This window comes from Oncorhynchus clarkii, chromosome 5 (genome assembly GCF_045791955.1).
Source record: "Oncorhynchus clarkii lewisi isolate Uvic-CL-2024 chromosome 5, UVic_Ocla_1.0, whole genome shotgun sequence".
Classification (NCBI taxonomy): domain Eukaryota; kingdom Metazoa; phylum Chordata; class Actinopteri; order Salmoniformes; family Salmonidae; genus Oncorhynchus; species Oncorhynchus clarkii.
The window spans coordinates 76,770,189-76,914,367 of record NC_092151.1 but is presented as its reverse complement, the minus strand read 5'-3'; the positions used below and the strand labels follow the sequence as shown (position 1 = coordinate 76,914,367).

At 42.9% G+C, this 144,179-nt stretch overlaps 2 protein-coding genes and 1 pseudogene across 5 annotated transcripts; 1 reads left to right on the top strand and 2 right to left on the bottom strand.

Annotated features, from left to right (window-relative positions):
* The window catches only part of LOC139409761 (KICSTOR complex protein SZT2-like), a 114,382-nt pseudogene extending 106,619 nt beyond the window's left edge, over positions 1–7,763 (bottom strand).
* A 354-nt stretch (positions 7,764–8,117) lies between these two features.
* On the top strand, positions 8,118–21,045 carry LOC139409404 (mediator of RNA polymerase II transcription subunit 8-like). Its single transcript, XM_071154519.1, has 7 exons — positions 8,118–8,423; positions 8,616–8,737; positions 9,363–9,507; positions 12,659–12,799; positions 13,292–13,379; positions 13,551–13,787; positions 14,016–21,045. The coding sequence occupies exons 1-7, from the start codon at positions 8,418–8,420 to the stop codon at positions 14,081–14,083; spliced, it is 807 nt and encodes a 268-aa protein (XP_071010620.1). The 5' UTR covers positions 8,118–8,417; the 3' UTR covers positions 14,084–21,045.
* Positions 21,046–31,084: 10,039 nt separating this feature from the next.
* Positions 31,085–139,005, bottom strand: LOC139409403 (pre-B-cell leukemia transcription factor 1-like). 4 transcript variants are annotated; one of them, XM_071154514.1, is made up of 10 exons: positions 138,405–139,005; positions 136,844–136,917; positions 47,523–47,770; positions 46,488–46,550; positions 43,194–43,384; positions 37,983–38,118; positions 36,815–36,974; positions 35,362–35,474; positions 34,805–34,894; positions 31,085–32,023 (listed from the first exon to the last, which is right to left on the bottom strand). In XM_071154514.1, the coding sequence occupies exons 1-10, from the start codon at positions 138,587–138,589 to the stop codon at positions 31,931–31,933; spliced, it is 1,353 nt and encodes a 450-aa protein (XP_071010615.1). In that variant the 5' UTR covers positions 138,590–139,005; the 3' UTR covers positions 31,085–31,930. The 4 variants fall into 4 exon arrangements, with proteins under 4 accessions (XP_071010615.1, XP_071010616.1, XP_071010617.1 ...); XM_071154515.1 differs by lacking the exon at positions 46,488–46,550; XM_071154516.1 differs by lacking the exon at positions 35,362–35,474 and having other exon boundaries at positions 31,784–32,023.
* Between the last annotated feature and the right edge of the window lie 5,174 nt (positions 139,006–144,179).

Here is a 144,179-nt window from a genome sequence, read left to right as displayed (position 1 = left end):
ATCTTGCGTGGAGCCCCAGATCGAGGGAGATTATCAGTGGTCTTGTATGTCTTCCATTTCCTAATAATTGCTCCCACAGTTGATTCCTTCAAACCAAGCTGCTTACCTATTGCAGATTCAGTCTTCCCAGCCTGGTGCAGGTCTACAATTTTGTTTCTGGTGTCCTTTGACAGCTCTTTGGTCTTGGCCATAGTGGAGTTTGGAGTGTGACTGTTTGAGGTTGTGGACAGGTGTCTTTTATACTGATAACAAGTTCAAACAGGTGCCATTAATACAGGTAACGAGTGGAGGACAGAGAAGCCTCTTAAAGAAGAAGTTACAGGTCTGTGAGAGCCAGAAATCTTGCTTGTTTGTAGGTGACCAAATACTTATTTTCCACCATAATTTGCAAATAAATTCATTAAAAATCCTACAATGTGATTTTCTGGATTTTCTTTCTCATTTTGTCTGTCATAGTTGAAGTGTACCTATGATGAAAATTACAGGCCTCTCTCATATTTTTAAGTGGGAGAACTTGCACAATTGGTGGCTGACTAAATAATTTTTTGCCCCACTGTACATGTCCGTCTGACGTTTGCCAATGAACATCTGAATGATTCAGATGACAACTGGGTGAAAGTGTTGTGGTCAAATGAGACCAAAATGGAGCTCTTTGGCATCAACTCAACTTGCTGTGTTTAGAGGAGGAGGAATGCTGCCTATGACCCCAAGAACACCATCCCCGCCATCAAACATGGAGGTGGAAACATTATGCTTTGGGGGTGTTTTTCTGCTAAGGGGACAGGACAACTTTGCCACATCAAAGGGACGATGGACGGGGCCATGTACCGTCAAATCTTGGGTGAGAACCTCTTTCCCTAAGCGAGAGCATTGAAAATGGGTCGTGGATGGGTATTCCAGCATGACAATGACCCAAAGCACACAGCCAAGGCAACAAAGGAGTGGCTCAAGAAGAAGCACATTAAGGTCCTGGAGTGGCCTAGCCAGTCTCCAGACCTTAATCCCATAGAAAAGCTGTGGAGGGAGCTGAAGGTTCGAGTTGCCAAATGTCAGCCTCGAAACCTTAATGACTTGGAGAAGATCTGCAAAGAGGAGTGGGACAAAATCCCACCTGAGATGTGGGCAAACCTGGTGGCCAACTACAAGAAACGTCTGACCTCTGTGATTGCCAACAAGTACATGTCATGTTTTGCAGAGGGGTCAAATACTTATTTCCCTCATTAAAATGCAAATCAATTTATAACATTTTTGTCATGTTCTTTTCTGGCTTTTTTTTGTTGTTTTTCTGTCTCTCACTGTTCAAATTAACCTACCATTACAATTATAGACTGATATTTTCTTTGTCAGTGGGCAAACGTACAAAATCAGCAGGGGATCACATACTTTTTTCCCTCACCTCTACAGTTGCAAACATTTCCTAAAAAGAAAACTGTTTTCACTTTGTCATTATGGGGTATTGTGTGTAGACTGATTAGGGGAAAAAACTAATTAATCCATTTTAGGAAAAGGCTGTAACTTAACAAAATGTGGAAAAAGTCAAGGTGCCTGAATACTTCCCGAATGCACTGTACCTACACGTACGCTACGATAACAAGACGCAAGCTTCCTTATTGTTCCTAGAATTTCTAAGCAAACAGCTGGAGGAAGGACTTTCTCCTATAGAGCTACATTTTTATGGAGATCTTTGTGGGCTATACTCCACCTTGTCTCAAGGTAGTAAGTTGGTGGTCTGTTGATATCCCTCAGGTGGTGTGGGGGCTATGCTTTGGAAAAATGGATGGGGCTATATCCTGCCTGGTTGGCCCTGTCTGGGGGTATTGTCGGACAGGGCCACAGTGTCCCCCAATCACCCCTGTCTCAGCCTCATCTATGTGCCGGGAGTCTGGGGTCAATCTGTCCCATCTTGTCTGGTGTCTGTGTGATCTCAAGTATGCTCCCTCGAATTCTCCCATCTCTCTCTTGCTCTCTCCCCTCATGGAGGACCAAAGCTCTAGGGCCATGCCTCAGGACTACATGGCCTGACGACTCCTGGCTGTCACCGTCCCTGATCCAGTTTCTGCTGTTCTGCCTGTGGCTATGGAACCCTGACCTGTTCACAGGACATGCTAACTTGTCCCGGACCTGCTGTTTCGACACTCTCTCTCTCCCTCCACCACATCTGCCGTCTCAACCTCCGAATCCTTGGCTATGAAAAGCGAATTGACATTTACTACTGAGGTGCTGACCTGTTGCACGCTCTACAACCATTTTGACCATTATTTGACACTGCTGGTCATCTATGAACATCTTTTAAAAAACTATCTGGCATTAATGGCCACGTACTATTATGTCAACCCGGCACAGCCAGAAGAGGACTGGCCACTCCTCAGAGCCTGGTTCCCCTCAAGGTTTCTTCCTAAGTTCCTACCTTTCTAGGGAGTTTTTCCTAGCCACCGTGCTTCTACATCTGCATCGCTTGCTCTTTGGGGTTTTAGGCTGGTTTTCTGTATTAGCATCTGCTGATGTAAAAAGGGCTTTTAAATACATTTGATTGATTGATTGTTCCATAATTATGCATTATACTTTTTTTGGATGCGCATTTGGGTGTTGAGTTGTTTAATTATGCCATATTTTCCCACATCATCATCTGATCCAGGAAGGAATTTCTGAATGACAATCAAGTGAAGAACAGCTGTTGCAACAACAGCCCAAGTGCTGTAAAAAAGTGTTGGTGAGGAACGTCTAGAATATTTTGGTGTCTCATTTTTTATGACGGTGAAGACAGCTGGTCCTGGATCCACGTTCAATCTAATATCCCTAGCGAATTGATGTTCATCGGTTGTTTGCTTGATTTACAGCAGGGTCTCGCAAGATTTAACAGAGAAAGCATCAAGGTAATGAGTTCACGTTTTCATATGTTTTTTAGCCTCAGATTGGATAGAGTTTACTGTACACAATTGTGTAGGATAGACTATTGTGCAACACCCAACACTATTCCTATTAATTATTCTGGATATAATGACAACAAATTACATAGCCTAATGGATTTATTCACAATATGATCTGGTAATGAAATAGCATGACAAATACATTTATGTTATGTAACACCCAGGGGTGAAAGTAGATTGAATTTCTTCCCGGTACAATACCTTTTATGGGCCTAATCATAGAATGACATAAATAATCCCTATTCAATAGGACCTAGTCGTAAAGATTTGTCACTTCATTTTTTTAAACGTATTACCTTTTATTGTGGCATAAACACTACCAGTCATGATGTTTTCATCTGATTGTCAAACAATCACTTGAAATGCCTCCTTTACTAGACTACCCGTGCAAATTCATCCACCTGCAACATATTTCCTACATCCAAACAGTGGTGAATAGAAAGCCACATCTTTCACAGAATTTATGCCTCCACTGCTGTCCGCGCGCGTCTCATTGTCGACCACTCATCTCTGCCTTGACAAAATGTCAGTGTTCTCGTCGAACCACCACATTTTGGTGTGTAGGTTATACCACCTGTTTTCAAGTCCATTCACAAATTCATTATTCCTCTGGCATGCGGTAATGATAAATAGTGGTGTAATAGCCTATAGATTTGACATTTTGTTTTCATTATTGTGATAGGCTCATGTTTTACTGGTACGGCGTACCCCCACTATTTATTTTGCAGGGACGCTGTAATGGACCGTACCACCTTACTTTCACCCCTGGTTATACCTGCAATTTCGAACAATTACAAGGGGCTTGAAGTAGGCTTCTTGAAATTGAATACTGAGCTCAGAAATTCAAGTACTGGAATAGGCTTACAATGAAGATCAGACATTTACTCAATTTGGTGCTTGAGAAGTCGTTGTAATTATTGTAGACAATTTATAAGTTCTCCTGCTCACTTTTAGTTATCTGTGATTTCATTATTTATCCGTTTTGTGTGAGATGTGGCCACTTTTGTTTGTTTCCCACCACTACTCTGTTGCGGTAAAACCACGTGGTTATGAGAACGACAATATATCTAATGCAGGCTTCACCTTCGCTTTCCATACAAATCCTTCCATTACAAAAGGAACCTTTTATTGGTTGCTTTCTGATTATAAAATGGTGATTGAAATGGTGAGAATAATGCCACGGCTATTCATGGCTTTATTATGTGCCTGCGATGGCCACTTGGGCTACAGAAGAATCAACATCAAATCAAATGTATTTATATAGCCCTTCATATATCAGCTGATATCTCAAAGTGCTGTACAGAAACCCAGCCTAAAACACCAAACAGCAAGCAATGCAGATGGCTAGGAAAAACTCCCTAGAAAGGCCAAAACCTAGGAAAAAACCTAGAGAGGAACCCGGCTATGAGGGGTGGCCAGTCCTCTTCTGGCTGTGCCGGGTGGAGATTATAACAGAACATGGCCAAGATGTTCAAATGTTCATAAATGACCAGCATGGTCAAATAATAATAATAATCACAGTAGTTGTCGAGGGTGCAGCAAGTCAGCACCTCAGGAGTAAATGTCAGTTGGCTTTTCATAGCCGATCATTAAGAGTATCTCTACCGCTCCTGCTGTCTCTAGAAGTTGAAAACAGCAGGTCTGGGACAGGTAGCACGTCCGGTGAACAGGTCAGGGTTCCATAGCTGCCGGCAGAACGGTTGAAACTGGAGCAGCAACCCGGCCAGGTGGACTGGGGACAGCAAGGAGTCATCATGCCAGGTAGTCCTGAGGCATGGTCCTAGGGCTCAGGTCCTCCGAGAGAGAGAAAGAAAGAGAGAAAGAGAATTAGAGAGAGCATACTTAAATTCATACAGGACACCGGATAAGACAGGAGAAGTACTCCAGATATAACAAACTGACCCTAGCCCTCCGACACAAACTACTGCAGCATAAATACTGGAGGCTGAGACAGGAGGGGTCAGGAGACACTGTGGCCCCATCCGATGATACCCCCGGACAGGGCCAAACAGGAAGAATATAACCCTACCCACTTTGCCAAAGCACTAGGCTACCCTGGGGCAGCAGGGTAGCCTAGTGGTTAGAGCGTTGGACTAGTAACCGGACTAGTAACCGGAAGGTTGCAAGTTTAATCCCCCGAGCTGACAAGGTACAAATCTGTCGTTCTGCCCCTGAACAAAGCAGTTAACGCACTGTTCCTAGGCCTTCATTGAAAATAAGAATTTGTTCTTAACTGACTTGCTGGTTAAAAAAAGATAAAAAAGGGATATCTTCAAACACCAACTTACCATCCTGAGACAGGGCAGATCTCCAGCGCCAACCCAGACAGGAAGATCACATCAGTGACTCAACCCACTCAAGTCCATCATTTTTAGACAGAAAGTTTCTGATATTTGCAATGTTACGTAGATGGAAAAAAGCTGTCCATAAAACAGTCTGCATGCATCCAACGTATTTAGTCAGGCAAGTCCACATTATTCTCAAATACAGTATTTTAGAATGTTTTTTTAAAACACCTTTTGCATTCTATTTGTGTGTGTGTGTGTGTGTGTGTGTAGGGGGGTCTATATTAGGCCCTATATGTACAATTATATAAATGATGAAATTGTATAACACTGAGTCCAATTAAGTGATTGAAAAAGGCCCTGAAAGGCCTTGAATTTGACATGCCCTTGTCTTAATGAATCCTGCTTAAAGGGTGTATAGTGCTAGGCCTGTTGTTGTTGTATAGGTGGAGTTATGAGCCAATATTTATATATACAGTACCAGTCAAAAGTTTGGACACACGTACTCATTCCAAGGTTCTTCATTTTTTTAAACTATTTTCAATATTGTAGAATAATAGTGACGACATCAAAACTATGAAATAACACATATGGAATCATGTAGTAAGCAAAAAATATGTTAAACAAATAAAAATATATTTTATATTCTTCACAGTAGCCACCCTTTGCCTTGATGACAGCTTTGCACACTGTTGGCACTCTCTCAACGAGCTTCATGAGGTAGTCACCTGGAATGCATTTCAATTAACAGGTCTGCCTTGTTAAAAGTTAATTTGTGGAATTTCTTTCCTTCGTAATGCATTTGTGTCAATCCGTTGTGTTGTGATAAGATATACAGAAGATAGGGCTACCACCCCTATTTGGTAAAAGACCAAATACATATTATGGCAATAACAGCTCAAATAAATCATTACTTTAAGACATGGAGGTTAGTCAATCAGGAACACTTCAAGAACTTTAAAAGTTTCTTCAAGTGCAGTCACAAATAAATGCTTCAGAGTTCAAGTAACAGACATCTCAACATCAACTGTTCAGAGGAGACTGTGTGAATCAGGCATTCATGGTCGAATTGCTGCAAAGAAACCACTACTAAAGGACACCAATAAGAAAAATTGACTTTCTTGGGCCAAGAAATATGAGCAATGGACATTAGACCAGTCCAAATTTTAGATTTTTGGTTGCAACCGCTGTGTCTTTGTGAGACACAGAGTAGATGAACGGATGATCTCCGCATGTCCGGTTCCCACCGTGAAGCATGGAGGAGGAGGTCCGATGGTGATGTGCTAGTGACACTGTATGTGATTTATTTAGAATTCAAGGCACACATATCCTGCATGGCTACCACAGTATTCTGAAGCGATCCGCCATCCCATCTGGTGTGCGCTGAGTGGGACTATCATTTATTTTTCAACAGGAAAATGACAAAACACACCTCCAGGCTGTGTAAGGGCTATTTTACCAAGAATGAGTGATGGAGTGCTGCATCAGATGACCTGGCCTCCACAATCACCCGACCTCAACCCAATTGAGATGGTTTGGGGCGAGTTGGACCGCAGAGTGAAGAAAAAGCAGCCAAGTGCTCAGCATATGTGGGAACAATTCAAGATTGTTGGAAAATCATTCCAGGTGAAGCTGGCTGAGAAGAATGCCAAGAGTGTGCAAAGCTGTCATCAAGGCATTGTGGCTACTTTGAAGAATCTCATAAAATATATTCTGATTTGTTTAACACTTTGTGGTTACTACATGATTTCCGGGCTGGTCGCAGATCTGTTTACGCTGTTTTGCCAACACTTATAGTCGTTATCATTGGAGCGACAGCACAAAAGTCTAGCTACATCTCCTCCAGTAGAGCTAGTTAACCCACCAGTTCAGACTTTGGGACCGGCCAGATGACCCGATTGAGCTTCCCCAGGAACCAGGCCAGACGTACGTTGCGTGAGATACAGTATTCCTCCTTCATTAGCAGGTACACCTGGTCTGGCTCCTCCACCTGAAGAAGATAAAGAGTAAGAATTAGAACATTTGGTGTTATCTCGTGAAAAAAAAATGACAGAGCCCTTTGAGAAGAGTCAGGATGTTGTCCTGGACCCTGCTTCTGCCAACATATTGATGAACTTTGACATCCTCATGAACTAAAATATTCAATTATCTGGTCTGCAAGGGAAGGACTCTGTGCCCTTTTTTCAGTAATGTGGTTTAATAGCCTACATATTAGCCAGATACTGGACTTCTGTCACAACACAGCTTAATCACATTAAACTACATTAAATCAGTTTGCATATTCTGTGTGAAGTCTTCCTGACAGTATCATATGCCATAAAATAAAGCTAAATGAGCAGCAATCTGATCCCAATTCGACTCATGTGACGCACGGCATGACACTGGCAAAACAACCGGTCTATAGCTTTATACGGCCTGTCAAGCTAATGCATAAGATACGTTTGATATGGCCAGCTAGTTGTTGTAATTGCCCCTTGTATTTGACAGCAAATACAGGGGACATCTTTGGTATGCTCACTTCTAGCGGACTAAACTCCACTTCCTTCACCATGGAGTGGAGTTTAGTCTGCTAGGTCAGTTCAGGCGCGAGCGTTTTGCAACACCCCTAGCTCAAGTTACTCTGCTGACTGTTTGAAATTAATTGGAGAAGTTAGTTAGTTTAACAAGCTAGTGGCAACTCAGAGTTCCAAACACATGAACCTCAGTAAATTATCTCATTGTCCTGTTTGTCTGCGTGGCCTTGTATGGCATAACTAACGTTAGTGGATTCTATGAAAGACCGTTGATATCGGCAGGCCCCGGCTGACATATACTGACTTGTTCACTTTGTTTTCATACACGACTGCAGGCTAGTCGTTGTATTTTGTTTATTTAGTTATAAACCACACGTGACCTGGATGCTTCCGTCTTCGTTTCTCCACGGGAGTTCAACAGCTAGGCCTTCAACGGTTTTGTAGTTCTACTTTTGATTCCAATATGCCAGCTTTCTGAAAAAGAGTGCAGATAAGTGGTATAAAATATTTTATTGAGAATTTCACGGCATAACGACTCAAAGTAACACACGGTTGTCTGGCTAATTACAAAGGTTTGGAACTTAAAACGTAAAGCAAAATGATTCTGAGCGGAGCATGCCCACTGTTGCACGCATTATTTACTTCCGGTAGATATTTATTTCGCTAGCCAGCAGGTTCGCTACCCTAATAAAATGCAGGTAAGGTGGCTTTTCGACAAAATGTTAAATTCTGAACCAGTCAATTGTCTTAAATGAAGTACAGTTCCTCATAGCGCATGACATGCTTATTTGTATTCAGCTAACGTTTCCCCAAGTTCCTGCTAGCGACTCATTAAGAGCTAAATGTTAACGCGTTATTAATCAAATCTGTCTTTTTTTGTTTCTGTCAAGCAACGGGAAGAAAAATTGCTGGACGCATCCGTGGAATCGCTTATTTCCCGCGTAGCTCATCTAAAAAATGCTCTTCACAGTTTCATCTACAAGTTGGAAAACGAGTATGAACGACTGACATGGTAAGTGACTAATTTAGCTGCTATAACTATTAAAAATATCGTCTAGTCAGACGCTGCTTTGTTCCCAGATGGCTGACAGCATCACATTAGCCGGTTACAATCTGATACCTAGCAAGTGACGAGCTAAATACTAACGTTAGTTAGCTAACTTTAGTTCGTATGCTTGCCTGGTTTCTTCCTAGGTTCCTTCCATTCTAGGGATTTTTTTTAACCACCGTGCTTCTACATCTGCATTGCTGGCTGTTTGGGGATTTAGACTAGGTTTCTGTATAAGCATCTGCTGATGTAAAAAGGGCTTTTTAAATACATTTGATTGATTCTTCCATAATTATGCATTATACTTTTTTTGGATGCGCATTTGGGTGTCGAGCTGTTAAATTATGCCATATTTTCACACACTGATCGGCTGATGTAAAAATGGCTTTGTATATAAATTGCATATGATACGTTTGGCGTAAGCTAACTAGGAAGCTAACTAGGACCCAGTGTTGCTTTTGGATGGCATTGCTGAAAGCAATTGCGAGACTTGGTTACCTATTTGGATAAATTAATATAATTGTATGAAAATAAATGTACTCTAATAGTTAATTCATGAAGTTGTTGTCTCTCTATACTTGGACAATAGGCCCTCTGTGTTGGACAACTTTGCCCTCTTGTCCGGTCAGTTGAACACCATCAATAAACTGTTGCGGAATGAGAAGACGCCATCTTTCCGCCAGCAGATCATCATCCCCCTGCTGTTGTCTCCAGACAGGGATGAAGAACTAGCTGTGAGTATATTTTCTGTGGATGAGGATTAGCCTGGTTAAACCAGACTGAATGCTGTACTCAGGCAGTGAAACAATGGTGAGAACAGCATTGAGTCTGGTTTAACCAGGCTAGAGGAGAATAGTTTTTCAGACACACATTTATTTATTTTATTTCACCTTTATTTTACCAGTTAAGCTAGTTGAGAACAAGTTCTAATTTACAACTGCGACCTGGCCAAGATAAAGCAAAGCAATGTGACAGAAACAACAACAGAGTTACATGGAATAAACAAGCGTAGAGTCAACACGATAGAAAAAAAGGTCTACATGTGTGCAAATGGCATGAGTATGCAATAAATAGGCCATAGTAGCAAAGTAATTACAATTTAGCAGATTAACACTGGAGTGATAGATGAGCAGATGATGATGAGCAGATGATGGTGTGTAAGTAGTTATACTGGTGTGCAAAAGAGCAGCAAAGTAAATATAAACAATATGGGGAAGAGGTAAGTAGATTGGGTGGGCTATTTACAGATGGACTATGGACAGCTGCAGCGATTGGTTAGCTGCTCAGATAGCTGATGTTAAAGTTAGTGAGGGAAATGTAAGTCTCCAGCTTCAGCGATTTTTGCAATTCGTTCCAGTCACTGGCAGCAGAGAACTGGAAGGAAAGGCAGCCAAATGAGGTGTTGGCTTTGGGGATGACCCGTGAGATATGCCTGCTGGAGCGCATGCTACGGGTGGGTGTTGTTATCGTGACCAGTGAGCTGAGATAAGGCGGAGCTTTACCTAGCATAGACTTGTAGATGACTTGGTGCCAGTGGGTCTGGCGACGAATATGTAGCGAGGGCCAGCTGACTAGAGCATACAGGTCGCAGTGGTGGGTGGTATAAGGCGCTTTGGTATAAAAAACAGATGGCGCTGCGATAGACTGCCTCCAATTTGCTGAGTACAGTATTGGAAGCTGTTTTGAAGATCACATCGCCGAAGTCGAAGATCGGTAGGATAGTCAGTTTTACTAGGGTAAGTTTGGCGGCGTAAGTGAATGAGGCTTTGTTGTGAAATAGAAAGCCGATTCTTGATTTGATTTTGGATTGGAGATGTTTGATATGAGTCTGGAAGGAGAGTTTACAGTCTAGCCAGACGCCTAGGTATTTGTAGTTGTCCACGTATTCTAGGTAAGAACCGTCCAGAGTAGTGACCGTTCAGAGTTGTGATGCTAGTCGGGCGGGTGTGGCAGCGAACGGTTGAAAAGCATGCATTTATTTTTGCTAGCGTTTAAGAGCAGTTGGAGGCCACGGAAGGAGAGTTGTATTGCATTGAAGCTCGCCTGGAGGTTGGTTAACACAGTGTCCAAAGAGGGGCCAGAAGTATACAGAATGGCGTCGTCTGCGTAGAGGTGGATCAGGGAATCACCCGCAGCAAGAGTGACATCGTTGATATATACAGAGAAAAGAGTCGGCCCAAGAATTGAACCCTGTGGTACCCCCATAGAGACTGCCAGAGGTTCGGACAACAGGCCCTCCGATTTTACACACTGAACTCTATCTGCAAAGTAGTTGGTGAACCAGGCAAGGCAGTTATTTGACAAACCAAGGCTATTGAGTGTGCCAATAAGAAGTGATTGACAGAGTCGAAAGCCTTGGCAAGGTCGATGAAGACGGCTGCACAGTACTGTCTTTTATTGATGTCGTTTAGTACCTTGAGCGTGGCTGAGGTGCACCCGTGACCAGCTTGGAAACCGGATTGCACAGCGGAGAAGATAGTGTGATTCAAAATGGTCAGTGACTTGTTTATTAACTTGGCTTTGAAATACTTTAGAAAGGCAGGAAGGATGGATATAGGTCTGTAACAGTTTGGGTCTAGAGTGTCTCCCCCTTTGAAGAGGGGGATGACCGTGGCAGCTTTCCAATCTTTAGGGATCTCGGACGAAATAAGAGGTTGAACAGACTGGTAATAGGGGTTGCAACAATGGCGGCAGAGCATTTTAGAAAGAGAGGGTCCAAATTGTCTAGCCCAGCTGATTTGTACGGGTCCAGGTTTTGCAGCTCTTTCAGAACATCTGTGATCTGGATATGGGTGAAGGAGAAGCTGGGGAGGCTCGGGCAAGTACAGTGGGGAGAACAAGTATTTGATACACTGCCGATTTTGCAGGTTTTCCTACTTACAAAGCATGTAGAGGTCTGTACTTTCTTATCATAGGTACAGTTCAACTGTGAGAGATGGAATCTAAAACGAAAATCACATTGTATGATTTTAAAGTAATTAATTAGCATTTTATTGCATGACATAAGTATTTGATCACCTACCAACCAGTAAGAATTCCGGCTCTCACAGACCTGTTAGTTTTTCTTTAAGAAGCCCTCCTGTTCTCCACTCATTACCTGTATAAAAGACACCTGTCCACACACTCAATCAAACAGATTCCAACCTCTCCACAATGGCCAAGACCAGAGAGGGTGTAAGGACATCAGGGATAAATTGTAGACCTGCACAAGGCTGGGATGGGCTACAGGACAATAGGCAAGCAGCTTGGTGAGAAGGCAACAACTGTTGGCACAATTATTAGAAAATGGAAGAAGTTCAAGATGACGGTCAATCACCCTCGGTCTGGGGCTCCATGCAAGATCTCACCTCGTGGGGCATCAATGATCATGAGGAAGGTGAGGGATCAGCCCAGAACTACACGACAGGACCTGGTCAATGACCTGAAGAGAGCTGGGTCCACAGTCTCAAAAACGTATGATCTCTGTAATTGCAAACAGAGGTTTCTGTACCAAATATTAAGTTCTGCTTTTCTGATGTATCAAATACTTATGTCATGCAATAAAATGCAAATTAATTACTTAAAAATCATACAATGTGATTTTCTGGATTTTTGTTTTAGATTCCATCTCTCACAGTTGAACTGTACGTATGATAAAAATTACAGACCTCTACATGCTTTGTAAGTTGGAAACACTGCCGATTTTGCAGGTTATCAAATACTTGTTCTCCCACTGTAGCTGCGAGGGGTGCGGCGCTGTTTGTTGGCCGGGGTTGGGGTAGCCAGGAGGAAAGCATGGCCAGCTGTAGAGAAATGCTTATTGAAATTTTCGATTATCATGGATTTATTGGTGATGACATACCCTAGGCTTTGCTTACTGCCGTACACACTGCCCCCTCTCTCCAGAAACTGACAGAGCAACGCGTGCCTGTGTTCAGCCATGAGATTGTGCCGGATCACCTGCGCACCAAGCCTGATCCTGAGGTGGAGGAGCAGGAGAAACAGCTGAGTGCGGAAGCTGCCCGGATAGGACCTGAGGTGGCACAGGTAAACCGACTTGGTCTTCATCTAATCATACCGCAGTTTGAGAGGAAAGCAGCTCCCTGGTTCACATAAGGATACCTGTATCATTTTCATACTACTGAGGGAAATTATACATCCAACAGTTGCTGAAAAGGATAATAAAATATTGAAGCCACTTCAAGCCAGCGTGACGGACGTCACTGTGCTTGCTTAGCAGGTGAGCTTCCTCCCTTTCTCGGCACACTGGCCGTACAACGGCTCATACCAGGGTCATCTGCCTCTCAAACACATGTAACTGTTTGCGAACGTTTGTGCGTACATTTCAAGCTGTGGAATGAGGTTACGGTACTATAACAGTTAGTTACATATGCCCAAATGAACACAAACTCATGTTGTGTGGTGGGAAGACACAGTAAAATGGTGCTTGTCATGTAATGCACCCATGTACATTGTAGTCTATCTATCCAACAACTCAAGTTGGAGTAACAAAATAATGCCTTGTTTTTCTCCCAACAGAAACAAATCCAGACACTGAACAAACTCTGTTCAAATCTACTGGAGAAACTGAACAATCCTCGCGATGACAGGGATGCAGACAGTGCAGGTACACTGATTGAACCAAGATTCCCTTTTTACCTGAGAACATTTACAGATACGCTAATGTAAGAACTGTTATGGAGTTTTATTGATGCTTATGTACTCAAGATGTACAGGCGGTCTAACCTAAAATCCATGTTATGGAGTTTATACTTATGCACTCTCCTCTCTGTCTTAGCTATACGGCAAAACAAACCGTCTTTCAACCCTGCTGACACCAATGCACTGGTGGCAGCGGTGGGATTTGGGAAGGGGCTTTCGAAGTGTAGGCCTCCAGGTCCTGTGGCCCCTGGACACACAGGACAAGGGCCCATGATGAGCGGAGGTCCCACTTTACAGCAGGTCACCATCGGTGGGGGTTCAGGCCAGCAGCAAGGCATGGGGCCTGGTGCTCCTCAGCAGCAAGGACAGCCAGGTATGAAGATCCTGAATGTCATATAGACCTGAGTCTTGCTTTGCTACACTTAAGTGTTTTATTCACTTTAAGGCCATAACTAAAGGTTCTATAGACCTGAATAATAAGGGCAGTTGGTCTTTCAGACACAGATTATTCCTTGTCAAAAAATGACTTTAAATGTACCAGACCATTCAGGTATTGAGAAAAAGACTGCTCTGTAACTGATTTGTTTATTTTATTTTTCAGGGAAAATGCCATGTAACATCAAGACAAACATCAAGGCTGCCTCCTCAATGCATCCTTACAACCGATAAGATCCGCTCTCTATCCCATACTGATAGGAAGCCTACAGAGTGAGCAATGTAAAGTAATGCAAGTATTCATATGATATATGCGATGTTATCTTTTGATTAAATACATAATTTTTCGAAGAAAGTATCATACTGTGAAAGTGCAGAAATTTGTCAGATGTGCTTCCATTTGTGAACACTAGATAGCACTGTCTTTCCATTTATATTCAAGGGACAAGACAGTTTGAGAACTTGGTCATTGTTGCAGAAAAGGTCACTGGTTCGAATCCTCGAGCCGGCTAGGTGAAAATCTCATTGTGCACTTGAGCAAGGCACTTAGCCCTAATACCTCATGTAAGTCGCTCTGGATAAGAGTGTCTGCTAAATAACAAAAATGTAAACAAGTCTGCATTATGTTATGTCTTTCAGAAATGTATAATACAATTGTGGGGTTTTAGTGTCAGTCAGAAAAGGAACATATTTAAAACCTACTTCAACTGCTTCACCATGTCTCTCCAGTTGTGTACCCTAGTACTGCCTCCTATCCCTTCACCATGTTGTCTCTCCAGTCATCTGAACCCTAGCACTGCCTCCTATCCCTTCACCATGTTGTCTCTCCAGTCATCTGAACCCTAGTACTGCCTCCTATCCCTTCACCATGTTGTCTCTCCAGTCATCTGAACCCTAGTACTGCCTCCTATCCCTTCACCATGTTGTCTCTCCAGTCATCTGAACCCTAGCACTGCCTCCTATCCCTTCACCATGTTGTCTCTCCAGTCATCTGAACCCTAGTACTGCCTCCTGTTGTCTCTCCAGTCATCTGAACCCTAGTACTGCCTCCTATCCCTTCACCATGTTGTCTCTCCAGTCATTTGAACCCTAGTACTGCCTCCTATCCCTTCACCATGTTGTCTCTCCAGTCATTTGAACCCTAGTACTGCCTCCTATCCCTTCACCATGTTGTCTCTCCAGTCATTTGAACCCTAGCACTGCCTCTTACAGTATCCCTTCACCATGTCTCTCCCGTTGTGTACCCTAGTACTGCCTCCTATCCCTTCACCATGTTGTCTCTCCAGTCATCTGAACCCTAGTACTGCCTCCTATCCCTTCACCATGTTGTCTCTCCAGTCATCTGAACCCTAGTACTGCCTCCTATCCCTTCACCATGTTGTCTCTCCAGTCATCTGAACCCTAGTACTGCCTCCTATCCCTTCACCATGTTGTCTCTCCAGTCATCTGAACCCTAGTACTGCCTCCTATCCCTTCACCATGTTGTCTCTCCAGTCATCTGAACCCTAGTACTGCCTCCTATCCCTTCACCATGTTGTCTCTCCAGTCATTTGAACCCTAGTACTGCCTCCTATCCCTTCACCATGTTGTCTCTCCAGTTGTGTACCCTAGTACTGCCTCCTGTTTTCTCTCCAGTCATCTGAACCCTAGTACTGCCTCCTGTTGTCTCTCCAGTCATCTGAACCCTAGTACTGCCTCCTATCCCTTCACCATGTTGTCTCTCCAGTCATCTGAACCCTAGTACTGCCTCCTATCCCTTCACCATGTTGTCTCTCCAGTTGTGTACCCTACTACTGCCTCCTATCCCTTCACCATGTTCTCTCTCCAGTCATCTGAACCCTAGTACTGCCTCCTATCCCTTCACCATGTTCTCTCTCCAGTCATCTGAACCCTAGTACTGCCTCCTATCCCTTCACCATGTTCTCTCTCCAGTCATTTGAACCCTAGCACTGCCTCTTACAGTATCCCTTCACCATGTCTCTCCAGTTGTGTACCCTAGTACTGCCTCCTGTTGTCTCTCCAGTCATCTGAACCCTAGTACTGCCTCCTATCCCTTCACCATGTTGTCTCTCCAGTCATCTGAACCCTAGTACTGCCTCCTATCCCTTCACCATGTTGTCTCTCCAGTCATCTGAACCCTAGCACTGCCTCTTACAGTATCCCTTCACCATTCCGGCCATTCTGAATAATGTAAGCCCGGTGAGAGTAATGCGGCTGGACATTGCACTGCCTGGCCTGATAATGTCAAAGTCGTTAAGGGAGGAAATGAGAAAGTTCATGCTGACGTGTTGGGGGCCTCTGTGCTCAGCCCCACCGTGGTCTGTCCACTCTAATCCCTATCCCACCTCCCGCTGGGCGGCCGGCACTACAGCACAGGGACAATGACCGCTGTGGCTGTCACACGATACGACACAGGTCGCTGGGTGACCTACATACACAATGTCCTCTGCCGGCGTGACGTCTCGCTGTGTCAGCCTCAATGCCCTGGTAAGAAAGGAGAGTCTGCTGAGACAGCTAGAAGATGCACAGGGTCAGACTTTCTATAGATGTCTTATAAACAGTGGACTATAGGCAGATGGACATTGTGTCCATTTGGCCTAACTGAGAGAGACTCCTGAACAGGCTGTTACTGCCTTGTTTTGACCCTACTGCAGCTCCCTCTATGTGAAAGAAATTTAGGGCTACAACTCTTTATACAATAAAAATCAATGTTTCCCGGAGATGTGAGTCCCTTGTTAAATTACATATTTTGTACTTTCCCTTTTTTTGTTTGTCCCAGTAGAGCATGAGAAGCGTTGCGATAATGAAGTGGGTTTGAGGGTTGGGCTGACCTCTACCCACATTCAATTAGCACGTACTGGAGGATAATATGTGTAAAGATGAATTCTCCTGTTAAATATTTCAGTAATAATGTGTACGGAACATTTGTCACAAGATTAATTGCGTGGTGCACCAGAAGTGCCTTCGTGTGGAAAATAAGCCATGAAATGGTCGTGGTGAATTTAGATAGAGGGTGCATTGTTCTTGTCATTCTCCTATTGATTGTTTTTTAGATTCATAATTTGCTCTTGTTTCCTCAATCACATGCTCAATCTGATTCGGATTCATCCTCCAATAATTGATTCTTATCTTTTAATGATAGGGTGAAATCTGCAATTTCCATTTAAGAGTAAGTGTTTAATCTTTTCTAGGATGCAATGAGCTTCGGGATGTCATTGAATGCCACCTAACATAAAGCCATTATCTCTAGGTAGTGGCATGTAGCATAACGGTTAATAGTGTTGGAGCATCACCGATCCGTTGTGCTCTTGAGCAAGACAGTTCATCCTAATTGCTCCTGTAAAACGCTCTGGATAAGAGCGTCTACTAAATTACTAACATGTAAATGTTTGTGGCGTTGCTGGTGTGCCATCTTCCTTCGGATTAGTCTTCATAGACATGGTGTTGAACTTTGAACTGACCATGAGGGGTCAGCAGTGTTTCACAGCTGAGTCTTTTGTGACAATATTCCACAATCTACAGTAAATCCTTCGGTCTTTAGGATGCAAGTTCATGGTCCAAACATACACTGTGATATTTTAGAGATTTGTTGCCTTTTCTCTGACAATTATCATGATACTTACATATGTTACATGATAATTACACATTTCTTCTCCCTGAGATTTTTGGATGAATACTTAACGTGACAGCTTCCTCCATATCCATGATCCTCTCTGAAAATCCCATATTCCCCCTGAAAACACCTCTGTAGATACATTCATAAAAATGGCCTTTGTATGTAGCTAGCCCAGCAAGATATTCTCGCAATGTTCACTTGGTTCTGGCTTTGTCTGCGAGGTGATTGCAATGCCAGTATATCTATGTCCTTGATCATCTAGAGAGGAGAATGTTTAGCATTTCTCAGTTCGGTTTGGATTTATGTTCCAGAGAAGATTGATGGTTTTTCTTATGGGTTGGATTTGAATGTTGGCTTTGTAATAATTGATTTTGGCACAGTTTGAGGGAAATAGACTCTACATTCTTTGAAGAAGAGGATAAGGTCCATATCTGGCTCATTAAGAAAGCTTTGGGCTAGCATCATAAAGCAACGTTATAGCCTACAGTACAACATCAAACTCCCACACCAAACAAAAGGGCCAGAAGTATAAGGTTTAAGTCACATGAAAGACCATGATGACACACTGATCTGTGAAATCTGATTAAAACGCTTACAAACATGTCTCCTTTATGAAACTTTGAGTACCAGAGGAATCAGAATAATTTATTACAGATATGTGGGAGGCAAAGGAAAGGAAAGACAAGACGCAGGCATTCCTTCGAACAACAATTAGTGCCTTTGCCAAACTGAACAGTTTCCAAAAATGAAAACTGTAGACCTAAACCAATTTGAATATACAAAAACTTAGACCAGAGTTTAATCAATTTCAATCCAGTTGGAGTTGGAAGTTTACATACACTTAGGTTGGAGTCACAAAAGTAGTTTTTCTATCATTCCACAAATTTCTTGTTAAGAAACTATAGTTTTGGCAAGTCGGTTAGGACATCTGACACAAGTAATTTTTCCAACAATTGTTTAAAGACAGATTATTTCACTTATTCACTGTATCACAATTCCAGTAGGTCAGAAGTTTAAATACACTGAATTGACTGTGCCTTTAAACAGCTTGGAAAATTCCAGAAAATGATGTCATGGCTTTAGAAGCTTCTGATAGGCTAGTTGACATACTTTGAGTCAATTGGAGGTGTACCTGTGGATGTATTTCAAGGCCTACCTTCAAACTCTTTGCTTGACATCATGGGAAAATCCAAAGAAATCAGTCAAGACCTCAGAAAAACAATTGTAGACCTCCACAAGTCTGGTTCTTCCTTGGGAGCAATTTCCAAATGCCTGAAGGTACCGCGTTCATCTGTACAAACAATAGTATGCAAGTATCAACACCATGGGACCACACAGCCGTCATACCACTCAGGAAGGAGACACAGTCTGTCTCCTAGAGATGAATGTACTTTGGTGCGAAAAGTGCAAATCAATCCCAGAACAATAGCAAACACACATACAAAAGTATATATATCCACAGTAAAACGAGTTCTATATCAACATAACCTGAAAGGCCGCTCAGCAAGGAAGAAGCCACTGCTCCAAAACTGACATAAAAAAGCCAGACTATGGTTTGCAACTGCACATGGGAACAAAGATCATACTTTTTGGAGAAATGTCCTCTAGTCTGATGAAACAAAAATAGAACTGTTTTGCCGTAATGACCATCTTAATGTTTAGAGGAAAAAGGGGGATGCTTGCAAGCCGAAGAACACGATCCCAACCGTGATGCACAGGGGTGGTAGCATCATGTTGTGTGGGTGCTTTGCTGCAGGAGGGACTAGTGCACTTCACAAAATAGATGGCATCATGAGGGAGGAAAATCATGTGGATATATTGAAGCAACATCTCAAGACATTAGTCAGGAAGTTAAAGCTTGGTCGCAAATGGGTCTTCCAAATGGACAATGACCCCAAGCATACTTCCAAAGTTTTGGCAAAATGGCTTAAGGACAGCAAAGTCAAGGTATTGGCGTGGCCATCACAAAGCCCTGACTGCAATCCTATAGAAAATGTGTGGGCAGAACTGAAAAAGCGTGTAAGGAGGCCTACAAACCTGACTCAGTAACACCAGCTTTGTCAGGAGGAATGGAACAAAATTCACCCAACTTATTGTGGGAAGCTTATGGAAGGCTACCCGAAACGCTTGACACAAGTTAAACAATTTATAGACAATGCCACCAAATACTAATTGAGTGTATGTAAACTTCTGACCCACCGGGAATGTGATGAAAGAAATAAAAGCTGAAATAAATCATTCTCTCTACTATTATTCTGACATTTCACATTCTTAAAATAAAGTGGTGATACTAACTGACCTAAGACAGGGAATTTTTACTAGGATTAAATGTCAGGAATTGTGAAAAACTGAGTTTAAATGTATTTGGCTAAGGGGTATGTAAACTTCTGACTTCAACTCATTCAGGAGGATAAAAAAAAAAAACTGTTAATTTCCTAAATTGACTGAATTAAAATGGCATTGACCCCAACCCTGGTCAACACTGCAGTATCTCCCTCACCATGATGTGTCCATCTCCAACTGCCCATCATCATATCAACTCCTTCCCAGCAGGACCCAGAGAGAGGCCCTTCCCTTACCGATCTCTTCTCATAGAAGAGGCTCTATTATCTTCTGCCTTCCAGGACCACAACCCTTCAGCACCTCAGTCCCTGTAATCAGACCGCAGCCCCTCAGAGCCTGCCATGTCTCTGCTTCCTCAGCCATTCCCTCAGGCTTTCATTGCAGCCCTTCATACGGTATATTGTATTCATACAGTGTATGTCATTTGTGCTGGCAGGCATTGGTTTTGTTAACACAATATGCACTCTGAATAACACTAACCTTGATATGAGGAGTGTGCATTGTTTATTGTTTTGCGATTGAGACAGTCAATGTGGGCATTGGCAAGGGATATTTGTGTGCATCGTGCATTATACTATGTTGGAAGTATTCAGACCCCTTTTCCACATTTTGTTACGTTACAGCATAATTCTGAAATGGATTCAATCGTTTTTTTCTCCTCTTCAATCTACACACAATACCACATAATGACAAAGCAAAAAATGTTTGCCAATTTTACAGTTGACCGGGGCAGCTCTAGCAGGGCAGAAATTTGATGAACTAACTTGTTGGAAAGGTGGCATCCCATGATGGTGCCATGTTGAAAGTCACTGAGATCTTCAGAAAGGCCATTCTACTGCCAATGTTTGTCTATGGAGATTGCATGGCTGTATGCTCGATTTTATACACTTGTCAGCAATGGGTGTGGCTGAAATAGCCAAATCCATTAAATGAATGGGTGTCCACATACTTTTGTATATAGGATGTATGTGTTCTTGAGAGTCTCACCTTTCCACACAGGGGTCATATTAGTGTGTATCACAAAGTGTTCAGACGCTACAGACAGAAGTTGGCAGAGAGGTTGTATCGACTTCAGAGGACACCATCGTGTTCATGAGAGTCTCCTCTTTCCAGAGAGGGGTCATAATAATTTGTAGTCCAAACCTTTCGGACACTACAGATGATTTAGTGAGAAGACAGATTTTCGAGATGTCTCGTGGTCTGACAAGACACAGCTCTAGCTCTGTCACCTTTCACTACAAGTAAGTACATAACTCGAGTTTAAATTGACAGATTTTTATGGGGATTTTGTATTATGCTAATTAATTTCCACGGGGTGCGGACATCGACCTTAGTGGGTGCCATGTTTTGTTAGAATTATTATTTTTTTAAATCTACTAAAAGATACGATGTCTTTATTTTGTCCAGACGTATAAATACAAATGCAGAATTTCGACCAACTGTAAAAAATAAAATGTGTAAAAATGGACTGTTTCAACTTTTTTTAAACGCTCCTGATACAATTCCTATTTTATGACGCTTGATATGGTCCTCTCTTGCTTAATTTTCATGATCTGAAAAGCCAAAATTATCCTTGCTCAGCACTCTTAATCTTGGATACGTTGTAAATATGGGCCCAGAAGTACTCAGTATATGAAGAGGATGGTGAATAACCCAGTTACCAGGCTAAAGGCTAAAAAGGAATCCTGGAATTCCTTATTGACCATACTGCCATGGCTACATATATATAAAATAAAAATATATGCAAGAAAGCTTCCCTGGTGGCGCAGAGGATAAAAGACCTGGCTTGGGACCCAAACATTGCAAATTATAAACCCCACATGTGCAGACTGTCAACATATGAAGCATAAAATACAGTATATGGTTGTGTTTGTGTGAGTAAATGCTGTTCAAATGTCCTATAAATGAAAGTAAAATGGCATGTGTCTCGAAATCACCTACAATGCAGTCCTCAAATAAGAATTGCCATTAAATCTGGAGAGAAATAATGGGGATGTATTCCAATCTGCTTTAATTTGCTATGCTGAGAATGTTATGGTAATATTAGGTGAAACTTAAATATATATATTTTTTTTAATGTTCTGAAGACCTCCAAGACAAGGTAAAATGTATACTGCGTGAACATCAATGGAATGTTATGTTAAACCTAAAACAAATAAGCTATGAAATTGAACATCATAAAAACGTACTTATTTAATTCTTACAAAATTAAAGAAATGTTCGGTGCAACTTAAGCATTGCATAAATGCCATCACAGCTGAGCATATTTTGTGTTTTGGGAACCTATCTTTTCTAATGTACCCACACTGTTCCCACAACCTAATTGCATGTTCTGGTATCCTTTAAATATATTTGAATGGCTCTTCTGTAAACATTCTTGCAACATAAAAGGAATGTTTTGTGCACACTGATACAAACATTATTTGAATGTCAGCACAACTGGACAGTTTCTGTGTTTTGCCAAAATATTTATTGTCATGTCCCCACAATGTTACCAAAACCTAATTAAACATTCTGGAAACCTTTAAAGAACAGTGTTCTGGGAACATTCCTGTAACATCAGGTGAATGTTTTTTGCACTCTAAAAGGAACATTGTGGAATCATTCGCACAACTGGACAGTTTTTGTGTTTTGGGAACATCTTTTGTGATGTCACCACAATGTTCTCACCAGACTGAGGCTCGTCACAACATCAGCTCTCTTGGTGTTGGTATGGAACATGTTTAGAGTCCTAGGCGGTGTGGAAATACTGATAATCTATTAGTGAGAAGAGAATTGCATTGGAATTACCGTTTGTCTGCCATGTCTCCTAAAGGTCTGAATCAAGAGTTTGATATCAAACCATTTCTTACATGAATATGTTACGTTTATTTGCCTTGCCATCCAGGTCTCCACTTGGTGATTTTGTACGTATGTATTAGATTTTCTGTAGCTGCTCATTGATATCAAATTATTAGAGGTTTTTGAAGTAGGTCACTGTATTTATGTCTACGGCCACCGTGAATCCTGCACGTAATGGTCAAATGGGTGGGTATTCCAACACTTTTCAAGGTAATCTTTTTTATTTTATTATTTTTAATGTTACCTAGATTTGTATGTATATAATCCTTTATGATGATATGTACATCTGTGGTTAATTATGATTGACTATTCACAAAAGTGAATTGAATTGTTTCCACACCCACCATGGGTCATGTGCATAATGGTCATGTGAGGTGAAATGTGTATATTTCAGTCTGTTTGACCTGATTTTAGTCTGTTTGACCTGACGAAGATCCGATTCAGATCAAAACGTTGTCAGTAAAGCGGTGAATTGGGAGCTTAAACAGCCTTCCTGTTCCTCACCAGACTGTTCCCAAAACCTAATGAAACATTCTGTGAACCTTTAAAGAACAGACAAAATGTCTTGCTGGAATGTTCTTGCAACAACAGTCAAATGTTTTATACAAACATTCTATAAGTTTTTGTGTTGTGAGAACATTGGCCGCGACCTAACGAATGTTCTGGGAACTTTCACAGAACCAATTTTGGTTTGCTGGGAAAATATTACTGGCACATTGTGTTATTACATTACCTGTAAACCTAATGAGATTCTTTGGGGAATGTTCTGTGGTGGTTGTTAAAAATGTTGTGCACAACATTTTAGTGAATGTCAGGAGAACATTCCAAGGATATTTAATTTAAAACATTTTTGGAAAATTATTAATTATTAATTTTGTTATCTCTGAATTGCTGGGATGGACCGTGAGGGATTCTAAATGTTGGCCAGCAATTAACAGCTGACCTTTGATTTGCATTGTTCTTCTTCCTAACTTAATATGTTTCCCAGACACCAGTCCCTTGGCTGCTGACCTTCCAGAAAAACAGCCAATATGACGGAAACAGTTTGTGTTTGAGAAGGAATTTATTCATGAAGTGCAGCTGGTAATAGCAGTATATACAGTATTGACAGAACTAGAGAAATGACATGCTTTTTACACTATACAGTGCCTTGCGAAAGTATTCGGCCCCCTTGAACTTTGCGACCTTTTGCCACATTTCAGGCTTCAAACATAAAGATATAAAACTGTATTTTTTTGTGAAGAATCAACAACAAGTGGGACACAATCATGAAGTGGAACGACATTTATTGGATATTTCAAACTTTTTTAACAAATCAAAAACTGAAAAATTGGGCGTGCAAAATTATTCAGCCCCCTTAAGTTAATACTTTGTAGCGCCACCTTTTGCTGCGATTACAGCTGTAAGTCGCTTGGGGTATGTCTCTATCAGTTTTGCACATCGAGAGACTGACATTTTTTCCCATTCCTCCTTGCAAAACAGCTCGAGCTCAGTGAGGTTGGATGGAGAGCATTTGTGAACAGCAGTTTTCAGTTCTTTCCACAGATTCTCGATTGGATTCAGGTCTGGACTTTGACTTGGCCATTCTAACACCTGGATATGTTTATTTTTGAACCATTCCATTGTAGATTTTGCTTTATGTTTTGGATCATTGTCTTGTTGGAAGACAAATCTCCGTCCCAGTCTCAGGTCTTTTGCAGACTCCATCAGGTTTTCTTCCAGAATGTTCCTGTATTTGGCTCCATCCATCTTCCCATCAATTTTAACCATCTTCCCTGTCCCTGCTGAAGAAAAGCAGGCCCAAACCATGATGCTGCCACCACCATGTTTGACAGTGGGGATGGTGTGTTCAGCTGTGTTGCTTTTACGCCCAACATAACGTTTTGCATTGTTGCCAAAAAGTTCAATTTTGGTTTCATCTGACCAGAGCACCTTCTTCCACATGTTTGGTGTGTCTCCCAGGTGGCTTGTGGCAAACTTTAAACAACACTTTTTATGGATATCTTTAAGAAATGGCTTTCTTCTTGTCACTCTTCCATAAAGGCCAGATTTGTGCAATATACGACTGATTGTTGTCCTATGGACAGAGTCTCCCACCTCAGCTGTAGATCTCTGCAGTTCATCCAGAGTGATCATGGGCCTCTTGGCTGCATCTCTGATCAGTCTTCTCCTTGTATGAGCTGAAAGTTTAGAGGGACGGCCAGGTCTTGGTAGATTTGCAGTGGTCTGATACTCCTTCCATTTCAATATTATCGCTTGCACAGTGCTCCTTGGGATGTTTAAAGCTTGGGAAATCTTTTTGTATCCAAATCCGGCTTTAAACTTCTTCACAACAGTATCTCGGACCTGCCTGGTGTGTTCCTTGTTCTTCATGATGCTCTCTGCGCTTTTAACGGACCTCTGAGACTATCACAGTGCAGGTGCATTTATACGGAGACTTGATTACACACAGGTGGATTGTATTTATCATCATTAGTCATTTAGGTCAACATTGGATCATTCAGAGATCCTCACTGAACTTCTGGAGAGAGTTTGCTGGGGCTGAATAATTTTGCACGCCCAATTTTTCAGTTTTTGATTTGTTTGAAATATCCAATAAATGTCGTTCCACTTCATGATTGTGTCCCACTTGTTGTTGATTCTTCACAAAAAAATACAGTTTTATATCTTTATGTTTGAAGCCTGAAATGTGGCAAAAGGTGGCAAAGTTCAAGGGGGCCGAATACTTTCGCAAGGCACTGTATGTCCCTTCAGTTTGCCCATGATACCCGAACAAGCGTCTGCCACCTCAAAACCAAGTGATCTTCAAGGGGATTACGCTACTGAATATTTACAAGAAGTGTTACTCTTACTAGAATAAAGAATATTGATAAGAAATTGTAAAGGCACCCACCATATACCACCCACCACTGCGACCTGTATGCTCTAGTCGGCTGGCCCTCGCTACATATTCGTTGCCAGACCCACTGGCTCCAGGTCATCTATAAGTCTATGTTAGGTAAAGCTCCACCTTATCTCAGTTCACTGGTCACGATAACAACACCCACCTGTAGCACACGTTCCAGCAGGTATATCTCACTGATCATCCCCAAAGCCAACACCTCATTTGGCTGCCTTTCCTTCCAGTTCTCTGCTGCCAGTAACTGGAACGAATTGCAAAAATCGCTGAAGTTGGAGACTTTTATTTCCCTCACCAACTTTAAACATCAATTATCTGAGCAGCTAACCGATCGCTGCAGCTGTACATAGTCCATCTGTAAATAGCCCACCCAATCTACCTACCTCATCCCCATACTGTTTTTATTTTATTTACTTTTCTGCTCTTTTGCACACCAGTATCTCTACTTGCACATCATCATCTGCTCATTTATCACTCCAGTGTTAATCTGCTAAATTGTAATTATTCGCTCCTATGGCCTATTTATTGCCTACCTCCTCAGGCCTTTTGCACACACTGTATATAGACTTTCTTTTTTCTACTGTGTCATTGACTTGTTTGTGTTATTAGCTTGTTTATTGTTTACTCCATGTGTAACTCTGTGTTGTTGTCTGTGTCACACTGCTTTGCTTTATCTTGGCCAGGTCGCAGTTGCAAATGAGAACTTGTTCTCAACTAGCCTACCTGGTTAAATAAAGGTGAAATAAAACATAGAAAAGCCCAGTGGTTAGACCGTTGGGCCAGTTACTGAAAGATTACTAGATCAAATCCCTGAGCTGACAAGGTAAAAATCTGTTGTTCTGCCCCTGAACAAGGCAGTTAACCCACTGTTCCTAGGCCGTCATTGTAAATAAGAATTTGTTCTTAACTGACTTGCCCAGTTAAATAAAGGAAAATGTAAAAACATATATGGATGGCTTAGTACAGGTGTAAACCATTAACCAGGCTATTTGCTCATGATTCAATAGAAAGAGCAACCGATTTGCTACTCAGTATGGGATTTATGCCTTTTCAAGAGGTTGCTGAGAACCTACAGTAATTACTTAAACTCACAATGCCTTTTAGGTTTGTAAAGCCATGGTGAATATATTAAAGCATACAGTACACGTCCAACAGTTCCTCTCTTTCATGCTGCAAACAGAGCCTAACAAGAATCCCTTTGATAGAAGCAAGGAGACATCCACATGTAATTATATTTGATCATGTTTGCATATGTCACTCCCACAGTCTCTGTCACGCTCTGCGATTTGGCTGCTCTCTCTGATCCTCTTGGAGACCCTTCCTAGCTCCTAATCCAAAAGTTGATTTCAACCCCTTTTCTCTCTCTTTCCTTTTTTCAGTATGTAGAAGAAGAAACAGATGCATTGGAAGAGTAGAATCAGACATCCTGTCTCATTTATCTGGAAGAGAGAGATAAGTGAGCACCCCGCCTCTCTCAGGGAACGCACATTAACCGTGCCTTGAAGGCTCCCTTTGCTATGTGTGGAGGGGGGAGAGAAGGGGGAGGAGAGATGGGAGCGGGGGAAGGGAGCGAGTGTCTGTCTGCTGGCCGTAAGCACACCGATTTTTAGAAAACTCACTTAGAAAACTGAGAAAATGTCCCCATCGCATGCTCTCTAGCTCACCCCAGCTCTGACTCTATGTCAATAGTGAGAAAATGTCCCCATCGCATGCTCTCTAGCTCACCCCAGCTCTGACTCTATGTCAATAGTGAGAAAATGTCCCCATCGCATGCTCTCTAGCTCACCCCAGCTCTGACTCTATGTCAATAGTGAGAAAATGTCCCCATCGCATGCTCTCTAGCTCACCCCAGCTCTGACTCTATGTCAATAGTGAGAAAATGTCCCCATCGCATGCTCTCTAGCTCACCCCAGCTCTGACTCTATGTCAATAGTGAGAAAATGTCCCCATCGCATGCTCTCTAGCTCACCCCAGCTCTGACTCTATGTCAATAGTGAGAAAATGCCTGATGCTTTACCATGTGTTTTAAGTGTGATGTGCGATGCTATCCAGAGGTGGAGGACTGACAAGTCTGAGACGTGTAAACTTGTGTCCGACAGTAACTCATGACCCTGACCCTGTTACTGAAGTCTGGAGGAGATACTACACAAAAACATAATAAAAAGACAGTTCACTTTTTTCTTGGCATGTCTTTCATGTCTAAAATCAACAATCCTTGATTTGTTTCTCGGTCAACTGCCGCCCCACTACTTGGTTTTGCTATAAAGCTGAGGGATGGGGCTGGATAAATGAATTAAGGATTGTGCCTTTAATGTATGGACATCTTCATAGTATCTGTGTGACAAGGAAAATCAATGAGGACAATACAAAAGTATGCAGCAAAAGAAACAATTTATTTGGAATATGCATTACTAGTACAAAGAAAGAGACCATAAAAACTACACCTTGTTAGCTATTTTTTTCTCCACAGAAAAACGGGTTTAAATAGGAATTAAAAAGACAATAGTTTTGCGGTTTCCATTTTTATACCTTCTTTACATTTGTAGAGATCTTAAAAGTTCAAACCTGTCAAGTAAAAGGCTCCACGATTTCACTCTGAAATCTTTATAAAAAAATAAGTAACATTCAAAAACACTGCAGTACGGTATTTTATTAAAGAACCAAATACATGCAACAAAGAAAACGTTTTATGTTGACAAATTTTACAGTTTCTTATTTCTTTTTATAGTCATTTTTTCCTTTTATATTCAAAAACTTAAAGCATCATTACATGACGCTTTCAATAATACGGTGATATTGGACAGGCAATGTGAAAAGTAGAGTAACGTTTTTTTTTAGGGGCACTGCATCACAAAAGCTATTGTTCTGCTGGCCACATGGCTAAAATGATCAACAACAACAAACAAACATCTGGATGGAAAGGCCAGGGAACACCCCTCCAACATAGTCCACTCATAGTGTTGTCTGTCAACTGAAAAAATATTCTGCTTCACTCATAGTACACATCCACGTCTTCAAAAATGATATCAAATATAAAATGTACTGTTTCTGAAAGAAGGACTATGGTGGATTCAGCTGTGTGGTATTGTAGTTACACTGTATAATGTATATCTGTTACCATGGTATACGGATTTGGTTGGACACTAACCTTTCACATCACCCTTAATTAACAGACAGTAAACATTTTAGAAGCAAGCTTGTGTGTATCTTAAAAGCAAGCTTGTTTGTCAATACTTTAGATTGAAAGTACAAAATGAACTGTGTGTGGATTATATCTGTAATGTGAGAGGAACTCTTTCCTACTATCTGTCTGTGTCTGTCAAACATGACTTTTTCATTTCATTTAACCTTTATTTAACCAGGCAAGTCAGTAAAGAACAAATTCTTATTTACAATGACGGCCTACTGTAGCTGCTTTGTTTTAAAATGGATACTGTCCACATCTACTTATACTCTATAGAGCAATCTTTAGCAAATTCACATTATGCTAGCAAGAAAATAAAATGTAACGTACTGTAAATCCTGTAACCACGCAAAATAAAAGCAAAACGATAAAGAAAAAAAATTAGGATGCAAGTTATTCACAACATGAGGACATAAAAATATATCCCAACATCTTCTGTATCTGTCTGTGTGCTATCAGGGTTAGTCTTTTCCATGTCATATCTATAAACAAACACTAGTGTATTTTTGGTTTTGTAGTACAGAGAGAGTACCTGAACATTTCTATGAGATGAATACTTCAGATAATACACCATTACACAAAACAAACAAAGCTAAATTGGTTAAGCTGAATCCAATCCATAGAGCTGAAGCTGCTGCAGTTATTTTTTGGTATCAAGGGAATGGTAGGGTGGATATGTTGAATTGCACAAGAAGGCAATGTGCAATTGTGTGTAAGCAAATACTGTAGCTACAACAAAATGAATAAATCTAATATCACATTTTGGATTTTTTTTTGCGTAATTTAGACTCAAGTCAAATGCTAGGAGAAAGCTGTAATATAAGAGTGAGTAGAGACCAACCTTGATAACCAAAATGTAAAAACAGAATGATATGACGGATGTTCAAACTCAGTGACAATAATTAATGGACAGAAATAAACGATTGAAAAAAAAATGGGGGGAAAATGAAACAAATTAGCACCAATAACATGATATTATGAGGGAAAAGAGTAACTTTGAAAAAGATTTCAGAATTGTGTTTAGTTGTGTATTCCATGACTACCACCTGGTTACACAACATCAGAATGAACATTTACATTAAAATGCCTTTTTTTGCACTTACACCTTAAACAAGTGGTTTTGGTTACCAGCAGTATTTGGCTATTTTGACAACACTGATGTACAGTGATAATGGTAGTGTATGTGTGTGTGTGTGTGTGTGTGTGTGTGTGTGTGTGCGTGTGTGTGTGTGTGTGTGTGCGTGTGTGTGTGTGTTTGTGTGCGTGTGTGTGTGTGTGTGTGTGTGTATGTGTATGTACACACACCATATGTTCAAAATATGAAAATGATACAAGCATATTATGAATCTGTGTTCTCTGTACTGTGTTCTTCTCTTTGACAAATACATATGTTACCCTTCATAGGGTAATCACTGGAAGTGACTGTGCTTAAAGACATTATATTGGCTTATTTTAATTGATGCTAATGTACTCACTGATTAAGTGTTCCGGATACATTTTTTAAACTGATACTCAGTCCACACTACAAACAATATGTCAAGTGCAGGAAATGCATTAGAATTCCAGTAGATAGAATCACCATGAAGTTAGAATCACCATGAAGCTAGAATCACCATGAAGCTATAAGCTTCTTGCTCTGTTTGTAGTGTGGACTGAGTATCAGTTTAAAAAATGTATCTGGAATCACCATGAAGCTGGAATCACCATGAAGCTGAAATCACCATGAAGCTAGAATCACCATGAAGCTAGAATCACCATGATCCATTTCTTTATAACCTTCCAAACCATCCCTTCCATTAATTCTGGAGTATACCGTTACTCTTTTGTGTTTTGCTTATGCATTGTTGACATATTGTTGACATGTTACCCCTCATAGGGTAATCACTGGAAGTGACTGTGCTTAAAGACATTATATTGGCTTATTTTAATTGATGCTAATGTACTCACTGATTAAGTGTTCCGGATACATTTTTTAAACTGATACTCAGTCCACACTACAAACAATATGTCAAGTGCAGGAAATGCATTAGAATTCCAGTAGATAGAATCACCATGAAGTTAGAATCACCATGAAGCTAGAATCACCATGAAGCTATAAGCTTCTTGCTCTGTTTGTAGTGTGGACTGAGTATCAGTTTAAAAAATGTATCTGGAATCACCATGAAGCTGGAATCACCATGAAGCTGAAATCACCATGAAGCTAGAATCACCATGAAGCTAGAATCACCATGATCCATTTCTTTATAACCTTCCAAACCATCCCTTCCATTAATTCTGGAGTATACCGTTACTCTTTTGTGTTTTGCTTATGCATTGTTGACCACTCATTCAGTATGAACAGAACACACGCCATTGTTGTACTAAAAATGTGTCATGTTTTATTGACCATTGTAGAAGCTGAAACAGAATGCCTAAAATGAGGAGGAGCATTTGAATCTCAAGGTTCTCCTTTCAAATCATCCCATTGTTAGCTACTAACAAGAAATGTTATTAAGCTACGGTATGTGATGTGAATAGTCAGATGGATATGTATTTTTCCACACGCACAATGTCATATTATAAAAATTCCCCTCCTGTGTTGAACTTTGGCACTATGGACAAAACAAATGTTGGGAATTAAGTAATTATATAGGGTAAAACTAGTCACAAAGGCAAAACTGTCCTCAAAACAAGCCTTGAGACAGGACAAGGGAGATTGGGAGCTACTGTCAATGTCAGTTATTACAAAGAAAAAAAAACGATGCTTTTTTAGAAGTTGTTGTTTTGTTGTTATTTTCAATAGAGGTAGTGAGAAAAGCATTTCAATCTACAAGATACGGGCAATACTGTGTATACCTGTTGTAACTATTTGCCTACTGTGTTATAAGTCAGATCACACAGAGGCAACATGGATATCTGGTGAAGACAACTGTACAGACAGACAGTGAATGAGGTCGTAGATAAATGGGAGAACAGAGCCCTACTCAGGCTACTGACTGACTGTGTCATAGTTGGTTGTAGAGACGGGACATAAGACACGAAGAACTGTCTGTGGTGGTGATGATGGCGTTTCATCCTGTAGTCCCCACCTGTAGAGAGAGGTCTCTTGCTCTGTGACCAGTCTAGTGATACCTCCCGTTCTGAAGGGGAGCTGACTGGGGGCTGGCTGATCGAGGGTGGAGGTCGGGGGTGTCTGGATGGTGGTGGAGGGTGGAGGGATCAGTTGGACGTGTCAGAGTGAACACTTCCAGGTCCTTCTGTGGGTGATGTCACTGATGAGGGGGTGGTTGCATCCTGCCAGCCTCCGTTTGCCTGAGAGAGACAAAAGAGACAGAAGGAGAGAGGAAAGATGAATACAGGCAAAGGACACAGGCATATACCCATAACATACCCATGGCTACGGGATAAGCAAGCAATGTGTCAAGAAGCAGTGCGGCTTGGCAGGATCGTGTTTCGGAGGACGCATGGCTCTCGACCTTTGCCTCTCCCGAGTCCGTAGCAGAGTTTCAGCAATGGGACAAGTTCAAAGATATAAAAAATATAAAAAAGGTTTTCTATGCTTTTTTTCTCTCTTTTCTTTCAGAGTACATATTCATTATGCAGTTCAATAAGAGTATTATACCATCTCATCTGCAGCATTGAATGCTGTATCTGTGAAGTCCTGAGGGCACATGTAGTAACTACGGTATGAGCTTTAGTCCTGATGCTAGAACAACTCCTAAACTACTCAACCTATAATCCCCTACAGCCTCAAGCCAAATCTGCATTGGATTAACATCTAATTCACTCAAATTACAGTAAACTAGACCTCATATTTCAGAACGAAATTGTCATAACAATTGTACTTGTTTGAAGCAACTGAAAATTCTGTAAATCACATGCAGTGTGCTAAAATGATTATTATGAAAACGTTTTGTTATGATTGCAATCTTGTATCACTGGGATTGTTAGTAAACGCCTGCCACATTTAATGACACATAATAACAGTGACAACATCTGAAAAGGACCTTAAAACAAAAGTCACAAAACAGTCCTAAGAGGAATCAATGGTAGAAAATGATGACATTGGGAGATTTAATGAAAACACAATTAAATACTTGTAGGCCATTTCCAGTCCTGGAGATGAGCTGCAAAAGAGCATTTGGGATATGAATAGCAAATTTCATGCCATCAGAAAAAATGGAAATGGTCCTCGACAGCCTTTAATTTCAAAGCCCGTTATTTCAGGCAGAAGAAAGTCTGTAATAATAAATGGAGCAAAATAAAAGTCTTAAAATGTCTGACTTTGGTGACACTCTGTCTATTTCCTAACTGTAATTACTGCTCTAGTCTACCACAAATCACATTATGCATCTGCTCAGTCATTATCAACACAGAGAGGGGAGGCTTTTCATCGTAAAACAGATAGATAGGACATATTCCCGACCTCTCTTTCTCGTGTCTTTCTCTCTCTCTCTTCTCCGTCTGTAAAGCTGGACGAGCACAAAGGTCATTCACTGTTTCTAAGCTGACAGCTTTCCTGCGCTTTGCTTTGTGAATGGGTTTGATACTGAGGTAAATCTGTCATTTTTAACACAAATACTATTGAAGTATATTGCTGCAGAGAGACAAAGGAAATAAACTACATAGTAATCAAACCCACTCCAGAATACTAAAATGTATAAATTATTTATTATATCTCCCCAAATCCTATATTGAGAACGGGGAACCATATTTTATGTGCTATTTTATTATCATCCAGATAAGATGATAGATATCCTTCTCTTATCATCCAGATAAGATGATATCCTTCTCCTATCATACAGATAAGATAATATTATTCTATTGTTATGCAGTAAGAGGCTCTTTTAAGGCTATGCACCTGTGTGGAAAATAACATATTGTAACATTTTAGGACACAGTGGAGCAAGCAGGCGTCCTAACGATATCCATGAGGTCAGAGTGCTGTCTGAGAACAGCGCTTGAAAACTTTAGTGCTGCTCTCTCAGGGTTATCACAGCCTGTTCTGTGGGGGGGAGACGAGCGGAGAGCGAGCCAGGGAGGGGGATTTGAATACACTACATACATGTTTTTTTTCACAGGAGACATTTCATCTCATTATCATACAGCCATTGAGGCACGACGAGTGAGGCTTAGGGACGGGAGAGGAAGCCAGCAGCCGAGCTGCGCGGCTGTGTGTGACTGTGACCGTCCTCTCTCGTCCTCGTCGTAGCTTTCACCACAGCACGCCGCCGCAGCTTGCTGTCAGGGCCATTAGAGTGGTGGGAGCATGATCTGAGCAATTCGCTTGGATTGCTGTCCTAAGTCCACACTCCGCTCTCTTGTGTCTGTCTTATCGATTTCCCCTTTTACGACACGGCTTGTCGCTGTGAATTTCCCTGCTGTTTGCAGCCGCCAGCTAACCTCCCCCTTCTTCCCCTCCTCTTCCCCCACCCTCAACCAAAACACACACACACACACACACACACACACACACCCACACACACACACACACACACACACACACACACACACTCACACTCACACACACACACACACATACACACACACACACACACACACACACACTCTCCTTCCCAATCTCCTAAAAAATACAAATGAAATATAACATGATGGAAATATGCCCCCATGTTACGCCCCCAGTGCTTTGTCTAGGGGTTAGCAGTTTGTTTATTTTTATTTTTAATGTGACTACTCTGGGGTTGTTCTGATAGGATTTTAACTGGGCCTCTGGACCTGCAGTGATAATCAGGGTCAGGTGGTCGGAGGGAGCGTTGGGGAGGAGGGGCGACCCGAGCCGCGAGTCGCAGGAGGTGTCACCTGCTTGTGCCGTCCCTGCACGGCTACATGGCCGTGAGTGGCTGCAGGTGCTGCGAGAGAGCTGATTGAACGTGACAGGCTCAGGCGGCTGTGCCGTGTGTGTGTGGCCAGCCCAACGCCGTTCTGCCGGCCAGCGCGTTGCTCGTGGCATGACCGATACAGAAGCAATCAACTAGGTGACTGTGGTGGAGCTGAGACAAATCCTACTAAGTGTCATTCTGAGCCCTATGGCTTTGAAATAATTGGTAGGGAAGAGAGTTGTTTTCTACTGACATTGATGCTCTGTTGACTGTACATCTGGCTGGCTGTGAGGCCCTCACTGTATCCGCCTGTCTGACTGATAACATGGCGAAGGGTATCCACCTGAAACACAACAGAGGAACACAGACAAAGCAAGGTCAGAGCAGACAAGACAAACAGAAAGACCAGAAGGAAAGTAGTATTATAATACAGTCCAGGCAGACAAAACGCACATGAACTACATCCAGCCATTGACAAGAAAAAGCAAGATAACCTAAACATGTTATTATGTATTTAGAAGACTGTAGAAAGGATGAACTTGTGGCATATAAAAAGAGCTGCAGAGAGTATTACATTATTTTCATCACTACACTCACTGTAAGCATGTTTTAGTAACAATGGTCGATAACAATACCTTGAAAACCCTATGTATTGGTGGTATTAGGAGCCCAAAGTGATCCAGACACTAGAGCAGTACTGAGATTCCTGTGGTGCAATTAAGATAGATTACAAGGCCTGTTCTTCGGTAAGTGGGTCTGGGTCTGTTTCTATAGTAGTGTCTTCTGTACTGCTTAGTTATAGGGCCCTACCTGTGACTGCACGTTGGCTCCAACCTGAGCACCTTGGTACGAGTCCCCATTGAGAGACTGCACGCTCATGAACAAGTCGCCGGAGTTTGACATGTTAAAAGAGCCAGCAGAACCTGGAAGAGGAGAGAGGGAAGGAGCACTGGAATCACAGAGCAGAGTGAAATAGGAGCAAGCAGAGCAGGATTCAGCCACTTCGCCCCGTCCAGGGTTAGACCCGGAGAAGCACCATGCAAAGAGTTAATAGAGCTAAAGCTGGAGTTAGAATATAGAGCTAGAGTTAAAATATAGAGCTAAAGTTAGAATATAGAGCTAGAGTTAGAATATAGAGCTAGAGTTAGAATATAGAGCTAGAGTTCAAATATAGAGCTAAAGTTAGAATATAGAGCTAGAGTTAGAATATAGAGCTAGAGTTAGAATATAGAGCTAGAGTTAAAATATAGAGCTAAAGTTAGAATATAGAGCTAGAGTTAGAATATAGAGCTAGAGTTAGAATATAGAGCTAGAGTTAGAATATAGAACTAAAGTTAGAATATAGAGCTAGAGTTAGAATATAGAGCTAGAGTTAAAATATAGAGCTAAAGTTAGAATATAGAGCTAGAGTTAGAATATAGAGCTAGAGTTAGAATATAGAACTAAAGTTAGAATATAGAGTTAGGGCTAGGGCCAAAGTGAGCAGACAGATTAGAGAGTGGCAGCATAAAGCTGAGGGAAAGGTGAGTCAAGCACCGACATCAGGGGTGAGTCAAATGTGAGTCAAGCACCGACATCAGGGGCAAGTCAAAGGTGAGTCAAGCACCGACATCAGGGGCGAGTCAAAGGTGAGTCAAGCACCGACATCAGGGGTGAGTCAAAGGTGAGTCAAGCACCGACATCAGGGGCGAGTCAAAGGTGAGTCAAGCACCGACATCAGGGGTGAGTCAAAGGTGAGTCAAGCACCGACATCAGGGGCGAGTCAAAGGTGAGTCAAGCACCGACATCAGGGGTGAGTCAAAGGTGATTCAAGCACCGACATCAGGGGCGAGTCAAAGGTGAGTCAAGCACCGACATCAGGGGCGGTTGTTGTTGTTGTGCCCATTTGTCAATATGAAAGTAGAATGATAGTATGTTTCTACAATCAAAATGATTAGCGCCATGATATGTTATGTGTTTCTGTACAAATGTTATTCATGGTCAACAAGAATAATTAATTAATTCAATTTGTAAATGAAAATGGTACAACAAAAATGTAATGTTCTGACAGTGTAAAATAATAAGTATTGAGATAAAATAGGAGAAAGGTTGTGTTAATTGAAAAGAAAAACAACAGGGGCAGAAAGCATTGATATGGGGCCCAGGTATCCTACTCTTGGACAAAGCCTTTTTAATCCCTGTCTGATATAGAGAGTTTATTCAGAACCTTCCAAATATTGTAGCCTATCTGTAAAAAGGGTAACCCATTGGTATTGTTCTTTACCTGCAGAATTTGGGGTGGAGGGCGAATTAGCCTGGCTTCCATGTGAGGATACGTTGGTCGCGTTGACTGCAGTTTTGGCAGCATACATATTGGCTTCTTCCTGGAACTTTCCAATGTTTTTCTTGTATCTGATTCTTTTGTTTCCAAACCAGTTGGAAACCTGTACAAACAATGTGCAACTGTAAATTATTTTGTTACACAAATCATTTCCCACATTTCTAATGAGCAAATAGTGAGTGTGAAATAAGAATCAGAATGAGGCATGCGTGGCCTTCCACTGTCTGGCATATCATATATATGACAGTGAACCAAGACTTTTCCTGCATCCCAAATGAGCCCTGGTCAAAGGTAGTGCAGTATAAAGGGAAAAGGGTGCCATTTGGGACAGCCTTTGAGGTAGTAGTGAGTGCTCCCGCTGGCTACATAGACCAGTGCTGTGAATCCACATTAGTGGCAGAAGGGAATGATTGCCAATAACAGTCTAATTATGTCAGTATGACTGCAGCTATAATCAGAGCTCACGCTAGCACCAATCAGTCAACACCCGCTAGCTAACACCCATTACAGCTAATGGACTCCCCGATGAAGCTACCGGGATAAGCCAGCTAGCGCTAATGATAAACAACATTAAAATGAAAAAAATAATCAATCCTGTTGCAAAGTTTGAAACGAACGCAGACAGAAGGTAGGTTATTTTATTACAGACCCAGGAACACAGAGGTTGTGTCCCAAATGGACCCCTATTCTCTATGGGCATTGGTCAAAAAGGGCTCTGGTCAAAAGCAGTGCATTATAGGGAATAGGGTGCAATTTGGGGCACAGACAAAAGCTCAACTAATCATTCAGACCCTGAAGCACGTTGTTTTCATCAAACGATGCCCAGATGCATCCTCAAAATAATTTTGCATAAACTTAATGAAACCGTTTGAGGAGATTACCCATTTCAGAATGATGAATGAAAAACACAGAACATTACTGCTGTTTACCTTGGTATTGTTAGTGCAATCTTAATAATATTATCAATCATCATATTACACTATCAATGTAGTCCCTGCGATGTATCCTTTGAATTAATAAAACAATAATAAATAACCCACTACTATCTCTAGTCCTGTTCTAGGTGTAGTGTGGTGTTCCTGCAGACAGGTGGTGCTGTACTGTACTGCACCTGTGAAACTGTGATGGAGCACTTCTTGGCCAGCTCTTCCTTGGCCTCCTCACTAGGGTAGGGGTTAGACAGGTGGGAGTAGAAGTACTCATTCAGGATCTCTGTCGCCTGCTTGTTGAAGTTCCGTCTTTTCCGTCTGCAAGGAGAATGATAGAGATTGGTTAGTTAGGACCAGAAGAAACACCTGGCACAATACATACCGTTCACAGGGTCAATCTAATGGCTGCAAACATTAAATACGTGCACCCCATACAGTAACAATACAACTGCCACCCAATGCAATACAATACATTCAATACAGCTGCCTAAGCTGGTATGAAAGATGTTCTCAGAGGTTCACAAATAGAAATGAACACTGCATGCAAATTCCGATAAATCCACTATAATTGAGAATTTCAATAAGCTTTTCTCTACGGCTGGCCATGCTTTCCACCAGGCTACCCCTACCCCGGTCAACTGCCCGGCACCCTACACAGCAACCCGCCTAATCCCCCACCATTTCACCCAAATCCTGATAGCTGATGTTCTGAAAGAGCTGCAAAATCTGGACCCCTACAAATCAGTCGGGCTAGACAATCTGGACCCTCTCTTTCTAAAATGATCTGCCAAAATTGTTGCAACCCCTCTTCAAAGGGGGTGATACTCTAGACCCAAACTGCTACAGACCTATATCTATCCTACCCTGTCTTTCTAAGGTCTTCGAAAGCCAAGTTAACAAACAGATTACCGACCATTTCGAATCCCACCGTACCTTCTTCGCTATGCAATCTGGTTTCAGGGCTGATCATGGTGCACCTCAGCCACGCTCAAGGTCCTAAACAACATCATAACCGCCATCGATAAGAGACATTACTGTGCAGCCGTATTCATCGACTTTGCCAAGGCTTTCGACTCTGTCAATCACATTATTATTGGCAGACTCGACAACCTTGGTTTCTCAAATGATTGCCTCGCCTGGTTTACCAACTACTTCTCTGATAGAGTTCAGTGTGTCAAATCGGAGGGCCTGTTGTCCGGACCTCTGGCAGTCTCCATGGGTGTGCCACAGGGATCAATTCTCGGGCCGACTCTCTTTTCTGTTAACATCAATGATGTTGCTCTTGCTGCTGGTGATTCTCTGATCCACCTCTACACAGATGACACCATTCTGTATACTTCTGGCCCCTCTTTGGACACTGTGTTAACTAACCTCCAGACGAGCTTCAATGCCATACAACTCTCCTTCCGTGGCCTCCAACTGCTCTTAAATGAAAGTAAAACTAAATGCATGCTTTTCAATCGATCACTGCCCGCACCTGCCCGCCCGTCCAGCATCACTACTCTGGACGGCTCTGACTTAAAATACGTGGACAACGACAAATACCTGGGTGTCTGGTTAGACTGTAAACTCTCCTTACAGACTCACATTAAGCATCTCCAATCCAAAATTAAATCTAGAATCGGCTTCCTATTGCGCAACAAAGCATCCTTCACTCATGCTGCCAAACATACCCTCGTAAAACTGACCATCCTACCGATCCTCGACTTCGGCGACGTCATCTATTAAATAGCCTCCAACACTCTACTCAACAAACTGGATGCAGTCTATCACAGTGCCATCCGTTTTGTCACCAAAGCCCCATACACAACCCACCATTGCGACCTGTATGCTCTCGTTGATTGGCCCTCGCTTCATACTCGTCGTCAAACCCACTGGCTCCAGGTCATCTACAAGTCTCTGCTAGGTAAAGACCCGCCTTATCTCAGCTCACTTGTCACCATAGTAGCACGCGCTGCAGCAGGTACAGTGCCTTGCAAAAGTATTCGGCCCCCTTGAACTTTGCGACCTTTTGCCACATTTCAGGCTTCAAACATAAAGATATAAAACTGTATTTTTTTGTGAAGAATCAACAACAAGTGGGACACAATCATGAAGTGGAACAACATTTATTGGATATTTCAAACTTTTTTAACAAATCCAAAACTGAAAAATTGGGCTTGCAAAATTATTCAGCCCCCTTAAGTTAATACTTTGTAGCGCCCCCTTTTGCTGCGATTACAGCTGTAAATCGCTTGGGGTACGTCTCTATCAGTTTTGCACATCGAGAGACTGACATTTTTTCCCATTCCTCCTTGCAAAACAGCTCGAGCTCAGTGAGGTTGGATGGAGAGCATTTGTGAACAGCAGTTTTCAGTTCTTTCCACAGATTCTCGATTGGATTCAGGTCTGGACTTTGACTTGGCCATTCTAACACCTGGATATGTTTATTTTTGAACCATTCCATTGTAGATTTTGCTTTATGTTTTGGATCATTGTCTTGTTGGAAGACAAATCTCCGTCCCAGTCTCAGGTCTTTTGCAGACTCCATCAGGTTTTCTTCCAGAATGGTCCTGTATTTGGCTCCATCCATCTTCCCATCAATTTTAACAGGGCGGATGGTGTGTTCAGGGTGATGAGCTGTGTTGCTTTTACGCCAAACATAACGTTTTGCATTGCTGCCAAAAAGTTCAATTTTGGTTTCATCTGACCAGAGCACCTTTTTCCACATGTTTGGTGTGTCTCCCAGGTGGCTTGTGGCAAACTTTAAACTACACTTTTTATGGATATCTTTAAGAAATGGCTTTCTTCTTGCCACTCTTCCATAAAGGCCAGATTTGTGCAATATACGACTGATTGTTGTCCTATGGACAGAGTCTCCCACCTCAGCTGTAGATCTCTGCAGTTCATCCAGAGTGATCATGGGCCTCTTGGCTGCATCTCTGATCAGTCTTCTCCTTGTATGAGTTGAAAGTTTAGAGGGACGGCCAGGTCTTGGTAGATTTGCAGTGGTCTGATACTCCTTCCATTTCAATATTATCGCTTGCACAGTGCTCCTTGGGATGTTTAAAGCTTGGGAAATATTTTTGTATCCAAATCCGGCTTTAAACGTCTTCACAACAGTATCTCGGACCTGCCTGGTGTGTTCCTTGTTCTTCATGATGCTCTCTGCGCTTTTAACGGACCTCTGAGACTATCACAGTGCAGGTGCATTTATACGGAGACTTGATTACACACAGGTGGATTGTATTTATCATCATTAGTCATTTAGGTCAACATTGGATCATTCAGAGATCCTCACTGAACTTCTGGAGAGAGTTTGCTGCACTGAAAGTAAAGGGGCTGAATAATTTTGCACGCCCAATTTTTCAGTTTTTGATTTGTTAAAAAAGTTTGAAATATCCAATAAATGTCGTTCCACTTCATGATTGTGTCCCACTTGTTGTTGATTCTTCACAAAAAAATACAGTTTTATATCTTTATGTTTGAAGCCTGAAATGTGGCAAAAGGTCGCAAAGTTCAAGGGGGCCGAATACTTTCGCAAGGCACTGTATATCTCACTGGTCACCCCCAAAGCCAATTCCTCCTTTGGTTGTCTTTGATTCCAGTTCTCTGCTGCCCATGACTGGAACGAACTGCAAAAATCTCTGAAGCTGGAGACTCTTACCTCCCTCACTAGCTTTAAGCACCAGCTGTCAGAACAGCTCACAGATCACTGCACCTGTACATAGCCCATCTGTAAACAGCCCATCTATCTACCTACCTCATCCCCATACTGTATTTATTTATTTATCTTGCTCCTTTGCACCCCAGTATCTCTACTTGCACATTCATCTTCTGCCGATCTACCATTCCAGTGTTTAATTGCTATATTGTAATTACTTCGCTACCATGGCCTATTTATTTCCTTAACTTACCTAATTTGCACTCACTGTATATAGACTTTTTGTTTTCTTTTGTTCTACTCTATTATTGACTGTATGTTTTGTTTATTCCATGTGTAACTCTGTGTTGTTGTATGTGTTGAATTGCTACGCTTTATCTTGGCCAGGTCGCAGTTGTAAATGAGAACTTGTTCTCAACTAGCCTACCTGGTTAAATAAAGGTGAAATTAAAATATTAAAAAATCCTGACAAACAACACAACACTTCCTTATTTAAAGATAGACAATGTTCTGTAAACATGAGCTGTTCAGCTCACTGACTCCTCCATCTCTTTCTCCATCTCCACCCTCTATTAGGTTATGTCTGCATGTGCCACATCTCATGAGAGTTTTACATAAGCTGGGAAGGGAACCTTGTAAAATGTCTGACTCCGTGCATCGAATCAACTGACTGGTTAGAGAGATTTGTGCTGAAATCTCCACCCTGCACTCCAAAAGCCTGCATGAGAATATGTAAATGTGCACAGCATGGTGTTAGGGCAGGCTGCAGATTAATCAGTAGAGCTGAGACTGGTTGAGCAGTGCCCCCCCCCCCCCCCCCTCTCTCTCTCTCTCTCTTGTTGACTCTCTCTCTCTGTCTCTCTCTCTCGCTCTCTCTCACCCTCTCACTTAAAGCCCTTCCCTTGCCTCCCTCCCTGCACCAGCACCACAGCCACAACCATTTACAAAATAATATTTGAGTATTTTTGTGAGAAGAGCAAAAGCCTAATTTAAATGTTATGCCTCTGACTCCGACTCTGAGTTAGATTTATCCTTGGAGAAAGGTATGCAAATCCATAACATGCATCAAAAGAAAAAAAGGGAAACATTTAGCATTATGGAGCCTTAAGAGAGGAGAGGATTGTCAGTGTCCAAGCAGCAACCTCGTATGTGCTGGTCCAAATGGCTCCCAGAGATGTACTGTCGGTAGGCTCAAGGCTTGGAAGATTTTGGAAAATCAGCTGTGTTGTATAGAGTGGTGGTAAGCTGTAGAATAACCTGCTGTGGACATTACTTGATTTCTGTATGCTACTATAAAAATAAAAAAAGTTAATATTGCAGTTACAGGTAGGGACATATCTAGCTACGCAAGTGTCACGATCATGTGGAGAGACAGACCAAGTGGAACTTAAAACAAACCAAGAAACAAACAACGACCGTGCAGTACTGCGGTGCAACATGCACTCTCTCAAAAACAATATCCCACAAAAAGCAGGTGGGAACAGGGAAACCTTAAGTATGATCCCCAATTAGAGACAATGAACATCAGCTGCCTCTAATTGGGAACCATACCAAGAGTACCAACATAGAAATATATAACCTCGAACACCCCCTAGTCAGGCCCTGACCTACTACTCCATAGAGATCCAAGGGCTCTCTATGGTCAGGGCGTGACAGCAAGTCAACAAAACATTGCAGTGGTACAGTGACTTTGTATGTGGTCATTTGTACAGCTGTAAGCACACATACACACACTCGCAGAGACACACACCTGGCATCGAGGAAGCGTGAGCGCAGGATCATGACGGCTTCGCAGGTGCTCTGTTTGAGCTGCATCTGGATGGAGCTGAACTTGCGGTGGATGATCCCCACCATGCGCTCGATCTCCTTGGGAGAGATGGGCCGAGTGCGACTCTGCTCCCTCAGCAGGTTCATCACATGGGTTGTGAACTCGTTACAAGCCTGCAGAGGGGGGGAAGAGACAAACAGAGAGAAAAGGTGAACAGATAAATGGTCATTTAGTCAATTAGCAGACACTGTTATCCAGCGTGACTTCAGTTTATTCTATCTAGACAGTCAAAATAAATGTTGTTGGTGAGAGTGCCCATAGCAGCCTCACCATGGTGGAGAAATACTGCATGGCTATTGTAAGACCTTGCCATATCTTTTACTGTTAGACTAAAGCCAGTGTCTGCATGCAGAGTGAAATTATACATGGTATTCTAAATGAATCAATGTCTTGCACATAGACAGAAAATAAAAATGAGATGGAAATCAAGCAGTGTTTAATGCATGCTGTTCTGAGGAAGGCTTCCACGTTGGGAATATAAGTGGTGACATTTTTCATATTAAACAGAAGTGGCGATGGCAACTGTAAGTGTAGTCTTTTTAAAAAAGGAGACGTTGGGAACTGACAGCTGCTAGTCCCTGCTGACGAGCAGCACACCTTCTCTTCTCATCGCAGCCGAGTCGCAGCCGAGAGGCTTGAGAGATGAACATGCCATGATGTTATACTCATCCTCCTGTGTGGCACCAGGCGTGAACCTGACATGATATTACAGTATACCTCTGTCTCTCTCCCTCTTTCGGTCCCTGTATTTTTCTCTTTCTCTCTAACTCTCTCTCCCTCTTTCCTTGTCTCTCTCATTCTCCTGCTTTTAATCGCTCTCTCCTTTCTCTCTGTCCCTGTCACTGTGCAATATGTCTGTCATTTTACACATCTCAACGGTCTTTATTGACAAGAAAGCAATAGTTATAAACACAGCAGGGATGTGAATGAAGAGAGGCAATAAACACAAAAATGACTGTACAATGAATGTAAATGACAGTGAATAGGTGGTTATGATATGAGAGGTAAGGTGCAGAGTGGTCATGGTGTCATAAAGTGATGCATGGGGATGACAGTGAAGCCATCTGGCACAGCCCCAGATAGATTAGAGACATACAGTGCCTTCAGAAAGTATCCACAACCCCTTTTTCTCCACATTCTGTTGTGTTACAAAGTGGGATTCAAATTGATTTAATTGTAATTTTTTGTCAATGATCTACACATAATACTGTGGAAGAAAAATGATAACATTTGTCAAATAAAACAATAATATATGTTGATTAGATAAGTATTCAACCCCTGAGTCAATACATGTTAGAATCACCCTTGGCAGTGATGACAGCTGTGAGTTTTGGGGGGTAAGTCTCTAAGAGCTTTCCACACCTGGATTGTACAATATTGGCACATTATTATTTTTTCAATTCTTCAAGCTCTGTCAAGTTGGTTGTTGATACTTGCTAGATAACCATTTGCAGGTCTTGCCATATATTTTCAAGCAGATTTAAGTAAAAACTGTAATTCACTGTCTTCTTGGTAAGCAACTCCAGTGTAGATTTGGCCTTGTGTTTTAGGTAATTGTCCTGCTGAAAGGTGAATTAATCTCCCAGTGTCTGGTGGAAAGCCGACTGAACCACATTTCCTCTAGGATTTTCCCTGTGCTTAGTGCCATTCTGTTTCTTTTTATCCTGAAAACTCCCCAGTCCTCAACTATTACAAGCATACCCATAATATGATGCAGCCACCACTACTGTATGCTGGTACTCAGTAATGTGTTGTATTGGATTTGCCCCAAACATTACATGTATTCAGGACAAAAAGTAAATTTCTTTGAGACATTTTTTTGCAGTTTTACTTTAGTGCCTTGTTGCAAACAGGATGCATGTTTTGGAATATTTGTAATCTGTACAGGCTTCCTTATTTTCACTCTTTCAATTAGGTTAGTATTGTGGAGTAACTACAATTTTGTTGATCCATCCTCAGTTTTTTCCTATCACAGCCATTAAACTCTGTAACTGTTTTAAAGTCACCATTGGTCTCATGGTGAAATCCCTGAGCAGTTTCCTTCCTCTCCGGCAACTGAGTTGTGTATTGATACACCATCCATTGATACACCATCCAGTGTAATTAATAACTTCACCATGCTCAAAGGAATATTCAATGACTGCTTTTTTTTACCCATCTACCAATAGGTGCCCTTCTTTGAGAAGCAATGGAAAACCTCCCTGGTATTTGTAGTTGAGTCTGTGTTTGAAATTCACTGCTCGATTAAAGGACTGTACAGATAATTGTATGTGTGGAGTAGAGAGATGTGGTAGTCATTCAAAAATCACGTTAAACACTATTACTGCGCACATGAGTCGATGCAACTTATTATGTGAAATTGTATTCCTTAACTTACTTAGGCTTGCCATAATAAAGGGGTTGAATACTTATTGACTCAAGACATTTCAGCCTTTCATTTTTTTGTAAAAATTTCAAAAAACATAAATCCACTTTGACATTATGGGGTATTGTGTGTAGGCCAGGCTGTAGGCCAGGCTGTAACACAACAAAATGTGGAAAAAGTCAAGGGGTGTGAATACTTTCACGATAACAACATTGGTTAACACACACGCAGACCTAGCACAGAAACGTATATCCTAGTTCATGTGTACAGTATGTGGGCCTTATCTGAAACAAAATGCATGCAAACATGGTTGAGGTAGTACAATGTTCTGCTTGGGATTCTGTCCCCTGACGGCCTGTTGCATTGCATAAATTACAAATAAACTTATTGGGGGGAAAAATTGAAAATAAATAAATAAGTAAAACCCTGGTAAATCTGTTAGCAAAGCTACTAATAAATTGTGGTAATAAATCCTGAGTGAGTTATAGTATTTTTTTTTCCCTAAGCAACACTACTGCTTTACGAGACTGGGTTGCCATCCAGTTCTAATCCTGACCCTGACAGTGGGAGTCTGTTCGCTATCGCTGAGATTGCAAGGGGAGGGAAGTGTGGTATAAAGTTCTGGTTTTGAAAGCTCTGGGTTGTAAATAAAATCACAGGAGCCAAGTTCACATTGGATTCTGAATAGATTCAGTTACTACTAATCCAGCATTATGAATAAAATTAGTCTATTTGGTAAGCAACCTAACCAAAGTAAAGAATAATCATGTTAAATTAATGATATTATGACTATAAAATATAGTATATCTCTTTAGTGTATGGGAGGGCAGTGGTCTGCAGTGGAGGAGTACCTTGTTTCCGTTGCCATGACTCCCTGTGTAACTCTCCCCCCTCCATCCGCCATGGGATACCATCTTAAATACAGTATATTACATATATATTACATATGGTATATTATTATATAGTACATTGTCAGCATGTGATGGTGGCATAGTCACAGGACTGTTTCCCACACTACTCCCGACTGCTACAGCCCTGCCTATTGTATGTGGCTCCAGGGTGAAGTTTCCCCTAGGTACAGATCTAGGATCCGCTTCCCTTCCCCCAATTCTAACCTTAACGAATAGTGGGGAAAATGTCAAATTGACTCAAGATCAGCGTCTAGAGGGAACTTCACCCTACTCCACTGTATGTATGTTTCAGGATGGCAACCCTGTCTATAGAGTAGACTAACATCACAACACTCTGGCTTTGCTTTTTTATATGAATGAAAATGTAAGCAGTGTCTGGGACTATACGGAAAATACATCTGCATTTCATCAAACAGGGCATGCATTCATTCCAGCCCGTCAGGGCCTTCATGTTTGACTGTGTGCATGTTGGTTTGGAAAGTAGAAATAACACTATGCAGTAAAATCCACTCTGATTTATTGGCATGGTACATAATGACATGGAGGAGAAGAGAAGGAAACTGCACATTACATGGGGATTCAATGGGGATGAGAGAAAATCTGTCAAATATATCTTTAGATGGATGCCATAAATGTAGAAAGTCTCCTAATTTGTTATGTAAATATCATAAATGAAGTTGCTTTTCTATTGTTTCTGACTAGTGAGGTGTCATCAACATGAATGGACACGAGTCAGTGGGTTACAACCCTGTGTTGCAGTGGGGTTAGCAGGGCTTGGATGGATTTAAAAGGATCATTAGCCTGACGTAGTAATGTGGATGGCAGGTAGTCATAGGTTAATAAATAATCACTGTGATGGGAATGATGATGGAGAAGCTGGTGTGTTCGGGTTACAGGGTTAGAGTATGTGATTATGGTAAAAGGCACCAAAGACAGTAGTTCTCTGAGGGGTGAGTGTATCCTGTCCACTCTCACCTGCTCGTATTTCTCCAGCTCTGTGTGGTAGATCTGTCTGATCTGAGAGAGCTTGGCTCTGTAGTCCGAGTGTTCCGCTGAGTTATCCGCTCCTGCCCCGCCTCCTGAGGCTGCAGCTGCAGCCGCAGCCGCTGCAGAACCACCCCCCTTCTCCGGTCCAGACACGCCCTCCGCCAGCAACATGTTGTCCAATCGCATGAGCTGGGCATCTGGAGGCTCCTCCTCCTGGGCGCCACGGATACTCAGCACTACAAACGACAGGAAGGGGTCAGAGGTTAGAGGTCAGTCATGCAGGTCACCAATCACAGCAGCGTAACACCGTAACAAGCTGTCGGCTGTAGGCAGCGCTCCATGCCCTGTCTGATTCCACACCTGTCACACACACACACCATGCCTAACACGCCTAACACACCTAACACACACCACGCCTAACACATCCTCCTCCTCTGGCCTGAAGAGCAACGGTGCAGCAGAATTGTTTTCTTTTCACCACAGTAACACCTGGTGGTGCATCCATGTGGACTGTAAAAGCCAGCAGTATGTGTGGCAACGAGTAAAGAGCAGGCTCCGACTGAGACTACTGAAGTACAGTGTGTAGTGTAGCTTGCAGTAGAGGTACGTAGTGTAGCTAAAGTGTAGCTGGCAGTAGGACCTCGCTGTCTGGACGCTGTTCATCCAGTTGATAAATCACCTGCCTCTTTATGGCTCATCTCTCTGCCAGAACAAAGGCTACATAGCTAAAGACTCTGGCAAGACTGCACATAATAAAACTCAATTTATATCATTTCATTAACTTAAAATGCAACTTCAATAATAAATACCAGAGCAGGGGCCAACACTGTTTGATATTCAATAAAGTATGTAATAAAACTATTTGTGATATTGGAGGAATAAATAAACCAATACTATAATTGGGGGTTATCCTCTGAGAATGAATGAGGCATCTTCTCTGAGGACTCAGATAGCATCCCAAATGGCACCCCATTCACTTTATAGTGCACTACTTTTGGTTAGGACCCATAAGGTTCTAGGGCACCGGAGGCTGCTGAGGGGAAGACGGCTCATACTAATGGTGAATGGAATGGTATCAAACACATGGAAACCACATGTTTGATGTGTTTGATAACATTTAATGTATTCTGTTCCAGCCATCACTACGAGAACGTCCCTCCAATTAAGGTACCACCAGCCGCCTGTGGAATAGGGTGCCATGTGGGACACACACTCTGTGTCGGTGACATCATTGGTATCGTAGACACCATGTGTCAGTATTGGGACACAATGAACTGTGGGTAATGGTGGTTTTGTACTTGATTTCAAGTTCAGTCTGTAAATGTATCGTTGCAAACACACACTAATTGATGCTCTTACAGTGGTGGTAGGTTCCTATTCTTACAATACCGTAACAGTGATGTTGTGTAAGGATCTGGGCAACAGCTGAAGCCTGTCATTGAGCGATAGTGGACAGTGTGAGGTCAGAAACAGAGCACTGGACTTGGCAGTGTGTGTGAAGTAGCAGAGCCAAGGTATATTCATGCTGTTCCCTTTCCTTCCTCTAGAGGTCTCCCTTGCTGTTCTTTAGGGTAGACATGACCAACCTTCCATGTTCACAAATGACACAGATGCTACGTCCTCCTACTATTCGAGAGCCATGAGTCTATCCATTCCATTTACAAACACCTACACTCACTGTCCATGAATTCAAATGGTTAACAGGGAAGACAAGTGCATCAAAAGCAGCAAACACAATGTCATTACTTCCAAGGCTACAGCCACTTATGCAGTGTGTGTATATGACTTACTGACTTTAAGGCCAATGTGTGTCGATTGCCTTTTAAAATGTAACACTTCTTACATGTCTCATTGTCTCTGAATGAAAGGGGACAGGCAGGGAACACTTCATTAATCCAGAGACAATGGGAGTAGCCTGGTGCATTAACTCCAGACTAGACCGCTGCCCAGCCCTGGGATGGGCTGGCTAGCTGACTGGCTGGCAGGGCTGTGTGGGGTGTCAGCGGGATGAGAAAGAGGCCGGCTGTACAGCCAAAGGGAGGGTACCCCCACCGCTGTCCCCTACACCCCCCCCCCCCCCTCCACCCACTCCCTTTAACTAGACTGGAAATGCAAATGCTGTGATAGTTGATGAGTGGGAGAGAGAAGAAGAGGTCATGGGTTCAGGCCGTGGGCCCAGCGGGAGGTAGATTGAGTTGCGTTGCCTAGTAGATTGAGTATATGGGGGGAGCATTGGTCTAGGGACTGGGGGGGAGGGGGAACGGGAATGGGAAACCTCTGGTTGTGTGAATCTGGAATGGGAAACCCCTGGTTGTGTGCATCTGGAATGGGAAACCCCTGGTTGTGTGCATCTGGAATGGGAAACCCCTGGTTGTGTGCATCTGGAATGGGAAACCCCTGGTTGTGTGAATCTGGAATGGGAAACCCCTGGTTGTCTTCATCTGGAATGGCACCATATTGCCCTGGTCAAAAGGAGTGCACTATACAGGGAATAGCATACCATTTCAGTCTGGTGCATTTCTAAACCCAAATGATGTGATCCAGAACTCTAATAGGCATGTCCATACTAGTTCATATATACAGTGAGGGAAAAAAGTATTGAATCAACTGCTGATTTTGTACGTTTGCCCACTGACAAAGAAATGATCAGTCTATAATTGTAATGGTAGGTTTATTTGAACAGTGAGAGACAGAAAAACAAAACAAAAATCCAGAAAAATGCATGTAAAAAATGTTATAAATTGATTTGCATTTTAATGAGGGAAATAAGTATTTGACCCCTCTGCAAAACATGATTTACAACTTGGTGGCAAAACCCTTATTGGCAATCACAGAGGTCAGATGTTTCTTGTAGTTTGCTACCAGGTTTGCACACATCTCAGGAGGGATTTTGTCCCACTCCTCTTTGCAGATCTTCTCCAAGTCATTAAGGTTTCGAGGCTGACGTTTGGCAACTCAAATCTTCAGCTCCCTCCACAGATGTTTTTATGGGATTAAGGTCTGGAGACTGGCTAGGCCACTCCAGGACCTTAATGTGTTTCTTCTTGAGCCACTCCTTTGTTGCCTTGGCCGTGTGTTTTGGGTCATTGTCATGCTGGAATACCCATCCACGACCCATTTTCAATGCCCTGGCTGAGAGAAGGAGGTTCTCAACCAAGATTTGACAGTACATGGCCCCGTCCATCGTTCCTTTGATGCGGTGAAGTTGTCCTGTCCCCTTAGCAGAAAAACAATGCCAAAGCATAATGTTTCCACCTCCATGTTTGACGGTGGGGATGGTGTTCTTGGGGTCATAGGCAGCATTCCTCCTCCTCCAAACACTGTGAGTTGAATTGATGCCAAAGAGCTCCATTTTGGTCTCATCTGACCACAACATATTCACCCAGTTGTGCTCTGAATCATTCAGATGTTCATTGGCAAACGTCAGACGGGCATGTATATGTGCTTTCTTGAGCAGGGGGACCTTGCGGGCGCTGCAGGATTTCAGTCCTTCACGGTGTAGTGTGTTACCAATTATTTTCTTGGTGACTATGGTCCCAGCTGCCTTGAGATCATTGTCAAGATCCTCCCGTGTAGTTCTGGGCTGATTCCTCATTGCAACTCCACGAGGTGAAATCTTGCATGGAGCCCCAGGCCGAGGGAGATTGACAGTTCTTTTGTGCTTCTTCCATTTGCGAATAATCGCACCAACTGTTGTCACCTTCTCACCAAGCTGCTTGGCGATGGTCTTGTAGCCCATTCCAGCCTTGTGCAGGTCTACAATATTGTCCCTGACATCCTTGGAGAGCTCTTTGGTCTTGGCCATGGTGGAGAGTTTGGAATCTGATTGATTGATTGCTTCTGTGAACTGGTGTCTTTAATACAGGTAACAAACTGAGATTGGGAGCACTCCCTTTAAGAGTGTGCTCCTAATCTCAGCTCGTTACCTGTATAAAAGACACCTTGGAGCCAGAAATCTTTCTGATTGAGAAGGGGTCAAATACTTATTTCGCTCATTAAAATGCAAATCAATTTGTAACATTTTTGACATGCATTTATCTGGATTTTTGTTGTTGTTATTCTGTCTCTCACTGTTCAAATAAACCTACCATTAAAATTATAAACGGATCACTTCTTTGTCATTGTGCAAACGTACAAAATCAGCCGGGGATCAAATACTTTTTTCCCTCACTGTATGTAGAATCCCTGCTCCCCTACCACAATACCTGCTCCCCTACCACAGCACCTGCTCCCCTACCACAGTACCTGCTCCCCTACCACAGTACCTGCTCCCCTACCACAAGACCTGCTCCCCTACCACAGTACCTGCTCCCCTACCACAAGACCTGCTCCCCTACCACAAGACCTGCTCCCCTACCACAAGACCTGCTCCCCTACCACAGTACCTGCTCCCCTACCACAAGACCTGCTCCCCTACCACAGGTCCTACTCCCCTACCACAGGTCCTACTCCCCTACAACAAGACCTGCTCCCCTAACACAGGTCATACTCCCCTACCACAGGTCCTACTCCCCTACCACAGGTCCTACTCCCCTACCACAGGTCCTACTCCCCTACCACAAGACCTGCTCCCCTACCACAGGTCCTACTCCCCTACCACAGGTCCAACTCCCCTACCACAGGTCTTACTCCCCTACCACAGGACCTGCTCCTCTACCACAGGACCTGCCCCTCTACCATAATACATGCTCCCCTACCACAGGACCTGCCCCTCTACCATAAGACATGCTCCCCTACCACAGGACCTGCCCCTCTACCATAAGACATGCTCCCCTACCACAGGTCCTGCCCCTCTACCATAAGACATGCTCCCCTAACACAGGTCCTGCCCCTCTACCATAAGACATGCTCCCCTACCACAGGTCCTGCCCCTCTACCATAAGACATGCTCCCCTACCACAGGTCCTGCCCCTCTACCATAAGACATGCTCCCCTACCACAGGTCCTGCCCCTCTACCATAAGACATGCTCCCCTACCACAGGTCCTGCCCCTCTACCATAAGACATGCTCCCCTACCACAGGTCCTGCCCCTCTACCATAAGACATGCTCCCCTACCACAGGTCCTGCCCCTCTACCATAAGACATGCTCCCCTACCACAGGACCTGCCCCTCTACCATAAGACATGCTCCCCTACCACAGGTCCTGCCCCTCTACCATAAGACATGCTCCCCTACCACAGGTCCTGCCCCTCTACCATAAGACATGCTCCCCTACCACAGGTCCTGCCCCTCTACCATAAGACATGCTCCCCTACCACAGGTCCTGCCCCTCTACCATAAGACAACACATTTCCTGTGGTTACCACCACCTCATAAATACTGAATCGGTAAAGTGAGTGTGAAACAGGATTGAAAGACTGTAAAATATTATAACCCGGTGAAAAATGTGTAGTACCATATCGTCACCTATAATTGTTCATAGGATCATATCACAGGAATACATTTGTGGAATAGTGGGAAAGATTTAGAGAACAGATAGATACGTTACTACTTACTATGTGCAAGGTAAAGTACATTTTGGAATATGAGTAAACCCGGATGACTAAACCAAGTATTTTGTTTACTGCAAGTTCACATGATCTTTCCTGTCCCTTGGTTAAAGGACAGGGATAAAGAGTTCACACTAAATCACACATTTAACAGCATTTTGGGACTCAAAGAGCACACAAAAGCTAGGGAGTATCCTCTTTTCCATTTTGGGACTCAAAGAGCACACAAAAGCTAGGGAGTATCCTCTTTTCCATTTTGGGACTCAAAGAGCACACAAAAGCTAGGGAGTATCCTCTTTTCCATTTTGGGACTCAAAGAGCACACAAAAGCTAGGGAGTATCCTCTTTTCCATTTTGGGACTCAAAGAGCACACAAAAGCTAGGGAGTATCCTCTTTTCCATTTTGGGACTCAAAGAGCACACAAAAGCTAGGGAGTATCCTCTTTTCCATTTTGGGACTCAAAGAGCACACAAAAGCTAGGGAGTATCCTCTTTTCCATTTTGGGACTCAAAGAGCACACAAAAGCTAGGGAGTATCCTCTTTTCCATTTTGGGACTCAAAGAGCACACAAAAGCTAGGGAGTATCCTCTTTTCCATTTTGGGACTCAAAGAGCACACAAAAGCTAGGGAGTATCCTCTTTTCCATTTTGGGACTCAAAGAGCACACAAAAGCTAGGGAGTATCCTCTTTTCCATTTTGGGACTCAAAGAGCACACAAAAGCTAGGGAGTTTCCTCTTTTCCATTTTGGGACTCAAAGAGCACACAAAAGCTAGGGAGTATCCTCTTTTCCATTTTGGGACTCAAAGAGCACACAAAAGCTAGGGAGTATCCTCTTTTCCATTTTGGGACTCAAAGAGCACACAAAAGCTAGGGAGTATCCTCTTTTCCATTTTGGGACTCAAAGAGCACACAAAAGCTAGGGAGTATCCTCTTTTCCATTTTGGGACTCAAAGAGCACACAAAAGCTAGGGAGTATCCTCTTTTCCATTTTGGGACTCAAAGAGCACACAAAAGCTAGGGAGTATCCTCTTTTCCATTTTGGGACTCAAAGAGCACACAAAAGCTAGGGAGTATCCTCTTTTCCATTTTGGGACTCAAAGAGCACACAAAAGCTAGGGAGTATCCTCTTTTCCATTTTGGGACTCAAAGAGCACACAAAAGCTAGGGAGTTTCCTCTTTTCCATTTTGGGACTCAAAGAGCACACAAAAGCTAGGGAGTATCCTCTTTTCCTTGCCACTTCTCAGATGTTTGCAGCTGAAAACTAAAGCTCACCGATTTCTTCCCAAAGTCATAAAATGTCTAGACTGTCAACTGAAAATGGAACATAAAGAGTGTGTCCCAAATGGCACCCTATTTACTTTATACTGCACTACTTTTGACCAGAACAAGTAGTGTACTATATAGGGAATAGGGGGCCATTTGGGACATACACCAAGAATTCCCTCCTGCGTTCGCGCAATGTTTAGATTCTCATCTGCCAAGTCTCGAGCTTAACATTCACAGTGTTTATTTTACTTGGCCTGAAGTACCTCCCCCATCAGTCTTGTAAGATAGCAACCGTTTCACTGCAGGTCAGAGCTTCTAAGATCTTGCTTGTAGAAAAAAAGAGAGGGGAAATACTTTATTCACATTTATAGAATGAACTAAGAGAAACGGTCAGCAACAAAACGCACCAGAAAAATGTAAGATGCAGTTGATACTGTAGTAGAATGTATTTATTTGTGGAGGGTTATAAGCTAGGGAGGCATGAATAATAATATTTTTGTATGAATAAATACAAAATGTGAAATGTAGTTAGCATAATCTGAACATTCCTTTAGCTACAAAGACATAATTGTTTTTTGAGCGATACAATAGCTACAAGAAACTGTCACTGTTCCACCCCTTAATTCCCCCTTAATATCTGTCTCCTGGTTTCACCTTGGAGTTATTTTGCCATTTGGTTAACACAGCCAGGATCCCCAGAGGAGCATTATCAGGCAGTATGATAGACAGAACCAAAGGACTTGCTGCAGTGTGTGTCTGCCTCAAAGGATATTGGAATATATTTAGGTATGTGTAATATAATTTACAATATTATAGTTATTTGGGTATTTGGTTTCCATAGACAGGAAGCCCATAGGAGCAGCAGGCAGAACCAGGGAGCTGGGACCTGCCTTGTGTCTGGCTGCATCTGTCTGGTCTGAAGAGGATGCTGCCCTGATGGAGGCAAATTGTGATTTATTTATTCCGCCCTGAACCTAAAGCACATAATTAAAACTAGGGAATGGATTATCTTAAACAAATAAAATGAATAAAGAAAAGAAAGAAGGGAGGGGGAACAACATGCTTCTGTAAAACCGTCTTTGCTGTGGGTTGTAATTACACGAGTCAATGAGAGCCACTTTATTGGCTAATGGCAGGCTAATTGATTCACCCTAATGTTTCCCAGCCATGGGTCTGTTCTGCTGCTTCAGACCTGGGTTAAAATACTATTTGAAATAATTTAGCTGGGCTTGATTGAGCTTGTGAGGCGCAATAGACCAACACAAAACTGCTAACTCCCGGCAGGCTAAAGCAAACTCTACAAGTATTTGAAAGATTTCAAATAACATTTGAACCCGGGTCTGCTCTGCTCTGCTCTCCTCTCCCTGTCCAATAGTGCTGCTGAACTTACTTAGCCACCATTGAGGGTTCTCAGAGGGATAAACAATTAGCCCCCCCTCCTATCCACCCCCCCTCCTCCTTCTATCTCCCGGCCTCCTCCTTCTTTGTGTGTGTGCATGTGTGTGTGTGTGTGTGTGTGTGTGTGTGTGTGTGTGTGTGTGTGTGTGTGTGTGTGTGTGTGTGTGTGTGTGTGTGTGTGTGTGTGTCTCTGACATGCAATTCCCACTAAGCCAGCCTTTATGCCTGCACAGTATAATATTGTAATATTCTGTCTGTCTGTCTGTCTGTCTGTCTGTCTGTCTGTCTGTCTGTCTGTCTGTCTGTCTATCTATCTATCTATCTATCTATTGATCGCACTCTTTCTCAATGTCCATTCAATTCAATTCAAGGGGCTTTATTGGCATGGGAAACATATGTTAACATTGTCACAGCAAGTGAGGTAGATAATATACAAAAGTGAAATAAACAATAAAAATGAACAGAAAACATTACACTCACAGAAGTTCCACAATAATAAAGACATTACAAATGTCATATTATGTATATATACAGTGTCCAGGCAGGTGTTTGTCCCCCTGTATGCTGAGGGTGTCAGGTTCTTGTCCGGTTCTGGTATTTAGGTCGCCATAGACAAGTACATGTCCCTGAGCCTGGAAATTATTGATTTCCCCCTCCAGGATGGAGAAGATGTCTTCATTAAAGTATGGGGATTCTAGTGGGGGGATATAGATAGCACACAGGAGGACATTTTTCTATGTTACAGTTTTTCTCAGTCGCTTTGGTGCATTTCTTAGATAAAAAGTGCAATTCTTGATACTACTTGTACAAATTCCAAATCATCTAGTCACTTGTGCACATCATTAAAGCAATTTCTTATTCCTTTGAACAAATTGCAATTGATAATGTACAAGTGTCAGCTTTTTTCCACATTATCAATTGCTCATGTCATGTTGATCAAAATATAGTAGATGGTTCTCTGTTGAATAGTCTTACCCCTCAAAACATCTAGGCATTGGTTCCTTGCTTAAGCCATTACATGCAAAATTGTTGAACTATTTGTCATAAACTGTCAAGCATAGTTTTACACATTTCTATTAGACCTTTTGTACAAAAACGTGAATTGATGAATCGTGCAGGTGAAATTGACCCTCACTCATGAAGGAATGTAAAGTGTTAGTTCAACCAACAATCAACCAGTTGTCTAAATTGCTCAAAGGTGCATCTCATGAAGAATCAATTGGCAAGCATATATAGACAGACCACAACACAGAGTTGCAATTTTCCACTAATGGATGGACCAGGAAACGAACAGGGTCAACAGCCAAGAGGAGGAAGAAGAGGAGCAAGGATGCGTGGTGGAAGGCAAAACAGAGGAAGAGGCAGAAGAGGACATAGGCGCATATCTGATGACATAAGGGCCACTATTGTAGACCATGTTGTCAATCGTGGCCTTACAATGGCTGAGGCGGGTCGAAGGGTGCAGCCGAATATTGGGAGATCAACCGTGTCCTCAATAGTTCAAACGTTTCGAAGAGAGAACAGGTATGTCCACCAATGTACAGTGCACTGTTACTGTATATAAGCAGTATACTGTATACTTCCTACAATGCTTCATATTACTGTAGTCCACTTGTATTTCACAGCATACAGAAATATACTCTATACAGATACATACTGCACCTTACATGCACCCACCTGTATGTTTTACAGTAAAATGTGTGTTCGCATAGTTTTTGTCTATGTGAAAGTTTGCGATGCATCACTGCATTTTTCCCCACATAGGACTGCAAGATTACCGCAAACCGGTGGATGAGGACACCTTTTCACACCTCAACAGGAGGAGGCTATTTGCACCATCGTCCGAGCAAACAATGCCATGAGACTCAGGGAAATACAAAGGACCATTATAGAAGACAACGATGTCTTTGAAAACATCCATACGGTTAGCATCTCAACCATCGACAGGGTGCTGCATAGAAACCAGATGAGTATGAAACAGCTGTACCGTGTACCATTCCAAAGGAATGAGGACAGAGTTAAGGAGCTACGGTACCAGTATGTACAGGTAAAACATATATCTATGTAACTACTTTACAGCAACATTTTATAGTGATACATAGTACAGTAAGCATAAACTGCACACATTTCCATTGCTGTGGAAGGAACATGCAATATATGTACATTTTATGTCACTCTTCCTTACCAAAACAAATTCAACTGTGTGTTCTGGGATATAGCGTATAATGGAGTTGGAATCAAGTTAACCCTCTCACAACTTTGTATACGTGGATGAGGCTGGCTTCAACCTGACCAAATGCAGAAGGCGGGGTTGGAATATCATCGGTCACAGAGCTACTGTGGATTTGCCAGGCCAACGGGGAGGAAATATCACCATGTGTGCTGCTATTTCGGAGCATGGTGTCCTAACCCATATCCCCCTTATAGGGACATACAACACCCAGCATCTACTCAACTTTTTAGAGACTCTTTACAGGGCTCTCATCCCTGATGATGAGAGGGGTCTGTTTAGAGGGGATTTGCCAAAGTATGTGGTCATTTGTGATAATGTAAGTTTCCATCGATTAAACATCATAAGGCAATGGTTTGTGACCCACCCGAGGATGCTCATAGAATTCCTCCCACCTTATTCACCATTCCTTAACCCAATTGAGGAGTTATTTTCAGCATGGAGGTGGAAGGTGTACGATCGTCAGCCACACACACAGATGACCCTGCTGGCTGCAATGGATGCAGCATGTGAGGACATCACAGTAGACGCCTGCAGAGGATGGATAAGGCATTCCAAAAGATTCTTTCCACGTTGCATTGGAAGGGAAAATATCCGGTGTGATGTGGATGAGAATATGTGGGCCGACAGACAGGAACATCTGGATGTGTAGAGACAGCACAACAGTGCTGCGGGCAAAGTTGTGCCTTAGGGGTGGTTTCCTGTGTTTCTTTCTAATTTCATTTTTTTTCCCTTTGTGCCCCTTGGGTTGTCCAGTCTTTTTCAATCAATAACCCACATACAGTAATATGTAAATAGTACTGTTGAAATTGATATATGCCATAGAAGTGCAGCCTTGTGCATTTTCAATACAGTAACTGTCATCCAAACTGTAGCCTAAGTTTACATCAGGTAATACTGTCAAAGTACACAGTTACAGTGACAACATGCCTAAACATTTTGACGACCTTGTTCGTGAACAATGACTCAATGACTTATCATTCTGATGACACTGACATGATCATTGGCATGAATATTTACTTTTGAGAGATGTACTAAGGATTTTTAGTGACTGACTAGCTTTAGAAACATATCTATTGTATATTGCAGTTTGTACAAATTGTTCTGAGAAATTCACTTAATATTTTGCACATGTTAGGGATGATGTGAAAAATGCACCAAAGCGACTGAGAAAAACTGTAAGATCATTTCCTTTTGAATTTCTAGCCAAATGTGAAATGTTCTTGTTTTGATTCAATGAATGGAGTGAGTTACAGTTGAAGTCGGAAGTTGACATACACTTAGGTTGGAGTCATTAAAACTAGTTTTTCAACCACTCCACAAATTGCTTGTTACAGTAACAAACTATAGTTTTGGCAAATTGGTTAGGACATCTACTTGTGCATGACACAAGTAATTTATCCAACAATTGTTTACAAACAGATTATTTCACTTATAATTCACTGTATCACAATTCTAGTGGGTCAGAAGTTTACATACACTAAGTTGACTGTGCCTTTAAACAGCTTGGAAAATTCTAAATTGGCTTTAGAATTGGCTTTAGAAGCTTCTGACAGGCTAATTGACATCATTTGAGTAAATAGGAGGTGTACCTGTGGATGTATTTCAAGGCCTACCTTCAAACTCAGAAAAATGATTGTATACCTCCACAAGTCTGGTTCATCCTTGGGAGCAATTTCCAAATGCCTGAAGGTACCACGTTCATCTGTACAAACAATAGTACGCAAGTATAAATGATATCCACAGTAAAACAAGTCCTATATCGACATAACCTGAAAGGCCGCTCAGCAAGGAAGAAGCCACTGCTCCAAAACTGCCATAAAAAAGCCAGACTACGGTTTTCATCTGCACATGGGGATGAAAATCGTACTTTTTGGAGAAATATACTCTGGTCTGATGAAACAAAATTAGAACTGTTTGGCAACAATGACCATAGTAGTTAGTTTTAGAGGAAAAAGGGGGAGGCTTGCAAGCCGAAGAACACCATCCCAACCGTGAAGCACAGGGGTGACAGCATCATGTTGTGGGGGTTCTTTGCTGCAGGAGATACTGGTGCACTTCACAACATAGATGGCATCATGAGGATGGAAAATTATGTGGATATATTGAAGCAACATCTCAAGGCATCAGTCAGGACGTTAAAGCTTGGTCGCAAATGGGTCTTCCAAATGAACAATGACCCCAAGCATACTTCCAAAGTTGTGTGCAAAATGGCTTATTGGACAACAAAGTCAAGGTATTGGAGTTGCCATCACAAAGCCCTGACCTTAATCCTATAGACATTTTGTGGGCAGAGCTGAAAAAGCGTGTGCAAGCAAGAAGGCCTACAAACCTTACTCAGTTACACCAGCTCTGTCAGGAGGAATGGGCCAAAATTCCCCCAACTTATTGTGGGAAGCTTGTGGAAGGTTTGACCCAAGTTAATCAATTTAAAGGCAATGCTACCAAATACTAATTGAGTGTATGTAAACTTCTGGCCCACTGGGAATGTGATGAAATAAATAAAAGCTGAAATAAATCATTCTCTCTACTATTATTCTGACATTTCACATTTTAAAATAAAGTGTTGATCCTAACTGACCTAAGACAGGGAATTTTTACTAGGATTAAATGTCAGGAATTGTGAAAAACTGAGTTTAAATGTATTTGGCTAAGGTGTATGTAAACGTCTGACCTCAACTGTAGGTCTGCTCTATACAAAATTAGCATAGCCCCCGAGTCCCTTCCTTGTTTCACACCTGGTAATTTGGTGGATGGGACTACCAGCTCTCTGTAACCTAAAGGGCAACCAGATCTCTCTCTCTCTCTCTCTCTCTCTCTCTCTCTCTCTTTCTCTCTCTCTCTCTCTCTCTCTCTCTCTCTCTCTCTCTCTCTCTCTCTCTCTCTCTCTGTCTCTCTCTCTCTCTCTGTCTCTCTGTCTCTCTCAATTCAATTCAATGCAAGGGGCTTTATTGGCATGGGAAACATGTGTTTACATTGCCAAAGCAAGTGAGGTAGATAATATACAAAAGTGAAATAAACAATACAAATTATCAGTAAACATTACACATACAGAAGTTTCAAAACAAAGACATTACAAATGTCATATTACGTATATATACAGTGTTGCAACGATGTACAAATGGTTAAGGGTACACAAGGGAAAATAAATAAGCATAAATATGGGTTGTATTTACAATGGTGTTTGTTCTTCACTGGTTGCCATTTTCTTGTGGCAACAGGTCACAAATTTTGCTGTTGTGATGGCACACTGTGGAATTTCACCCAGTAGATATGGGAGTTTATCAAAATTGGGTTTGTTTTCAAATTCTTTGTGGATCTGTGTATTCTGAGGGAAATATGTGTCTCTAATATGGTTATACATTGGACAGGAGGTTAGGAAGTGCAGCTCAGTTTCCACCTCATTTTGTGGGCAGTGTGCACATAGCCTGTATTCTCTTGAGAGCCATGTCTGCCTACGGCGGCCTTTCTCAATAGCAAGGCTATGCTCACTGAGTCTGTACATAGTCAAAGCTTTCCTTAAGTTTGGGTCAGTCTATCTATCTCTCTATCTATTTTTGGAGAGATAGAGGAAAAGGAAAAGTGTCAGTGAAAACAGTCAGAGAGCAGTGTTCAGGTCTACAATGTTCAGGTCTACAATGTTTAGGTTTACAGTGTTCAGGTCTACAATGTTTAGGTCTACAATGTTTAGGTCTACAGTGTTCAGGTCTACAATGTTTAGGTCTACAGTGTTCAGGTCTACAATGTTCAGGTCTACAATGTTTAGGTTTACAGTGTTTAGGTCTACAGTGTTTAGGTCTACAGTGTTCAGGTCTACAGTGTTTAGATCTACAGTGTTCAGGTCTACAGTGTTCAGGTCTACAATGTTTAGGTCTACAATGTTTAGGTCTACAGTGTTTAGGTCTACAATGTTTAGGTCTACAGTGTTTAGATCTACAGTGTTTAGGTCTGCACTGTTTAGATCTACAGTGTTTAGGTCTACAGTGTTTAGGTCTACAGTGTTCAGGTCTACAGTGTTTAGATCTACAGTGTTTAGGTCTACAATGTTTAGGTCTACAGTGTTTAGGTCTACAGTGTTTAGGTCTACAGTGTTTAGGTCTACAGTGTTTAGGTCTACAATGTTTAGGTCTACAGTGTTTAGATCTACAGTGTTTAGGTCTACAATGTTTAGATCTACAGTGTTTAGGTCTACAGTGTTTAGGTCTACAGTGTCAGGTCTACAGTGTTTAGGTCTGCACTGTTTAGGTCTACAGTGTCAGGTCTACAGTGTTTAGGTCTAATCAATTCCCTCTTGACAGATAGTCTCTGTGTTTTCCTATATAGACAGTGAGCAGGCAGGCATCAGCGTGGATGGATGCATTCTGTTCGCAGTGGAGGATCAATGGATCAAGCCAGGAAGGCCAGAATGACGACAACCATCGGTCGGTTTTGTCGTCACTGCAAATGTCACCCGTTGAAAATAAATTAAACTGAACTAAAACTAAACAGATGGGAGACGATGACATTTATTCAACCCCTCTGAGCATCTGGCCCTTTACAAATCAAATTTATAAAATAAAATAAAAAACCTAAGGGCACTTGGCTTAAATTACAAATGTCATATTATGTATATATACAGTGTTGTAATGATGTACAAATGGTTAAGGGTACACAAGGGAAAATAAATAAGCATAAATATGGGTTGTATTTACAATGGTGTTTGTGCTTCACTGGTTGAACTTTTCTTGTGGCAACAGGTCACAAATCTTGCTGCGGTGATGGCACACTGTGGAATTTCACCCAGTAGATATGGGAGTTTATCAAACTCGGGTTTGTTTTCAAATTCTTTGTGGATCTGTGTAATCTGAGGGAAATATGTCTCTCTAATATGGTCATACATTGGACAGGAGGTTAGGAAGTACAGCTCAGTTTCCACCTCATTTTGTGGGCAGTGTGCACATAGCCTGTCTTCTCTTGAGAGCCAGGTCTGCCTACGGCGGCCTTACTCAATTGGGTCTAATTGTGTTGCTGCCCTGGGGCTCTGTGGGGTGTGTTTGTGTTTGTGAACAGAGCCCCAGGACCAACTTGCTTAGGGGGCTCTTCTCCAGGTTAATTTCTCTGTAGGTGATGGCTTTGTTATGGAAGGTTTGTGAATCGCTTCCTTTTAGGTGGTTGTAGAATTTAACGTCTCTTTTCTGTATTTTGATAAATAGCGGGTATCGGCCTAATTTCTGTCTCTCTCTCTCTCTCATCCTTGTTTTGAACTGTAGGACGTGTAACACTTTCTCTGTGTCCCCGTATTTTCCATTATTAAATGACGCAGGTCCAGACTGGCTAGTGGTTTTCTGTGATGACACCATCATTGGATGTTGAAATATAAATTGAAGTGCTAGAATGGAGGGGTAGATCATTTCAGCTTAACCCTGAGTTTGGGGCCAGCCTTAATTGAACAAGGACAAGGAACACATCTCCCTCCTCTTTCTGAGAGACTGAAGCGTGTCAGAGAGGAGAGGAGAAGAGGAGAGGATCAGCTGTGGGAGGCTATATGAGGCAGGGTATAACCAGGCAGCTAGTACAGTAAGAGAAATATTCACTTGACTCTATAGGCCACTGTATGTGTAATTGACAAAATAAATATCTTCACATGTTTTATCACAGTTACAACAGTTAATAGATATCAAAATAGTTAGATTGAAAAACATAAACAAACTGGGGGAATATAATACATATGAGTATTAGAGGATATAACTTCTATCCTCCAAAAATATACTAGCTTTGTCTGTCAGTGTTTGGACAAAATTTGGGAGTTTATCAAAGCATTCTGGAAGGGGGATTAAGCTCTAGCTAGCTATGTTCCAGGACAGCGCCTGCCTGCCTGCCTGTCTGTCTGCCTGCCTGCCTGCTTGCTTGCCTGCCTGCCTACAGTCATTTTCCAACTGATTCAGCTCTTTTTAAATGGCATAACAATACCAGGCCCTGGTAGTTACAGCACAATACACCCTGTATCAACCGCCATCCGCGGTCCAGATTTTGTATGCAACGGATTAGGGGAGGGAGGCAAACCAACACCAATGACAGCGAGCGGGGCTGTCAAAAGCTATTACCATATGTAATCCCATTCTAGATTTATCCGACATGTTAACAGGGAAGGTTGACGTGGAAGCCTGCCATGGCAGTCTGATGATATGGGAAACGTTGATGTTAAATTAATGATGTTGGGTTGTTCAGTCACTGTTAGAGTGATGCATGGTCAAGCTGAGGGTGTGTGTGAGTGACAGAGGGCCCCCCCTGGACCACGATGCCTCTGTTAACAAAGGTGATGAGTCGCTATGTGGCGGTCTCAATCTGCATGAGCTGGCAGACAGACTGACAGACACCTTTGGAGCTTCTCCATTTTACATAAAGATACTGTAACATGATATGCGTGTTACGTCAGGGTCGGCAGCATGGGGAGCCGGCCAGAACTGACACCCAACACCAGTCAGGTGACGGTCGGCTGGCCGGTCCGTACTAGTCACCATGCACTGGACACACCCACACCCCCATATACAGTATGTATACTCATCTGGTTTGGCCTTAACACTGACTATGCTCTGCTCTGCCACTCACACTGAATGATGATTAGGGCACATTACAGTTAGCATACATAGCGCTGAGGATAGCATTATGAGAACAGGGTGAGGATGTGTTAAGAAGCAGGTCATGTTCACTAGAGTAAATATAATTCATTTCTACACATTAGTGATACTGTACTGCATATGCAAATGATTTTGAGTAAATATTTTTTCCATCTGATAATATTAATTGTTTAAAAGAGATAAGATCAAAACAATAGTCAGGTCAGCATAATAAAAAAAAAGCATATGTAGGATCAGATAAAAAAAAATGTTTTATTGACAGGCATAATGTGTATGTTTTCTAATATCGCTACCCCTTGTAACGCGTTTCGTCTTCATACGAAGGAGAGTCGGACCAAAATGCAGCGTGTGGTTTACGATCCATGTTTATTAATAATACGAAACACGAATCTCCAATACAATACTACAAAACAAAACGTAACGAAAACCTAAACAGCCTATCTGGTGAAAAAACACATAGACAGGAACAATCACCCACAAACACACAGTGAAACCCAGGCTACCTAAATATGGTTCCCAATCAGAGACAATGACGAACACCTGCCTCTGACTGAGAACCATATCAGGCTGAACATAGAAATAGACAAACAAGACATGAAACATAGAATACCCACTCAGATCACACCCTGACCAATCAAAACATAGAAAATACAAAGTAAACTATGGTCAGGGCGTGACAGTACCCCCCCCCCAAGGTGCGGACTCCGGCCGCAAAACCTGAACCTATAGGGGAGGGTCTGGGTGGGCATCTGTCCGCGGTGGCGGCTCTGGCGCTGGACGTGGACCCCACTCCATGACAGTTTTAATCCCCCTCCTAAACGTCCCTAAATAGGTTACCCACCACAATGATAACATGGGACAGAGGGACAGCTCGGGACAGAGGTAACTCGGGACAGATAGGTAGCTCAGCACTGAGAGGAAGCTCAGCACTGAGAAGAAGCTCAGCACTGAGAGGAAGCCCAGGCAGGTAGTAGAAACTACCAGAACCTGGCTGGCTGGCGGTTTCAGCAGATCCTGGTCGACTAGCAGATCTGGGAGAATCTGGTCGACTGGCGGATCTGGGAGAATCTGGTCGACTGGCGGATCTGGGAGAATCTGGTCGACTGGCGGATCTGGGAGAATCTGGTCGACTGGCAGATCTGGGAGAATCTGGACGACTGGCAGATCTGGAAGAGTCTGGACGACTGGCAGATCTGGAAGAGTCTGGACGACTGGCAGATCTGGAAGAGTCTGGACGACTGGCAGATCTGGAAGAGTCTGGTCGACTGGCAGATCTGGAAGAGTCTGGTCGACTGGCAGATCTGGAAGAGTCTGGTCGACTGGCAGATCTGGAAGAGTCTGGACGACTGGCAGATCTGGAAGAGTCTGGACGACTGGCAGATCTGGAAGAGTCTGGACGACTGGCAGATCTGGAAGAGTCTGGACGACTGGCAGATCTGGAAGAGTCTGGTCGACTGGCAGCTCTGTCTGCTCCATGCTGACTGGCTGCTCCATGCTGACTGGCAGCTCTGGCTGCTCCATGCTGACTGGCTGCTCCATGCTGACTGGCAGCTCTGGCTGCTCCATGCTGACTGGCTGCTCTGGCTGCTCCATGCTGACTGGCTGCTCTGGCTGCTCCATGCTGACTGGCTGCTCCATGCTGACTGGCTGCTCCATGCTGACTGGCGGCCCTGGCTGCTCCATGCTGACTGGCGGCCCTGGCTGCTCCATGCTGACTGGCGGCCCTGGCTGCTCCATGCTGACTGGCGGCCCTGGCTGCTCCATGCTAACTGGCAGCTCTGGCGGCTCCTTGCAGACTGGCAGCTCTGGCGGCTCCTTGCAGACTGGCAGCTTTGGCGGCATCCTGCAGACAGGCAGCTCTGGCGGCTCCTTGCAGACTGGCAGCTCCATGCAGACTGGCAGCTCTATGCAGACTGGCAGCTCCTTGCAGACTGGCAGCTCCTTGCAGACTGGCAGCTCCTTGCTAACTGGCAGCTCTATGCTAACTGGCAGCTCTATGCTAACTGGCAGCTCTATGCTAACTGGCAGCTCTATGCTAACTGGCAGTTCTGAACAGGCGGGAGACTCTGGCAGCGCTGTAGAGGCGGAAAGCTCTGACAGCGCTAAACAGGCGGGAGACTCCGACAGCGCTGGAGAGGAGGAGGGCTCCGACAGCGCTGGACAGGCGAGGCGCACTGTAGGCTTGATGCGTGGTACTGGCACTGGTGGTACTGGGCCAAGGACACGCACAGGAAGCCTGGTGCGGGGAGCTGCTACCGGAGGGCTGGGGTGTGGAGGTGGTACTGGAAAAACCGGACCGTGCAGGCGCACTGGAGCTCTTGAGCACCGAGCCTGCCCAACCTTACCTGGTTGAATGCTCACGGTCGCCCTGCCAGTGCGGCGAGGTGGAATAGCCCGCACTGGGCTATGCAGGCGAACCGGAGACACCGAGCGCAAGGCTGGTGCCATGTAAGCCGGCCCAAGGAGACGCACTGGGGACCAGCTGCGTAGAGCCGGCTTCATGGCATTAGGCTCAACGCTCAATCTAGCCCGGCCGACACGCGGAGCTGGAATATACCGCACCGGGCTATGCACCCGCACTGGAGACACCGTGCGCACCACTGCATAACACGGTGCCTGTCCGGTCTCTCTAGCCCCCCGGTAAGCACAGGGAGTCTGCTCAGGTCTCCTACCTGGCATAGCCATACTCCCTGTTAGCCCCCCCCCAAGAAATTTTTGGGGCTGCCTCTCAGGCTTCCATCCGCTACGTCGTGCTGCCTCCTCGTATCTGCGCCTCTCAGCTTTCGCCGCCTCCAGTTCTTCTTTGGGGCGGCGATATTCTCCTGGCTGAGCCCAGGGTCCTCTTCCTTCTAATTCGTCCTCCCATGTCCATACCTCCTCTTTGGGCTGCTCCTGTTGTTTCTTCTCCCGCTGCACCTTAGTGCGGCTACACTCCCCTGGTTTAGCCCAGGGTCCTCTCCCGTCGAGGATTTCCTCCCATGTCCAGAAATCCTTATTGCGCTTCTCCTCGCGCTGCTCCTGCCTGTTGACACGCTGCTTGGTCCGTTGGTGGTGGGTGATTCTGTAACGCGTTTCGTCTTCATACGAAGGAGAGTCGGACCAAAATGCAGCGTGTGGTTTACGATCCATGTTTATTAATAATACGAAACACGAATCTCCAATACAATACTACAAAACAAAACGTAACGAAAACCTAAACAGCCTATCTGGTGAAAAAACACATAGACAGGAACAATCACCCACAAACACACAGTGAAACCCAGGCTACCTAAATATGGTTCCCAATCAGAGACAATGACGAACACCTGCCTCTGACTGAGAACCATATCAGGCTGAACATAGAAATAGACAAACAAGACATGAAACATAGAATACCCACTCAGATCACACCCTGACCAATCAAAACATAGAAAATACAAAGTAAACTATGGTCAGGGCGTGACACCCCTCCTGAAGACAACTCATAAAAATATCACTGTTTCATTAAGTATAAAAAATTAAAAAAACAACAACAACATGGTGGTCTTTTGCATAATTAAGCCTTTGTGGTGTGGTGGGCCTGTGGTGTGGTGGGCCTGTGGTGTGGTGGGCCTGTGGTGTGGTGGGCCTGTGGTTGGGGGCCTGTGGTGTGGTGGGCCTTTGGTGTAGTGAGCCTGTGGTGTGGTGGGTCTGTGGTGTGGTTGGCCTGTGGTGTGGTGGGCCTGTGGTGTGGTTGGCCTGTGGTGTGGTCGGCCTGTGGTGTGGTGGGCCTGTGGTGTGGTCGGCCTGTGGTGTGATGGGCCTGTGGTGTGGTCGGCCTGTGGTGTGGTGGGCCTGTGGTGTGGTCGGCCTGTGGTGTGGTCGGCCTGTGGTGTGGTGAGCCTGTCTAGATTAATTTACAGTGACAACATTGTGCCCTATGTGTTTGCATTGGTGATTCAGTGGGCACACTTCATTGTGGCTTTAATAGTTAATAAATCCCAGCAGTTCCCCCCTCTCTCCCGATGCCAGCGAGGAGTGGGTGTTATGGTGGGCCTGTCACGAGGCAGCAGAGCTGAAGCGACAGCTACATGCTAATTCAACATCGGCATAATTCATTATACAGTCATGAGGGTAGTGGAACGGAAAGGGAACCAACACACACCGGGAGGACAACGACAGGCCTGTTATGACCAGGCCAGGCCAACCCTTTAGTAGTGTGGTCTGTTCCCTCTCTGTGCCTTTATCAAAGCTGAAGCATGTAAACTGAGCCAGTTATCATAGGTGAGGCTGCAGCTCATGGGTGATGCAGATAATAGTTTATAAAACATTAATCATCAGTATAATTTAGTCAGAATACATCCATGAAAAATACAAATACACAGACATATAAAACACTTCTATTTAAGATCGTGATCAATTATGTTAAGTCAATAGCATTTGTTTTACAGGGTACCACATTTGATGTAAAATTCATAAAGGCCTACTTTTATTAAATTGTAAATACTGTAAAGTAGGCCTAACGTAACAGCAGTGAGAGAAAGAGCCTACTCATGCCACTTCAATGCCCATTAGTCACATCTAGGAAGATGTTAGATCAGACACACGAAAGGTGTTGAACTAACGGTGATATTTATCATAAGATAAAGGCTCAATTACAAGAATAATCCCCTGTGCTCTTCAGAAGGTGACAGGGGGCAGCAAAGGAGGCAACAGACGTCGCATTAACCATTAACTTTGATGCCTTCTTGTCCTTTAGTGCGGACCCACAAGTTTGTGACCAGCAGTTCCAAAGTGAGTGGATCGCAGCGAGCACCAGCTACACTTTGGGAGTGTCCCAAATGGCACCCTATTCCCTACATAGAGCACTTATTTTGACCAAGGTCATGCACTATATAGGGAATAGAGTGCCATTTGGGATGCATTCCTACACTTTGTTAGGGGCGACCGCTCCCTCTCTTCTTTCCTTATAGCCCAGCCATCTCTAATAATGGTAATTATAATCAGTACAAGCCGTAGCCGTAGCCAGGCCTAAGAGAGGGTAGTAATGATGCAGTCCCTGCTGCAGTGGAGAGACACTTTGCCCACCGCTCCTATGAGCAGGGATCTTAAGTAAAAGGCATTCATAACAAAAATGGTGTTCATTATTCAAAGGAGAGACAATATATTTGGCCTTGGGCCAAATAGATTTCTTCTGTCTACCTCCTCTTCCTTTTATGAAGAAGCTTTCAATATATGATTTAGGATACTTGATCTGATCTGATTGAGTTAATGGTGTAGGCTACCATTAATGTAATAAGAAGAAGCCTGAGGCTTCATGGATAGTCCTGCTATGTTAACATCTATGGAGCGATGTTTAAGAGTGACAACGTTGTCCAGGAAACAAGGGAGTCACTATCTATTCTATCCATCTGATCAGTCCTGTTGACTGGTTTTGAGTGAGAAGCAATTAAAGGCTGATCAGTACACTTTAATAAGGGCTGTTCAAAACATCAAGAAAATAATTTTTCATTCGTCATAATAGCTGATATTGACAGTTGGTCGACTGTTCAGCGGCCAAATGATGATGATGACAGATTATATAATACAACAAATCTCTTCTACATGTCAACATATCCCAGTTGACAGTCAATAGAGGAGCCAGTCAATCAACTCTCTGTAGTGTTGTCCACGTTAGCATCCAGGGAGCATGCACCAGACTGGGGCGCCTGCCCTGATCTAAGGGCCTGAGGGGGTGTGTTGCCTAGGACTGGGGCATGTCACTGGGCCATGTCATTCATGTTGGCCTCCCCACCCCTCCCTAACCGCCACCCCTTATTAAAGCCATTCCTTGAGGAGATCAGACGAGCATGTCACTGTCACTGTCACTGATGCCCCAAACCAGGCCAGAGAGCTAAAGGTGACCGTGCACACTGCCACCATGAGCAAAGAGACCAAGCAGAGAGATCAGCACTCAGCCAATGTTTGGCCTCTACCAGATCTCTGTGATCCTCTTGTCAGTGTGAGTTAATGGAGCTCAAGTGGTTCTTTCTCCTCCCTGTCCTTCAGTGTGAGTGGACGGTCGCAAAACCTTGCACTGTATACGTCTCTTTGACCCTGGGCACCCAAAATGACAGAGCCTGAAGGATCAGCCTTCTTTAGGAATACTAGGAAGGACACCATAGAAGGTTTGAAGGCAACTAATGATATAGAATAATTAGCAATATCTTACAGACTGACAGTGCTGCTGCACAAGGTAAGGGGGTTCTTATAAAGTTTACAAGGGTATCCTCAGTGTGTGGGGTAGGGTCTTTTAGATGTCACACGAGTGTGAGGGGAGTGATCATGGGTAAAGTGGAAACAAGACGCCGTCCTCTCTCTGAAACGCCAGAGCAGGGCTGCCTCTCCTCCATCTGTTCCAGACCATTCCATATATCTGACTGTGAATAGGTCCCAAATGGCACCCTATTCCCGTTACATAGTACACCATTTTTTTGCCAGTTGTCTATGGGCCCTTCTCAAAAGTACTGCACTATAAAGGGAATAGGGTGCCATTTGGGACGCAGACTGTGTACACTTGGGTGGCATTTCTCATTCAGCACAGCTCTCTTACTGCCAACCAGTTTATGTAAAAGTGATTAACAGTAATTAATCCTTAATCACCATGATTAGCCAAGTCGCAGTAAATTAGTCCACATCTGGAGCAGATGAGGGCCTGTGAGTGAAAGAGAGTGAGAGAGACCAGAGGCAGGCTGGAATGCTGTCTGAGTCTGAGAGTAGAGGCAGGCTGGTATGCTGACTGAATCCAAGTGAAGAGGCAGGCTGGCATGCTGACTGAATCCAAGTGAAGAGGCAGGCTGGCATGCTGACTGAATCCAAGTGAAGAGGCAGGCTGGGATGCTGTCTGAGTCTGAGAGTAGAGGCAGGCTGGGATGCTGTCTGAGTCCGAGAGTAGAGACAGGCTGGGATGCTGTCTGAGTCCAAGAGTAGAGGCAGGCTGGGATGCTGTCTGAGTCCAAGAGTAGAGGCAGGCTGGGATGCTGTCTGAGTCTTTGAGTAGAGGCAGGCTGGGATGCTGTCTGAGTCTGAGAGTAGAGGCAGGCTGGGATGCTGACTGAATCCAAGTGAAGAGGCAGGCTGGGATGCTGTCTGAGAGTAGAGGCAGGCTGGGATGCTGTCTGAGTCCGAGAGTAGAGACAGGCTGGGATGCTGACTGAGTCTAAGAGTAGAGGGAGACTAAGGTGCTGTCTGAGTCCGGGCTAGCCTGCAGCCTTTACTGAAATTAAGCCTATCGGGTACTGGAAGTGTTGATGCATATTGATGAACTATTGTGCATATACTGTATATGCACAAACACAATCAGACACACATGCAGTTTTAAGAAAAATATTAGGACTAACTTATTCCTTGACACCCCATTCTGAAACGAGCTGCAGCTCTTTGTTAAGTGTTGCAGTCATTTCAGTTGCTGTAGTAGCTGATGTGTATAGTGTTGAGTCATCCGCATACATAGACACTGTGTGTGTCATAAGTGTCATGTCATTAGTAAAGATTGAAAAAAGTAAGGGGCCTAGACAGCTGCCTTGGGGAATTCCTGATTAGACCTGGATTATGTTGAACACCCTCTGTGTTCTGTTAGACAGGTAACTCTTTATCCACAATACAGCAGGGGGTGTAAAGCCATAACACATAAATTATTCCAGCAGCAGACTATGATCGATATTGTCAAAAGCTGCACTGAAGTATAACAAAATAGCCCCCACAATCTTTTTATCATCAATTTCTCTCAGCCAATCATCAGTCATTTGTGTAAGTGCTGTGCTGTTTTATGTCATTCCCTACCAGTGTGCTGTCTGTTGTCAATTGATTACTGTAAAATAGCATTGTATCTGGTCAAACACAATCTTTTCCAAAACTTTACTAAGGGTTGATAACAGGTTGATTGGTCGGCTATTTGAGCCAATTAAGGGGGTTTACCATTCTTAGGTAGAGGAATGACTTTTGCTTCCCTCCTGGCACCTATAGTAGTTTGTGCCAGGCACACCAGGTTGCTGTGTGTATCAAGAATGGTCCACCACCCAAAGGACATCCAGCCAACTTGACACAACTGTGGGAAGCATCGGAGTCAACATGGGCCAGCATCCCTGTGGGATGCTTTATACACCTTGTAGAGTCCATGTCTGACGAATTGAGGCTGTCCTGAGAGCAAAATGGGGTGCAACTCAATATTAGGAAGATGTTCCTGATGTTTTGTACACTCAGAGTACATACATAACATGTTGTAATTGTGTGTCCCAAGAGAGCATATCTCTAGAGATTCCAAAGTGAGAAAACATCAGAGATCCCTTTTTCTTAACCCAACTACTTTTAAATCCATATCCACATTATAAATTATATACTGACCTTCAGCATGCAAACAGACACAGCAAAGCATGTTCACCCACATTCATTATTGAACAAGGACACACACACATACACGTGCACATGCACATGCATGCATTCACACACACAGACTTTCAAACACACCCCTCGCTCTCTGCACTGTCGTGCCCATGCTGCATTCTTGATTGTCTGTGATGCCTGAAGATGTCTCTGTTTATGCTGCACCTGAGTCCCCTTAAGAGTGACTATGTAAATGTGCACAGCATGGTGCTTGGGCAACTGCAGACTAATCAGTAGATCTGAGACTGGTAGAGCTCCACCTGTTCCTCCCCCTCCTCCCCCTGTTATTTGTATTTAAATTTCAATTGAATTCAATTTAAAGGGCTTTATTGGAATGAGATAACATTGCCAAAGCAAGTGAGGTAGATAATAAACAAAAGTAAAATAAAGAATAAAAATGAACAGTAAACATTACAGTCACAGAAGTTCCATAATAATAAAGACATTTAAAATGTCATATTATGTCAATATACAATGCTGTAACGATTAGGAGTTCGATTAGGAGTTCCATAGTGTGGAGCACAATTCCCCCAGGTTTGGCTGGGGTAGGCCGTCATTGTAAATAAGAATTTGTTCTTAACTGACTTGCCTAGTTAAATAAATAAAAATAAAAAGTTACCTGTGGCTCTGATGTTCAGGAAGAGGTATGTATAGTTTTTTGTCTGCTCTAGGGCAACGGTGTCTAGATGGAATTTGTATTTGTGGCCCTGGCAACTGGCCATTTTTTGGAACACCATTATTTTGGTCTTACTGAGATTTACTGTCAGGGCCCAGGTCTGACAGAATCTGTGCAGAAGATCTAGGTGCTGCTGTAGGCCCTTCTTGGTTGGTGATAGAAGCACCAGATCATCAGCAAACAGTAGACATTTGACTTTAGATTCTAGTAGGGTGAGACTGGGTGCTGCAAACTGTTCTAGTGCCCTCGCGAATTCGTTGATATATATGTTAAAGAAGGTGGGGCTTAAGCTGCATCCCTGTCTCACCCCACGGCCATGTGGAAAGAAATGTTTTTTTTTGTTGCCTATTTTAACCGCACACTTGTTGCTTGTGTACATGTAATTTATAATGTCGTATGTTTTTCCCCCAACACCACTTTCCATCAATTTGTATAGCCGACCCTCATGCCAACTTGAGTCAAAGGCTTTTTTTTTTTTTGCTTGTTTTTCAATTCAGGTGTGCAGGGTGAAGGCTCATATCCCACAGTAGTAATTGGGGTCAAATTTGTATCCACTTTTGTGGATTGGGGTGATCACTCCTTGGTTCCAAATATTGGGGACAATGCCAGAGCTAAGGATGATGTTAAAGAGTTTTAGTAGAGCCAATTGGAATTTGTTGTCTGTATATTTTATAATTTCATTGAGGATACCATCAACACCACAGGCCTTTTTGGGTTGGAGGGTTTTTATTTTGTCCTGTAGTTCATTCAATGTAATTGGAGAATCCAGTGGGTTCTGGTAGTCTTTAAGAGTTGATTCTAAGATTTTTATTTGATCATGTATATGTTTTAGCTGTTTGTTCTTTGTTATAGGGCCAAAAAGAATGTAGAAGTGGTTTACCCATACATCTCCATTTCAGATAGATAACTCTTTGTGTTGTTGTTTGTTTAGTGTTTTCCAATTTTGCAAGAAGTGGTTAGAGTCTACGGATTCTTCAATTACATTGAGCTGATTTCTGACGTGCTCTTCCTTCTTTTTCCGTAGTTTATTTCTGTATTGTTTTAGTGATTCACCATAGCGAAGGCGTAGACTCAGGTTTTCTGGGTCTCTAAGTTCTTGGTTGGATAGGTTTCTCAATTTCTTTCTTAGGTATTTGCATTCTTCATCAAACCATTTGTCATTGTTGTTCATTTTCTTCGGTTTTGTGTTTGACAGTTTTAGATTTGATAGGGAAGCTGAGAGGCCAAATGCACAGTTTAGGTTTTCTACTGCCAAGTTTACATCTTCACTATTACAGTGGAACGTTTTGTTCAGGAAGTTGCCTAAAAGGAAATTAATTTATTGTTGCATAATTGTTTTTGGTAGGTTTCCACACTAGATTCCTTCAGGGGTACGAGCAATGTCGTTGGAGGTACGCCAAATAAAAATGTGGTTCACTTTTTTAAAAATCTATATATATTAAAAAAATAAAAAATAAATTCTTCACATTTTTAAACAGCCCATTTATATTTTACAACGGGGCTATACATTTGGGTGAGATTTTTTCTCGCCTGAGTAGCCTTGTTTTACTGCCAAAAAATACAATTAAACAATCTATTGTTCAGCAAAATAACAACACAATGTCAAATACAGGTAGCCTAGTCAAATAATTAACATCCAATTACATGAACCGTTACTCTCTCACAGGAATTCCACTAACGGTCTGTATGTAGCCAAACGTAGCTGCTGCTCATGTTGGTATCTGTACTGATGGCGCAAAAGCCATGACAGGGAGACATAGTGGAGTGGTAACGCACGTGCAAGCAGTTCCTCCCGGTGCAACTTGGGTACACTGCAGCATCCACCGAGAGGCTCTTGCTGCCAAGGGAATGCCTGGCAGCTTGAAAGACGTTTTGGACACTACAATGAAAATGGTTAACTTTGTTAAAGCAAGGCCCCTGAACTCTCATGTATTTTCTGCACTATGCATTGATATGGGCTGTCACGTTCTGACCTTAGTTCTTTTGTTATGTCTTTGTTTTAGTATGGTCAGGGTGTGAGTTGGGTGGGTTGTCTATGTTCCTTTTTCTATGTGGTGTTTTTGTGTTTGGCCTGGTATGGTTCTCAATCAGAGGCAGGTGTCGTTAGTTGTCTCTGATTGAGAATCATACTAGAATCATACTATACTTTCCCACCTGTGTGGTGTGGGTGATTATTTTCTGTTCTGTGTTTTGTGTATTCACCGTACAGGACTGTTTCGTTTCGTTCGTTGTGGCTTTATTGTTTTCAGTTGAGTGTTCATTTATTCTATTAAATCAATATGGACAATTACCACGCTGCGCATTGGTCCTCCGATCCTTGCTACTCCTCCTCAGAAGAGGAGGAAGACGACCGTTACATGGACAGCGACCATGTAACGCTTTTACAACATATAAACATATAGCTGTTTATCAAGGGGCAAAGTATTGACACGTGTTTTTAAAATTGAGAGACGAGCTTAAAGTTTTCTTTACTGACCATCATTTTTACTTGTCTGACCGCTTGCATGATGACGTGATTCTTCCACGACTGGCCTAACTGGGTGATGTTTTTCTCACCCGAATGAACGGAATCTAGGATTACAGGGACTTTCCGCAACTATATTTAATGTGCGGGACAAAATTGAGGCTATGATTATGATTAAGAATTCTATATTAAAAAGGACAACACACAAGTCTTTCCATCATTGTATGATTTTTTTGTGTGCAAAAGAACTCAAGCTTATGGACAATGTCAAATGTGATATAGCGAAGCACCTGAGTGAGTTGGATGCGCAATTACGCAGGTACTTTCCTGAAAAGGATGACACAAACAACTGGATTTGTTATCCCTTTCATGCCCTGCCTCCAGTCCACTTACCAATATCTGAACAAGAGAGCCTCATCGAAATTGCAACAAGCGGTTCTGTGAAAATTTAATTTAATCAGAAGCCACTGCCAGATTTCTGGATTGAGCTGTGCTCAGAGTATACTGCCTTGGCAAATCGCGCTGTTAAGAAACCGATGCCCTTTGCAACCACGTACATATGTGAGAGTGGATTCTCGGCCCTCAGGCACAGACTGTGTGGGGAAAATGATTTCATGATGAGACTCTCGCAAATACAACCCAACACTGCAGAGTTATGTGCATCCTTTCAAGCACACCCTTCTCATTAACCTGTGGTGAGTTATTCACAATTTTCAATGAACAAATAAGGGGCTATATTTAAGATGGTTAAATAAAGAGCAAAATTATTGATTATTATTATATTATTATTTGTGCCCTGGTCCTATAAGAGCTCTTTGTCACTTCCCATGAGCCGGGTTGTGACAAAAACTCTCATTCTTATGTTTAATAAATGTATCGTATAGTGTGTGTGTGGCAGGCTTACAATGATGGCAAAAAACAACATTTAAGAGTGTGCTGTCCCTGGTGCTAGAGTGGATACACGGCTGGAGGTTGAATGTTTGAAGTACGGGACTATAAAAAGTTTGGGAAACACTGATCTATAGTATTTCTTAATATTATTCAGTTCCTTTGGCTTTGATGCTTCATGATTGAGAATAGGCTGGGACTTTGCTGTGATCTGATAGGGGTGTCAGTGGGCTGACTGTGAATGCTCTGAGAGACTCTGGGTTGAGGTCAGTACTAATGCCAAGAGATGAGCTATAGGTGTACCTACCATAGGAGTCCCTTTGAAGCCTACCATTGACTATGTACATACCCAGGGTGCGACAGAGCTGCAGGAGTTGTGACCCGTTTTGGTTGGTTATGTTGTCGTAGTTGTGCCTAGGAGGCCACATGCTGTCACCTCCAGGCAGGTGTTTGTGCCTCTGTGTGCTGAGGGTGTCAGGTTCTTGTCCAGTTCTGGCATTTTGGTCGCCACAGACTAGTACATGTCCCAGGAACTATTTTCCGTCTCCCCTGGTGTGCTTCCCTCCCTGTACCTCCTCCTCCTCCCCGATAGGTCCCAGTCTCTCCCTGTTACACAGCTCCTGTCTCCTCCCTGTGCCTCCTCCTCCTCCCGATAGGCCCCAGTCTCTCCCTGTTACACAGCTCCTGTCTCGTCCCTGTTTCTCCTCCTCCTCCCTGATAGGCCCCAGTCTCTCCCTGTTACACAGCTCCTGTCTCCTCCCTTGTGCATCCCCCTCCTCCCTCTCTTGCACCCTTGGAGAGCACAGCTCTAACTCCCTCCCTGCTTCTCCCCTGGTGTGCCCCAGTCTCTCCTTGTTACACAGCCACGGATTAATTACACACTTTAATGAGCTGCATTATTAATGGGTCTCTTATTTTGCATTGGAGAAAATGAAAAGTCAGTGTTGAGCATCACATCTCTACGGCAGCAGGGCCTTCCAGGCAGCTCTCTATCTTTCTTTCTCTCTTTCTCTCTCATTAAAACATCACACATCAACACAACACAATGCCGTTGGGACATCTGCATGTTGTTTAGCCACATCACAGTGAAGTCCGTACATCATAAACTGGGTGTTTCGATCCCTGAATGCTGATTGGCTGACAGCCGTGGTATCTGACCATATACCACAGGTTTGACAAAAAAAAATATTTTTACTGCTTTAATTACGTTTGTAACGAGTTTATAATAGCTATAAGGTACCTTGGGGGTTTGTGATATATGGCCAATATACCACGGCTAAGGGCTGTGTTCAGGCACTCCGCATTGCAATGTGCCTAAGAACAGCCCTTAGCCGTGGTATATTGGCCATATACAGTGCCTTGCGAAAGTATTCGGCCCCCTTGAACTTTGCGACCTTTTGCCACATTTCAGGCTTCAAACATAAAGATATAAAACTGTATTTTTTTGTGAAGAATCAACAACAAGTGGGACACAATCATGAAGTGGAACGACATTTATTGGATATTTCAAACTTTTTTAACAAATCAAAAACTGAAAAATTGGGCGTGCAAAATTATTCAGCCCCCTTAAGTTAATACTTTGTAGCGCCACCTTTTGCTGCGATTACAGCTGTAAGTCGCTTGGGGTATGTCTCTATCAGTTTTGCACATCGAGAGACTGAAATTCTTTCCCATTCCTCCTTGCAAAACAGCTCGAGCTCAGTGAGGTTGGATGGAGAGCATTTGTGAACAGCAGTTTTCAGTTCTTTCCACAGATTCTCGATTGGATTCAGGTCTGGACTTTGACTTGGCCATTCTAACACCTGGATATGTTAATTTTTGAACCATTCCATTGTAGATTTTGCTTTATGTTTTGGATCATTGTCTTGTTGGAAGACAAATCTCCGTCCCAGTCTCAGGTCTTTTGCAGACTCCATCAGGTTTTCTTCCAGAATGGTCCTGTATTTGGCTCCATCCATCTTCCCATCAATTTTAACCATCTTCCCTGTCCCTGCTGAAGAAAAACAGGCCCAAACCATGATGCTGCCACCACCATGTTTGACAGTGGGGATGGTGTGTTCAGGGTGTTGCTTTTACGCCAAACATAATGTTTTGCATTGTTGCCAAAAAGTTCAATTTTGGTTTCATCTGACGAGAGCACCTTCTTCCACATGTTTGGTGTGTCTCCCAGGTGGCTTGTGGCAAACTTTAAACAACACTTTTTATGGATATCTTTAAGAAATGGCTTTCTTGCCACTCTTCCATAAAGGCCAGATTTGTGCAATATACGACTGATTGTTGTCCTATGGACAGAGTCTCCCACCTCAGCTGTAGATCTCTGCAGTTCATCCAGAGTGATCATGGGCCTCTTGGCTGCATCTCTGATCAGTCTTCTCCTTGTATGAGCTGAAAGTTTAGAGGGACGGCCAGGTCTTGGTAGATTAGCAGTGGTCTGATACTCCTTCCATTTCAATATTATCGCTTGCACAGTGCTCCTTGGGATGTTTAAAGCTTGGGAAATCTTTTTGTATCCAAATCCGGCTTTAAACTTCTTCACAACAGTATCTCGGACCTGCCTGGTGTGTTCCTTGTTCTTCATGATGCTCTCTGCGCTTTTAACGGACCTCTGAGACTATCACGGTGCAGGTGCATTTATACGGAGACTTGATTACACACAGGTGGATTGTATTTATCATCATTAGTCATTTAGGTCAACATTGGATCATTCAGAGATCCTCACTGAACTTCTGGAGAGAGTTTTCTGCACTGAAAGTAAAGGGGCTGAATAATTTTGCACGCCCAATTTTTCAGTTTTTGATTTGTTAAAAAAGTTTGAAATATCCAATAAATGTTGTTCCACTTCATGATTGTGTCCCACTTGTTGTGGATTCTTTACAAAAAAATACAGTTTTATATCTTTATGTTTGAAGCCTGAAATGTGGCAAAAGGTCGCAAAGTTCAAGGGGGCCGAATACTTTCGCAAGGCACTGTACCACACCCCCTCGGGCCTTATTTTAAAGCATATAAGCTGTACTAGATCCAACACAGTCCCCTGCAGGAAACTCAGCAAAGGATTGTTCATGACAGGGGTAGCATCCCAAATGGCACCCTATTCCCTATATAGTGAACTATTTCTGACCAAATACATGTATATATAGGGAATACGGTGCCATTTGGGATGCAGACAATGTCATTATGATTGCAGGCCCATGCAGCCATGGAAAATGAAAGAGAGTTCAGTGCAGCCATGGATAATGAAAGAGAGTTCAGTGCAGCCATGGATAATGAAAGAGAGTTCAGTGCAGCCATGGATAATGAAAGAGAGTTCAGTGCAGCCATGGATAATGAAAGAGAGTTCAGTGCAGCCATGGATAATGAAAGAGAGTTCAGTGCAGCCATGGATAATGAAAGAGAGTTCAGTGCAGCCATGGATAATGAAAGAGAGTTCAGTGCAGCCATGGATAATGAAAGAGAGTTCAGTGCAGCCATGGATAATGAAAGAGAGTTCAGTGCAGCCATGGATAATGAAAGAGAGTTCAGTGCAGCCATGGATAATGAAAGAGAGTTCAGTGCAGCCATGGATAATGAAAGAGAGTTCAGTGCAGCCATGGAAAATGAAAGAGAGTTCAGTGCAGCCATGGATAATGAAAGAGAGTTCAGTGCAGCCATGGATAATGAAAGAGAGTTCAGTGCAGCCATGGATAATGAAAGAGAGTTCAGTGCAGCCATGGATAATGAAAGAGAGTTCAGTGCAGCCATGGATAATGAAAGAGAGTTCAGTGCAGCCATGGATAATGAAAGAGAGTTCAGTGCAGCCATGGATAATGAAAGAGAGTTCAGTGCAGCCATGGATAATGAAAGAGAGTTCAGTGCAGCCATGGAAAAGTTCCCCTGTTGATTGTTCAGAGTAGATAGGAACGAACATAGAGTCTGAAATGAAATGGAGTGAACTACAGAGTGGATGAATGAAAAGAAACAATCATTTCAAGGATAATGTGGTCCATTCCTTTCCCCTTTAAAAAATAGTTTCAGTGCAACAGTTTGACTTCATACAGCACTGTTTGACTCAGTTACAGTGTATTATTCACGTTTGTGACAAAGCAGCATAAATCCCTTTTAAAAGTAAATTGTAGTGCACAGGTAATGTCTGAATGTGTTTGAGTCCCAGCTTAAGTATATTCTACAACCCAATACGCAAAATGGCTCCTGAGTGGCGCAGCGGTCTAAGGCACTGCATCTCAGTGCTAAAGGTTTCACTACAGACCCTGGTTCGATTCAAGGCTGTATCACAACCGGCCGTGATCGGGAGTCATATAGGGCGGCGCACAATTAGTCCAGTGTCATCCTGGTTAGGGTTTGGCCGAGATAGGCCGTCATCGTAAATAAGAATTTGTTCTTAACTGACTTGTCTAGTTTATAAATATTAAACCTTTTGATGTAACATCCATAGGAGTGCAATACCAAAGGATTTAAGTGTGAGATATATTTCCTTCAGAAAAACAGCATCACTACTGTACCACTCCTCTTAACTAAGGAGCATCTTTATTGTGGAACTATTCCTCACATTAATGCTGTTATAATTGTGTCAACTCTTGTGGGTGTGACAGCTGCTGCTGCCTCCAGTAAAACTAACTGCATGTCTGAGCTGAGGCACAAACAGAGACAGAGACAGAGAGGAGTGTATATCTCATCCTGGAATATACAAGGTCTGAGGTCATCTGCCAGCGGCCTAAAGAGCAGGAACCCAGACTTCATCAAATAAATTTGAAATAGACATTGTCATCCTACAAGAAACATGGTATAGAGGAGACGGACCCACTGGTTCCCCTCTACGTTACAGAGAGCTGGTGGACCCATACACCAAACGACCAGGTGTGAAACAGCAAAGAGACTCAGGAGTTATGCTAATTTGGGTATAGAGCAGACTTAACCTACTCTATTAAATTAGTCAAAACAGAAACCTTTTACATCTCGCTAGAAAATAATAAGGAAATCATCTCAGATAAAAATGTCTAAAAAAAGAATCCCGATACTTTTATTTATTAAAAAAAAATGTTTTGCCTTTTTTCTCCAATTGGTAGTTACAGTCTGGTCCCATCGCTGGAAATCCCATACAGACACGGGAGAGGCGAAGGTCGAGAGCCATGCGTCCTCCTAAACACGACCCTACCAAGCCACACTGCTTCTTGACAGACTGCTCGCTTAACCTGGAAGCCAGCCGCACCAATGTGTCAGAGGAAACACCGTACAACTGGCGACCATGTCAGCATGCATGCGCCCGGCCCGCCACAGGAGTCGCTAGAGCACAATGGGACAAAGACATCCCTGCCGGCCAAACCCTTCCCTAACCCAGACAACGCTGGGACAATTGTGCGAACCCGGATCTGTAGTGATACCTCAAGCACTACAATACCTTAGACCGCTACACCACTCGGGAAGCCTTGACTCCCCATTGTTACACTCTCCCTGCCTCCTTCTCTGTGTTTGTGCTTTTATTTTCAGATTGGGGACAGGTGGAGCTGATTGGGTCATTATTAAGGTGACAAGTTGTACCTAGGTTTGGGATCAACTAGGGGATAAAAGTTCCTGGTGCCCAGTCCAGCCTCTCTCTCTCCACAAGCACCATTTTGTTTTGTGATCTGGTTGATTATGTTTTTTGATTAGGTGCACCCTTCAACACCTACACACATTTTACCTTCATCCATGTATCTCCATTACACCCCTCACTTTCACACCTCACAGGTTAGTTTTCCTTTGTAGATTTGTACTTTGTTAGTTAACTGCCAACATGTGGACTCCCTTGCTTGTCACCATCTAAGAGCCAGGTTGTGACACCAGGTGTGACACAGCAAAGAGACAGCTTCTCCATCCTAGAGGGGGAGATAAACTATTTCCAGGCCCAGGAACATGTAGAAGTCTGTGGTGACCTAAATGCCATAACTGGACAAAAATCTGACACTCGCCTACCTACAGATGACAGTATTCACTCCCAAATATGCTCCCCTAGACACAACTATGGGGAAAAAATAAAGAAAAAGAACTCCTGCAGCTCTGTCGCACGCTGGGTCTGTACATAGTCAATGGTAGGCTTCGAGGAGACTCCTATGGTAGGTACACCTACAGCTCATTCCTTGGCAGTAGTACTGTAGATGACTTTATCACTGACCTCAACCCATCTCCGGTTGTTGCCTAAATTTACTGAAAAGGATCCTGATCTATTTTTTACATTGTCAATGGTAGGCTTCGAGGAGGAAAGCACAATTAAAGAAAGCTTTGATTATACAGTCAGTGAGCATAGCCTTGCTATTGAGAGAGGTCGCCGTAGGCAGACCTGGCTCTCAAGAGAAGACGGGATATGTGCACACTGCCCACAAAATGAGGTGGAAACTGAGCTATACTTCCTAACCTCCTGTCAAATGTATGACCATATTAGAGACACACATTCCCTCAGATTACACAGACCCACAAAGAATTTGAAAACAAATCAATTTTGATAAACTCACATCTATTGGGTGAAATACCCCAGTGTGCTATCACAGCAGCAATATTTGTGACCTGTTAACACAAGAAAATGGCAACCAGTGAAGAACAAACACCATTGTTTATTTATTAACTATTTGCACATCGTTATACCACTGTACATAGCCATAAAATTACATTTGAAATGTCTCTATTCCTCTGAAACGTTTGTGCATATAATGTTTACTATACATTTTGGATGGTTTATTTCACTTTTGTGTTTTTCCCTTCCTTTGGCAATGTAAACACGTTTCCGATACCAGTAAAGCCCATTGAATTAAATTGAGAGAGTGAGAGGCGAGAGCCTGTCTGTTAACAGTGAGATCTCATGGGAGCCCTCCTCTCCTCCATTTGTGTACAAGATGCTGACTTTGTTCCAGGCATTCTGCAGGGAAACAACAGAAGGCATCAAACACACTAAGATGCCATTACAGACCTGTCTCTCTGTACCACCACATTCTGACTGGATTATTTCTCAAGAATGGAGATTTTACCTGCACAGTTTTCTGCCAGATATTCACAAAACCAAATGATGACAATAGCAACATTGTCACGCCCTGACCTTAGTTATCTTTGTTTTCTTTATTATTTTGGTTAGTTCGGGATGTGACGAGGGCGGTGTTAGTTTTTGCATTGTCTAGGGTATTTTGTATGTCTAGGGGATTTTTGTAAGTCTAGGTTTATGTAGGTCTATGGTGGCCTGAATTGGTTCCCAATCAGAGGCAGCTGTTTATCGTTGTCTCTGATTGGGGACCATATTTAGGTAGCCATATTCCTTGGGTAGTTTGTGGGTTCTTATTCTATGTTTAGTTGCCTGTCTGCACTACTCAGATTTGCGTCACAGTTTGTTAAGTGTTCGTTCTTTAATAAATTAAGAATGTACGCTTACCACGCTGCGCCTTGGTTTCCTCCTTATGACGACCGTGACAAACATTTTATACACTTGAAAACTAGGTGACATTGTTACTGACAAGCATGACTAAACAGGTCCAGGTCTCCTTTGGAAAATAGGTAGTTTGACCTCAGTGTTGTACCACTGAGGTCAAAATACCTATTTTCCAAGGGAGACCTGGAGCTGTAAAATAAGGGTTACATTTAAAAATAAATGTAAAAGGATAATAGTGCTGAGGCGAAGCCGTGGTATGGGGGATTAGTATACCAGGAGGAAACGCTTTATCCATAGTGCCTAGCAGCCTCAGAGTACAAACAAGAATATGAAATAAATATTATGATAATGGACACGGGATAGGTGCAGTAAAATGGGTTGTTTTACAGGGTCAGTCATATACTGTCAGAAAAAAAGGTTCCAAAAGGGTGCTTTGGCTGCCACCATAGGAGAACCCTTTTTGGTTCCAGGTAGAATCCCTTTGGATGCTACGTAGAACCCCTCCGTGGAAAGGGTTTTACATGGAACTCAAAAGAGTTCAACCTGGATCTAAAAAGGGTTACACACACACACACACACACACTATGGCTGGGAACCCATCTCTCTGTCCCAAAGTCCCAGACAGAAGGCCCTGGGGACACTAATACTAATAGTACCCATCCCAGCTCTAAGACCCCCCCCCCCCCCCCCCCCCAGGCCTCGCCTGTATCAAATCAAATATTAGAATAGAAAATGAAGTAGTGAAGATTCACTGTGAATGGCCGAGTGGACTGATTCAATACATGAGGGGAGAGGACAAAACAACACTATCTGGTTCACAGAGCAGATGAAAATGTAGGTCAAGATGAACCCCTGTTGTCAATCAAGAGACAAAAAGAAAGGGGTGAATGAGAGTTGGGGTGGGGGGTTGAGGAAGTTAGATAGCGAGGGATGGAGGGGGTAAGTTAGAGAGAGATAAAGACAGAGGGGAAGGAGGGATGGGTTAAGGGGAGAGAGATAGAGGGAGAGAGAAAGACTCCCTGGTGAGAGATCAGACTTGCTGCACATCACAGCATCACAGCCCGCCCGTTCGTCCCTGATGAGAGGGGTACTCAATAATATTCAATAATAAAGCCGGGTGAGAAGTGGGCTGGGAGGGGGACTGGCAGGGGGGTAAGAGGGGGACTGGTATGAGGGAGAGAGGAGGGGGGACTGGGTGGGGGGTGAGAGGGGGACTGGGAGGGAAGGGGACTGACTGGGAGGGGGGTGAGAGGGGGCCTGGCAGGGGGACTGGGAGGGGGGTGAGAGGGGGGCTGGGAGGGAAAGAGAGGGGGGGGAGGGATGGGTTAAGAGGAGAGAGAAAGCGAGAGGGAGGGAGAGAAAGACTCCCTGGTGAGAGGGTGAGAGATCAGACCTGCTGCACATCACAGCATCGCAGCCTGCCCATCCCTGATGAGAGAGGTACTAAAGAATATTAAATAATAAAGCAGAGTGAGAGGGGGACTGGGAGAGGGACTGGCAGGGGGGTGAGATGGGGGACTTGGAGGGGATGAGAGGGGGCCTGGGAGGGGGACTGGCAGGGGGGTGAGATGGGGGACTTGGAGGGGATGAGAGGGGGCCTGGGAGAGGGGTGAAAGGGGGTGAGGGTTGCGTATGATTAGCAGTTCAGCATTTGTAGCCAATTCAAACTATTCACCAACTTCCCAAAGTATTTACTGAAGTCCTGCTGCTGTAAAAGTCTTTGCCCCCTTAGTCCTCCCATTCCTGATAACCCTGATAACCCTGCTAGCTCACACTGTGCTCCAATGCAGAGGGAACTGCTAAAGGCTTGACACTTGTCTGAGTATGTTAATGCTTCAGGCTACCTGTATTTACCCCTAAGTGCAGAAAGCACTCCGTTGATTGCGGGAAAGCAATTTTCCTGAAAGAGGGAGAGTGAGAAGGAGAAAGTAGGCACAAAAGAGCGATTGAACGAGAAAGGGAAGATCTTTAAGCTACAGGAAAAGTACAGGCAATTTATAAAGGATGACAATTTTCCTTCCCTGCCTCTGAAAGGAGGGCTTTATAACTGTGCTGAGGCAGAGCTGTCGTGACTGGGATGGGGTAGAGTTGGGTTTGGGGGGCATACCAGGCATATACGCTTTACCCATAATGCCTAGCAGCCTCAGATGGAGTAGAAACACAAAGACTCTGAAACTAAATCAATAGTATGATAGTTAAAGTTAACTCCACTGCATCCAGTGGTGTAAAGTATACATACTTTCAAGTACTACTTAAGTCGTTTTTTGGGGAATCTGTACTTTACTATTTATATTTTCGACAACTTTTACTTTTACTTCACTACATTCCTAAAGAAAATAATGTACTTTTTACTCCATACATTTTCCCTGACTCCCAAAAGTACTCGTTCCACTTGCTTAATAGGACAGGACAATTGTCTAATTCACGCACTTATCTAATTCACGCGCTTAGCAAGGGAACATCCCTGGTCATCCCTACTGCTTCTGATCTGGTGGACTCACTAAACACAAGCTTAGTTTGTAAATAAGTTTTAACAAGTTTTATTTTACCAAGTAAGTATTAATAAGTCACAATCTTAAAGGCATACTAAATACGGCAAAGTAAACATTTTATTGTTCTTCCCTGCCGGTATTATATCATCTCCAACTTCCTAGTCTTTAGTTTCAGACAAACCTGTACTGCTGCACTCCCACCATTCATTATTTACCAACCTGTAAACAAAAGCCCCAATGACAAATGAGGACATGTTCCTTTTAATTTGTCCTTCTGCTGGTCTCCATGTTGCTTCAAAAGGCAGATGTAGAAATGGATTGCTCTTTCTGCCAGTGTGTGTGTGTGTTAGGGAAGGGGAGACAGGGGTTCTAAAAAGAACTGTGCAGCAAAACCGCGGAGGGTGTGTGTGCGGTGCTAAATTGTGGCTTGGTTCCGTGTTGTACTCTGCCTCTAACCTGCTCGTCTCGCTCTGCCTTTGCTTCTATCTGGCCGTATGATAAAGCTGCTAACAGGCTTTATCGAGGAGCTGAGGGGAAATATGCTGCTGCCAGATTAGGCCCCAGACTCTGCCAAGGTTATAAACAGCCTGTTATCCCAGGCCCTAACACAGTAATCCATGCTCTATCAGCAGCCAACATATGGGCTACACAGAGCACAGATAGCCCTCTGACGGACACACACACTGACACGCACGCACGCACGCACACACGCACACACGCACACACACACACACACACACACACACACACACACACACACACACACACACACACACACACACACACACACACACACACACACACACACACACAGCACACCACAGTACAGTACAGTACAGGTAGCCTCTGACGGAAACTTCCCTTTAATTGCAAGGAGAACCACCAGAGCAGAGCATCCTGTGTAAAAAAAAGAAAAACACTGCACAAAGAAGAGAGGAATTGCAGCCCTGGTTCAAAACAGCCCAGCCTCACAACACTCAGAGACACCTACCTTGACCTCTCTGGTGTACTGCACCTGCTCTTCCTAGATATCATGACTGAGCAGAGCAGGACCACTTCAATGTCACACCTACTCCTGGCACCAATTACAGTACCATGTGTTATTTGGCTTTTGTCAGCATTGGGTATTTTCTTTTCATCCGGTTTCAGTTTCATGTGTTTTGTTACCGGCATGGTGAATTAGATGAGGAGGACACCTATGAGTATGAAGGGATTACTTTAGGCTGGTGATGACGTGATGGGATATGTTTGGCTGTAGGCAGACAGATGGCTCTTACTCAGATGCTTCACTTCACAGAAACGACAGCTAAGATTCTCTCTCAGCCACTCTCTCTCTGTCTCACTAATCAATACCAAGCTGTAACATCCACAGAGCCATGCTTGGTAAACAACAGTAACTCAGACACACTCTCAAAAGAAAAACTCTGGGTTTTTCAGACAGAAGCGCTAGATATATTTCTGAAGTGAGAGGAGGTAGACAGCTCGAGAGGTACAGGGATCACAGAAGGTGAACAGGTTCAGATCTTGCAGCATAAACAATGTCTACGAAGCATAGCAGGTGAGTTGACAACACTCCCAATGCTGAACTTAGCAAAGAGGCACACAACTATGTTCTCAAGATGTACAGTATTAATTAATGTAAGGTCTGCAATATACCAAACATCTGTACAATTACTTGGAGAAAATGAATCTGTTATTCACATATGGGAGATGCTTCAGTGAACAAACACACATAGTGCATCTAGTTGAAAACCTATTTCCGACCCTGTGAAAACACTGTGGAGATTTACTTTAAAAAAAACTTTATCAAAGATGCCTGACAGAACTGGAGGTGAGAGTGGTGAGAGTGGCTGTGATTGCTGCTGCCCTGCACTAGGCTCTGGGCTTAAATAGGATCCTGTAAAAAATATCTCCCCAAAGATGAATGACCATGGGGCAAACCACTCACTGCTCTACCTGAGGACAGTACATGAGACACACAAGACTAGAGGTCAGCCACACACACATTTAATACACTTTGACAGTGAGACAGTCAAGTTTAAACATTATCATTCAGGTTTCTAAAATGGTAAAATAATGATCCTGTGTTATGTATCATATTAAACATCAACCAAATCAAATGTTATTTGTCACATATACATGGTTAGCAGATGTTAATGTGAGTGTTGTGAAATGCTTGTGCTTCTCGTTCCGACCATGCAGTAATATCTAACAAGTAATCTAACAATTTCACAACTACTTTATACACACAAGTGTAAATGAATGAATAAGAATATGTACATAAAAATATATGAATGAGTGATGACCGAACGGCATAGGCAAGATGCAGTAGATGGTATAGAGTACAGTATATACATATGAAATGAGTAATGTAGGGTATGTAAACATTATACACTGCTCAAAAAAATAAAGGGAACACTAAAACAACACAATAACTCCGCGTCAATCACACTTCTGTGAAATCAAACTGTCCACTTAGGAAGCCACACTGATTGACAATACATTTCACATGCTGTTGTGCAAATGGAATAGACAAAAGGTGGAAATGATAGGCAATTAGCAAGATATCCCCAATAAAGGAGTGGTTCTGCAGGTGATAACCACAGACCACTTCTCAGTTCCTATGCTTCCTGGCTGTTTTGGTCACTTTTGAATGCTGGCGGTGCTTTCACTCTAGTGGTAGCATGAGACGGAGTCTAAGTTAGTGCAGCTCATCCAGGATGGCACATCAATGTGAGCTGTGGCAAGAAGGTTTGCTGTGTCTGTCAGCGTAGTGTCCAGAGCATGGAGGCGCTACCAGCAGACAGGCCAGTACATCAGGAGACGTGGAGGAGGCCGTAGGAGGGCAACAACCCAGCAGCAGGACCGTTACCTCCGCCTTTGTGCAAGGAGGAGCAGGAGGAGCACTGCCAGAGCCCTGCAAAATGACCTCCAGCAGGCCACATATGTGCATGTGTCTGCTCAAACGGTCACAAACAGACTCCATGAGGGTGGTATGAGGGCCCGACGTCCACAGGTGGGGGTTGTGCTTACAGCCCAACACCGGGCAGGACGTTTGGCATTTGCCAGAGAACACCAAGATTGGCAAATTCGCCACTGGCGCCCTGTGCTCTTCACAGATGAAAGCAGGTTCACACTGAGCACATGTGACAGACGTGACAGTCTGGAGACGCCGTGGAGAATGTTCTGCTGCCTGCAACATCCTCCAGTATGCCCGGTTTGGCGGTGGGTCAGTCATGGTGTGGGGTGGCATTTCTTTGGGGGGCCGCACAGCCCTCCATGTGCTTGCCAGAGGTAGCCTGACTGCCATTAGGTACCGAGATGAGATCCTCAGACCCCTTGTTAGACCATATCCTGGTGCGGTTGGCCCTGGGTTCCTCCTAATGCAAGACAATGCTAGACCTCATGTGGCTGGAGTGTGTCAGCAGTTCCTGCAAGAGGATGGCATTGATGCTATGGACTGGCCCGCCCGTTCCGCAGACCTGAATCCAATGTAGCACATCTGGGACATCATGTCTCGCTCCATCCACCAACGCCACGTTGCACCACAGACTGTCCAGGAGTTGGCGGATGCTTTAGTCCAGGTCTGGGAGATCCCTCAGGAGACCATCCGCCACCTCATCAGGAGCATGCACAGGCGTTGTAGGGAGGTCATACAGGCATATGGAGGCCACACACTGAGCCTCATTTGGACTTGTTTTAAGGACATTACATCAAAGTTGGATCAGCCTGTAGTGTGGTTTTCCACTTTAATTTTGAGTGTAACTCCAAATCCAGACCTCCATGGGTTGATAAATTTGATTTCATTGATCATTTTTGTGTGATTTTGTTGTCAGCACATTCAACTTTGTAAAGAAAAACCTATTTAATAAGAATATTTCATTCATTCAGATCTAGGATGTGTTATTTTAGTGTTCCCTTAATTTTTTTGAGCAGTGTATAAAGTGGCATTGTTTAAAGTGGCTAGAGATACATTTTTTTCCATACATTTTTCCAGCTGAAAGTGGCTAGAGTTGAGTCAGTATGTTGGCAGAAGCCACTCAATGTTAGTGATGGCTGTTTAACAGTCTGATGGCCTTGAGATAGGAGCTGTTTTTCAGTCTCTCAGTCCCCGCTTTGATGCACCTGTACTGACCTCGCCTTCTGGATGATAACGGGGTGAACAGGCAGTGGCTCGGGTTGTTGTTGCCCTTGATGTTCTTTTTGGCCTTCCTGTGACATCGGGTGGTGTAGGTGTCCTTGAGGGCAGGTAGTTTGCCCCCGGTGATGCGTTGTGCAGACCTCACGACCCTCTGGAGAGCCTTACGGTTGTGGGCGGAGCAGTTGACGTACCAGGCGGTGATACAGCCCGGCAGGCTGCTCTCGATTGTGCATCTGTAAAAGTTTGTGAGTGTTTTTGGTGACAAGCCGAATATCTTCAGCCTCCTGAGGTTGAAGAGGTGCTGCTGCGCCTTCTTCACCACGCTGTCTGTGTGGGTGGACCATTTCAGTTTGTCCGTGATGTGTACGGCGAGGAACTTAAAACTTTCCACCTTCTCCACTACTGTCCAGTTGATGTGAATAGGGGGCTGCTCCCTCTGCTGTTTCCTGAAGTCCACGATCATCTCCTTTGTTTTGTTGACATTGAGTGTGAGCTTATTTTCCTTGACACCACACTCCAAGGGCCCTCACCTCCTCCCTGTAGGCCGTCTCGTCGTTGTTGGTAATCAAGCCTACCACTGTAGTGTCGTCTGCAAACTTGATGATTGAGTTGGAGGCGTGCATGGCCACGCAGTCGTGGGTGAACAGGGAGTACAGGAGAGGGCTGAGAACGTACCCTTGTGGGGACCCAGTGTTGAAGATCAGCGGGGTGGAGATGTTGTTACCTACCCTCACCACCTGGGGGCGTCCCGTCAGGAAGTCCAGGACCAAGTTGCACAGGGTGGGGTCGAAACCCAGAGTCTCGAGCTTAATGACGAGTTTGAAGTGTACTATGGTGTTAAATAATGAACTGTAGTCGATGAACAGCATTCTTACATAGGTATTCCTCTTGTCCAGATGGGTTAGGGCAGTGTGCAGTGTGATTGCGATTGCGTCGTCTGTGGACCTATTGGGGCGGTAAGCAAATTGGAGTGGGTCTAGGATGTCAGGTATGGTGGAGGTGATATGGTCCTTGACTAGTCTCTCAAAGCACTTTATGATGACGGAAGTGAGTGCTACGGGGCGGTAGTCATTTAGCTCAGTTACCTTAGATTTCTTGGGAACAGGAACAATGGTGGCCTTCTTGAAGCATGTAGGGTCAGCAGACTGGGATAGGGATGTATTGAATATGTCCATAAACACACCAGCTAGCTGGTCTGCGCATGCTCTGAGGACTCGGCTGGGGATGCCGTCTGGGCCTGCAGCCTTGCAAGGGTTAACACGTTTAAATGTTTTACTCAAGTTGGCTGCAGTGAAGGAGAGCCCGCAGGTTTTGGTAGCGGGCCGTGTCAGTTGCACTGTATTGTCCTCAAAGCGAGCAAAGAAGTTGTTTAGTCTGTCTGGGAGCAAGACATCGTGGTCCGCGACAGGGCTGGTTTTTCTTTTGTAGTCCGTGATTGACTGTAGACCCTGCCACATACCTCTTGTCTTTGAATTGCGACTCTACTTTGTCTCTATACTGATGCTTAGCTTGTTTGATTGCCTTGCGGAGGGAATAGCTACACTGTTTGTATTTGATAATGTTTCCGGTCACCTTGCCCTGATTAAAAGCAGTGGTTCGCTGCTTTTCAGTTTTGCGCGAATGCTGCCATCTATCCACGGTTTCTGGTTGGGGAATGTTTTAATAAGTAGCGTGTGTAGTGAGATGTATGGTTTTATTTCAACATACTCTCCTGACTATATTTGCAATCTGCAGGTTTTTGCTAACCATCAGAAATCTATCAAGATATAATCTAAAATTCACACGAATCCAAGACGAGTTTGGCAGTAGAAAGGGACTGGTACGTTACTGAGTCCTGAGGTAAATCTGATGTAGACGTATGCCCTCTCCCTCTCTGCTCTCAGGCTGCTCTCTCTCTCTCTCTCTCTCTCTCTCTCTCTCTCTCTCTCTCTCTTTCTTTCTGTCAGCATAGCTGTGATCTGAATTGCTGGCATAAAAGATTTTGACCAGAGTAAAGCAGAGTAGAGCAGAGTAGAGTGAAGCAGAGTAAAGCAGAGTAGAGTGAAGCAGAGTAAAGCAGAGTAGAGTGAAGCAGAGTAAAGCAGAGTAGAGTAGAGCAGAGTGAAGTAGAGCCGGCAGAGTAAAGCAGAATAGAGTAGAGCAGAGTATAGCAGAGTAGAGTGAAGCACAGTAGAGCAGAGCAGAATAGAGTAGAGCAGAGTAGAGTGAAGCAGAGTAGAGCAGAGCAGAGTAGAGCAGACCATATAACCAGTCCTTTTACATTCTCCTTCGATCGTGGCTGAGGAAGGATGCACACGTGCCTCAGGAACACACAGCTGTCTTAGCAAAGGGCTTCTATAACTGCTCCAGTCCTCACAGCTACCAGCACTATATGCGCTTGTATGTATCACCAGAGCCACCAAAATATGAAATGCAGTAGATTTAATTTTTAAAATGTTGAATACTACAGTACATATGAAATGTTCCATTATAGTAAATCACACAGGACGTTTTAAAAACTGAAGAGGCTAGCCAATTATAAAATAGTTATAATCAGACATCTTGATAGTCACCAGTAGTTTATTATCAAGGCCTTGTTGTGTTTTTGTAAATTTACTAGAGGATATCAATCAGCTGTTTGCCACTTAGAGGGGTCGATCAGGAGATGATTGGCATTGTAAAATACCAAGCAACATCTGTGGTGCTAAATATTGATACTGTATATCATGTTTCAGCAGCTGTCTGAGAAATACTATTTATATTTACAGCCTGTAGTTCTGAATGAATTACTCATTGGAACATTAGATAGACACACATACTGGGGCTTCATCCCAAATGGCACCCTATCCCCTATTTAGTGCACTACCCTATTGGCCCTGGTCAAAAGTAATTCACTACGTAGGGAATAGGTTACCATCACCATGCAGTCTACACACACAGGGCACAAAACCTAATAAACACCTAATTTTCTATACTTTCTCCAGAAGTCTTGTCCAATAAAGTTTTAAATGTAACAGTGGGGTTATAACATAGACAGCATAAACCTGCGTCTGGAAAACCATACTACACACTGTCAACTGTCCTTTCTCCTTTTACCCAATAAAGTTTTATATCTTTGAATCAACTATAAAATGGTTTGAAAATGGTCAACTGGGGAATAATTGAGGTTGTTTTACTGTTATGGTTATAGGTCCTGGGAGACTGTTCTCTATGCTCCGATCTGGCTCAGAGTCAGTCACCTTCAGAGAAACCACAAAGTTGTAGTATGTTCTTGTCTTAATATGATTCCTTATTATCAATGATATCTATTTATTCCTCTTAATCTACAATGAAGTATAGATTTTGGGCACTTGGCACATACAGTATATTGTAGTTTTCAATGTTGATCATTATTACAGTCGTTATTACAGTCCAGAAAAGTCTGTTTTAATATGATCAAATCATGACAGAAATTTTGAATAAAAAGGTCTGCCATGATTATCCTTGATCTCTCTGCCCAAGATTTCCATGTTGCGACACTCTGGTGGAACAAAACAAAGCAGACCAGCCTCTCTAAGGCGCTGCATTTTATACTTGGGTAGAGGCAGAGGACGGCCCTTTAATGACACACAGTCCCCCCAGTCACCTACTGTAGAATGAGGCGCTGGAAATAGACTGGAAACTCTGACATCCTCCACACTGCCTCCTTTGCCTGCCTGTCTGTCTGTCTGTCTGCCTGTCTGACTGCCAGCATGTCTGACCTCCAGCCTGTCTGACTACCTGCCTATCTGTCTGTCTGCCAGCCAGCCTGCCTGCCTGCCTGTCTGTCTGTCTGCCTGTCTGTCTGTCTGACTACCTGCCTATCTGTCTGTCTGCCTGCCTGCCTGCCTGCCTGTCTGCCTGCCTGTCTGCCTGTCTGTCTGTCTGTCTGTCTGTCTGTCTGTCTGCCAGCCTGCCTGTCTCTGCCAGCCTGCCCCTCACAAAGGCATGAAAGAGGATACATGGTATGTTCTGATGAGCGCAAAAAGGACGGTGGGCCGTGTTTGGCTTTGTTGGCCTGGAATATATTACATATATTAAGGCGGTAACATCCCTACAATGTTCTATTTGAGCTATTTGACCAAGAAGGAGAGTGATGGAGTGCTGCATCAGATGACCTGGCCTCCACAATCACCTGACCTCAACCCAACTGAGATGGTTTGGGATGAGTTGGAATGCAGAGTAAAGGAAAAGCAGCCAACAAGTGCTCAGCACATGTGGGAACTCCTTCAAGACTGTTGGAAAAGCATTCCTCATGAAGCTGGTTGAGAGAATGCCAAGAGTGTGCAAATCTGTCAATTAGGCAAGGGGTGCCTACTTTGGTGAATCTAAAGTCTAAAATATATTTTGATTTGTTAAACACTTTTTTGGTTACTACATGATTCCATATGTGCTAATTCATCGTTTTGATGTCTTTACTATTATTCTACAATGTAGTAATCAAGTAAAAATCAAGAAAAACCCTTGAATGAGTAGGTGTGTCCAAACTTTTGACTGGCACTGTATATTGTAATAATTGTTGGTTCACTGATGTTTTATTACCACTATGTACCACCCTCAAACAGGTGTGGGCAATTGTAATTATCACCTATGCACCTGTATATAAAAACAATGGCTTTGGCACATCTCTTGATGCTCTGACCAAGGCATAACTGCCCAAATATCTTAGCCTGTCCGGCCGAAAATAAAAAGGTGAAATGAGGTGACTTTTTGCAAAAGAAAGTTTTTTCAGAGTGCCGCCGTTTCCCAATGTTTCTTCAACTTGGGATATGTTAGTACTGTATGTAAGTGATCCCTGAAGGAATTGAACTTACAACCTTGGTGTTGCTAGCACCACACGCTTGCCAACTGAGCCACAGACAACCACAGTCCTTCCAGTCTATGGTTGTGTCCCAAACGGTACTCTATTCCCTACAGAGTGCACTATATAGGAACAGGGTTCTAATTTGGAAAAATCTTCAATCGCCTGCCTTTTTCCCACAGGGTTGCAGTGACAAAGGAAGCAGGAGGAAGGATGGTCGGGCACGGCTGGGGTTAAGTCCCCAGTATCTAATGAGCTCCTCTGTTCCAGTAGGTTACATAAGCCCATTACCTCCCGGCACATTACGTCATTCATTTCTTATATGTGGAATGCTTCCCTTCTCCCAGGAGTATGGTGGCAAGGAAGCTTCAAGACACGGCTCACGGTAAACACACACAGGCACACACACACGTAAACCGAAACACACGCACATACACGGAGGCCGGCACAAACACACCTCCCCTCCCCTTTAGTTGTTCTATGCATTGCAGTTAACACTCTGACAGTAAGAGTCTATAATGTTTCTATTCCACAAAGCCATTGAGTCGACCCTGATATATCAGGCGAAGATGAAAAAAATAAAAAACACCACCCTGGCTGCTGCCGGGAGATATACTGTATAATTCAGAGATAAGCAGAGAGAGCAAGAGGGGGGCGAGAGAATGAGAGAGAGGGGCGGGGTGGGGGGGATGACAGAGAAAAATAGAAGAAAAAGACTGAAGCCTCTCCTTTTGAGCAAAGAATTCCCTCAGAAATTCCTTCGTACATTTTAGCATGCAGCCACTGACTGTCAATGCCCCATGTGGCTGATGTTCACACATTCTTGAGGATCGCACAAGCCGAGTTCTACTGCAACAACAATACATTCAGCAAAGAGAATAGCCATTCTCATAAAACTAGTTGACATACTATCAACAAGGCAAGACAGATTGAGAATACTGGACTCACAGACAGTACATAGAATCTCTTTCCACCAGAATTCCAGAACTCCAGAACTAGGGATGCACGATATATTGGTGAACATATCGGAATCGGACGATATTAGCTAAAAATGCCAACATCGGCATCGGCTGATGTTTAGTTTAATGCCGATGTTAAAAACCGATGTCAAAGCTGCCGTGCATAACTATATAACGTAGGCACATGACATAATGACGCCACGTAAAATGTTGCGCTACACGTGCAACACAACATTCCTAACCTAGCCCACAATGTCTGCTGTGTGGATCAAGCAGTCAACAAGTCCAGCAGTCATTGGATAGAGTACGAAAATTTCAGCGAGACAACTCAAAGGTGAAATCCATTTAACGCCAAGATAATGGAAATCATTGCCCTCGACAATCAACCGTTCTCTGTCACGGGTGATGTTGGATTTCGCCGACTGGTCGAGCACCGGTACACACTACCAAGTGCGCTATTTTTCAGATGTTGCCCTACCGGAGTTACACAGTAATAGAGTCACTGCTATTAGCTTCACGACTGACATTTAGACCAGTGATATGAGCTCCATGAGCATGCTGAGTCTGACAGCACAGTGGGTTGACCAGGATTTCGTACTGAGTAAAGCCATATTTCATGCTCATGAATGTGCTGGTTGTCATACCGCTGCTGCCATTTCAATGGCATTTGAGAACATGTTTGAAACTTGGAAACATGAACACACTCCTAGCTCCATTCAAACAACTGACTGGAGAAATAAGCTCATCAACTGCGCCTGCAGCAGATGTGATACCCTCTGTCATGGCATTGAAAAGCCTGCTCAACAAAACTGCCGACAGGCTGTGAACAAGCGATTCGGTGGCATTCTGTCTTTACTGTGTCGCCACCATGCTCGATGCTATGTACATGGACCGCTACTTCGATACAGACAAGAAACAGGGCTTAGGTGACATGTTACAGAGACAGCTGGACAAGATGGAAACAGACACGGTGACAGTGCGCACCGAGGAAGAGAGGCCATGGACAGACAGAGCTGAAACTGCTTGATATGTATGATGAAATCCTGGTTGAGACTGAAATGACTGAACAAATGAAAAACCAAACAGCACAGCAAGTAAGTGAAAGATATAGGTTTTGTTGTGTTTTGCTGGTAATGGGAACTTACGATAAATGTCAACTAAATAACTTTTTGGTCAGTTTGGTGTGTGTGTGTGCAACCTTTATTTAACTAGGCAAGTCAGTTAAGAACAAATCCTTATTTATAATGACGGCCTACCCCGGATGACACTGGTCCAATTATGAGCCGCCCTATGGGACTCAGGGCCGGATGTGATACAGCCTGGACTCTAACCAGGGACTGTAGTGACTCCTCTAGCACTGAGATGCAGTGCCTTAGACCGCTGTGTCCATGTGTGTGTGTTAACTATTTAACTGTACTAGAATGCTTAAAAGGCCGCTAAAACGTTTGATATCGGATATTGGTATCGGTCAAAGATGTCATATTGGTGCATCACTATCTAGAGCAGCGTAGCCTAGTGGTTAGAGTGTTTTTTAATTTAAAAAAATGATGACAGCCATGTGGATTCTGTATTACATTCAAAGACGTATGTTTCTTTCAAACAACAAAACCACTTCAGAGTTCTGTGTTGATTGATTGCGGATGAAGCTGAATAAATCTAACTGTGTCTGTTTATCAACTATCCACTGCTAATCCATCTGTATGTCTTCTGTCTGAATCAAGGAATATTATTAATGTCTATTGGGATGAAGGAATGATTGACACTTTCACTGAACTGAACTGAACAATTGTTTCCATTACACGTCTCCAAACATCAACATATACTGTATGTTAGCTCTACTTACAGATCTATTCAATTTTATTGACAGCATTGAAGGAATTTTCATTTCAATTTGGCGTTTGAACACTTCTGTTTGTCACTGTAAATCACTGAAGCCCAAGTCAAGAGACAACAATGATCCTATTATTCAAGCTAATAGCTGCTCAGTCGTTCCTGACTCCAGTTCAGTGTACATCCCAAATGGCACTCTATTCCCTATATCTACTTTTGACCAGAGCCCTATGGGCTAACCTTGAGCTCAGGTCAAAACTAGTGCACTATGTAGGGAATAGGGTCCCATTTGGGAGGCAGACTCAGTGTGACGGCTTTGATTCTGAATAAACTGCTCAATAGGGGACGTGTGTTTACATGGACATCAATATTTAATTGCAGTTTTGAGACAGCATCAATTCAGACAGACAATGGATGAAGTTTATAATAATTTTGCCTAGAGCCAGAAGAGTTTTTCTGTCGGTTTCCTTCAGTATTTTAATGAAAAAGTAAACGATCACATCAAATCAAATCGAGAGGAATTCTTCCCCCTAAGGCTCTAACACCGAAGATATACTGTAACTGAATCCTCCTCATATTACAAATTATAACTGGAATAATGTGGAATCCTTTCTCATGATTTCTTTGTTTATTGTTAATTTCTCTCATTTCTCTCACCACCATAGGTTGTATCCCAAATGGCACCCTATTCCCTATATAACTACTTATGGGGCTCAGGTCAAAAGTAGTGCACTCAAGAGGGAATAGGGTGCCATTTGGGACATAGCCCCAAAGACTGAAGTACTGAAGATACAATGACGTCTGTTAGTGTTGGTGTTTGTCAGAGCCAACTCAATAACAAAATGTTTCAATCACGACCATTTGGGCTTCATTAGGGTTGAAACCACAGCCCTCACACATCAATCACAGAAAACATCATGACCAAATGTGTCCCTGGTATAATTGTTTGCATACAGCCCTTTTTTTTCTGACTTCCAGTGACAGTGCATGCAGTGATGGAAAACTCTAACACAACCCACAATACATCATTCTGTTTGAACAGGGAAACGTCTGAAATATGAAATCCATATGAATGTTTCAAAACCCGTTCCAAGTTTCCAACAAAAATATGATCTCCTTATACACAGAAACAGAGGGAATGGAAATTTGTCACCATCTCTCTCTTTGTCTTTTCCCTCAGGGTCTGGGGAGAGGGGGATATAACTGATGCTTGGCTGGAGCTACTGTCCTATGCATGTGTCTCCTTTCTCCTCTGTCCTCTGTTCCAGGGACAAGTTAAAACAGAGCGTCAGAACCCAGGCTTTCTTGAATAATTGAGGGAGTGACTGCAGCAGAGAGCAGAACAGGGTACTCTGCTTAGGCTCTGCTGATGTGATGTGGAGGGAACCTTTAAAAGATGCATGGATGTTTCCCTGGGGGGATGTGTAGAGGGCTGCACAAAGCTCAGAGCTAAGGCTCTGCTCTGTACACTTGAAGATTATGTGTGGCTCCTCTAAAGGAAGATGACCTGAAAAAGTCTCTAAAGATAATTATTTACCACAGAGACGGGTTGAGTTACTTACCACAGAGACGTGTTGAGTTATTTACCACAGAGACGGGTTGAGTTATTTACCACAGAGACGGGTTGAGTTATTTACCACAGAGACGGGTTGAGTAATTTACTACAGAGACGGGTTAAGTAATTTACTACAGAGACGGGTTGAGTAATTTACTACAGAGACGGGTTGAGTTATTTACCACAGAGACGGGTTGAGTTACTTACCACAGAGACGGGTTGAGTAATTTACCACAGAGACGGGTTGAGTTACTTACCACAGAGACGGGTTGAGTTATTTACCACAGAGACGGGTTGAGTTATTTACCACAGAGACGGGTTGAGTTACTTACCACAGAGACGGGTTGAGTAATTTACCACAGAGACGGGTTGAGTTATTTACCACAGAGACGGGTTGAGTTACTTACCACAGAGACGGGTTGAGTTATTTACCACAGAGACGGGTTGAGTTACTTACCACAGAGACGTGTTGAGTTATTTACCACAGAGACGGGTTGAGTAATTTACTACAGAGACGGGTTGAGTTATTTACTACAGAGACGGGTTGAGTTATTTACCACAGAGACGGGTTGAGTAATTTACTACAGAGACGGGTTGAGTAATTTACTACAGAGACGTGTTGAGTTATTTACTACAGAGACGGGTTGAGTTATTTACCACAGAGACGGGTTGAGTAATTTACTACAGAGACGGGTTGAGTAATTTACTACAGAGACGGGTTGAGTAATTTACTACAGAGATGGGTTGAGTAATTTACTACAGAGACGGGTTGAGTTATTTACTACAGAGACGGGTTGAGTTATTTACCACAGAGACGTGTTGAATTATTTACCACAGAGACGGGTTGAGTAATTTACTACAAAGACGGGTTGAGTAATTTACTACAGAGACGGGTTGAGTAATTTACTACAGAGACGGGTTGAGTTATTTACTACAGAGACGGGTTGAGTTATTTACCACAGAGACGGGTTGAGTAATTTACTACAGAGACGGGTTGAGTAATTTACTACAGAGACGGGTTGAGTAATTTACTACAGAGACGGGTTGAGTTATTTACCACAGAGACGGGTTGAGTTATTTACCACAGAGACGGGTTGAGTTATTTACCACAGAGACGGGTTGAGTTATTTACCACAGAGACGGGTTGAGTTATTTACCACAGAGACGGGTTGAGTAATTTACTACAGAGACGGGTTGAGTAATTTACTACAGAGACGGGTTGAGTAATTTACTACAGAGACGGGTTGAGTAATTTACTACAGAGATGGGTTGAGTAATTTACTACAGAGACGGGTTGAGTTATTTACTACAGAGACGGGTTGAGTTATTTACCACAGAGACGTGTTGAATTATTTACCACAGAGACGGGTTGAGTAATTTACTACAAAGACGGGTTGAGTAATTTACTACAGAGACGGGTTGAGTAATTTACTACAGAGACGGGTTGAGTTATTTACTACAGAGACGGGTTGAGTTATTTACCACAGAGACGGGTTGAGTAATTTACTACAGAGACGGGTTGAGTAATTTACTACAGAGACGGGTTGAGTAATTTACTACAGAGACGGGTTGAGTTATTTACCACAGAGACGGGTTGAGTTATTTACCACAGAGACGGGTTGAGTTATTTACCACAGAGACGGGTTGAGTTATTTACCACAGAGACGGGTTGAGTTATTTACCACAGAGACGGGTTGAGTAATTTACTACAGAGACGGGTTGAGTAATTTACTACAGAGACGGGTTGAGTAATTTACCACAGAGACGGGTTGAGTAATTTACTACAGTGACGGGTTGAGTAATTTACTACAAAGACGGGTTGAGTAATTTACTACAGAGACGGGTTGAGTAATTTACTACAGAGACGGGTTGAGTAATTTACTACAGAGACGGGTTGAGTTATTTACCACAGAGACGGGTTGAGTTATTTACCACAGAGACGGGTTGAGTTATTTACCACATAGACCGGTTGAGTTGGATATGATCATGTTCATATACAGTCAATGTTACTACATTTACTTTTATTGCAAATGACTTGGCTGCATGATGCTCCTATTCATAGTGACTTCCAATACCTCCATAGCCTTGTGTAATGTACTGAATGCAGGCCTTTACGGGAAAACACAGTCAGACTCTTCCTTTGCAGTTAACTATCCTTCCAGCTGCCCGCTATTGTTTCACTTGATCTTGGTTGCAAGGCTGTGCCTTCAAAATGTAATCTCTGACTCAGATGTATCAGTTTCTCTTCACCCCACCATTAAGGCCTAGGCCTAAATTATTGATCCCCCGCCTTATCAGCATAGCAGTCACGTCCGAGCAGAGGGAGCAGAGGGAGCACTAAGGATCCAGATCCCCCCCCACACACAGACACACACACACACACACGCACACGTACACACTGCTCCAGCCACTAATATAATTAGGAGGGATTCTCATTAAGGGGAAATGAAAGGTTCAGATAGAGAGAAGCGGGAGCATAGCCCTTGGGCCTTTCGGGTGTTTAATGTCTTCCCCAGGACCACAGGATCATTCTGATCAAATCCTGAGGCTGGGTCTAAAGCCGCCCGGCCTTACAGACTGTGGAAACACACACACAGCAAGGCACAAATAATACATGAAGACAGCAAGAAAGAGGGAGAGAGAGAAAGAGACACAGAGAAAGGGAGATAAAAAGAGGGCGAGAGAGATGGAGAGAGAGAGAGAGAGAGAGAGAGAGAGAGAGAGAGAGAGAGAGAGAGAGAGAGAGAAAACAGGGAGAGAGATGGAGAGAAGGAGGGAGAGAGAGGGAAAGAGAGAAAGAGGGAGAGGGAGGGAGAGGGAGGGAGAGAGAGAAAGAGGGGGGAGAGAGAGAGAAAGAAAGAAAGAAAGAAAGAAAGAAAGAAAGAAAGAAAGAAAGAAAGAAAGAAAGAGAAAGAAAGAAAGAGAGGAATGAACAATGCATAAATAAAGCTGTAGCTCGGCTCCAGCAGATTAATAAAGTTTGGGAAGGTGAAGGTTGGGATCAATAATATCAGCACATAAGCTCCAACAGTATTAATACGATGGGAGAAAAGAAGCTCAACATAGCAACATTAATTAGAGCATTCCCCTCTCAACTTCCTTTTATTTCTGCTAGGCAGCCATCCACAGAGGCCCAGGGTGATACCAGTCAGATGAACGATGCTTTGTGGATTTTATCCGATGGATCAGATATATACCTGGAATTCACCAGAGGTGATTATTGAAGAGAAATATCACTGCAGCACCATGGGAGCTATAATTATTAATATGCATGTGTGTATTTATGTCTTCCTCTCTGTTTCTCTCTCTCTCTCAGTTGTCTAGGTAAGATATTGGAAGGGTGAGGTGTGTCATCCTCTGTATGGATGGTATCACCTGAAACAGGCCAAAACACGCTACAGTTGTAGTACATTACCCCCATTCATTTCACAATAATTAGTGCATCATGCATCGTGTTTGTCACATTGTGATTCCTCTCTATCCTCCTCTATTCTCGCCTCATGCTGCGATGAGACTCCTCAGCATCCTGATGAGCTCGTTGCTGCTGTTGAGGCCACACCCCTCGTTAGTGGGGAGGGTTCATTATGCAAATGATCCTGCTGGAGCGGTATCAACAAGGCGCACGCTCTGTTATCATTTTCTGCCGCCGGGGCTCTTCCTCTCCCCGATCGCTCATACGGAATCATGGCCTAATAGCAACCCATTAACATAATTGCTAGCACAACTAGTGTTCCGTGTCTCAGAGCCACTCCGCTGCTCCACCAGGCAAACAAGAGACAGGAAAGAGGGAAGGGGAGATGAGGAAAGAGAGCGGATGGGGGATGAGAAAATTTAATTAAGCCAAAGAAAGGTGAGAGACCCTCCCACCTCCTGTAAATGTGCCTTTTTTTTTCTTCATTCGGAGTGGGAGAGAGTGAGAAGGAGATAGAGTGAGAGGGGAAAGAGCGGGAGTGAGAGGGGAAAGAGCGGGAGAGAGAGAGAGAGAGAGAGAGAGAAGGAGAACGAGAGAGAGAGAGAGAGAGAGAGAGAGAGAGAGAGAGAGAGAGAGAGAGAGAGAGAGAGAGAAAGAGGGCGAGAGAGAGAGAGAGAGAGAGAGAGAGAGAGTGAGAGAGGCAAAGCTTTTTGTTTTTAGGGAGACCTTAAGATGCTCCCTCAGCTCCTGTCAAAGCCAAGCAGCAAGCATTAAGCAGAAAGCCACGGTGCTCAATATTCCTCTAACAGCAGACGCCAGGCAGCATCCTCATCTACGGTACAGCTTTACACACCCAGCCCAGACTGCCAGCCAGGCAGCATCCCCATCTACAGTACAGCTGTACACACCCAGCCCAGACTGCCAGCCAGGCAGCATCCCCATCTACAGTACAGCTGTACACACCCAGCCCAGACTGCCAGCCAGGCAGCATCCTCATCTACAGTACAGCTGTACACACCCAGCCCAGACTGCCAGCCAGGCAGCATCCCCATCTACAGTACAGCTGTACACACGCAGCCCAGACTGCCAGCCAGGCAGCATCCCCATCTACAGTACAGCTGTACACACCCAGCCCAGACTGCCAGCCAGGCAGCATCCCCATCTACGGTACAGCTTTACACACCCAACCCAGACTGCCAGCCAGGCAGCATCCTCATCTACGGTACAGCTGTACACACCCAGCCCAGACTGCCAGCCAGGCAGCATCCCCATCTACAGTACAGCTTTACACACCCAGCCCAGACTGCCAGCCAGGCAGCATCCCCATCTACAGTACAGCTGTACACACCCAGCCCAGACTGCCAGCCAGGCAGCATCCCCATCTACAGTACAGCTGTACACACCCAGCCCAGACTGCCAGCCAGGCAGCATCCTCATCTACAGTACAGCTGTACACACCCAGCCCAGACTGCCAGCCAGGCAGCATCCCCATCTACAGTACAGCTGTACACACGCAGCCCAGACTGCCAGCCAGGCAGCATCCCCATCTACAGTACAGCTGTACACACCCAGCCCAGACTGCCAGCCAGGCAGCATCCCCATCTACGGTACAGCTTTACACACCCAACCCAGACTGCCAGCCAGGCAGCATCCTCATCTACGGTACAGCTGTACACACCCAGCCCAGACTGCCAGCCAGGCAGCATCCTCATCTACGGTACAGCTGTACACACCCAGCCCAGACTGCCAGCCAGGCAGCATCCCCATATACAGTACAGCTTTACACACCCAGCCCAGACTGCCAGCCAGGCAGCATCCCCATCTACAGTACAGCTGTACACACCCAGCCCAGACTGCCAGCCATGCAGCATCCCCATCTACGGTACAGCTGTACACACCCAGCCCAGACTGCCAGCCAGGCAGCATCCTCATCTACGGTACAGCTGTACACACCCAGCCCAGACTGCCAGCCAGGCAGCATCCCCATCTACAGTACAGCTTTACACACCCAGCCCAGACTGCCAGCCAGGCAGCATCCTCATCTACGGTACAGCTTTACACACCCAGCCCAGACTGCCAGCCAGGCAGCATCCTCATCTACGGTACAGCTTTACACACCCAGCCCAGACTGCCAGCCAGGCAAACTGAAATCCCCATAATTTTTTTATTAATCCTTAATTAAAATGTATTACACTGCCGATTCCGCAAATCTCTCTTAATGTGCAAATGCAGTCCATTGAAGGATATTTACAGATCTTTAATTAAGGCAGTGCATTCTTTCAGTCTAACAAGCCGTGGGGCTGATGGGATGACCAAGGTGATCCACCACGCCAATGTACTCTGGGTAATATGATGAGGGGACCGCTAGGGAAGGATGTCAGACATCCACACCTACTGGAGCCTCATTCTGGAAAACTCAAGAAATGTGTAGCCAATGGGTTCTTCTGGTTGGTACTATTTACTGTGCTTCTTGAATATCAACTGTTGTTAACTTACTCATAGACAGTGCACAGGAGGAAAACATAATGCTATGTCATCTAAGCTCCGTGTTTGTCCAGTCCTCAAAGACATATTCAGATCAGATACAACTGCTGCAGTCATAACAGTGACAATCACAATCAAAACATTGTAATGAATCACTCTAAATAATTATCACTTGTCATGGGAAAATAGTTATTTCCCCAGTCCCACATGTATGATCAGTGTTAGAGGATGGATTGGTCATTGAGGTTGTATTAGGAGTTGTCTTCCCATGGCCTGCAGGCCAGGCAGTTCGTATCTGCACCTCCTATGACCCCCTCCACACAGCACAGAGACATCCCAGTAGAGACAGAGCCATGCTCCTCTGTTGAATTGATTGACACCATTGTCCATCGACTCGTACTGTCAGAGAACGAAACACACACAGGGAGGCCTCCTCCCCCTCAGATGGCAGTAGCGGTAATTTCTGATGGGTTCTAACTCAGTTCTCTGGGAAATGCAAAGACTTCACAGAGCTAGCCTGGGAAATGCACAGACTTCACAGAGCTAGCCTGGGAAATGCACAGACATCACAGAGCTAGCCTGGGAAATGCACAGACTTCACAGAGCTAGCCTGGGAAATGCACAGACTTCACAGAGCTAGCCTGGGAAATGCACAGACTTCACAGAGCTAGCCTTGGAAATGCACAGACTTCACAGAGCTAGCCTGGGAAATGCACAGACTTCACAGAGTTAGCCTTGGAAATGCACAGACTTCACAGAGCTAGCCTCACTTATTTGTAGCTACAACAAGCAGTCAGATGTGTTTATAGGGTAACAGAAATCCTGTCTGTTTGTGCTAACATACGACTCCTTGCCAAGCCATGTTTGGCATGACAAAGAGTGGAATGATATCTTAACAGACTGGTACCCAGGTTAGCCTCTTCCCTCCTGATTCCAATCGGGATCTGTGGAAAACCTGTGGGAAAGTTACTAGAATTGTGCAACTTTGCTCCCTTGTGAACGATTGATATCATGAATAGCAAGCGCTACCTGGTATTATAACAATAGCAACCCCTATCCTAAACAGACTATTTAAAAAACAAACATTATTTCACCTTTATTTAACCAGGTAGGCCAGTTGAGAACAAGTTCTCATTTACAACTGCTAACTGGACAAGATAAAGCAAAGCAGTGCAACACAAACAACAACACAGAGTGACACATGGAATTAACAAACGTACAGTCAATAACACAATAGAAAAATAAATAAAGTCTATATACAGTGTGTACGAATGGCATGAGGAGGTAAAGCAATAAATAGGCAAGAAATTACAATTTAGCAAATTAACACTGTACTTACAGTGGGGAGAACAAGTATTTGAAACACTGCCGATTTTGCAGGTTTTCCTACTTACAAAGCATGTAGAGGTCTGTAATTTTTATCATAGGTACACTTCAACTGTGATAGACAGAATCTAGAACAAAAATCCAGAAAATCACATTGTATGATTTTAAAGTAATTCATTTGCATTTTATTGCATGACATAAGTATTTGATCACCTACCAACCAGTAAGAATTCCGGCTCTCACAGACCTGTTCGTTTTTCTTTAAGAACCCCTCCTGATCTCCACTCATTACCTGTATTAACTGCACCTGTTTGAACTCATTACCTGTATAAAAGACACCTGTCCACACACTCAATCACCCTCGGTCTGGGGCTCCATGCAAGATCTCACCTCGTGGGGCATCAATGATCATGAGGAAGGTGAGGGATCAGCCCAGAACTACACGGCAGGACCTGGTCAATGACCTGAAGAGAGCTGGGACCACAGTCTCAAAGAAAACCATTAATAACACACTACGCCGTCATCGATTAAAATCCTGCAGTGCACGTAAGGTCCCCCTGCTCAAGCCAGCGCATGTCCAGGCCCGTCTGAAGTTTGCCAATGACCATCTGGATGACCCAGAGGAGGAATGGGAGAAGGTCATGTGGTCTGAGACAAAAATAGAGCTTTTTGGTCTAAACTCCACTCGCTGTGTTTGGAGGAAGAAGAAGGATGAGTACAACCCCAAGAACACCATCGCAACCGTGAAGCATGGAGGTGGAAACATCATTCTTTGGGGATGCTTTTCTACAAAGGGGACAGGACGACTGCACCGTATTGAGGGGAGGGTGGATGGGGCCATGTATCGTGAGATCTTGGCCAACAACCTCCTTCCCTCAGTAAGAGCATTGAAGATGGATCGTGGCTGGTTCTTCCAGCATGACAACGACCCGAAACACACAGCCAGGGCAACTAAGGAGTGGCTCCGTAAGAAGCATCTCAAGGTCCTGGAGTGGCCTAGCCAGTCTCCAGACCTGAACCCAATAGAAAATCTTTGGAGGGAGCTGAAAGTCCGTATTGCCCAGCAACAGCCCCGAAGCCTGAAGGATCTGGAGAAGGTCTGTATGGAGGATTGGGACAAAATCCTTGAGGCAGTGTGTGCAAACCTGGTCAAAAACTACAGGAAACGTATGATCTCTGTAATTGCAAACAAAGGTTTCTGTACCAAATATTAAGTTCTGGTTTTCTGATGTATCAAATACTGATATAGCAAATTAATTACAAAAAAATCATACAATGTGATTTTCTGTATTTTTGTTTTAGATACCGTCTCTCACAGTTGAAGTGTAACTATGATAAAAAATTACAGACATCTACATGCAAAATCGGCAGTGTATCAAATACTTGTTCTCCCCACTGTATGTACTGTACAAAGCACTAGCAACCTTCCAATAAGTAACCCTATTCTGTAGTAGGTGGTCCCAGCCAGAGGAACCGCCTGTCGCAGGCAGCTCACAGCTCAATAACACACGTCTGCCCTCGTTACGCTTATCACAATGACATCTAAATAACCATAATTAAGACGCTGTCGATGCTTATGATTGTGGGATTTTCCGAGAGATACAGCTGTTGGTTGCAACTCCCTGCTTTCATCATCATAAAACTGATGGTAAGCACACAGGGCATAAATAAAGGGAACTTTAATACAGGTTGTCATCCGGCCGTGATTGGGAGTCCCATAGGGCGGTGCACAATTGGCCCAGCGTCGTCCGGGTTTGGCCGACGTAGGCCATCAATGAAAATAAGAATTTGTTCTTAACTGACATCTCTAGTTAAATAAAAGGTTAAAACAATACATAAATAATCTGAAGCAGCACAATTTTATGGCAGGAGCCTCTGACAACAGACTCATGCTTTTCAGTTCAGCTATAAAGATGTTTTTCTTTGTCCAAGTACACAGCCATAATCTTTCATTTTAGGTGTATTCTGACCACTGCACACATATACAGTCGTGGCCAAAAGTTTTGAGAATGACACAAATATACATTTTCACAAAGTCTGCTGCCTCAGAGTCTTTAGATATTTTTGTTACTGTGGAATACTGAAGTATAATTACAAGCATTTCATACGTGTCAAATGCTTTTATTGACAATTACATGAAGTTGATGCAAAGAGTCAATATTTGCAGTGTTGACTCTTCTTTTTCAAGACCTCTGGCAGCCCTGGCATGCTGTCAATTAACTTCTGGGCCACATCCTGACTGATGGCAGCCCATTCTTGCATAATCAATGCTTGGAGTTTGTCAGAATTTGTGGGTTTTTGTTTGTCTACCCGCCTCTTGAGTCTGGGGAGTTTCCTGGCCATGGACCCAAAATATCAATGTTTTGTTCCCCGAGCCACTTAGTTATCACTTTTGCCTTATGGCAAGGTGCTCCATCATGCTGGAAAAGGCATTGGGAGAAGTTGCTCTCGGAGGATGTGTTGGTACGATTCTTTATTCATGACTGTGTTCTTAGGCAAAATTGTGATTGAGCCCATGGCTGAGAAGCAACCCCACACATGAATGGTCTCAGGATGCTTTACTGTTGGCATGACACAGGACTGATGGTAGCGCTCACCTTGTCTTCTCTTGACAAGCTTTTTTCCAGATGCCCCAAACAATCAGAAAGGGGATTCATCAGAGAAAATGTCTGTACCCCAGTCCTCAGCAGTCCAATCCCTGTACCCTTTGCAGAATATCAGTCTGTCCCTGATGTTTTTCCTGGAGAGAAGTGGCTTCTTTGCTGCCCTTCTTGACACCAGGCCATCCTCCAAAAGTCTTCGCCTCACTGTGCGTGCAGATGCACTCACACCTGCCTGCTGCCATTCCTGAGCAAGCTCTGTACTGGTGGTGCCCCGATCCCACAGCTGAATCAACTTTAGGAGACGGTCCTGGCGCTTGCTGGACTTTCTTGGGCACCCTGAAGCCTTCTTCACAACAATTGAATCGCTCTCCTTGAAGTTCTTGATGATCCGATAAATGGTTGATTTAGGTGCAATCTTACTGGCAGCGATATCCTTGGCTGTGAAGCCCTTTTTGTGCAAAGCAATGATGATGGCACGTGTTTCCTTGCAGGTAACCATGGCTGACAGAGGAAGAACAATGATTCCAAGCACCACCCTCCTTTTGAAGCTTCCAGTCTGTTATTCGAACTCAATCAGCATGACAGAGTGATCTCCAGCCTTGTACTCGTCAACACTCACACCTGTGTTAACGAGAGACTCACTGACATGATGTCAACTGGTCCTTTTGTGGCAGGGCTGAAATGCAGTGAACATGTTTTTGGGGGATTCAGTTCATTTGGATGGCAAAGAGGGACTTCATAACATTCTGGAGTATATGCAAATTGCCATCATACAAACTGAGGCAGCAGACTTTGTGAAAATTTATATTTGTATCATTCTCAAAACTTTTGGCCACGACTGTATTATGCAGGGTGATGTTTATTGTCATGAGTTTTGTTCTGGAGGCATAATTGAGCGATTACTCCTTAGATAGGCCAGCTGCAAAGTCAAAATGGCTATATTGTAAAAATGTATGAAAACAAAAATGTGCTTTTTGGTCTTGATTTAAGGTTAGGGTTAGGCATTAGTGTTAGCAGTATGGTTAAGGTTAGGTTTAAAATCAGATTTTATGACTTTGTGGCTGTGTCAGCTTGTGACAACTCTGCAGAGCTGCCTCCAGAACAAGATTCATGACAAAAAATAACAGAAAACAACCTGCATATGTTGTCTCTGACTGTTCCAGCCTCCCAGGCATGTGACGAGGAAATAAGACTGAGACATTTGAAAAAAATGTAGAATAATAATAATATGCTAACCTGCATATATGTATATCCTCTGTCACTCCCACCAACTTACTGGTCAACAGGCTGTAGCCATTCATTCTATTAATCCAAATCCTAACCCCTGGAACGGCTTGGTTAAACCATTTTTGGTGTATACACAAGCATACATTCACACACATGTGAACATACAAATGTGAACACACAGACACACACACACTACTCTCTCTCTCTCTCTCTCTCGCTTTCTCTTTTCCCAGGCTGTTTTAATTTGACACCTTGAGCCGGGGTAACTAGTTGGGGGGTGGAATTCATTAGGCCAGCCACTGCAGAGACCCTGATCCTCCTTACTCCCCTCCGCTCCCTCCCTGCTCCTCTTCAAACCCTGCTCCTCCTCACTCCTCCTCCTCCTAACCTGCTCCTCTTTGCTCCCAGCGTTAATGACATGGGAGGATAGGGAAAGGAGACAGCCCAGGCAGACGCAGGATGAAATAAACATGAGGTCTGTCAGCCTCTGACAGCAGCAGCTAAGGGGACAGAGTCATTTGAGCTGAAGACCTTCAGACCATCAGTCCCAAAGATCACGGCAGACAGCTGAAGTACCCAAACAATACATTCTTGGAGATTTTTTGTCTTCGTATTTCAGGCCCTTAAATATGTACCGATAGTGGTGTGTGTGTGTGTTCGCGTGTGCGTGTGTGTGTGTCTTGTGTGTATGTGTTGACATGTGCAGTCATTGATCCACTCAGTCTTCGTTCTTCATTTAAATAATAACAAATATCCATCACTTTGCACTCCAGCAGTATTCAGATACACGGCTGCAATTAAATCATGAATGTCCAGTAACCCCACTATTCAACTGACAGCTCTCAACATGCCTGCCTGGTCAAAGACATTAAATATACAGTATAGCAAGCTTTGTCTGGCTTCACCAAAGATCAATTCAAATGATTCCAAAAATAATAGGTGGAGAGGTAAGAGGACCACTAGCCACAGAATAAGAAAATGTGAGTGTATGACTGCGGCCTAAATGGCACCCTATTCCCTAGATCAGGGGTAGGCAACCCTGTTCCTGGAGTGCCGCAGGTATTGCAGGATTTTGTCCCAACTAGGTACCACACTGAGCTACTTAGCTAATTGATCAGTTCAGTGATTGCCTAAATTCAACACACCTGGTCTTCCAGGTCGGTTAAATCAAAAACATGAAGTGGCTGTGGAGGGGGTTGGGGGGGTGAATAGCATTATTCATTTTGGCTTTCACTATTTCATGTCACATCTTTGAATAAAGGTGTCAGGTACTGGCAGGTGGAACAGCAGGGAGATGTGGATGAAATTGCTTCTAAAATGATGGACCCTTTTTGGGGTGTTTTTTTTCCTCACAAAAAGGTAGGTTGTTGAAAAGTGAAATTAAATTAAATAAAAAATCTCCATCCAGCCACTAGATCCAGCAGTTCATCTGCATCATTCACTGTCTTCTGAGCCTTCAATGGCATCCGTTGGCTCTTCCCAACAGTGCTGCTCTCCTCTGACAGTGTCTGTGTCTGGGAGAAGAAAACAATGTCAGAGTGCCTTCGGACTGGAAGAGAGAGCACTTCTCTCATCTCCAAGACACTCTGTATCTTCCTATTTGACATAAGCAAGTCCCACACAATGATGGAACTCTGGCATCTTCTGATATGGCGTACTCCGTGGAACATCGACAGAGATTACCCTTTCTTTCCTAGTAGCTCAGCTTCAAATGGTGTGGCAGTATTGTTGCGGCAGGGAAGGCATCTGGCTGGACCAGAGGGGTGTCCAGTGTGGCAGTTGGGGGGGACAAGCCCGCTGACACCTGTCTCTCCTGGGACGAGTCCTCTTTTGCAATGTGTGGGGCAGGAGAGGAGGACTGGGGGCCTACGTTACGCTGGCTATTGGAACAGACCTGAGACAGATTTGACAGTGCCGATGAAAGGGTCCAGGCTGTGTGCTGAGAAGGGAAGCTAAGACACTGCAGTCCTAGAGAAACACTGAGATGTATGAAATATTTTCCTTCCTTCTGCGTTGTCTAGCTTCAAACTGCCGAACACTGTGCTGAAAACTACTTGTTCTTCTGACTTTGTTGACTGAACATTAGATAGTTAGCTTCAAACTGTGCAGCTTGATGGCCTTGCTCTGAGTGTTGCTTATGGACTAAATTAGCCAATGACTGTGATCACAACATTTGTATCCCTTTGAATACCTCATCTCAGAACCCAGAACCAAATCTTGCCTTTGCTAGCCAGCTATTCAATTTAAGAATTTATACAAAAAACTAGCTAGCATCCCATTCATCTATATTTCAATGTCAAGTCCCTATCTCTCTGTGTAATGAAGGCTATTCCATGTGAAAAATTGCCAAGAAACTGAAGATCTCGTACAACGCTGTGTTCTACTCCCTTCACAGAACAGGGCAAACTGTCCCTAACCAGAATAGAAAGAGGAGTGGGAGACCCCGGTGCACAACTGAGCAAGAGGACAAGTACATTAGAGTGTCTAGTTTGAGAAATAGACACCTCACAAGTCCTCAACTGGCAGCTTCATTAAATAGTACCCGTAAAATACCAGTCTCAATGTCAGTGAAGAGGCGACTCTGGGATGCTGGATCCTCTGTCCAGTGTTCTTTTGCCCATCTTAATCTTTTCTTTTAATTGGCCGGTCTGAGATATGGCTTTTTCTTTGCAACTCTGCCTAGAAGGCCAGGTCATCTGATGCATCACTCTCCTTATTGGTCAAATAGCTCTTACACAGACTGGAGGTGTGTTGGGTCATTTTCCTGTTGAAAAACAAATGACAGTTCCACTAAGCGCAAACCAGATGGGATGGCGTATTCCTGCGGAATGCTGTGGTACCCATGCTGGTTAAGTGTGCCTTGAATTCTAAATAAATCACTGACAGTGTCACCAGCAAAGCACCCCCACACCATCACACCTCCTCCATGCTTCACGGTTTGAACCACACACCCAGAGATCATCCGTTCACCTACTGTGCGTCTCACAAAGACACGGCGGTTGGAACCAAAAATCTCAAATTTGGACTCATCAGACCAAAGGACATATTTCCACTGGTCTAATGTACATTGCTTGTGTTTCTGCTTCTTAAAGTCTCTTCTTCTTATTGGTTTCCATTAGTAGTGGTTTCTTTGCAGCAATTCTACCATGAAGGCCTGATTCTCCTCTGAACAGTTGATGTTGAGATGTGTCTGTTACTTGAACTCTGTGAGGCATTTATTTGGGCTGCAATCTGAGGTGCAGGTACCTCTAATGAACTTATCCTCTGCAGCAGAGGTAACTCTGGGGCTTCCTTTCCTGTGGCGGTCCTCATGAGAGCCAGTTTCATCATAGCGCTTGATGGATTTTTGCGACTGCACTTGAAGATACTTTCAAAGTTCTTGAAATTTTTCGAATTGTCTGACCTTCATTTCTTAAAGTAATGATGGACTGTCGTTTCTCTTTGTTATTTGAGCTGTTCTTGCCATAATATGAACTTGGTCTTTTACCAAATAGGGCTATCTTCTGTATACCACCCCTACCTTGTCACAACACAACTGATAGCTCAAACGTATTAAAAAGGAAAGACATTTTACTAATTAACTTTTAACATGCACACCTGTTCATTTAAATGCATTCCAGGTGACTACCTCATGAAGCTGGTTGACAGAATACCAAGATTGTGCAAAGCTGTCATCAAGGCAAAGGGTGGCTACTTTGAATAAGTAAATATAAAATATATTTTGATTTGTTTAACACTTTTTTGGTTACTACATGATTCCATATGTGTTATTTCATAGTGTTGATGTCTTCCCTATTATTCTACAATGTAGAAAATAATACAAATAAAGAAAAACCCTGGAATGAGTAGGTGAGTCCAAACTTTGGACTAGTACTGTACTTATGTGTTTTCCCCATGATTAGTGTAAGTGCTATGCTATGCTATGGTCTCATATGACCTAGCCACATTTCTCCAGTGATGCATAACAAAGCCAATCAAATCACACGCTATAATGACGCTGCAGGCCTAGAAAATCTTGTGTCTGTGATTACTGTAAAATAATAAATAAAGCCAATAAACAGAGGAATGAATTAACGAGGTGTATCCTCCTCTCTTATCTGGACGTGTGGACGGGTCTTCCTCTCTCTCTTCTCTGCTAATGATGATGTGTAGCATAGGTAGCTGTCAAGAATCTATGACAGATTAAAAGGACAACTCTTCCTGTGACTCTGTGTGGCGGGTCAGAGAGCAAGACGTGTTGCACTGCCTCCCCTCCGCACCGCACTGCCGATATCTACGCCACCCAAACATATGCCCTATATTGTGCACTACTTTTGAAAAAGTATACAGCAGTACTGTGTGTCTAAGCAAATTTCCCCTTGGGGACATTAACCTCTTGAACCTCTGGGGGCAGTATTTCATTTTTGGATGAAAAACGTTCCCGTTTTAAACAAGATATTTTGTCACGAAAAGATGCTCGACTATGCATATAATTGACAGCTTTGGAAAGAAAACACTCTGACGTTTCCAAAACTGCAAAGATATTGTCTGTGAGTGCCACAGAACTAATGCTACAGGCGAAACCAAGATGAAATTTCATACAGGTAGTGAGCCAGATTTCGAATGCACTGTGTTCCAATGTCTCCTTATATGGCTGTGAATGCGCAAGGAATGAGCCTACACTTTCTGTTGTTTCCCCAAGGTGTTTGCAGCATTGTGACGTATTTGTAGGCATATCATTGGAAAATTGACCATAAGAGACTACATTTACCAGGTGTCCGCTCGGTGTCCTCCGTCGAAACTATTGCGTAATCTCCAGGTGCGTGCATTTTTCCATTTTGAACAGAGGAGAAACAAAACTGCCACGAGTGATTTATCATCGAATAGATATGTGAAAAACACCTTGAGGATTGATTCTAAACAACGTTTGCCATGTTTCTGTCGATATTATGGAGTTAATTTGGAAAAAAGTTTGCGTTGTAATGACTGAATTTTCAGGGTTTTGTCTTAGCCAAACGTGATGAACAAAACGGAGCGATTTCACCTACACAAATAATATTTTTGGAAAAACTGAACATTTGCTATCTAACTGAAAGTCTCCTCATTGAAAACATCAGAAGTTCTTCAAAGGTAAATGATTTTATTTGAATGCTTTTCTTGTTTTTGTGAAAATGTTGCCTGATTTTCATGAATAGTTAACGTTGCGTTATGGTAATGAGCATGAGGCTATAATTACACTCCCGGATACGGGATTGCTCGTCGCAACAGGTTAAAGTTCATCCTATCATCCCCATTGCAATGTCTTCTGACATCTTGGGCTTAAAGGGTCACTTCTCTAGCCATGCAATCCATTCAGGCATCAACTAACTGCAGACATTGGAGTGACTAAATAACTCATGCCATTTTTACGGCACAAACACAACTGATTACCAAGCATCAAGCATTATTATGAATTTTTAAACACACATTGGCTAAAAACCAAACCTCATTCCTTTTCCTCCTTAAAACACATAAATGAAAAACCAAATGAATGTCATTACATCCTAATGTATTGACAAAATCTACATATATCACTATATCACCTCCATCCATATAACTCTATCCCCCAACCTTTCTGTCTGTCTTTGCGATATTATGATACATTTGAATTGAAATGATACATTCATAGCACCCTCTGATATGGCCACATAAGCCATCAGACTGATACAGATATGCACTGCTGGCAACACAAGTCATTGCTCTGTTCCAGTCTTTCTCTCTATTATAGCAGAACAGCCTCAGAACAAAGCAGAACTCCTGTCTAGGTATGTGTCCCAAATTCAACCTTACTCCCTACTAGAGGTCGACTAATTATGATTTTTCAATACCGATACCGATTATTGGAGGACCAAAAAAGCCGATACCGATTAATCGGCCGATTTATTTATTTATTTGTAATAATGACAATTACAACAATACTGAATTAACACTTATTTTAACTTAATATAATACATCAATAAAATCAATTTAGCCTCAAATAAATAATGAAACATGTTCAATTTGGTTTAAATAATGCAAAAACAAAGTGTTGGAGAATAAAGTAATATGTGCCAATATGCAATATGTGCCATGTATGTGCCATTTAAAAATGTGTGCCATGTAAAAATGTGTGCCATGTAAAATATGTGCCATGTAAAAAAACAAACGTTTAAGTTCCTTGCTCAGAACATGAGAACATATGAAAGTTGGTGGTTCCTTTTAACATGAGACTTCAATATTCCAAGGTAAGAGGTTTTAGGTTGTAGTTAATATAGTATTTATAGGACTATCTCTCTATACCATTTGTATTTCATATACCTTTGAATATTGGATGTTCTTATAGGCACTATAGTATTGCCGGTGTAACAGTATAGCTTCCGTCCCTCTCCTCGCCCCTACCTGGGCTCGAACCAGGAACACATCAACAACAGCCACACTCGAAGCAGCGTTACCCATCGCTCCACAAAAGCCGCGGCTCTTGCAGCGCAAGGGGAATAACTACTCCAAATCTAAAAGCGAGTGACGTTTGAAACGGTATTAGCGCACACCCAGCTAGCTAGCCATTTCACATTGGTTACGCCAGCCATTAGGCTGATAGGCTTGAAGTCATAAACAGCGCTGTGCTTGTGAAGAGCTGCTGGCAAAACGCACAAAAGTGCTGTTTGAATTAATGATTACGGGCCTGCTGCTGCTCAGTCAGACTGTTCTATCAAATCAGACTTAATTATAACATAATAACACATAGAAATACGAGCCTTGGTCATTAATATGGTTGAATCCGGAAACTATCATTTCAAAAACAAAACGTTTATTCTTTCAGTGAAATACGGAACCGTTCGGTATTTTATCTAATGGGGGGCATCCCTAAGTCTAAATATTCTTGTTACATTGCACAACCTTCAATGTAATGTCATAATTACGTAAAATTCTGGCAAATTAGTTCGCAATGAGCCAGGCAGCCCAAACTGTTGCATATACCCTGACTCTGCGTGCAATGAACGCAAGAGAAATGACACAATTTCACCTGGTTAATATTGCCTGGAAAACCTTGCATGGAGTGCAATGGTTAGAGAGTTGGACTAGTTAACTTAAATCGGGCTCCGATTTCTGTTTTTTAATTTTTTTTATTATTATTTTTTCAATACCTTTATTTAACTAGACAAGTCAGTTAAGAACACATTCTTATTTTCAATGACGGCCTAGGAACGGTGTGTTAACTGCCTTGTTCAGGGGCAGAACGACAGATGTTCACCTTGTCAGCTCAGGGGATCCAATCCAATCGGCCCTAATTAATCGGCCATTCCGATTAATCGGTCGACCTCTACTCCCTACATAGTACACTATTTTCTGAATAGGGTGCTATTTGGGACGCATATAGGCTTTGGGAATCCCTTCTTTTGATTGACAGCTCTGTTTTTACAGAAGGCCACCATCCAACAAAGCAGCAGAGTCAGACACAGAGGCCATCCCCTCGACCCGCCCACAGGGCCAATGTGCTGGAAGGCCAGTCATGAACCAGAGATAAAATAGAGACGCTGAATCAATCATCTTAGCTTGAGCAGATAAATCTATAAAAGTCCAACCTCCCTCACAGACACTTAGGATATGTCCCAAATGGCACCTATTCCCTATAGTGCCCATAGGGCCCTCAGAGCTCTGGTCAAAAGCAGTGCACTATATCAATAGGGCTTGTGGGAATAGGGTGTCATTTGGGATTTAGACTCAGCTTAAACTGAAGCTCAGTACAATACAATTCCTGAAACATCCACTAGCATCGAGCACCATCACAGTACTTTATATTGTGTAATATCTTCCTCCTTATAGATTTGTTGCCTATTATGCGTTCACAACTTTTAATTGGGCCCATATATTTGTTTATAATGGCTATTAAAGGTTATGTGTATCATAATATGTCGAATCCCATCTGTTCAACAGTATCACACCATGGAGACGTTTTAACAACTACCAGCCACACGTTTCTAAAATGGTCTAGTCTTATCCTTTCTCACAAAAGCATAAATACAGAGATAATTCAACTCCCAATAAACACGTATCCTAAATCACAAATGGCCACAAATATACAATTATTAGGGCCCATAACATATACATACATATACAGTTGAAGTCAGAAGTTTACATACACCTTAGCCAAATACATTTAAACTCAGTTTTTCACAATTCCTGACATTTAAACCAAGTAAAAAATCCTTGTTTTAGGTCAGTTAGGATCACCACTTGATTTTAAGAATGTGAAATGTCAGAATAATAGTAGAGAGAATGATTTATTTCAGCTTTCAATTCGTTCATCACATTCTCAGTTGATCAGAAGTTTGCATTGGCTTAAAATTGTTGAAACTTGGGTCAAACGTTTCGGGTAGCCTTTCACAAGCTTCCCACAATACATTTTGTGGAAGTTTTGTGAAGTGCACCAGTCCCTCCTGCAGCAAAGCACCCCCACTACATGATGCTGCCACCCCCGTGCTTCACGGTTGGGATGTTGTTCTTCGGCTTGCAAGCCTCACCTTTTTTTCTCTAAACATAACGATGGTCATTATGGCCAAACAGTTCTATTTTTGTTTCATCAGACCAGAGGACATTTCTCCAAAAAGTACGATCTTTGCCCCCATGTGCAGTTGCAAACCGGAGTCTGGCTTTTTTTTATGGCGGTTTTGGAGCAGTGGCTTCTTCCTTGCTGAGCGGCCTTTCAGGTTATGTCGATATAGGACTTGTTTTACTGTGGATATAGATGCTTTTGTACCTGTTTCCTCCAGCATCTTCTCAGGTCCTTTGCTGTTGTTCTCCGATTGATTTGCACTTTTCGCACCAAAGTACGTTCATCTCTAGGAGACAGAATGCGTCTCCTTCCTGAGCGGTATGACGGCTGCGTGGTTCCATGGTGTTTATACTTGCGTACTATTGTTTGTACAGATGAACGTGGTACCTTCAGGCCTTTGGAAATTGCTCCCAAGGATGAACCAGACTTGTGAAGGTCTATAATTTTTCTTTTGATTTTCCCATGATGTCAAACAAAGGGTTCAAGGTAGGCCTTGAAATACATCCACAGGTACACCTCCAATTGATTCAAATTATGTCAATTAGCCTATCAGAAGCTTCTAAAGCCATTACATAATTTTCTTGAATTTTCCAAGCTGTTTAAAGGCACATTCATCTTAGTGTATGTAAACTTTTGACCCACTGGAATTGTGTTACAGTGAATTATAAGTGAAATAATCTGTCTGTAAACAATTGTTGGAAAAATTACTTGTGTCATGCACAAAGTAGATGTCTTAACCAACTTACCAAAACTGTAATTTGTTAACAAGAAATTTGTGTAGTGGTTGAACAACGAGTTTTAATGACTCCAACCTAAGTGTATGTTAACTTCCGACTTTAACTGTATATATATATTGTTTATGTTCATCAGATGGGTGTAAATAGAAGTGATGAAATATGGAGTATAACTGGAGAATACAGTGCCTTGCGAAAGTATTCGGCCCCCTTGAACTTTGCGACCTTTTGCCACATTTCAGGCTTCAAACATAAAGATATAAAACTGTATTTTTTTGTGAAGAATCAACAACAAGTGGGACACAATCATGAAGTGGAACGACATTTATTGGATATTTCAAACTTTTTTAACAAAACAAAAACTGAAAAATTGGGCGTGCAAAATTATTCAGCCCCTTTACTTTCAGTGCAGCAAACTCTCTCCAGAAGTTCAGTGAGGATCTCTGAATGATCCAATGTTGACCTAAATGACTAATGATGATAAATACAATCCACCTGTGTGTAATCAAGTCTCCGTATAAATGCACCTGCACTGTGATAGTCTCAGAGGTCCATTAAAAGCGCAGAGAGCATCATGAAGAACAAGGAACACACCAGGCAGGTCCGAGATACTGTTGTGAAGAAGTGTAAAGCCGGATTTGGATACAAAAATATTTCCCAAGCTTTAAACATCCCAAGGAGCACTGTGCAAGCGATGATATTGAAATGGAAGGAGTATCAGACCACTGCAAATCTACCAAGACCTGGCCGTCCCTCTAAACTTTCAGCTCATACAAGGAGAAGACTGATCAGAGATGCAGCCAAGAGGCCCATGATCACTCTGGATGAACTGCAGAGATCTACAGCTGAGGTGGGAGACTCTGTCCATAGGACAACAATCAGTCGTATATTGCACAAATCTGGCCTTTATGGAAGAGTGGCAAGAAGAAAGCCATTTCTTAAAGATATCCATAAAAAGTGTCGGTTAAAGTTTGCCACAAGCCACACCAAACATGTGGAAGAAGGTGCTCTGGTCAGATGAAACCAAAATTGAACTTTTTGGCAACAATGCAAAACGTTATGTTTGGCGTAAAAGCAACACAGCTGAACACACCATCCCCACTGTCAAACATGGTGGTGGCAGCATCATGGTTTGGGCCTGCTTTTCTTCAGCAGGGACAGGGATGATGGTTAAAATTGATGGGAAGATGGATGGAGCCAAATACAGGACCATTCTGGAAGAAAACCTGATGGAGTCTGCAAAAGACCTGAGACTGGGACAGAGATTTGTCTTCCAACAAGACAATGATCCAAAACATAAAGCAAAATCTACAATGGAATGGTTCAAAAATAAACATATCCAAGTGTTAGAATGGCCAAGTCAAAGTCCAGACCTGAATCCAATCGAGAATCTGTGGAAAGAACTGAAAACTGCTGTTCACAAATGCTCTCCATCCAACCTCACTGAGCTCGAGCTGTTTTGCAAGGAGGAATGGGAAAAAATGTCAGTCTCTCAATGTGCAAAACTGATAGAGACATACCCCAAGCGACTTACAGCTGTAATCGCAGCAAAAGGTGGCGCTACAAAGTATTAACTTAAGGGGGCTGAATAATTTTGCACGCCCAATTTTTCAGTTTTTGATTTGTTAAAAAAGTTTGAAATATCCAATAAATGTCGTTCCACTTCATGATTGTGTCCCACTTGTTGTTGATTCTTCACAAAAAAATACAGTTTTATATCTTTATGTTTGAAGCCTGAAATGTGGCAAAAGGTTGCAAAGTTCAAGGGGGCCGAATACTTTCGCAAGGCACTGTATATAGCATTAGCTGTCTCTTTGTCCAACTGCTAACTAACTGCATGAAAGCTAACGCATTCCAATGTGTTGATGAAGCTTATTACGGTTCAGAAGTGAAGGAGCATTGGAATCTTTTCACCAAGGAAGAGCAGCTGCTGCTTTCGCTAATGGGGATCAGAATAAAATGCTCAAATACTAAACAGCTAAGCTGAAGTGAGTCCACATTTTTATGACTAGATAACATACTGTATGTAGAATGAAGTGTGGCATAGAGTAGAGTTGCATACAGTACAGTACATAGACAGTCCACACTGTCCCCAGGGACAGAGAGCAGTATTATCATTTGTCTGTATGATTAGTCCTTTGGCCATCATTGTTATAGATATAGCTATAGAACTACACTTCCTCCATTTCAGACACTCAGTCTGACTCCCTGTACCTTCAGTGGCAACCTACTGTATTCCCTATGGGCCGTGGTCAAAAGTAGTGCACTATATAGGGAATAGGGTAACATTTGGGATGCTGCCTCAATTCTAACAGGAATCACACGCTCAAGGCCACATGTCCAGGGAAAAGAGGTGAGGCCGCAGTGGTTGCAATTTGTAGACGTGCCAACTGACAGTCTCCAAATATGACACACCATCCCAACCATTCCCATAAGGAAGTCTGAGAATGCGTCCCAAATGGCACCCTGTTCCCTACAGCGCACTACTTTTGTCCAGGGCCTCTGGTTGAAAGTTGTGCACTATAAAGGGAATAGGGTGCATTTGGGATGAACGCGGAATGTGACTTCAGTCATCAATCAAATCATACATCCACTTTTTTTCTTTCTCCTTCCGGACCAAAGGTGCTGGTGTGTATTAATGCACAGCATCACAGAAAGGAAACGATGGCCATGTATAGAACACAAAGAGGACTTCAGTAAAACTAACTATTCATATTACTGTACAAGGCCCTCCGTGTGTGGATAACAAAGACCTGTCAAATCATTTAACAGGGCCAAGGTTTGCTTGTAATGAATCAATGGCCACCTGGACTATTTACATTAACCCCCCCATACCGTAAGGTAATAACATTTGATTTGATTTGATTTCCTAAAATCTCATGTTATGTTCAGAAAAATACAACAAGACAACAGCTTTCTAGACAAAGCAGAGCTTACACCAAGCCTAATCACAGCCCTGAGTAAAAATTTTAAATTCCACATTGCAGAAATTAATTTTAGGTTATGTCATTAAATGTATCGGGCCTCTGACATAACATTCAATGCCTGTTAAACAAGCAAATATTACTCCTCAGCACTGGGAGAAATCTAGAAAGCTACAGTAAACATAGCAGAGGTTATAATGTACAGTATACATAGCTCATGTAAGAGTCTCTCAAAAGGCCTCTGAGGCTTCTATAAGGCTACAAGTTCACAGTCAAGATCGTAAGGATAAAATCCACAATCAGAAATGTAGTACAATTCTGTGTGTTGGTGTACACTTGCATGACATGCATACGTTATTAAAAATAAAATGGGTCAGCCTAAAATGCCCAAAATGCCTCCCCTGGTCAGTGAGCTTTATGATTACATTATTATAATATTATTATTACATTATTATCACATTATGATTACATGAGCTACATATCCTCAAACACACTTTTCAGAAACCTCTTTTACCACATTATCCAGTGCTACACTGAGCACCCCCCCCCCCCCCCCCCCCCCCCCCATCCTCCTCCCCCTCTTCCAGTTCTAAAAGTTACCCGCAATGTCACTTGTGTCTGTGGTCTGTGCACAGGGAAGCCATCCAAAACCACCACGGCGCTGCGTTTCTGCAGCGGAGGACCAACATGCTCCTTCTACTTTTCTACACACACAAAACACACATAAACGTCTCTCCTGCTAGGAGGCCATGCCATGAAGCTTGTGTCCGTCCCAGATGGAACCCTATTCTCTATATAGTGCACTACTTTTGACCAGGGCTATCATCAAAAGTAGTGCACTATATATCGAATAGGGTACCATTTGGGACATATCCATAGAGAAGCGCTTGGTTGATGTCGCTACAAGTATCCCAACTGGTGGCACAACAATGAGTATGGTTGTAATCAATCATATCACTACAGCTGAGAGTGTGTATGGTGTAGTGTTGATGGACTATAGAAATGATAGATACCAGCAGCACACTACCGGAAACATGGAAACAATCTTAAACGGAGGCTCATATACAAAAATGTACACTGAACAAAAATATAAACGCAGCATGTAAAGTTTTGGCCCATGTTTCATGAGCTGATATCCATACGCACAAAAAGTGTATTTTACTCAAATTTAGCTTACATCCCTGTTAGTGAGCATTTCTCCTTTGCAAAGATAGTCCACCCGCCTGACAGGTGTGGCATATCAAGAAGCTGATTAAACAGCATGATCATTACACAGGTGCACCTTGTGCTGGGGACAATAAAATGCATCTCTAAAATGGGAGCTTACATTTGGCATACTGACTGCAGGGATGTCCACCAGAGCTGTTGCCAGATGATTAAATGTTAATTTCTTTACTATAAGCCACCTACAACGTTGTTTTAGAGAATTTGGCAGTATGTCCAACCGGCCTCACAACCGCAGACCACGTGTAACCATCCCAGCCCAGGACCTCCAGATCCGGCTTCTTCACCTGCGGGACCATCTGAGATCAGCCACCCGGATAACTGATGAAACTGTGGGTTTCCACAAGTGAAGAATCTACGCACCACCTGTCAGAAACCGTCTCAGGGACGCTCATCTGCGTGTCTGTCCATCTGTCCTCACCAGGGTCTTGACCTGACTGCAGCTCGTCGTTGTAACAGACTTTAGTGAGGAAATTCTCAACTTCGGTGGCCACTGGCATGCTGGAGAAGTGTGCTTTTCACGGATTAATCCTGGTTTCAACTGTACCGGGCAGATGACAGTATGGTGTAGGGTGGGTGAGCGGTTTGCTGATGTCAAAGTTGTTAACAGAGTGCTCCATGGTGGGTTGGGGTTATGGTTTGGGCAGGCATAAGATACAGACAACAAACACAATTTTATTTTATTGATGGCAATTTGAATGTACAGAGATATTGTGATGAGATCCTGAGGCCTGCCATCCTGTAGTACTAACTCAAAAGCGTTCTGGGACATTGTAAAGTCCATGGAGAATAAGAGCACCTCCTCCCAGCTGCCCACTGCTCTGAGGCTAGGAAACACTGTCACCACCGATAAATCCACTATAATTGAGAATTTCAATAAGCATTTCTCTACATCTGGCCATGCTTTCCACATGGCTACCCCTACCCCGGTCAACTGCCCGGCACCCTCCACAGCAACCCGCCAAAGCCCCCACCATTTCTCCTTTACCCAAATCCAGATAGCTGATGTTCTGAAAGAGCTGCAAAATCTGGACCTCTCAAATGATTGCCTCGCCTGGTACTTCTCTGATAGAGTTCAGTGTGTCAAGTCGGAGGGCCTGTTGTCTGGACCTCTGACAGTCTCTATGGGTGTGCCACAGGGTTCAATTCTCGGGCCGACTCTCTTTTCTTAGAATACGTGGACAACTACAAATACCTGGGTGTCTGGTTAGACTGTAAACTCTCCTTCCAGACTCACATTAAGCATCTCCAATACAAAATTAAATCTAGAATCAGCTTCCTATATCGCAACAAAGCATCCTTCACTCATGCTGATATCCCCATACTGGTATTTATTTATTTATTTATTTTGCTCCTTTGCACCCCAGTATCTCTACCTCTACATTCATCTTCTGCTGATCTACCATTCCAGTGTTTAATTGCTATATTGTAATTACTTCTCCACTATGGACTATTTATTTCCTTAACTTACCTCATTTGCACTCACTGTATATAGACTTTTTGTTTTATTTTTTTCTACTGTATTATTGACTGTATGTTTTGTTTATTCCATGTGTAACTCTGTGTTGTTGTATGTGTTGAATTGCTACGCTTTATCTTGGCCAGGTCGCAGTTGCAAATGAGAACTTGTTCTCAACTAGCCTACCTGGTTAAATAAAGGTGAAATAAAATAAATAAATAAAATCACCTCATGTTTCAGCATGATAATGCACAGCCCCATGTCGCGAGGATCTGTACACAATTCCTGCAAGCTGAAAATGTCCCAGTTCTTCTATGGCCTGCATACTCACCAGGCATGTCACCCATTGAGCACGTTTGGGATACTCTGCATCAATGTGTACGACAGCATGTTCCAGTTTCCACCAATATCAAGCAACTTCACACAGCCATTGAATGGGAGTGGGGACAATATTCCACAGAGAGCCTGATCAACTCCATGCGAACTCGCTGCATGAGGCACATGGTGGTCACACCAGAAACTGACTGGTTTTTGGATCCATGCCCCTACCTTTTTATTAAGTACTGTATCTGTGACCAACAAACAGTATGCATATCTGTATTCCCAGTAATGTGAAATCCATTTTCTTTCTCATTACATGTTGCATGTTGCATTTATATTTTTGTTCACTGTCATTTTCTTAGAGAAACGTATTTTGTAGTCAAAGAATGTGTAAGAAAATAAAATGACATTCAGGTGTACTATCAGCCTTAATTCATTTGGATTATTTTCTGTTTTTTAGCAAATACAGCATATTTAGAGACTCAAATGTTCCTCCAGCGTATTCAGAGACTAAAATTCTCCTCCAGCATATTTAGAAACTCAAATGTTCCTCCAGCATATTTAGAGACTCAAATGACCCTCCAGGATATTTAGAGACTCAAATGACCCTCCAGCATATTTAGAGACTCAAATGACCCTCCAGCATATTTAGAGACTGAAATTCTCCTCCAGCGTATTTAGAAACTCAAATGTTCCTTCAGCATATTTAGAGACTCAAATGACCATCCAGCATATTTAGAAACTCAAATGCTCCTCCAGCATATTTAGAGACTCAAATGACCCTCCAGCATATTTAGAGACTCAAATTACCCTCCAGCATATTTAGAGACTCAAATGACCCTCCAGCATCTTTAGAAACTCAAATGACCCTCCAGCATATTTAGAGACTCAAATGATCCTCCAGCATATTTAGAGACTGAAATGATCCTCCAGCATATTTAGAGACTTAAAATACCCTCCGGCATATTTAGAGACTCAAATGTTCCTCTAGCATATTTACAGACTGAAATGTAGAGATAAAATGTTCCTTGTGAGAATGCTTCCCAGTGACACAGTGGGAGTCGAGGAAGATATAATGAGCAACAGAAGCTGATTACCGCCATATATTAGACTGTATAATTATGAGATTTGCATAAAGTTAGACGGGTGGGTTCTTCCAAGGAGGAGATTTAGGCGGAATCTCTTCATCTTTGCTCCACATTAACACAGATGAAACAGTAACAATTGTAACGGCTGTCGTGGGTTGAAGAAGGTGAGGACCAAGGTGCAGTGTGGTACGTGTTCATCTTTATTTATGAATTGAACACTGAATGAAAAAACAACAAAAGAGAATGAACGAAACCGAAACAGTTCTGTCTGGTACAGAATACAAAAACAGAAAACAACTACCCACAAACACAGGTGGGAACAGGCTACCTAAGTATGGTTCTCAATCAGAGACAACGATTGACCGCTGCCTCTGATTGGGAACCATACCAGGCCAAACACATAGAAAAACAACACACAGAACAAAACATAGAATGAAAAACATAGAATGCCCACCCCAACTTACGCCCTGACCAAACCAAAATAGAGACATAAAAAAAGAACTACGGTCAGGACGTGACAACAATATTATCTGTACAATGATTCATTCTACAGGTGATGTGAGAGGCAGTCTGGTTGTGGTTAACCTAATGAATGCTAAAATAATCAATAATCTTACAATAATTCCAGTTTAGTCAAACACGGCCAGATCTTTGGTCTAGGTCTACATACAGTGCCTTGCGAAAGTATTCGGCCCCCTTGAACTTTGCGACCTTTTGCCACATTTCAGGCTTCAAACATAAAGATATAAAACTGTATTTTTTTGTGAAGAATCAACAACAAGTGGGACACAATCATGAAGTGGAACGACATTTATTGGATATTTCAAACTTTTTTAACAAATCAAAAACTGAAAAATTGGGCGTGCAAAATGATTCAGCCCCCTTAAGTTAATACTTTGTAGCGCCACCTTTTGCTGCGATTACAGCTGTAAGTCGCTTGGGGTATGTCTCTATCAGTTTTGCACATCGAGAGACTGAAATTTTTTCCCATTCTTCCTTGCAAAACAGCTCGAGCTCAGTGAGGTTGGATGGAGAGCATTTGTGAACAGCAGTTTTCAGTTCTTTCCACAGATTCTCGATTGGATTCAGGTCTGGACTTTGACTTGGCCATTCTAACACCTGGATATGTTTATTTTTTCCATTGTAGATTTTGCTTTATGTTTTGGATCATTGTCTTGTTGGAAGACAAATCTCCGTCCCAGTCTCAGGTCTTTTGCAGACTCCATCAGGTTTTCTTCCAGAATGGTCCTGTATTTGGCTCCATCCATCTTCCCATCAATTTTAACCATCTTCCCTGTCCCTGCTGAAGAAAAGCAGGCCCAAACCATGATGCTGCCACCACCATGTTTGACAGTGGGGATGGTGTGTTCAGCTGTGTTGCTTTTACGCCAAACATAAAGTTTTGCATTGTTGCCAAAAAGTTCAATTTCGGTTTCATCTGACCAGAGCACCTTCTTCCACATGTTTGGTGTGTCTCCCAGGTGGCTTGTGGCAAACTTTAAACGACACTTTTTATGGATATCTTTAAGAAATGGCTTTCTTCTTGCCACTCTTCCATAAAGGCCAGATTTGTGCAATATATGACTGATTGTTGTCCTATGGACAGAGTTTCCCACCTCAGCTGTAGATCTCTGCAGTTCATCCAGAGTGATCATGGGCCTCTAGGCTGCATCTCTGATCAGTCTTCTCCTTGTATGAGCTGAAAGTTTAGAGGGACGGCCAGGTCTTGGTAGATTTGCAGTGGTCTGATACTCCTTCCATTTCAATATTATCGCTTGCACAGTGCTCCTTGGGATGTTTAAAGCTTGGGAAATCTTTTTGTATACAAATCCGGCTTTAAACTTCTTCACAACAGTATCTCGGACCTGCCTGGTGTGTTCCTTGTTCTTCATGATGCTCTCTGCGCTTTTAACGGACCTCTGAGGCTATCACAGTGCCGGTGCATTTATACGGAGACTTGATTACACACAGGTGGATTGTATTTATCGTCATTAGTCATTTAAGTCAACATTGGATCATTCAGAGATCCTCACTGAACTTCTGGAGAGAGTTTGCTGCACTGAAAGTAAAGGGGCTGAATAATTTTGCACGCCCAATTTTTCAGTTTTTGATTTGTTAAAAAAGTTTGAAATATCCAATAAATGTCATTCCACTTCATGATTGTGTCCCACTTGTTGTTGATTCTTCACAAAAAAAAACAGTTTTATATCTTTATGTTTGAAGCCTGAAATGTGGCAAAAGGTCGCAAAGTTCAAGGGGGCCGAATACTTTCGCAAGGCACTGTACATGTACAATATGTAGTACAACACAATAGTGTCAACACTACAATAAAAGGTAGCATCATAATCTGATAAACTTCACAGAAATGTATAATATATTATGTTTCTTTGAAATGAGGACAAAAATATACAATGTTAATTGCAATGTCTTTCCCCCTGAAGGAAATACAAGGTTATTGGGAGAGAAAGAGCTCAGTCTCCTAGTAATGGGCCACACACATACATAATTCTGTTTTCAGGAAAACCCACTCAGATATGTACATAATGCATTCACACAACACAACACATATCTTGTTAGTGATAATGCAATAGCAGATTGAGAACAGATAATGCCCACACACATAAAAATATACACACCGTACACACCATACGCAGACCACACGCAGCTCCTGTACTGTAAAGTGCCAGAGCAACTGCTTTAGTGTTAAATATCAGATGCAAATGAAAAGAGAAAATCTATCATGACTGTAATGTGTCCTGATGGGAGTGGGCTCTCCCCTGTGAGGAGCCAGGCCGGAAAGAGGCAGGGAGGGAGGAGGGAGCAGGGTGATGTATGGAGGAGCTGGATGGGAGGTGAAAAGCGTAGCGAGACAGACGGGGGAGGCGAGGGGAAGAGAGAGGGGGAGAAGGAGGGGGGTAACACAGTCCTGCCGCCCGCCAGAATCCTGAGGGCCCAGGGCAAAAGGGGAATAAATGTTGATTAGTGTTGATTTTATCCAACGAGCACCCGGCAACTGACAGTGGGACTAAGCTGCCGCGAAAGGCAACCATTAATCTTAGTCTGGTTTAAGTAGTGTATATTAATTTGTGTCATTTCCACTGCGCGGAGAGAGGCCTCTCCCTCTCTGTCTACCTCTCTCCCGCGCTCTCTTTCCCTTTTCCCTCTCTCCTGCTCTCTTTCTCTCTCTCTGTTTTCTTTTTCTCCCCCTCTCTTTCCCGCTCTCCCTCTTTCCCTCCCTCTCTCCATCTCTCTTGATAAAAGCTCTAGCGTTTGAAGGCTGTGTCGGTGGAGCGGTGCTCTATCAGCGGTACAGTGGAAGCCTGGAGGTAGCGCCTGCTCAGAGCAGCTCTTAGCAGCAGGGGAGTGTGTAGGAAATGAGATTCAGAGCCCTGCATTAAGGAAAATGAACTCCTGGGGGGTTGGTATGGCAACCACATTCGAAAGTGCCGTTGCATGTTCAATTTAATGTACAAAACAAATTTGTGGATTTGAATAAATATTAGAGGAAGCTAGCAGCACACAAAAAAGAGCCAAGGCAGACCACATCTTTACAGAGATCATTATTGAAAAAAGGAGTAAAAAAAGCAAGCAGAGTCAGATGTTCACCACCATATCCCATCTTACAGCAGTGGATGCTGTGGTCTGTTAATTCTGTCTGGTGAGGCATGAGGACTAAATCCAACCAGTTATTAATTTTATACATTTCCTTCACCCCAATGACTGGGATATGCTTTATTTTGGAGACCACAAGCGCATAATCTTCATTTTTAATGAATAGCATTTAACATTTCCCTGATGCCGTAACAGGAAAAATGACATTAATTTTAGTAGCTAGCTCACAAGCCTATGAAAGAGGAATTTGACTTACATGGGTCTTTCCTCTTGTGTTTCTTATTTCTCAGTCCTCGCTGTCTTTCAGTCTTACTCGCTTTCACACGCAACATAGACACTTGCTCCCTGTCATCATCACTGGGATAACATCACAGGAAAACATTGAGGGGGAGAAACAACACCTCAACGTGAAACCGCTAGATCAATTTCACGGTCACCACCATCAGGATTTTTTTCATTTTTTCAGCAGTGGTTGCAAGGGTATGGGGGATGATTAAACAGAGAGATATTTGGATGATTAAACAGAGAGATAGGAGGGAAACAGCTGTGGAGAACACACACACACACACACAGAGACACACATACATACACACACAGAGACACACATATGCACACACATATGCACACACACACACACACACACACACACACACAGACAGACACACACACACACACACTCTCACACACACTCTCACACACACACTCTCACACACACACTCTCACAGACACACACTCTCACACACACACACACATTTTCTCTCTGAATACTGCTGTGTCAGCATAGAGGAGCGGGCTGGATAAAAGACAAAAGCTGTTGCATGTATTAACATCAACACTCCCAGTCAGTGCACTAACAGACCAGGACAGGAGGGGGATGCATATCACTGCGACACAACATTCTATATCTGAGTAGACGTCCTCCTGTTTTGATTGGATGGAAATAAGCTGTTACGCTCAGCTCCCGAGTGGCGCAGTGGCCTAAGACACTGCATCCAAGTGCAAGAGGTGTCACTGCAGTACCTGGTGATTGGGTGTCCCATAGGGTGGCACACAATTGGCCCAGCATCGTCTGGGTTTAGCCAGGGTAGGCCGTCATTGTAAATAAGAATTTGTTCTTAACTGACTTGCCTAGTTAAATAAAGGATACATAAAATGAATAGTTTACATTAGCTCTGAACAGGCCCCAGCCAAGCCTATGCTTGCGTCCCAAATGGCACCCTATTCCCTTGATAGTGCACTATTTTGACCAGGACCCATAGGGACCATAGTGCACTGTATAGTAAATGTTCCCTGCTACTTACAAAAAGCATACTACTAAAGTGACACCAGAGGGATTTAGATAGAGAGAGAACTGATATGTCAATATTAGCCTTTTGACTACCAGCAGTTTGGCATTGGCAATGCACTCTCAAAATACACTCATCTGCTAATCTAAAAAAAAGATATACTGTATATACAGTCAAACTGTAAATCCCTATGGGTTTCTATACCACATTGGGGTTCAAAGCTAAAAACAGGTTTGCTTCTGCGGATAATGACGGCTAACATAAATTGTTTATATTACGATGGTGTGCTGTGGTTTGTAGGGTTCTGACTGGACTCTGGGGAATGGAGGCACTTTCTAGAGTAAAAATATGCAGATTCTAAGCCATCTGAATGGACTGACATCTCAATGTAGTGTAGTGTACTGTATCTCTCTGACTGCATCCCAATACACTTCTATGACTACGTCCCAAATGGCACCCTATTCCCTGTGTAGTGCACTACTTTTGTCCAGAGGCCATATGGTTCTGGTCAAAAGTAATGCACTACATAGGGAATATGTTGTCATTTGAGACATATCCTCTGTAATCAGATCTCTGGCTAATTTCACCCGTGTTAAATATTACTCTGCTGCCCTCTGAGAAAAACTACATTTCACCATTCAAAAAATAACATTACATCACTCCGCTAGTCATTTTTATAAATGGAGCATCCCCCAGGCGTGAAACCTTACACTATTCAAACAAGGCCACCAGAAAACTGGCCTTTTGTTGAGGTTGAGAGAAAAAAAAAATGCAGGATTGCATTCCAAATAGCACCATATTCCCTATATAGTGCACTACTTTTGATCAGGGCACATAGGCCTCTGGTCAAAAGTAATGCACTATATAGGGAATAGGGTGTCATTTGGTACACATCCCTACATTTACTGAGCAAGTGTCTCAGTGTCGCAGAGAGGTTATGTTTGACACTGTTGGAGATTTATGACGTTGACGAGGTGTTTATAGAAGTCAATTCATTTTAGCTAATTTTCTTAAGCACCATTTTGGATGATGTCAACAGTTTTCTCATCAAAAGGAGAAGCAAGGTCCTTTAGACCAGTTCCAAAAACCACCTGTGGAAATGTTTTTAAAAGCATGATTAAAACATATATTTTTTTACAATCCTTTACATTTAGTTTTAGAATGTTGTGTTGAAGACATGGTTAGGGTTTAATTAACACTTATCTCCCATTTTGCCACATTCATCTCATGATTAATAAAGTTAGAAATATTTTTATAAACATGATGTAAGATTGAGTTGTGTCACATTCGTATATTCTATAATGAGTTTGCAGAAGGTTAAGGTTTCATGGCGCAGTAGCATTGGAGTCAAATTATTTGGGTGTATTTTTGGAAAGCACCCTGTGCCAATACCTCTTATAACGTGGCTGGATACTTTGTAGCCTACTGTCACAGACAAGACCTTTAACACTGAGTTCAACTTCTCTTTCTTATTCTTCTCACAGTGAACACTAATCCACTAATCCAACAGTAACCTTAGGAGTGTGTGTCAAAATCTAACTGTTTTTAAATGTAATAATCCATACAGGTGAGGTGTAAATCTCTTTTTATCAAGTATTGTATACACACACACACACACACACACACACACACACACACACACACACACACACACACACACACACACCGTACGCCTCTGAGTGAAAAGTAACATTCCTTTAAGTCGAGAAAGAAAACCAAAATATGATCAGGATGAAACTAAGCAGTCAAGGATGGAAAAAAGAGACCAGTGTCTGAAAGAAGAAAAGAAAAGAAAGATGCCTACCCTGGGTGGAAATAAAGTGTTCCTTCTCCTTTCCTCCCGGGTGTGAGCAGTACACAGCAGTGTGCTTGTTTATAGTGAGTAGTCATTCTGCTGGGCACCGATCGCTCACCACACCACAGTATCCCAGTACAAATACACAGAGTGGGTCAGGAGTTCAGGAGTTACTCACCGCTGGCTGCCTGTCCTGCCTGCCTGAGTATGGCATTATATTATTTCCTGACGCCCGCAGGTGATGTCTGTTTTTCTAGTACTGGGGACAGTCACGAGACGTAAAGTGCGTAGTGGAGATGGAGGGGAGAGATAATCCTGTTTACTAAAACCAAATACAAAAATAAATATATTTATAAAAACAAAAAACTGTAAATTAAGGTTTTGAAATAAAAGCTACCTAATTCAATAAAAATAATACTACTAATAAAAATATATATATATTTGAATGTAATATATGCAGTTATTATATCAATTCAAAGCTCTCAAATGTTGCTATGACAAAATTCTACAAATAAATAAAAATGGCAAATGATAGTCTTGTCAGAAAGAAAAACATATATGTTACAATAAGCCATTAACAACACAGTTATCCTCAGTGAATATCATGTGGTGTAAAACAAACACTCTAGAAATAGCCTTAACGTCTCTGGTGCATTCAGACATATTTAATGGTGAAAAACAAGACAGATTCCAGAGCAGTAGCAGCAGCAGAGGTCTGTGCAGTCAGTGCGTTCTGCTCTGAGCTTTATTTACTTTAAGACCTAACAGAAACCGTCCTCAACTCAACACAGCTTCACTGGGGCTAGTCTGTAGTCTGTACTGTGACAGGCAGAGTTGTAATAATGTTTAAAAAAACAGGTGTGTTTTTTTACTGAGAGAATCATAGGGTTTTTAATACTTTGGCACCCAGACGAGAGGACCCAGTCGAGGTTTACTTAACAGAGATGTGCTCTAGGCTTCAGCAGCTGACCCTTTTGAAAAATATTTTCAAAACTACTTCTGACAAGTTCATTCTAACACCTTATACAGCAACACTAGAGGGCGGGTGGAACAATGTCTCACACAGTACATGAACGGGTAGAGATGTTCAGAACCATGTGCTGTATATACAGTAGTATATCATACATCTATATTCAATTGATATAATAAACTTCATTTCCTTCAAACACTGCAGGTATGTGTAACTAAATCTCCTCTGAGAAGAGGTGGTCAGACTCAGAGACACTCTCCTTCAGGAGAAACAGAAACCTGGGCTATTGGGATGTCGGGTCGTAGCCAGCTGAGAGAGATGAGAGAGAAAGCACAGCACTCCCAGACAGGACCAGATCCAAGTGACTTTGTACTCCATGTGGAGACAAACTTTGGATGAACTCTGAAAAACGCCAGGGAGTAAACCTCTATGCATAACTGTGTCACTCACTCCCCCTCCAAAACCCTACCAAAACAACAGAGAAAGGAAAGAGAGCCAGCAGGCCTCAAAAGGCCCCCTGCTCCCCTTAGACACTGGCCCAATTGAGGGTGCACTACATGGGGTAGGAGGACTGGGTCGTTGGGGAGTGGAGGTGGAGGGTGGCGGGGGGTTGAACTTCATTGAAAATGAAAACATCATGTAAAAGTAGAATTACATACACACAGGGAATAGAATATACAACACAACCCATCACCTCCACACACAGCTCCACAGCAGTGAAGCGTGATGTATGGACCAAGTGAGAGCGGAGAGATAATAAAAATGATTTCTCTTTTATCCTCTATCTATCCCATTTTATTTCATGCACTAATGACTGTGAAACACAGTGGAGTCGCTTCCACATCAAACCCAGACAGCGATAGCATCTCAATATCTCACAAGTACAAATTTAAAGGAGTCCTCATTTCACGCCATATCTTAGAAGGGGAAAATAACAGAGGAGATATATACACACTATCGCTCCTGAGCAGCTCTGAATTCTATCTGTGCCAATTTCAGAAATGTCAATGGGAAAAGGGGTTTGTATTCTGGAAAGACGAGGTATGTTCTGCCTCTCCCTAAGTCTGATGTCACTACATCTGCTCTTAGTGAAATTATTCTGGCGACAAGGTCTCTCACAACAGCACAGACAAATGGAGAGACACACACAAGTGAATTAAATGAGACACACAGCAGAGAGATTTGACAGCTAGCACACAAGGGGGAAACATTATGATGAAGACGGTAATTTAGCTTTCAACACTTTCCATCATCAACACCATCAAACCTTTAGATGTTTGACACTATAATTGGAAAAGATGTTCAATGAAGTAGCACTGACTGTAGGGCTGTGTAATAGCACAAAATGGATTGCACTCCCAAAACATGTGCAAATTGTAAAAACACAGGTCTGAAAAATAGGCCAATTTGTATTTCTCTTCTCAGATAAGAATGTAATTCAAAGCACATTGAAAAACATGCCTGCCCTGGCTGCTACAAGTTCATAATGTGAATGGCTGTGAATTGTAGGCAAAACGCGCTTTCTCTGGAGATATTAATGAGTCCTACACAGAGCGCATACAATGTCCCCTTTACGTGGGCTTCTGTCGCCGAAGAAGAAGGCACTTTTAGTTTTTCTAAGTGGTTAGTAGGCCTATAGTTTTTCGTTCAAATTGTGTAGGTCTGTATTTGACGTGCATTCAATAGCCCAGTAGATAACTTTAGAAACCGCATTGGGCCTACCTGTTTTCTCTTTGATTTCACACAAGACGTTGAAGAGAGCAGGCTTCATCCTGTGGCAATTCAGGGCGTGTTTCCTATAAAACAAAATAAAGTAACTTCAACAAATCACATCAATCCTAAAAGCGTTAGCCCTATAACATAGTTAGAATGGTTTTATTGAAGCATGTAGCCTATGACGCAAATTATGTAGACAGGCAAATATGTGATGCAAATGTTGCGGATCGCGTCAACCTTTTATTGCTAACCTGCTGTATTTGTATATGCGTGCTTAAGATAGCATATGTAATATTTAAAATGACATGTTAATATTTATATTATTATTATTATTGGAAGCAAGTAAAGAAAGTTAACTGGAATATATAGATACTTGTTACTACCTAAAAAATGTAATGCAACACATTTTTAAGTTCTGGAGTGATTGATTTATAAACAATTTTGAATATGTATTTTGTTGTTTAGAATGGTTAAGTATTATCAACAATTATTAAATGTCTTGTTTGTTGTTGAATTTGTATAAATTACAGTCATGTTCATCGCAGTGCAACACAGGACAGTGGGAAAAGGTTGTCCAAAGAGTTTCATTGTATTTTGAAAGATTCCTCTCAGCTGCTCGCCCTCCACGGTGAAGGCTGAACACAGCCTACACGCACCGCGCCTCAAAGCACTTCGCTTTAGCTTCTGAGTCAACTGAATATCTAATAACTGGATGCAAATGATTTATCTTCAATTACTATGAATGGCCCATTGTATAGCCCATGTACATAACAAATTATAGCCTATAATACTGTATTATTGACTGTATGTTTTGTTCTTTCCATGTGTAACTCTGTGTCGTTGTATGTGTCGAACTGCTATGCTTTATCTTGGCCAGGTCCCAGTTGCAAATGAGAACTTGTTCTCAACTAGCCTACCTGGTTAAATAAAGGTGAAAGAAAAAATAAAAAATAAAAAAATAGCGTATTCTAGATTTCTATTAAATTTAGGCTATGCCTTATCAGTTGTTGAATTTTGACTGGAGTGACAGAGAGAGCGAGAGAGAGAGAGAGAGCTGTGCTTGCACAAAAGTTCATCGAAATTATGATGTTGTCAATCATTGTGATGCTGGTTATTGTTATGACAAATCGCATCTACAAACTTGAGATGTCAGATTTGTACGTCGTTATTGATTTGTCAGAAGTGTGAAAACACATTGAATCTATAGTGAAAACACTTTGAATCTACCTTACGTTATACTGCTGCAATATTATACAATTTGGGGAAATTCAGGAACAATTGATATGTCCACTGTACTAATAATAAGATAACTTCAAAGTTGAAATGTAGTCTGCTGCACTGTGGGTGTTATTATTTCTCCAAATGCGCGCTCGCCCGTTTATCATTATGGGCTGATGGGCTCGAATGCGTAATTCTTCTCCATTTCATCAATATAATATTTTTCACTAGAAATCTGACTGACTTCAAATGTCTTATTATCGATCGCAATTGAATGCATACAGTAGTTTGCCACACATTCCTTGTCCATGTTGACAAGGTAGGTTACTGCGCATAGCTGGCCCCTTACCTGGCTTGAGCTTCGTCCAGACTCTGATCTGTGATGGTCATTATTTGCTGTAAAATGTCTCCAATGTCCTGTTTTCTCCCATCGCCCTCCGTTCCTCCCGTGCTTTCCATGTGTTGCGACAGGCCGGGGTGCCCTGCCATCCCTACTCCCGCATGAGAGTGCATTAACCGCGGCTGCTCGTCCATTTCTTCCGATCTATTTATAAGCTCTCACCTTCGCGTCAATCTCGCAAAAGAGAATCCTTGACCAAATTCCTTCCCACCCGGGTTCGGGGGTTCCACGTTCTGATTCGCACTCTCGCGCTCCGGAGTTCTCCGAGACACAGAGTCAGAGGGGAAGCCCTCTTTCTCGCTCTCTCTGCTCTTCCAGCTGGTCTGAAGTGAATCTGAAATCTGATCTGAAATGCTGCCTTGTGCAGATCAGACTGCGTGTAAAAGATAAGCAGACTTCAACTACAACTATGAATCTGGACGCTTCTTCCTTTCATGTGTCAGAGCCTGTGTCTTCCGAGAGACAGCGCCGTATCTAAGGTGAGTTATGGAAACCTGAATTTCAAGGCTATTTCGATTTATTCCATCCGCTTGCTTTTGTTGCATACAGTACGGAACGGCAGTCACTGGAAGGCAGCACATAGCGAGAGTATAAAAGTCAGACTCCGCCTACGCGACATGATTGGGAATAGAGACCATTTAGCCCCACCTTGAGGTGCCTCTCGTGAAACGTCAATCAAAGCGCTGTGTGAAGGAGCAAAGCTTGGAGATGTGGCCAGCTGTAAGCACTGGGACAGTTCAGAGTGGCAACCCTGTGATGGATAGAACCTGAACTACAAATAAATAATAGTGGGTTGACACAAGAGGTCTGCGGTAGTTTCCCCCTCTGACCACACAAGCATCAACACTTCCTCTCCACACCAGTCCATTTAATCCTCTGCCTGTTGCCAAGAAGCAGACTTATTCCACTGCAGTAGCCTACACTAATCAAAACAATCGACCATCTCCTTCATTTAAGGAAAAGTATTCTACTGAACACAAATATAAATGCAACATGCAACAATTTCAAATATTTTACTGAGTTAGAGTTCATATGAGGAAATCAGTCAATTTAAATACGTTCATGAGGCCCTAATCTATGGATTTCACATGACTGGGAATACAGATATGCATCTGTTGGTCACAGATACCTTAAAAAAAGTTAGGGGTGTGGATCAGAAAACCAGTCAGTATCTGGTGTGACCACCATTTGCCTCATGCAGCGCGACACATCTCCTTCACATAGAGTTGTTCAGGCTGTTGATTGTGGCGTGTGGAATGTTGTCCCACTCCTCTTCAATGGCTGTGAGAAGTTGCTGGATATTGGTGGGAACTGAAACACAAACATGCTCAATGAGTGACATGTCTGGTGAGTATGCAGGCTCTTGAAGAACTTGGACATTTTCAGCTTCCAGGAATTGTGTACAGATCCTTATGACATGGGGCCGTGCACTATCATGCTGAAACATGAGGTGATGGCGGCAGATGAATGGCACGACAATGGGCCTCAGGATCTCTTCACAGTATCTCTGTGCATTTCTGTTCAATGTCTGTAGAGAAATAAGCGTTTTGCGCTATGGAACATTCCTGGGATCTTTTATTTCAGCTCATGAAACATAGGAACAACACTTTACATGTTGTGTTTATATTTTTGTTCAGTGTAGATAGATAAGGTACTTATTTAAAAATGTATGCCAGAGAAGAAGAATCCACTTACTAAAGTAGAATGATCACACTGAAATATATTAGGCAAAAATTGCATAACAACATTATTACAATAAAGGCTATTCATATTTAGTTTGATACAATGTAACATTTGATTAGAGTAGCCTATAACCATTCCTATTTCAGTGGATATTTACACTTGAATTGTGGTGCATTGAGAATGCACACTGCCCTCACATTGTTTATGTTATTTCAGGTAGGTAGGCCTAGATGTTGTTTGTATGTTGGAGGGCTGCGCATGGCTGGGTTTGGCTGGGCGCTCCTAATGTAAGCCGGTGACCCATGGTGGGCAGCCAAGCAGTAAGGCCCATGTGTGTCTGGCCAGGCTGAAAAGTGCCCTTCAGGCCCAGGCAGCACAGCACAGGGCTGTGTGCCAAATGGCACGCTATTTCCTTTATAGGGCACGACTTTTAACCAGAGCCCTATGGGTAACAGTTTGTCATTTGGAACACAGCCCGAATCACAGCCCTCAGTCAATAGTACCACTGTTCCTGTTGCTTTAGTGGGCATACACAGCTAGGGGAGGGGAGGGAGCAGCCAGGTCACTCCAGATCCAAGGCGATATTCAATGTTTGCCCAGGTTCACAGAACGTCGGAAGATGCCTTCAAAACCATCCACTAGAACCAACGGTGAGCGCTATTACCATCAAGAAGGCTTACGGATTTCTAGGGTGTTGTGGATGGAGATGGAGTGTTCAATCCCAGTGCTAGGCACCCATTTTTTTTTTTTTTTTTTTTAACCCTATCCTAAACCTTAACCTTTAACTTAACTATTTTGGAATTAATACCTAAACATAACTGTCGAAATGTGATGTTTACCCCCCCCCCCCAAAAAAGACCCTTGAATACTGAAGTCAAACAGTTTCACACTGTGAGATCTTGTTGGAGGAAGAGCCCAGGCTCTTGAGTGTGGATGTTAAGTATGAACAATGCTGTACTATTCAGGAAGCTAGATTTGCACTCAGATTAAGAAAAGAGATTCGTTGGTATGGAATATAGGTGAAAATTGTCTAGAGTAGCAATGCACTTCCATTTTTTATCAAATCATATATGTTCCCTAAAACCCAACAGTGTTCTAAGATGAATGTGCTTTATCATATATATTTTTTTCTATAATCACGCCAAGTGTTTTATTTTTATAACAAGAATAACCAAAAAATATACACATGACCTGAGCCCATTGGAATACAGCTGTTTAGCATATTGAGTTTGAGCTGTACTGACAGTGACATGTCAGACTCTTTCTCCCACAGTCCCTGGTGAAGCCAGCAAGCTGCAGAGCTGTGTCCTAGCTCTTCCTGTCTGCACACACACACACACACACACACACACACACACGCACGCACGCACGCACACACGCACACACACACACACACCTACACACACTGAAAATACCTGAGGGGGATTGTGTGTTTCAGCACCAGACATTTACACTGAGTAACATCTGCTGAGCTCTCTTATCAGCCAAGACATTTAGCTATCTAAACATGTGCTGATGCTATTTTATGTTATTAAATTATATTCATGGCCACCAAACACATAAACCAACAAGAGATTAATATTGAAAGAAATGAATGATTTAAAGTATGTTATACGGATTACCTATTAATCCGCCATATAGGTAAAACCACAGTCTTGAAAGACCACATGATCGTTCGTACATGCTGCACAAACCAACTGGAATACAATAGAAAATGCTAATAACCCAATTAGCTACATTATTTGCAGTAGTGATCAGTTGTACAATGTAAATTGCCATGGCAATGCATTTGTTAATTTCATATGAGACAATATTGCCCTGGCTAACACGATTCTCTGTAATATAATTCCAGTTATTAAAAGTAATGACAGCAGCAGCCTCTAACAGTCCTGTCAAATATCACACCATGGTGGGGGCAGAGCAGCAGGCCTAGCCCCACACAACTCCTTTTAGAACCATAAAACATAGAGCATCGGATGGGAACTGTTGATCGAGGACGTTCTCTCTAAGGATAGAATACGCTCTATTTCAGTAAAGTGAAGAGGGGCTTTTGCTTTGCTTCTTATCAAGCGAAGCCAGTTCAGACAGGAAACCAGAGTGTTTGCATCAGCTGATAGCAATAGCTGATATTGCACCAATTAGATTCATCACCCTACATTAATACTGCAGTGGACTAAATCAGGGTCACACAGAGTGTTTCTTGGTAGTCTTAAACAAAACTTTGAAACAAAAGTATACACCTCATACACATGGTTAATAAGGGCTTAAAAATACTAATATACATGTATCTGTACCATGTCGGATAAATAGAGTTGAAATATATCATATTTTGTGTTTGCATTGCAATGTTGCATTTTATATACACTGAGTAGAGAAAACATTATGAACACCTGGTTATTCCATGACATATCCAGGTGCATGCAGGTGAAAGCTATGATCCCCTATTGATGCCACTTGTTAAATCCACGTCAATCATTGTAGATGAAGGGGAGGAGACAGGTTAAAGAAGGATTTTTAAGCCTTGAGACAATTGAGGCATGGATTATGTGTGTGCCATTCAAAGGGTTAATGGGTAAGACAAAAGATTGAAGTGCCTTTGAACAGGGTATGGGAGTATAGTAGGTGCCAGGCGCATCGGTTTGTGTCAAGAATGGCAAAGCTGCTGGGTTTTTCACTCTCAACAGTTTCACGTGTGTATCAAAAATGATCCACCACCCAAAGGACATCCAGCCAACTTGACACAACTGTGGGAAGCATTGGAGTCAACATGGGCCAGCATCCCTTTGGAACGTTTTTTGACACCATGTAGAGTCCATGCCCCGAAGAACTGAGGCTGTTCTGAGGGCAAAAATGGGTGGGGGTTCAACTCAATATTAGGAAGTGGTTCTAAATGTTTTGTACACTCAGTGTATATCAGAGAAGACTGAAATATAACAAAAACGGGGGACATAAAATCACCGGATTTTCAGTGGGTTTTTGAAATCATGTTAATTAAATATGAAAAAAATGAAAAATAGGAATTACACTCCACCCATGAGGCCACTAGATGACGATTTGGTCATTTGACTGCAGATGACCAGTTCTGCACACACACATCCTCTGATGGCCGCACAAGCTATGCTCTTGTGTTTCTTTGTGACATGTTTCTGTGTTCCGACCACCCACGCCAGTCTCCACCTTTTTGGGCTCTGATTTTGTTTTAGTCAGGGGGATTGGTACAGCTATACCGCACACACTGCCTGTAGTATATTAGTATGGTCATTATTTAGCTATGTAAGTTATTTTTGTGTGTACATTCTTAGTTTTTCTTTTTTTCTTGTTGAGTGTCATGTAGAATACTGTAAGATTAAAAAAAGGGAAAGGATTGAGATCTCACCCAAAGTATGTAAGAAACATCTAATCAGGCAGCGTGGAAGAACAGTCACTGTATTACTTGGTCCTTTTAATGACATGGGATGGGAGAGAGAGAGAGTCCATGTGACAGTGTGAGCATGGGAATGAGGCCTCAGCTGTTCATTGCTTTTATGTTTGCTGAGACGACTGACTTAATGCTGCTGACTCTCAAAGACATATTCTGTCAGATTTGTGACTTTCCTTCTCTGGAATTGTGTACAGCAAAACATAATATGATATTATGACATACCACTGCTCTGATTTCTAATGACTGCACAGTACTTTTACACTGTTAAAGCATAAATATTATATCCATTTCATCAACACTAATATAAAAATGAATATTGCAGTATAGACACAGTGGTGCAGTAGGCTACATTTCATATACTGTCACTATTTCTCAAAACAATAGATGGTATGAGATGAACACATTGATGTCTGCCCTTCCCTAACCCTCCCCTGAGGCAGTAGCAGATATATATTGGTACATGATACATTCTTTTACAAGACAGAGGCGGGGCTGAGTGTATCAATCCATCAGCCAATAAAGATAGTAATTCATCCATCAATGATAACAAGAAATAGAAACAGTGTCATCTCCAGTCAGTATGAAGGAGACAGATCTATATCCCTGCAGCTACTGGAACT

Excerpts from the sequence above, each read along its gene's own strand:
- LOC139409404 (XM_071154519.1), top strand. Across the intron at positions 8,738-9,362 it reads GAGTATGAACGACTGACATG|GCCCTCTGTGTTGGACAACT; the intron begins GTAAGTGACTAA and ends CTTGGACAATAG. Across the intron at positions 9,508-12,658 it reads ACAGGGATGAAGAACTAGCT|AAACTGACAGAGCAACGCGT; the intron begins GTGAGTATATTT and ends CCCTCTCTCCAG.
- LOC139409403 (XM_071154514.1), bottom strand. The coding sequence starts at position 138,589 with ATGGACGAGCAGCCGCGGTTAATGCACTCTCATGCGGGAGTAGGGATG. Across the intron at positions 136,918-138,404 it reads CTGGACGAAGCTCAAGCCAG|GAAACACGCCCTGAATTGCC; the intron begins GTAAGGGGCCAG and ends TTTGTTTTATAG. Across the intron at positions 38,119-43,193 it reads TCACGCTTCCTCGATGCCAG|ACGGAAAAGACGGAACTTCA; the intron begins GTGTGTGTCTCT and ends TTCTCCTTGCAG.